The sequence below is a fragment of the Meles meles genome, chromosome 10 (assembly GCF_922984935.1).
Source record: "Meles meles chromosome 10, mMelMel3.1 paternal haplotype, whole genome shotgun sequence".
In the NCBI taxonomy this organism is placed as follows: domain Eukaryota; kingdom Metazoa; phylum Chordata; class Mammalia; order Carnivora; family Mustelidae; genus Meles; species Meles meles.
In genome coordinates, this window is record NC_060075.1 from 98,661,751 (window position 1) to 98,785,757 (window position 124,007).

Here is a 124,007-nt window from a genome sequence, read left to right on the forward strand (position 1 = left end):
TTTGTCACCATGACCACTTAGCTCATGAGCCTACTGGCAAGAAGAGAAAAGCTGACCATTATCCATGGATGGATGGGTCATCATGCCCACGGGATTATTAAGGTTCTCTGCTGAGTTTCTCTCTATTGTGCATTCCTTCACACTTGGTGCTCATTTGGAGAGATCATACACATTTTCTAACACTCTGTCACCAGATGTCCAATCTTGTTCCTTCCAAGTCTCTGATCAGTGAGCTAAACTGCTGACTTACTGTTGCTTAAAAATCCACACAGACCTATACTTCTAGTCATCTCCCATTCCTGACAAAGTGTTAATACAGGTACACTGCTCCAAGTTCTTTCCGTGGAGAAGGGGAATTCTTTACCACTCCCTTTCAGGATCACCCCTGTGAGTGTAACTATAGCTGTTCACTTTGTGATGCCGCCAAAATTTGGTGCATGATAGGTTAGGATAAAACTTTTTCTCCCCCAGTCAATTTGTGATGGCGAATACCACATGAGGTCATGGGTGCAGGGTGAAGTAAGAAAGCAGGGCTCAGAACCATGAGAGTCTGAGCCACTGCCTCTACACCTGTGCGCGCCCAGCTTCACAGACCCACATGTTGGGAGTACAAATGAACAAGACATTTTGCCGGGAGCTCCGATCACATAGCAGCTTGGCAAACAACTCTAGAACACAGAACCAATCCAGCTGTGTCTCAAAAGGGGAGGACAGCATGGTTTTCATTCCCAACCCAAAGTTTCACACTGTGATTCACCACACCTCTAGAAACCTGCCCAGGATTGTACACACAACCTCATCTGCTGCGACATTCCCAGTGTGCCTGGACTGGCTAGATCACACTGTCCACACGGGGCACAGCTAGTGCACTGGCTACAATGGTTGCCAGGCCAGGTCTTGTTCTGAGCCTCATTCAGTACTGGTGGCCTCTCACGTTACTTCGTAAATGAGCAGAAACAGCACTCACTTGACATAAATGCTAACTTCAAACCCAAGAAAACTCCCCTCTTAGGCAATGCACTTCTTTGTGGAGGAAATCAGATAATAAAGAATTTCATCCATCATGATATCAACATACCGCAGATCACAGGACCCCTGGAATTTTTACCATGGTAGCAGGCTCCTGAATTTTTGTGGGGGCTTATATCCAACCCTCTGACATCATATGTCTCACAAAGTTGTGTGAAGACCTTGATAATTCCTATGTACCAGATGCACTCATAAGGGTGCCTTTAACTGGAGTAGATCAGTGTGGTGCACCACAAAATGGACAAAACTGTGAAAGTACCAGCAGACAAGTTCATGAGAAAGGCTACAGTACAACACAGCCCTGCAGCAGGACAGTGCTTCTGGCCAGCCCGCAGAAAACAAACTGCTCCTGGTGGGCTCTACCTTAAAGCGTAGAGAAGAAGCTATTGACCAGATCTGCAGCTGCATTCCATACTTTGGGGACTAAATTTATTCTAGTCAATAAACAATATCTGTAAAAGGAGCTCTAAGTGGAATCCCACCTGAACAATTGTTGGAAGGTCATTCTTTGAGATCCACGTCTATCTTCTGTATAGGCCAAAGAGATGGGATCTTCAGTGATGCAGTAGGAATCACTATCCCTTCCTCCTTCTGGCCTTTGAAAATGACATTAGTCTCTGTAAGCCCTCCAGAAATGCAATACTGCTTTGGTTTATCATTTTGGTAGGTAAGGATAGTTCTAGAGAAGTTCACTGAGCCTTTTTTTTTTTTATTATAATCACCATAACTGCACAATTCATGGAACCAAAAAGAGGAACAGGTCCAGCTGCTATTCCAACTATACTTTCTGGGACTCACAGTGGGCCAGGAGGTCCATCCAATTTATAGAGAGATGAGCCTGACCCTCACTGGGCACTTCCAGGATTCAAGTTTAAGTATAGGTTGAGAAGCAATGAAAAACAGTGATGATGGGTTTGAGAAGGAGGCGAGACAACTATTTTAGGAGAGACAATAGGTTCTTCAGACAATGGGAAGATTAACCTCCTCAGGGGTGGAAGGGCGGCTTCCACTGGCAAAAGCAGCTCAGTCCAATGTTGGGTTTAATATGCCCAGCATCACTGGGATCTTCCCTAGGCCCTCATCTCAATTTTGAGGGTCCTACACTCTCTTTCCCAATCACTGCTTTATCTTTAGCATGAGAAACATTACTAGGCTGTGAATTCAAGCCTCTTGGTAAATCAGCCCATCATCTGATTAGAACTTATCAGAAATCTGTGTGGCCAAAGGAGCAAAGAGCTACTTTCATTACAGTCACAGAGGATTTCCAGTTCTCCAAATCCTTCAACTCACTGTTTTCTTTCACCCAGTCCTTACTTCATAGTCTTCATTAAACTGTATTACTTCACCTCCTGCTTGACCCATTAAGACCCAAGTCCATGTCTTTTATTCCTTTCTTCTATAAATGAGAACAAAACCAGAATCTATCAGCCTTCCACTCCTTTGTACTACTGGGGCCCTTGTGACATGATTCCGTTCAGTATAATTTAGAAGTCTTATACTGGGTTTTCATTTTCATCTTCTGAATGGAAGGTAAACTCAAGGCCTAGAAGCACAACAGTCACCAGCAACCGTGAGGACAAAAGCTGCACTAAGGAGGGGGACCAAAAAAAGGACAAGTGGCATGAGGGGATGAAGGCACCATGCTGCCACTGCACCAGCTCTAAGCTGACCTTGCTGGACTTCAGAGAGAAAAGAAACCACCAAATCAGGACTCTGTAACTTGCAGCAGAACCCAGTCAAAACTGGCACACATCTTCACACTTACCAGTTGTGTAACCTGAGAAAGTTACAGAATTACTGTGACTCATTTTCTCATACATAAAACAAGAAGAATAATGGTAAGTCACAGAGTTGAGAATATTAAATATAAAAATACACACGAAGGATTTCAAACAAAACCTTTCACATAGTAAGGAGTCGGTAAATGACAATTATCAGCAACAGCAGCAGCACTATTCTACGAGGAAAGCACTCACCCATACTCAACATAATTAAAATATGGGAAACTATTCCATATATTAAAATAACAATTTAAAAAATGATGCCAGAAAGGGTGTAGTAAAGTGTACATTCGGATATATTACTGGTAGGAGTACAAATTGGTACCTTTTTTTAGGAAGGAGATTGGCAAACGGTCCAGATGATTAGAAGTACCCAAATCTGGTATTCTTCTGGCTACTTAGCATAGAGAAGACTTCAAAATACCAGAGTATTAAGAAAGAAAAAGTCAGCTGTCGTGCTATGTGTAACAGTGAAACTTTGTAAAGCAGTACGAACATCCACAAATTAGAAATACATAGCCATATTAATTTTGCTAAAGTGTACCAAATATTATACTAATTAAAATGATATTAATGAAGTGAATAAAATAGCATGGAAAACACACCCAATATTAAGGAAAATACTGGTATCTATAGCATGAATAAAACACTCACACCACCCGGAAATGTTAGCATTGCTGTTATCTGGGTTCTGATATTACAAGCCACATTCCCTGCTACTGCAGTGAATACTCTATCAGTTAGGATCCCTGTACCTGCGAGTTAAACAGAAAATCTAGCTTGCTTTGGCACAAGGCATGGTCTCATCTCACACAACTGGGCAAGCCCAGGGCAGGCCACATCTCAGACACAACCTGGGCAGTGGTTTAACGCCATCATCAAGGCCCTGGTTCTTTGGACATCTCCACTCCGTGCCCTCAGGTTGGTCCGTGGTTTCAACATAGCACTGCCAGAAAGAAACCATGGGCTGACAGTTAAGAAAGGACTCTCTCTGCAGTGAACAAACTTGGTGCTTTGCTGGGAAGAAGGGCAGAAACAAATTCATACTGGAGAGGTGGGCAATAACGTCTTCTGCCAATTTTTACTATTTTAATTTTTCCAAGTATGTTTATTGCTTCCAAGTTTTTGAAAAGTAGTTTCTTTGTAGGAAATTTGAGAAACAGAGGATACCAAAAAAACCTCCCACATGATCCTATTACATAAGACAACTGTTGTTAACATTTTGGTTCACTGAAAACTCTAAAGAATAGTACAAAACATTCTATCCTATGGAAATAGCACAATTTATTCAACCACTTCACTCCTGTAGGTCATCAATGTTAATTCCATTTGCATTATTATATAGAATGTGGATGTCAATACCATCAGGCATAATATTACACCTGATTTCTGATTTACTTTCTGACAGTTTCCCTGTAAGTGACAGTCCTGAATCAACCTTGTTAAGGCTCTTTTTACATATTACCAAATGAATACACATTTACACGTTTATAATAAGAAAAAAAATCTCATTAATAAAATATAATATGGTAATCATATTTGCCTTAGCTTCACAAGTTCATGTAAACATCACATTGTTTTAATGTTAAAAATTGGTTTGTTAAAATGAAGGCATTATATAAATGTTAAAATATTATTCTGATGCAAACAAAAACAACAAACACTTGATACTGCCTTATGACAATAATGTCTCTCAGGGATTAGTCTGTAATTTTTACCCAACACACTGTCATCACTTAAAACAATTTCCAACAGTCTACATTATATGTTAGCAGATGCAGTGGTTATCTTCATTACTGAAGTATATATTTATACTCACAGGACCTTCCATGCCTCACTCCCATGACTCCTCTATGGTTGGTTTTCTCCTATCCCAGATCACCCTCTCTTCTCGACTGGATTCTGATCTCAGTAACCTGCACCACCATTTTGACTCTGCTTTGCTTCCCCAGGCTGACTAGCTGTTGAGCTGATACTGTTCATCCCCAGGAAAATGTTTTCTAAGTCAAATTCCTTAGCATTTTTAAATACCAGGAAAAGAGTTAATCCAAACTCAGGCAATACTAAAGAACATACATTTCAGTTCATCTTATTACACAGTGTGAAATCTGAAGAGCTCTAGCAGCTACACTGCTTTTACAGATGAGGACTTAGGAGGCCTTTTACTAGTTACAAAATACACGTACTGAAGAACCATAGCCCCCAAACAGTGTAATGGCAAATACATGACTTAATAGAGCAAAGAAAGCTTTTTAAAGAAAAGACCTCTAAAAATCTTATGAAAACAATTATGTCATGATTATGAAAGTTACAAGGAATTTTTTAAAAAGATCACCAAGGCTAACAAAGAAATGTCATTTCACTTCCCTTTGTCCTTGTGAGAATTCCAGGGTAATATTTGTCCACAGCATGACCAAACGAGAGACTAACTTATTTACTGGTCAATTTAAAAAAGTCAAATAGACCCTAGATATAAGTAAACATTCTTCCCGTCAATGCAAAATTGTGCCTAGACCCCACCTGTATATATTTGCCATTTACAAATGCTTATGTCCTAAGAAAGGAAATATGAAGGGAAAAAACAGGGAATGTCCAAGAGACTAGAAAGTGTTACAAGTGAAACAAAAAATTGAGAAACTACTAATTTTCTAAGTTGCTCAGGTATTTTTCTGATACTTAAACCCTTACAGTTTGGGTAATTTTTCATATTCAAATACAGCACCCCAGTGTGAGAGAGGGGGTACGCTGGTGGCAGCAGAAACATCTGTGATGTAACACTTTAATGATAAAGGAAATGCAATAAAAGATGTGATGACTGCTTGATACTTTTCCCTAGAGGTGTCTTCAGGGCAAGAGATTGCCTATTTCTCTCTCTCCATAATGCTGAAGTTCAAAGGTTAATTTAGGCACATACAATGGTTATTCCATTCTAAATGTCAGAAAGGTAATTTAAAGGTCTCTAAACCAAAAAGGTGAAAGTCACATTGAACTGCATTAAAAACCCACTGAGTTATTGGCACCTGGCCTTACACTGTAGAGGCTAAAAGTCTGCAATAATAAGATGCACCAGCTTTTTAAGACGTGAAATTGAACTATGAAAGGTCAAACTAGAAGAAATAAAATCTCAAAAAATTAAATCAAAGGTAGAAGCAAGCTGAAATTAAAATGATTATAGAAGAACATGGTGACCTGAGATTAGTTAACACACTATAAAGAGAATGGGCTGTTTTAAAATAATCCTGAAAAGTCTTTTGGGCTAACACCAATAGAGTATATTTGAAACCCTTTTTAAAAAATCAGTGATCCAGGGAGGAGGAGTCAAGATGGCGGAGAAGTAGCAGGCTGAGACTACATCAGGTAGCAGGAGATCAGCTCGATAGCTTATCTAAACATTGCAAACACCTACAAATCCAACGGGAGATCGAAGAGAAGAATAGCAACTCTAGAAACAGAAAATCAACCACTTTCTGAAAGGTAGGACTGGCGGAGAAGTGAATCTAAAACGACGGGAAGATAGACCGCGGTGGGAGGGGCCGGCTCCCCGCAAGCGGCGGAGGAACGGAGCACAAAATCAGGACTTTTAAAAGTCTGTTCCACTGAGGGACATTGCTCCAGAGGCTAAACCAGGGTGAAGCCCACGCGGGGTCAGCGTGGCCCCAGGTCCCGCAGGGTCACAGAAGGATCAGGGGTGTCGGAGTGTCCCAGAGCTCACAGGTATTAGAACAGAGAAGCCGGCTGCAGAGACAGAGCCGAGGACTGAACTCTCAGCTCGGGGTTACCTTGAACTGGTCGCGGGCTGGGTGAGCTCGGAGCGCGGCTAGAGGCTGGGGATACGGAAGTGACTGGGTGCAGTCCTCTGGGGGCGCACTGAGGAGTGGGGCCCCAGGCTCTCCGCTCCTCCGGGCCGGAGACTAGGAGGCCGCCATTTTCATTCCCGTCCTCCGGAACTTTATTGAAAGCGTTCAGGGAACAGAAGCTCCCAAAAGCGAACCCAAGCCAATTACTTAGTCCGGCCACCGGTAAGGGCGGTGCAATCCCGCCTCGGGCAAAGACACTTGAGAGTCACTACAACAGGCCCCTCCCCCAGAAGATCAACAAAATATCCAGCCAGGACGAAGTTCATCTATCAAGGAAAGTAGGTTCAATTCATAAGACAGCAGCGCAATTCCAGAGGAGGAGAAAGCAAAGCACGGAACTCATGGCTTTCTCCCCATGATTCTTTAGTCTTGCGGCTACTTCAATTTTTCTTTTATCTTTTTTCAATTTTTTTTTTCTTCTTCTGCTAAATTTTTTAAAAACTTCTACCCTTTTCTTTTTTAACGTTTTTTGACTAGTTTATCTATATATATATATTTTTTCTCTTTTTTATATTTTTTCTTTATTTGTTTTATTTTTTAAATTTTTTTCTTTTTTTCAGAACCTGTTTTTATCCCCTTTCTCCCCCACACAATTAGGGGTCTCTTCTGATTTGGTTACAGCACGCTTTTCTGGTGTCTTTGCCACCCTTTTAGTATTTTATTTGATCCTTCATATCCTCTTATCTGGACAAAATGACAAGGCGGAAAAAATCACCCCAAACAAAAGAACAAGAGACAGTACCAAAGGTTAGGGACCTAATCAACACAGACATTGGTAATATGTCAGATCAAGAGTTCAGAATGACGATTCTGAACATTCTAGCCGGGCTCGAAAAAGGAATGGAAGATATTAGAGAAACCCTCTCTGGAGATATTAAAGCCCTTTCTGGAGAAATTAAAGAACTAAAATCTAACCAAGTAGAAATCAAAAAAGCTATTAATGAGGTGCAATCAAAAATGGAGGCTCTCACTGCTAGGATAAATGAGGCAGAAGAAAGAATTAGTGACATAGAAGACCAAATGACAGACAATAAAGAAGCCGAGCAAAAGAGGGACAAACAGCTACTGGACCATGAGGGGAGAATTCGAGAGATAAGTGACACCATAAGACGAAACAACATTAGAATAATTGGGATTCCAGAAGAAGAAGAAACAGAGAGGGGAGCAGAAGGTCTATTGGAGAGAATCATTGGAGAGAATTTCCCTAATATGACAAAGGGAACAAGCATCAAAATCCAGGAGATGCAGAGAAACCCCCTCAAAGTCAACAAGAATAGGTCCACACCCCGTCACCTAATAGTAAAATTTACAAGTCTTAGTGACAAAGAGAAAATCCTGAAAGCAGCCCGAGAAAAGAAGTCTGTAACATACAATGGTAAAAATATTAGATTGGCAGAAGACTTATCCACAGAGACCTGGCAGGCCAGAAAGAGCTGGCATGATATATTCAGAGCACTAAACGAGAAAAACATGCAGCCAAAAATACTCTATCCAGCTAGGCTATCATTGAAAATAGAAGGAGAGATCAAAAGCTTCCAGGACAAACAAAAACTGAAAGAATTTGCAAACACCAAACCAGCTCTCCAGGAAATATTGAAAGGGGTCCTCTAAGCAAAGAGAGAGCCTAAAAGTAGTAGATCAGAAAGGTACAGAGACAATATACAGTAACAGTCACCTTACAGACTAATAATGGCACTAAATTCATATCTCTCAATAGTTACCCTGAATGTTAATGGGCTAAATGCCCCAATCAAAAGAAACAGGGTATCAGAATGGATAAAAAAACAAAAGCCATCAATATGTTGCCTACAAGAAACTCATTTTAGACGCGAAGACACCTCCAGATTTAAAGTGAGGGGGTGGAAAACAATTTACCATGCTAATGGGCATCAGAAGAAAGCTGGGGTGGCAATCCTTATATCAGATCAATTAGATTTTAAGCCAAAGACTATAATAAGAGATGAGGAAGGACACTATATCCTACTCAAAGGGTCTGTCCAACAAGAAGATCTAACAATTTTAAATATCTATGCCCCTAACGTGGGAGCAGCCAATTATATAAACCAATTAATAACAAAATCAAAGAAACACATCAATAATAATACAATAATAGTAGGGGACTTTAACACTCCCCTCACTGAAATGGACAGATCATCCAAGCAAAAGATCAACAAGGAAATAAAGGCCTTAAATGACACACTGGACCAGATGGACATCACAGATATATTCAGAACATTTCATCCCAAAGCAACAGAATACACATTCTTCTCTAGTGCACATGGAACCTTCTCCAGAATAGATCACATCCTGGGTCACAAATCAGGTCTCAACCGGTATCAAAAGATTAGGATTATTCCCTGCATATTTTCAGACCGCAATGCTCTGAAGCTAGAACTCAATCACAAGAGGAAAGCTGGAAAGAACCCAAATACATGGAGACTAAACAGCATCCTTCTAAAGAATGAATGGGTTAACCAGGAAATTAAAGAAGAATTGAAAAAATTCATGGAAACAAATGATAATGAAAACACAACAGTTAAAAATCTGTGGGACACAGCAAAGGCAGTCCTGAGAGGAAAATATATAGCGGTACAAGCCTTTCTCAAGAAACAAGAAAGGTCTCAAGTACACAACCTAACCCTACACGTAAAGGAGCTGGAGAAAGAACAAGAAAGAAACCCTAAACCCAGCAGGAGAAGAGAAATCATAAAGATCAGAGCAGAAATCAATGACATAGAAACCAAAAAAACAATAGAAAAAATCAATGAAACTAGGAGCTGGTTCTTTGAAAGAATCAATAAGATTGATAAACCCCTGGCCAGACTCATCAAAAAGAAAAGAGAAAGGACCCAAATCAATAAAATCATGAATGAAAGAGGAGAGATCACAACTAACACCAAAGAAATACAGACAATTATAAGAACATACTATGAGCAACTCTACGCCAACAAATTGGACAATCTGGAAGAAATGGATGCATTCCTAGAGACATATAAACTACCACAACTGAACCAGGAAGAAATAGAAAACCTGAACAGGCCCATAACCAGTAAGGAGATTGAAACAGTCATCAAAAATCTCCAAACAAACAAAAGCCCAGGGCCAGACGGCTTCCCAGGGGAATTCTACCAAACATTTAAAGAAGAACTCATTCCTATTCTCCTGAAACTGTTCCAAAAAATAGAAATGGAAGGAAAACGTCCAAACTCATTTTATGAGGCCAGCATCACCTTGATCCCAAAACCAGACAAGGATCCCACCAAAAAAGAGAACTACAGACCAATATCCTTGATGAACACAGATGCAAAAATTCCCGCCAAAATGCTAGCCAATAGGATTCAACAGTACATTAAAAGGATTATTCACCACGATCAAGTGGGATTTATTCCAGGGCTGCAGGGTTGGTTCAACATCCGCAAATCAATCAATGTGATAGAACACATTAATAAAAGAAAGAACAAGAACCATATGATACTCTCAATAGATGCTGAAAAAGCATTTGACAAAGTACAGCATCCTTCCTGATCAAAACTCTTCAAAGTGTGGGGATAGAGGGCACATACCTCAATATTATCAAAGCCATCTATGAAAAACCCACCACAAATATCATTCTCAATGGAGAAAAACTGAAAGCTTTTCCGTTAAGGTCAGGAACACGGCAGGGATGTCCATTATCACCACTGCTATTCAACATAGTACTAGAAGTCCTAGCCTCAGCAATCAGACAACAAAAAGAAATTAAAGGCATCCAAATTGGTAAAGAAGAAGTCAAACTATCACTCTTCGCAGATGATATGATTCTATATGTGGAAAACCCAAAAGACTCCACTCCAAAACTGCTAGAACTTGTACAGGAATTCAGCAAAGTGTCAGGATATAAAATCAATGCACAGAAATCAGTTGCATTTCTGTACACCAACAACAAGACTGAAGAAAGAGAAATTAAGGAGTCAATCCCATTTACAATTGTACCCAAAACTATAAGATACCTAGGAATAAACCTAACCAAAGAGATTAAGAATTTATACACAGAAAATTATAAAGTACTCATGAAAGAAATTGAGAAAGACACAAAGAAAATGGAAAAATGTTCCATGCTCCTGGATTGGAAGAATAAATATTGTGAAAATGTCTATGCTACCTAAAGCAATCTACACATTTAATGCAATCCCTATCAAAATACCATCCATTTTTTTCAAAGAAATGGAACAAATAATCCTAAAATTTATATGGAACCAGAAAAGACCTCGAATAGCCAAAGGAATATTGAAAAAGAAAGCCAAAGTTGGTGGCATCACAATTCCGGACTTCAAGCTCTATTACAAAGCTGTCATCATCAAGACAGCATGGTACTGGCACAAAAACAGACACATAGATCAATGGAACAGAATAGAGACTCCAGAAATAGACCCTCAACTCTATGGTCAACTAATCTTCGACGAAGCAGGAAAGAATGTCCAATGGAAAAAAGACAGCCTCTTCAATAATTGGTGCTGGGAACATTGGACAGCCACATGCAGAAAAATGAAATTGGACCACTTCCTTACACCTCACACGAAAATAGACTCAAAATGGATGAAGGACCTCAATGTGAGAAAGGAATCCATCAAAATCCTTGAGGAGAATGCAGGCAGCAACCTCTTCGACCTCAGCCGTAGCAACATCTTCCTAGGAACAACGGCAAAGGCAAGGGAAGCAAGAGCAAAAATGAACTATTGGTATTTCATCAAGATCAAAAACTTTTGCACAGCAAAGGAAACAGTTCACAAAACCAAAAGACAACTGACAGAATGGGAGAAGATATTTGCAAACGACATATCAGATAAAGGGCTAGTATCCAAAATCTATAAGGAACTTAGCAAACTCAACACCCAAAGAACAAACAATCCAATCAAGAAATGGGCAGAGGACATGAACAGACATTTCTGCAAAGAAGACATCCAGATGGCCAACAGACACATGAAAAAGTGCTCCACGTCACTCGGCATCAGGGAAATACAAATCAAAACCACAATGAGATATCACCTCACACCGGTCAGAATAGCTAAAATTAACAAGTCAGGAAATGACAGATGCTGGCGAGGATGCGGAGAAAGGGGAACCCTCCTCCACTGTTGGTGGGAATGCAAGCTGGTGCAACCACTCTGGAAAACAGCATGGAGGTTCCTCAAAATGTTGAAAATAGAACTACCCTATGACCCAGCAATTGCACTACTGGGTATTTACCCTAAAGATACAAACATAGTGATCCGAAGGGGCACGTGTACCCGAATGTTTATAGCAGCAATGTCTACAATAGCCAAACTATGGAAAGAACCTAGATGTCCATCAACAGATGAATGGATAGAGATGATGTGGTATATATACACAATGGAATACTATGCAGCCATCAAAAGAAATGAAATCTTGCCATTTGCGACGACGTGGATGGAACTAGAGCGTATCATGCTTAGTGAAATAAGTCAATCGGAGAAAGACAACTATCATATGATCTCCCTGATATGAGGACATGGAGAAGCAACATGGGGGGGTAGGGGGATAGGAGAAGAATAAATGAAACAAGATGGGATTGGGAGGGAGACAAACCATAAATGACTCTTAATCTCACAAAACAAACTGGGGGTTGCTGGGGGGAGGTGGGATTGGGAGGGGGGGGGGCTATGGACATTGGGGAGGGTATGTGCTATTGTGAGTGCTGTGAAGTGTGTAAACCTGGCGATTCACAGACCTGTACCCCTGGGGATAAAAATACATTATATGTTTATTAAAAAAAAAAATTTGGGGGGCGCCTGGGTGGCTCAGTGGATTAAGCCGCTGCCTTCGGCTCAGGTCATGATCTCAGGGTCCTGGGATCGAGCCCCGCATGGGGCTCTCTGCTCTGCAGGGAGCCTGCTTCCTCCTCTCTCTCTGCCTGTCTCTCTGCCTACTTGTGATCTCTGTCAAATAAATAAATAAAATCTTTAAAAAAAAAAATTTGGAAGGGGAGGCGAACCATAAGAGACTATGGACTCTGAAAAACAACCTGAGGGTTTTGAAGGGTCAGGGGTGGGAGGTTGGGGGAACAGGTGGTGGGTAATGGGGAGGGCACGTTTTGCATGGAGCACTGGGTGTTGTGCAAAAACAATGAATACTGTTACGCTGAAAAAATAAATAAAATGGAAAAAAAATCAGTGATCCAAGAAATATTCTGAAATCACATGTAGTTTTGGCATTAATGGATACAGATTAGTGGATGCTCCATTCGTGAAGCATTTGGACATACAATGTACAATATTTCAATTAAAATGATGACACCATATTTTGTAAAATCTAATATATTTAATTTTGGCATAATAGTGATTTATTATGTATTAATATTTCAAAAATATACTTTTGTGTTTAACAAACTACTAGAGATCTCAAACTCATGACCTATAAGCATGCTTTTGCTCCAAACGCCAGGCTGCTGTTGCACTGAAGGCAGTGGGTTCCGTCGCGGGGGTTATAAGACCCAGGACTGCAGATCACTGTGAAGAAAGAATAATTAATAGGCACCAGTTTCTTCAAATGCCACATCAATTAATTTTACATGGAGAATACATTTTCAAAAAAGACTTTTTTCTTTTTATAATTTTTGTCTTTAATCATGATAAAATACACATAAAACTTAACATCTTAACCATTTTTAAGTGTGCAGTTCAACAGTGTGAAATATATTCATGTTGTTGTACAACTAACTTCCAGAACTTTCTCATCTGGGAAAAACTGCAAGTCTATATTCATTAAATACCTATTTCCCCCTTCCCTAATGCCTAGCAGCAATCCTTCTAGTGTCTATTTCTAATACCTCATATAAGTGACAAGATGTAACTTTTCATTCTGACCCTGGCTTAGACCAAGACTGCGACCCCACATGGTTTTACTGATCACACAATATCGAGTTGAGAAAGCTAGCTAGGTCACCTGGTAGGCTGCATCAGAAGCCACAGAGCAGAAGAGGGCTCACACTAACAACCACGCCTTCAATGCACAGATACCCCTAGATACGGGAAGGACTTCCAGTAAAGATTTTTATCTATTTATTTGACAGACAGAGATCGCAAGGAGGCAGAAAGGCAGGCAGAGAGAGAGAGGAGGAAGCAGGCTCCCTGCGGAGCAAGACAGCTCGATTCGGGGCTCCACCCCAGCACTCCGGGATCATGACCCGAGCCGAAGGCAGAGGCTTTAACCCACTGAGCCACCCAGGTGCCCCCCAGCTTATTTCTAATAATCTCCTGACTTCATTCTTATTTCTGTCACTTGCTGAAAGATTAACTTTGGAAAAATTACTAACTTAACTCAGTCTGATCATCCTTAACATATGGATAACTGTATATAAGGAATATGTTACCACAGTGATCTCTGCCTGTCAGAACGTAAAGAAGGGAAGAAAGAATCTAATGGCAAATACATTCTCATTGACTGACTCTGGATTCTGGGTAAGTGGTCAATTCTTAGTTCTAGCTTCCTCATTTGTAAAACAGGTACAGTAACAATGAAGACTACACTATTATGAGAGGATTGAAATGAGATGACTTATATGAAAACACAACCAGAACACTGCCACGCCTCAATAAATGCTCTGCCGTCTGTAGGACCGCTTCTCCCCATGTTGGAGGCCACGTGATGCCCACCTATTTAACTGGGCTGGGGTCTCTGATTACCCTGTTCCTCCTTTTCCTATTGCAAATGTAGTCAGCCAAGGATTCACAGGGATGTCAGCTGCACATCTAAGGCATGGCTATTATGGGCCATCAGAGAAGATTCTTTTTCTGGCACCATAATCAATGACACGTACCATTATTTAGATCTGGGTCATAGTACATTATTTCATTTCATATCACTCATTCAAAAAATAATATTTCCTCAGGTTGCCCCAACCTCCCACCCCTGACCCTTCAAAACCCTCAGGTTGTTTTTCAGAGTACATAGTCTCTTATGGTTTGCCTCCCCTCCCCAATGTCCATAGCCCGCTCCCCCTCTCCCATTCCCACCTCCCCCCAGCAACCCCCAGTTTGTTTTGTGAGATTAAGAGTCATTTATGGTTTGTCTCCCTCCCAATCCCATCTTGTTTCATTTACTCTTCTCCTATCCCCCTACCCCCCCATGTTGCTTCTCCATGTCCTCATATCAGGGAGATCATATGATAGTTGTCTTTCTCCGATTGACTTATTTCACTAAGCATGATACGCTCTAGTTCCATCCACGTCGTCGCAAATGGCAAGATTTCATTTCTTTTGATGGCTGCATAGTATTCCATTGTGTATATATACCACTTCTTCTTTATCCATTCATCTGTTGATGGACATCTAGGTTCTTTCCATAGTCTGGCTATTGTAGACATTGCTGCTATAAACATTCGGGTACACGTGCCCCTTCGGATCACTATGTTTGTATCTTTAGGGTAAATACCCAGTAGTGCAATTGCTGGGTCATAGGGTAGTTCTATTTTCAACATTTTGAGGAACCTCCATGCTGTTTTCCAGAGTGGTTGCACCAGCTTGCATTCCCACCAACAGTGGAGGAGGGTTCCCCTTTCTCCACATCCTCGCCAGCATCTGTCATTTCCTGAGGGTTTTGAAGGGTCAGGGGTGGGAGGTTGGGGGAACAGGTGGTGGGTAATGGGGAGGGCACGTTTTGCATGGAGCACTGGGTGTTGTGCAAAAAGAATGAATACTGTTACACTGAAAAAAATAAATAAAATGAAAATAAAAAAAAAAGATGCACTAAACAGAAAAAAAAATAATCTTTCAAATTGGGAACTATTTTAACCATTATTCAGAGAAAGTATTTTTCATTCTGGTTTTAATAGATATTTTGTTTGGGGAATCATGTTTCAGGAAAAAATATTGGTTAAACAGAGTTTAGTCAAGTTTTTGCTGCAGTAATAACAGTATTTAAAGTGGCAATGTACAGGGTAAGAGTGTCATGATGTGACATTTTTCAAAGGTGTGTGATCATGGTACTCTTTCTTTCAAAACACATATTAGTATTTCTTAAAGTATAAATACGGATGCTGAGAAAAGGTATGTGTTAAGTCAACACACAGGGAGAAGAGAAACGTAAATGTGCAGGCAGTCTTTACACACATACTTAATACTGAGTATAACCAGTGCAGCTGATGCTGGCAAGAAATCATCCAAACCCAACTTTAAGTAAATATGATCTAATAAGTGTTCTCAGAATTAATAAATCTCTATAACACAGTATGTACAATACTTCAGAGTCCTTATCCACAGCACTCTCTTCTAAGACATATTCTTAAATATCATGTTCTCCTTTATGTGGAATTGAGGAAAAATTCTCAAAAGTTATTTAACTTTAAAGTAGAAGATTAGCTGGGGCACCTGGGTGGCTCAGTGGGTTGAGCCTCTGCCTTCAGTTCATGATCTCAAGGTCCTGGGATGGAGTCCCACATCAGGCTCTCTGCTTGGCAGGGAGCTTGCCTCCCCCAATCCCTCTCTGTGCCTGAGTCCCTGCGTACTTGTGATCTCTGTTTGTCAAATAAATAAATAAAATCTTAAAAAAAATAAAGTAGAAGATTAGCAAAATTATCTTCTAGGTTTTAGTCTCACTGAGCAGAATATTTCCCAGCTGCAGTTTTGAGAACAACCTGATTAAATCTTGATAAGAGAGGGAAGCACTGATGACTGATTGGTACTGACATACAAAGAAATGAGAAGGCAGAGGAAAAAATCTTCATGAATTTTAGATAGGGAATACTTCCTTAAAAAGGGAAATAACCAAGCATAATATAAAACATAGGGTACATGTGGTATTATAATTAAGAACTTGATTAAAAAATGATAAAATTAACCATAGTCAAGCAACAAAACTGGGACACAGTTGCAGATAAATAATCAATGGAATACCGTCGAGAAGATACAAATAATTCATATTAGTCATGAGAAGACAGAAAACCAATTAAAAATAGAAATAAAAGAGAAAAAATAGATGTCCGACTAATATCATTTTTACTGAGCCACAAAAAACCCCAAAACCATCCAAAGAAATTAAGAATTTGGGAATGCAAATCAACAGCAAACTGTAATATACTGAGGGTGACTTCAGCAAGAGGACAGCTCCAGGTCCCCCAGGCTCCCATAGAAATATTAAATAAACAACTAGAGACTAGCTAAAATAAACTTCTAGGTATGGAAATTGGTCAAAGATCAACAGCAACCAAATGAACATGCAATCGATAAGTCATGTTCCAAATGGTCCAAAATTTGTGGCATTTTTTGCTTGCCCTTGTCCCAGCTCCTTTCCAGGCAGACCCACAGGAGTGGCAGCCCAGTGCTGGGTTCCATCCCACAGACCAGAAAGCAAAACAGATGGGATCAGCCACCTGTGCAACGGCCACCTGAGGGGTTCAGTCTCCATGTTGCTTATTTCAGAGCTCGTTCAAATCTCAGACTATGGGAAGCCTTGAGCACATTCTTGAAAACCACAGGGTGATGACAGCCCCCAGATACCCGGGGTTAGAGACTGGTGATTAAGGAATAGGATAGAACACCTAAGGATCACAGGAGAAGCAGTGTGTGGGCTCTCAGGGAAATGAAGATATTCAAAAACAGACCCCATCCCCCAAAAAAGCAGCCAAGTATACAGAGGAATCAGAAGAGAGCACATAGGACCAAACATTTGAGAAGGTGCTCAATGTCATTATTAGGGAAGTACCAATCAAAACTGGAGTATGATATCACTTCACACCCATTAGAATGGACACCATCAAAAAAAAAAAAAACAGAATAGAACAAGTGTTGGCGATGATGTGAAGAAACTGGAGCCCTTGTGCACAGTTGGTGGGAATGCACAATGATGTAACCGCTATAGGAAAAATATGGAGGTTCCTCAAAACATTAAAACTGCATGTACCAGATGATCCAGCAGTCCCACGTCTGGATACAGAGCCAAGAGAACTGAAAGCAGGATCCTAAAGGGACATCTCTGGACCTTTGTTTACTGCAGCATTGCTTACCACAGCCAAGAGGTGAAAAGAGCCCAAGGGTCCCTCAGTGGTTAAATGGACAAAGAAAATGTGGTATATATACACAACAGAATATCCTTCAGCCTTAAAACAATAAATCCTGCAACATGCTGCAATATGACAAAACTTGAGAATATTATGCAAAATGAACTAAGGCCAGTTACAAAAAGACAAATAGTACATTATTCTGCTTACAAGAACTATCCAAACAAATCAAACTCAGAGAAACAGAAAGACCTGTGGTTTCTAGTAGCTGACGGAGGAAGAAACAGAAGTTGTTGTTCAAGAGGTATGCAGTTTTGGCTTATGAAAAGTTCTAGATGTCTGCTGCACAACAATGTAAAGTTAGGGCTACTAAACTGTATACTTAAAAATGGTCAAGTCAGTTGGTTTTGTTATGTTTTTTAACCACTATTAAAAATTTTTTAAAAATAGGGGCACCTGGGTGGCTCAGTGGGTTGAGCCTCTGCCTTTGGCTCAGGTCATGATCTCAGGGTCCTGGGATCAAGCTCCACATCGGGCTCTCCGCAGGGAGCCTGCTTCCCCTTCTCTCTCTGCCTGCCTCTCTGCCTACTTGTGATCTCTCTCTGTGGCAAATAAATAAATAAAATCTTTAAAAAAATTTTTTTTAAATACAACAAAACAAAAGAGAACAAAAACCTTCCAACAAATAAGAGGCCAAGTCCACATATCTTCACAGATGAATTCTACCATACATTAGAAAGAAAGAAAAAGAAAGAAAGAAAGACAGACAGACAAAAAGACAGACAGACATTAACCCCAATCCTTCTTAAACTCTTCCAATAAATGAAGAGGAAGGAAAACTTCTGGACTCATTCTATAAGGGCAGAATTGCCCTATTACTAAAGCCAAAGACTGTACATGAAAAACAAACTATGGACTAGTAACTCTTCTGAATATTGATGGAAAAATCTTCAATAAAATAATAAACCAACTCAGCAGCATATTAAAAGGATTATATACCATGGTCACTTCAGATTTCTAAAACACAAGGAGAGTTTCATATATGAAACCTAGGAAGAGCTCCTTATATGAACTGAATGATAGAGGGAAAATAACATACAATCATCTCAACTGATGCACAAAAGCATTTGACAAAATTCAACATCATGTTATGGTAAAAACTCTAAGAAAATTTCAATTTTATGATAGGGTGTTATCAACCATAGTTATCATGTTAGATCCTGAGACTTTATCCATCTTATAGCTGAAAGTAGAACTTAAATGTTCTCACCAAAGGTAAATAGAAGATAATTATGTGAGATGATGGGGGTGTTAATGAACTAGGTGGGAGAAATTCTCCCACCATGCATATATATATCAGGTCATCACAATGTACACTTTGAGTGTCTTACAATTTTGTCTATTATATCTCAATAGGTATGAAAGATACCACAGGAACATAAGTAAAGGAGCACAAGGCAAAGTAGCCAAAAAAGGAGTTTTGTAGGGACGCTGGCTCAGTCAGTTAAGCCACTGCTTTCAGCTTGGGTCATGGTCCCAGGGTCCTGGGATAGAGTCCCGCATCAGACTCCTTGCTCGGCGGGGACCCTGCTTCTCTCTCTGCCACTGCCTGACACCTTGCCTGCTTGTGCTTCCTCTCTCTCTCTGACTAAATAGATCAATAAAATCTTAAAAAAAAAAGTTTTGTAGTGAGTCAAATTTGGTTTCAAATTCTAATTTTTCATTTACTATCTTTATAAACACATACACGTACCCTAAGACTTCTGAAATTCAAGTTCCTTGATTACAAAATTGGGACACTTCCTACATCAAAAGGATATTTGTTATTTACCAAAACATTGGACAGACTTTTAGCAAAGCTTCAGTTATGACGATAAAGAAATTAGTGAAATGTATTATTTCTATGGGTAAGCAGAGCTTAATGCACTGACCAAAACATAGTCAGCACTCACGATACTATGACAGAACTCATCTTCTCATTCTGGAGATGAGATGGAGATGAGTTTTGCTATCTCCTATAGCAAAACTGTATTGCCATGTGGCTCTAACCACATCTGGTCATTAACTGTTACTTAAATTTTCACACATTCAGATTTTTATCCCTTTAGATTACACACTCCCTAAATTCCCACAAGCTAAAATTCTGTGTGTTTTTGAGAATTTCCTCTCGTATCATTTAAAACCATGTTTGGTAATGGATAACATAATAGATACCTATTTAATTAAAAACCAAAACCTTGAACCTGAACTTCTAGGCTCCAGAATTGTGGGGAAAAAAATTGTACTGTTCAAGCCATCCAGGCTGGGATTTTGTTATGGAAGCCCAAAAGCACTGACATAATACTTATCCACAAGATTTCAAAGCAGGATCTCAAAGAGGTATCTGCACACCATGTTCACTGCAGCATTATTCACAGTAGCCTTGAGGTAGAAACAACCCCAATTTCCATTGACAGTTGAGTGGATAAAAAATAAATGTGGTACATACATGTGGACAGAGAAGGTGTAGTGTAAGTTACAGGAATAAAAGACACAGCATAAGGAATATAATCAATGATATTTTAATAGCATTGTATGGGGATAGATGGTAGTTACACTTGTGGTAAACACAGCATAACGCATAAAATTGTCAGATCACTGTGTAGTACATCTGAACTTAATATAACATTGTGTGTCAACTATACTCAAATAAAAAATTATAAAATAAAAAAAGAAGATGTGGTACATAAATGTTAGGTGAACTAACAAATATGGGAATGTGAAACTATGAAAAGTAATGTGGAATGTGTTGAAAATGTGTCATGGTAACCTACCACACATTTTCAAGAATGGGAATGTGATCCATCCATACAATGGAATATTATTCAGTCTTAAAAAGAAAGGAATTCTGACATACGATACAACACAGATGTTAAGTGAAATAAGCCAAGCACAAAAGGACAAATACTGTATAAAGGTACCTGTAGTAGTCAAATTTATAGACAAAAAGAAGAATGGTGATTGTCAGGGCGTAAAGGAAGAGGGGACTGGGGACTTAATGTTTAATAGGTACAGAATTTCATATGAGGAAGATGAAAAAAGTTCTAGAGATGGATGGTGCTGATAGTTAATACAACAATGTAAATGTACTTAATGCTAAGAAATTGTACATTTATATATGCTTAAAACATTATCTTATGTACTAATGTGATGCATTTACATAGGGTCATCAGATCGCAAATATGTAAAGTGTGATTATGCCAAGAACTGCATACAAGATTTCTCCTACACTGCTATTGTAAAAGTGTCATACACCAAATTTGGAAAACAGACTGATATATTTTAGTGAATTTCGTATCTTCCAACTCAGTATTAAGTAAAGACTTTGAAGAATCTTGGATACTAAGATGTATAACTGAAGATATTCATAACAGCATTGTTCATCACAGCAAAAAAAACAGAAGTACGAAGAAACTTCAAACAATGAAACAGATATATACACCTTAATATATTCATATAATAGGATATTATGTAGAAAAAGAAACCTTTTTTTTTAAGATTTTATTTATTTATTTGACAGACAGAGATCACAAGTAGGCAGAGAGGCAGGCAGGGGTGGGGGGGAAGCAGGCTCCCCGCCAAGCAAAGAGCCCAATGTGGGGCTCAATGCCAGGACCCTGAGATCATGACCTGAGCCGAAGGCAGAAGCTTTAACCCACTGAGCAACCCAGGTGCCCCCAGAAAAAGAAACTTTTAAAGATAGTATAACATAAAAATATGAAAAATTTCACAAATACAGTCCACATAATGTGCATCAGTTAAAATGGCCTACTATTAGATTCTCAGGCTAGATATTTGAAAATCCAACTTTATGCTGTTAAAGGAAAAGTGTAAATAGTAACAAAGTTAATTTTTACCAGCAATACATTCAAATAAAATATGAACCACAATTTTCTCTTATATAACTTGATGAACAATTTAAAACTGGTAGCATTTTTAAAAAATAAAGGAAGTGGTCTATCCTCTCTAGACATCAAGACATTTAATAAATTTAGTAATTACCACAGATCAGTAAAACAAAAGAAGGACCCCTTAAAAGACATATATATGGCATGTACCCTTATTTTAGATCTGAGGGTTAAGAAAATTTTGACATTAATCAAATTAATTGCTAGAAAAAAAATTTTTAATGATTGTGAGGCAGGTAAATATTTTCTAGAAAGGAATAAAGAAAAGGGGCAATAAGACATACTACATGATAACAACAAAAAAATGTACCAAAAACAAAGTCCACAATGGTCAAAAACAAGTGGTAAGAAAACTCCAATTCTAACTTAAAACAAATTAATCAGAAATTCAGTCTCACTGGGTATGAAAAAAAAAGGATAGATTTTAGGCCACCAGAAGTAATGGGGAAAATTCAGTGAAACAGAATCAAGAGCTTTACAATCTACACATTTAATGCAATCCCTATCAAAATACCATCCATTTTTTTCAAAGAAATGGAACAAATAATCCTAAAATTTATATGGAGCCAGAAAAGACCTCGAATAGCCAAAGGAATATTGAAAAAGAAAGCCAAAGTTGGTGGCATCACAATTCCGGACTTCAAGCTCTATTACAAAGCTGTCATCATCAAGACACCATGGTACTGGCACAAAAACAGACACATAGACCAATGGAACAGAATAGAGAGCCCAGAAATAGACCCTCAACTCTATGGTCAACTAATCTTCGACGAAGCAGGAAAGAATGTCCAATGGAAAAAAGACAGCCTCTTCAATAATTGGTGCTGGGAAAATTGGACAGCCACATGCAGAAAAATGAAATTGGACCACTTCCTTACACCACACACGAAAATAGACTCGAAATGGATGAAGGACCTCAATGTGAGAAAGGAATCTATCAAAATCCTTGAGGAGAACGCAGGCAGCAACCTCTTCGACCTCAGCCGCAGCAACATCTTCCTAGGAACATCAGCAAAGGCAAGGGAAGCAAGGGCAAAAATGAACTATTGGGATTTCATCAAGGTCAAAAGCTTTTGCACAGCAAAGGAAACAGTTCACAAAACCAAAAGACAACTGACAGAATGGGAGAAGATATTTGCAAACAACATATCAGATAAAGGGCTAGTGTCCAAAATCTATAAGGAACTTAGCAAACTCAACACCCAAAGAACAAACAATCCAATCAAGAAATGGGCAGAGGACATGAACAGACATTTCTGCAAAGAAGACATCCAGATGGCCAACAGACACATGAAAAAGTGCTCCACGTCACTCGGCATCAGGGAAATACAAATCAAAACCACAATGAGATATCACCTCACACCGGTCAGAATAGCTAAAATGAACAAGTCAGGAAATGACAGATGCTGGCGAGGATGCGGAGAAAGGGGAACCCTCCTCCACTGTTGGTGGGAATGCAAGCTGGTGCAACCACTCTGGAAAACAGCATGGAGGTTCCTCAAAATGTTGAAAATAGAACTACCCTATGACCCAGCAATTGCACTACTGGGTATTTACCCTAAAGATACAAACATAGTGATCCGAAGGGGCACGTGTACCCGAATGTTTATAGCAGCAATGTCTACAACAGTCAAACTATGGAAAAACCTAGATGTCCATCAACAGATGAATGGATAAAGATGATGTGGTAAATATACACAATGGAATAGTATGCAGCCATCTAAAGAAATGAAATCTTGCCATTTGCGACGATGTGGATGGAACTAGAGGGTATCATGCTTAGTGAAATAAGTCAATCGGAGAAAGACAACTATCATATGATCTCCCTGATATGAGGACGTGGAGATGCAACATGGGGGGTTAGGAGGATAGGAGAAGAATAAATGAAACAAGATGGGATTAGGAGGGAGACAAACCATAAATGACTCTTAATCTCACAAAACAAACTGGGGGTTGCTGGGGGGAGGTGGGGTTGGGAGAGGGGGAGGGAGTTATGGACATTGGGGAGGGTATGTGCTATGGTGAGTGCTGTGAGGTGTGTAAACCTTGTGATTCACAGACCTGTACTCCTGGGCATAAAAATACATTATATGTTTATTAAAAAAAAAAAAAAAAAAGGATGAATACCCAACTTTTGTAGCAACATGGACGGGACTGGAAGTGATTATGCTGAGTGAAATAAGTCAAGCAGAGAGAGTCAAGTATCATATGGTTTCACTTATTTGTGGAGCATAACAAATGACATGGAGGACATTGGGAGATGGAGAGGAGAAGGAAGTTGAGCGAAATTGGAAGGGGAGGCGAACCATAAGATTTGACTATGGACTCTGAAAAACAACCTGAGGGTTTTGAATGGGTGGGGGTGGGAGGTTGGGGGAACCAGGTGGTGGGTAATAGGGAGGGCACATATTGCATGGAGCACTGGGTGTTGTGCAAAAACAATGAATACTGTTACGCTGAAAAAATAAATTAATTAAAAAAAAAGAATCAAGAGCTTTAAAATCTGTATATATATAACCTTCACATGTGTCAATGATATTTTAAGAAGCTCAGCAAAAAGCAAGAATTGGAAGGCTGAATAAACCAAGATTATGATAACTATGCTGGGGGGGACAGAGTTTATTGTGAATCTGGCATATTATTAACACAGAAATCAACAATCTTCAGAAGAAAAATAAACCAGAAGACGCTACATAGTACTATCCATAAAGTTTAGTATATATCATAAACATTACTAGACTTTCAAAGACACAGAAAGCTGTGACTCATAGTCAAGAGGAAATAAGATCAATAGAAACAGATCCAAAATAACACAGATATGGTAATTAGCCATAAAGACTTTAAAGCAGTTAGCATAAATGTATTCAAGGACATACATTATCATAATAACTAAGCAGATTGGAAAACTGCATCATAGAAATGGAAGTTCTAAAGTACATAAAATTCGAGACCCCAAAACTAAAAATATTTTTAGTGGATTAAGCCACTGCCTTCGGCTCAGGTCATGATCTCAGGGTCCTGGGATCGAGCCCCACATCGGGCTCTCTGCTCTGCAGGGAGCCTGCTTCCTCCTCTCTCTCTGCCTGCCTCTCTGCCTACTTGTGATCTCTCTCTCTCTGTCAAATAAATAAATAAAATCTTTAAAAAAAAAAAAAAAAAAACCCCTAGAAGTATTTTATAGCAAAATAATGAGAAAAGTAGAATACGTCAGTAAATATGAAGATAAACCAACAGGAATTGCCCATTCTGTAGAATAAAGAGAAACAAAAGTTTAAAAACATCAATAGACAGTGATACCAGCAAAAGTAACTCCAAAAGGCTATCCCAACCAAAGGAAAAAAAAAAAAAAAACATGAAAAAAAAGCAAAAACTCTCAGAGTTAATGAGAAACACAATCAACATACTGGAAATAGTAATATGGCAGAAATGCTTTTTCTTATCTGTAATTACTTTTAACATAAATGGATTAAAGTCCATGGTCAGAGGTAGGAGACTGACAGAATGAATAAATAAAACACAACACTATATGCAACCCGGAGAAGACTCACTTCAGATAAAAAAAAACAAACAGGTTGAAAATGACAGAATAGAAAAAGATACTCCATGAAAATAGTAATGGTAAAAAAAGCTAGGTGGCTGTACTAATATAGAAACAGATAGTCAAAAACTGTTGTAAGAGGAAAAGAAGGAAACTACACACTAAAGAGTCCATTCACCAAGATATAACAATTATAAAAATATATACAACAAACACTAGGAACACAAAATATAAAGCAAACTGACAAAATTAAGGGAGAAACTGACAAAATTAAGGGAGAAATTGACAAAGCTTTATGGTAATAATTAGAGATTTCATTACCTCACTTCAAATCATGGAGTTTTTATTTTTTTAAAGATTTATTTAACAGAGAGAGAGAGAGAGAAAGTGTGCACACAAGTAGGCAGAAAGGCAGGCAGAGTGAGAGGTAGAAACAGGCTCCCTGCTCTCAAGACCTTGGGATCATAACCTGAGCCAAAGGCAAATGCTTAACCAACTGAGCTACCCAGGAGCCTGTGGATAAAGTTTTTAGACAGAAGATCAGCAGAGAACCGACAACACAATTAAGTCAATTAACCCTAACACACATACATAAAACACTCCACCCACAGTGACAGAATACCCATTTTTCTCAAATGTATATGGAATATTTCCTAGGATAAAGAATATTTTGGGCCACAATGCAGAACCTAAAAGACTGGCATACAAATCATTTTATAATCACAATAGAATGAGGCTGGAAATCCATAACATAAGAAAAAGTGGAGGGGCGCCTGGGTGGCTCAGTGGGTTAAAGCCTCTGCCTTTGGCTCAGGTCATGATCCCAGGTTCCCGGGATCCAGCCCTACATCCCGCTCTCTGCTCAGCAGGGAGCCTGCTTCCTCCTCTCTCTCTGCCTGCCTCTCTGCCTACTTGTGATCTTTGTCTGTCAAATAAATAAATAAAATCTTTGAAAAAAAAAAAGAAAAGAAAAAGTGGAAAGCTCACAAATACGTGGAAATTTATTTTCTCTGGAAAGATCAATAGGATAAAGAAGATATCAAAAGAGAAACTGGAAATGCAAAGTTGTTTCAACATTAGAAAATCAAGCAATGCAAATTTCTATCCTAACAATTAAGGACAAGAACCATATGATTATTTTAAAAGTTGCAGATAAAGTGTAGGAGAAAATTCATTAACTTTTCATGATTACAGCAAACCAAGAATGGTAGTGGCGTGGCTTCAAACTAACAACAAGCATCAAAGAAAATCCTACTATTTTTACTGAAAGTAAAAAGTTATTTATCTCTAATATTGGGAAGAGGGCAAGAATACCTCTTTCTATTTCTAATTAACACTGTATTGGAGGAGCTAGGCAATGCAATAAAACAAGTAAAAAAATAAAAGGCGTAATTATAAGACAAAGAAATAAAACTGCTTTTACTTGCACATAGTATATTTATTCATTTAAGAAAAATACAGAGTACACAAAATAATTTTGATATCTAATCAGTGAATTCAACAGAGTCACGTGATCCAGGTCAGTATTTATGAATCACCTGTACTTTCTTTCTTCCTGTGGATAAGCATCATTAAAATCTCCCCTTCCACTGCTGTCATGTCTAAATCAGAGTCTCCCAAGGAGCCCAGATAACTATGGAAGCTCTTCATCAGTGGTTTGGTCTTTGGAATAGCCAATAAGAGTCTGAGGAGCCATTGTAAGCAATGGGGAATGTTCACAGACTGTGTAGTAATGAGAGATCCAAACACCAAGCACTTGGGAGGTTTTGTTTGTCACGTATGCTACTGTAGAAGAGGTGGATGCAGCCACGAACACAATGCCATATAAGGTGGATGGAAGAGTTGTCGAATCAAAGTGGGCTGTCTCAAGAGAACATCTGCAACAATCTGGTGCCTATTTAACTGTGAAGATTTTTGTTGGTGGCATTAAAGAAGACACTGAAGAACATCACTACGAGATTTTGAAAAGTATGGGAAAACTGAAGTGATTGAAATCATGACTGAAATAATGGCCAGAAGAGAGGCTTTGCTTTTGTAATATTTGATGACCATGACTCTGCAGACAAGATTATCATTCAGAAACACCATACTGTGAATGGCCACAACTGTGAAGTAACAAAAGCCCTACCTAAGTGGAAGCTGGCTAGTGCTGCAACCAGCCAAAGAGGTCGATATGGTTCTGGAAACTCTGGTGGTATTCATGGAGAAACTTCAGGAAATGAGGTGGCTTTGGTGGCAGTCAAGGTGGCAGTCAAGGTGGTGGTGAATATGGAAGCACTGGGGATGGTTATCATGGACATGGTAATGATGGAAGCTACTCGGAAGTGAGGGAGAATGCAAAGATTCTGTCAACTACAACAATCAATCTTCTTATTTTGAACCCAAGGAATAATAGAAATTTTGGGAGGCAGAAGCTCTAACCCCTAACATGGTAAAGGTCAATGTTCTGCCAAACCACACAACGAAGGTGGCTGTGGCGGTTAGAGTAGAAAGAGGAGCTATGACAGTGGTGGAACATTTTAATTAATGTCAATAAAAAAACACTGAGCAGGGGAGGAGAGCCAGAGAATGACAGGTATAAGAGATTTATGAACTCAGCCAAACAGTGGTGGCAGGTCCTAGCTGCCACAAAGAAGACATATTTCAGACAATACTCACATGCATGGAAAAAAACTCAAGGACTGTATTTGTCATGAATAATGTAACAGATTGTTTTAGTTTCTGTTCCATTGAGAGTATAAAGCATTACAACAAAGGATTTTAATGTAGACTTTTTTTTTGCACCCATGTTACTGATTGCTAAATTTAACAGTCTGATCATGATGCTGAATGAATGTATCTTTTGAAAAATGTAGCATAAACTCAGGCTACTCTGAAGCCATTCTGGTAAACTACCCCAACAATGTGAAGTTAGAATTCCTTCAAGATGATTCCAGGTTGCATTCAAAATTGATATACAACCTGCCTGGGCACAGAAGCCATTGTCTCCAGAACCTCTGAAATAGTTGAAATGACATACTAAATAAGTTGTGACTTGGAGTTCACCATTTACCCAAGCAAAGTCAAAAGAGTTTATCTGGTTATTAAATATGATTGTTGGCATATCCTATGTAACATATCTAAATTGAATTATGGTATCAGATAAAATTATAAATGGGAATAAAGCCTGTGTATCATACAATATCCATGCAATCAATAAACAAATTAATATCATCTTCAAAAAAATCCACTGCACTCTTATATGCTAACTGAAAAAATTAAACCACAAAAAAATTTCATTTATATTCCAAACAAATTATTAAAAACAAGAACAAAAAAACCCACACCATCTTTCAGAATAAATCCAAGGAAAAAGTACGCAGACTACCAACATCCTTGAGACAAATTTAAATTTGATTTGCACGGATGGAGGATAACCATGTTCACTGTCAGAAGAGTGTATGTGTTTGGGATGACAATTATTATCAATTTTATGTCTAGAATCAATGCAATCTATTCAAACCACAGCAGACTTGTTTGCAAAAATTGGCATTCTAATTCTAAACCTTATATGGTAGTTCAAAAAGTAGAATAACCAAAGCAATTTTTTAAATGTAGTGTAACAATTACCATGAAGCTCCAGGAATCAACACTGTTGTATTCCTGAAATAAAAGATACTAATGGATGGAGCAAAATTCATGAGGATAGTCCGTTGAATTTGAACAAGAGGTACCAGGAAATTCTAATGGAGACAGAGAAGTGTTTCAAGAAATCGTGCTAGATCACCAGGACAGGATATCTGTTTGATAACCAAAAAATGATCATCAACCTTACTTTGTACCAAATAGACATGTTAACTCAAACGGACCACAGACTTAAATGTACAGCCCAAAAGTACTAAACAAAAAGCATGAAAACGAAAAGTGATCTTAGAATATGCAAAGGTTTATTAGAACATAAAAACAAAAGAACCTCAAGATAAAGAATTAGTAAATTGGGGGCACCTGGGTGGCTCAGTGGGTTAAAGCCTCTGCCTTCGGCTCAGGTCATGATCCCAGGGTCCTGGGATCGAGCCCCGCATAGGGCTTACTGCTCAGCAGGGAGCTTGCTTCCTCCTCTCTCTCTCTGCCTGCCTCTCCGCCTACTTGTAATTTCTGTCTTTCAAATAAATAAATAAAATCTTTTAAAAAAAATTAGTAAATTGGACTTCAGTGTTTTTCTCTCAAAACAAAAAAGCAGGCCAGTCTGGGAGAATACATTCACGCACATACAAGTTCCCCTCACTATCTGAAAGCAGAGCACACTCAGGAAACACTTTGGAAGTTGAAATCGTGCAAAGCAAAGAAGCAACTACCACTTCATAGAAGAGGAAATCCTCTTGGACCTTCTTTTGGTAATGAAAACCTATTCTAACGTAGGTCTTTCATAAAAGCAAAATGGCATAAAGTGAAATTTCAGATGGTGGGGAAAACCTGTATATTGGAAAGTGACTTTTGTCTATACTATATTAAGAACTCTTACAACTCAGTAAGACAAAGAACTACTTAAATAATGGGAAAGATATTTAAACAGATACTGTGTAAATGAAATACCAATATCCAATAGGAACTTGAAAATATCTTTTTAAAAGGAAATTTAAAATTAAAACCACAATGAGATACCACTACACACACACACACACACTAAAAGCGCTTAAATTAAAAAGAGTGACCATACTATGCTCTGGAAAGTATTTAGAATAAAATAATTAGAACTCCCCAACTTTGCTGGTAGACCATGAAACTGTACAGCCTTAAGAAAATAATTTGGCTTTTTTTTTTTTATAAAGTTAAACATACACTTACCGTATGACCCAGCAATCGCAGTCATAGGTATTTTCCCAGGAGAACTGAAAACATATGTCCACACAAAGACTTGTACAGGAATGTTCATAGCAGCTTTATTTGTAATGGCCTAAAACTGGAAACAACCCAAATGTCCATCATCAGGTGAATGGATAAACAGAATGTGGTATATCCACACAACGGGATACTACCCAGCAATAAACAACAAACTATTAATACATGCAATAACACTGGTGAATCTCAAAAGCATTCTGCTGAGTGAAAGTATTCAAACATTATATACTGCATGACTCCACTTACAGGAAGTTATAAAAATGCAGGCTAATATATAGTGACACAAAGTATATTAAGTATTTGGGAATGGATGTGGAAGTATTATCAATCATAAAACAGCATAAGCAAAATACAGTATTGTGGCAAAGATCCTTTTCTTGACTGTGGTGGTAGTTTCATGAATATACGCATGTCCAAGTCATTAAATTGTATAATTTTAAAATGAGAAGTTAATCCTAAGTCAATGTTGAGCCCAAACAAAGCAAATTACACAAGTTAAGGAAGACAATGTGTATTCACGCAAACCAATGCTGTCATTATTGATTACTGTAATAAAAAAGTTAGAAGATAAACATCCTGAATTGACATAAAAAATAACCAAATTCTGATAAGAGATATATCTGTGCAGAAAGGAAAGACAATGGATTGTGAAAACCTAATTTATAGGAGGTTTCAGCTGTTTCATATATAAATTGCTTTAAATCTTAGAATATGAAGTACCAATATAAAATGTTTTGAATAGATGACATACTTGTTTATTCACTGGAATGATATATGTGCATAGTTGTTTACCGTATCATTCTCTATATTTCTAGATGTTTGAAATATACCATTACAAAAAAGAGATTCATTTCCAAACAGCCATAATAAATCTCTGCCCCCCCACACCTTTCCCCCAAAAGCAAAACCAAACAAAAATAAACATGTGGGTACAGATAGCTTCAACAAAGAATTAAACACCTGAGGAGAAAATTATATAAATTTTACACAAACTATTTAGAAAAAACAAGAAGAGGGAATGATTGTGATTCATTTTTTAAAACAGCAGTGCCCTAATACTAAAATTTTATAAATATTTTCAAAACTACAGACTGAAATCCCTCAGGAATACATATAAAAATCCCTAACTGTTAGCACATAAAACCCAGTGATATATAGAAATTATAAATGATGATCACATGTAGTTTATATTCCTTTAGCTTACAGAAGATCAGTTCAACATCTGTGTATCCATCAATGCATCATAAAATATAACAAAAAATACATGATTATCTCAATAGTGTGTAAAAAATGACAAAATTCAATCTCATTCATAATCAAAGAATAAAAATAAATAGGGAATAGAAGACAATCTCCTTCATCAATCATTGGTACCTCTGAAAAGCCTCCAACTAGTGTCACACCTAATGGGAAAGCCTGTGGGTTGTGACATGGGAAAGAGGAAAAAGATGCCAACTCTCACCACTCTGTTGAGCCCTTTTCTGAACATGAGAGCCAGACTAATGGGGCAATAACAACAAAGGGGTTGGGAACTAATCAAAAAAGTGAGACTGTCATTATTCCTATGTGACATGATTAGGTATGAAAAAAATCCCAAAAATTAAAAAAAATAAAATAAACTCAGCACAGTAACTGTGTTTAGCAAGACCACATTAGACAAAATAAATATTTCTAGAAGAATATAGGAAAAATGCTTTATGAATCTGGGATAAGCAGAAATTTCCTGGATAAATACAATATCTTTGGACCATTAAGGAAAAAATTGAGAAACTTAGTTTTATCAAAATTAGAACTTCTGATATTTGAAAGATACCATTCAGAAAGCTGACAGAGAATACACACAGACTTACTTCCACAAAATATAAATAAATCTTTATAAGTCGATGTTTAGAAGAAAAATAACCTGATAAAAAGGGTAGAGGAAAATATCTGAAAAACAATTCACAAAAGAATATGTATGAGAGCTCACAGAGAATATAAGAAGATACCTGGTACCACCTATTGTATGGTAACGTAAATTGTACTACGAATGAGATAGTACTGTACTCTGATTGAGACGGATAAAATCTAAAAACATGGACAATATCAAGATTGTAAGAATGTGAAACAAGTGGAAATCTCATACATTGCTGAGATCATCCATGGATGAAAATCATCCAACCAATACTCTATAAACTATGGGAGTTTCTTAACAGGTTACACATACCTTACCATATTACCCTACACCTTAATTCTCATGTAATTTTACCTAAGAGAAAAAAATATTTAACTCCATACAAAAACTCACAAAGAAATGTTCATACATGCTTATTCACAATAGCCAAAACTAGAAACAACCCAAATGCCTATGACAAGTTGAATGGATAAATAGTTATACTTACTCAGTAGTTGTGAGTGATTATGAAGTGGTGAAAGGGAACAATTTGGGGAAAAGAAATTTCTGTATCTTTATAGTGGTACTGGTTAAATCAATGAGTAGGTATGTAAGAACTCACTGAACTGTGCAATTAAAATGTTTATGCTAAAATTAAAATGTGTACATTTATGACACCTTAATAAAGTTGATTAAAAAATATTTTCCCAAAGCACCCAGGTGGCTCAGTTGATTAAGTGTCCAACTCTTGATCTGAGCTCAGGCCATGACCTCAGGTCATGAGACTGTGTCCTCTATCAATCCCCATGCTGGACATGGAGCCTGCTTGAGATCTCTTTCTCCCTCTACCCTCGCACCCACTCATTGCATTCTCTCTCTCAAAATAAATATATATATTCCCCACAAATAAAGCTCATAGCCCAAATAGTTTATTGGTAAATTCTGTGAAATACTTGAGGAAAAATACTATTAATATGCATATTAGTATTAATATAATAGTAAATAAATAATAAAAATAAATAAGTAAAATAAATAAAATAAATAATAAATAAAAGTAAATAAAAAGCAAATAAGTAATAAAATAGTATTAATATGCATATTAATAGTATTTTTCCTTTTTATCTATCTATATATTAATTGTATTTTTCCTTTATATATATATACACACACATATATACACATGAACATATGTATCATATATACACACATATATACATTATATATATGTATCATATATATACACAATATACATTATATATATGTATCATATATATACACATATATATACATAATATATATGTATCATATATATATGATTTTTCAGAATACTGAGTAAGAAAGAACACTGTTAATTTGTTTTTAGTGGCTGGTCTATTCATGATTGCTAAAACTGAGGAAGAAATTATAATAAAATGCATAATATAATAATACAATTCCTTAAAATATTAGCACATTAAATTCAACAATATGTAATGATGAAGTGGAGTTTGTCCAAGGAATGTAAAGTTCAATAAATATTTTTAAAGATTAAATATACTTTGTTGTTTTAATAAATGTGGAAAAGCAGCTGACAAAATCCAACTATCATCCATAATAAAACAGCTCAAAAACTAATAATAAATAGGAATTTCTTAATCTGATAAAGAACATGTAAAAATCAAACAGTACAGTTAGCATTATACTTCAAGGTGAAATACTGTATGTCTTCTTCCTAAGATTAGAAACAAGATAAGCATATATATTTTCATAATTTATATGAAATATTTACTCAAGGCCCCTGCAACAAGAAAGAAGAAATAGGGGGTACAAAGATTGACAGGAATAAGTAATACTTTATTTGCTAACCCATATGATTACTTACATAGCAAATCAGAGGGGTCTACAAACTATTTGCTATAACTAAGTTTAGTAGATAACAGTAAGTAAATCCTACATATAAAATAAATTTGTATTTGTTTTTTAACAATCAGCAATTGAAAACTAAATTTAAAAAAACAATTTAAAATAGAGTAAAAATGTATAAGGCATTCTCATCGAGAATGACAAAATACTGATGAGAAATTTAAGAAGCCCTAGAGAAACAGAGATACCTCCACACTGGTTTCTATAATAGCCATAGAAATTTACATTCCCACCAAGAGTATGCAAGAGTCTCTTTTTCACATCCTCCCCAACACTTATCTCTTAACTTCTTGTCTTACTGATAACAACATGATGATATCTCATTGTGGTTTTGATTTTCATTTCCCTGGTGATTAGTGATTTTGAGTACCTTTCCATATACCTGTTGGCCATTGGCATATCTTCTGGAGAAATGTCTCTTCCGGTCATTTGCCTGTTTTTTAATTGGATTACTTATTTTTATGCTATTGAGTTGTAGGAGGTTCCTTACATATTTTGGGGATTAAGCCCTTATGAGATACATGGTTTGTAAATATTTAGTCAAAATATGAAATAACCTAAATGCCTATCCATGAATAAATGAATAAAGAAAATGTGATTTATATATACGATGGAATATTATTCAGCCTTAAGAAAGAAGGAAATTCTGCCATTTGTGTCAACATGGATGAACCTGGAAGATATTATGCTAAGTGAAATAAAGCAGACACAGCAAGACAAATACTGCATGATTTCACTTACATGCACAATCTAAAACAGTCAAACTCAAAGGAGCTGATGGTAGAAGGGTGGTTGCCAGGGGCTGATAGGAGGGAGAAATGAGGCGGTATTATAGTTTCAGTTACACAGGATGAATTAATTTCTAGAGATCAAAACAGAGCAATGTAACTATAATAAATAATACTGCATACTTGAAATTTACTTAAGGGGTAGATAGTAAGCGATCTCACTACACACATGAATGGTACCTATGCGAGATAATGGGAGGTGATGGATATGTTAATTAGCTTGTGGCAATTATTTCACAATGCATACATATATCAAAATATCAAGCTGTATACCTTATATACAGTTTTATCAATTGTAACACAATAACGATGAAAAAATAAAACAGCACGAATACAAAGCCACATTCTCCCCAAGTCATCATTCTATCAGACTTACTGAAAACAGAAATTGGCGGTGCTGATTCTAAAATGTATACAGGAAATACAAAGGACTTTTCCAAAGGTGGCAAACACCATATATCCCATCTGAAACATTCTCAAATTGCGACCTCATTGAGCAGTAGAGTCTGTGTCACCTCCCTTTGAACTTGAGTAGACCTTTGTGAGTATGGCAAAAGGGACACAAGGTGACTTCTGAGCTAGTCATAAAACACATAGCACTCCATTGTCTTCTTAGGACATAAGCTTTCAAATTCCATTGCCATACTATAATGTAATAGTCCCCAGCGCTGATGCTGGGCTGGTTTTAGTGCATATTACCATGAGCCAGTATGCAAATCCTCATGAATGAGAGGCATATGGCCAGAGTCAAGAGAAAATTATTGAAATAACAAGGAATAATTAGCCTAGACTGAACTCTGGTTCAGCCTAATAAACCTTAAAAGCAAGATCAGAAATGCTCAGACTGTTGCCAAACATCTTATCTGTGTGTGCCAGGACAAAATTCACACACACATACACACACAAAATAGAGAAATACAAAAATATTCAATAAGCAACAAGACACACATAATGTCTGGCGTTCAGTGAAAAATCAACTATATGAGAGGCAAGAAAATATGACTCATAATATAAAGAAAAATAAATTGCCATCTCCTCTGAATAATCAGTGAGAACTAGTAGAAAACAACATTAAAATAATTAATGTAACAGTATTCCAATAAGTTCAAATCTTAATATATGGAAGATACAAAAAGCGTTTTTTGGAGGTCAAAACTAAGATGTGTGAGATGAAAAAGTAGATGGGGTAAGCTTAATGGTCTATAAAACACAGCCAAAGACAAGATGAATACGTGTGAAGAGGTGATGGTATACACTGCAAACCTAAAGCAACCACTAAAATTAAAACACAGACTTGTACTTAATAAGTGAACAGCAAGATTAATGCAATCACAAACTATATTCAGTTGATTTAATCAAATGAAGAGAACTAGAAAAAAAGTGAAAAATAAGATGGGAAATAGAAAACAGTGAGATGATACACTTAAACCCTAATATCAACTGTCACATTAAACTGGGTTTAAAGATCCCCAAGATAGATACTGCCAGATTAGTTTTTTTTTTTAAAAAGCAGAATCAAATTGTATGTTGCCAAACTAAATACATCTTAAATACAAAGACAAATTTAAAGTAAGGAAACAGTAAACGATATAGCATAGCATGGGTACAGGTCAGTTTTATGTATCAACATGGCTAAGTAATACCTGCTAGTTATTCAGTCAAATGCTAATCCTGGCATTGCTGTGAAGGTATTGTGTAGATATGGTTAACATTTAAAATCAGTTGACTTTATTAAGGGTGATACCATGATGGGACTGATCTACTCAGTTAAAAGGCCTAGGAGCAGAACTGAGGCTCCCCTTTCCAGAAGGCCCACCCTATGGACTTTGAAATTGTTTAGCTAGCTATCAAAATCACATAAGCCAATTTCTTACAATAAATCTCTAAATATATAGTATATATTTTACTGATTCTATGTCTCTGGTGGAACCTTGACTGATAAAACCTATTAACTCTAACAAAAAGAAATCTTTATTACTTATTTGGCAATGTTAACATTAAGCAAACTACCAGTCAGAGGAAGACCATTATAAGGAATTATTTTATAATGATAAGGTTGTTAACATAAACAGGAGGATATAATACCCTTAACCATTTATATACCAAATGGCAGAACTTCAAGTGAAAAAAAAAACTGAAAAGACTATAAAAAGAAATACATAATTCATTCACTTTCGTAAGAAAGGTAAATACCCCTTTTGAAATAATATAATAGACACAAAATCAGTAAGGATATAGGAAATTTAAATAACTTCAACAACCAAATTGACCTATTCGATATTTACAGAAGAACAGTCTACCCAATGAGGGAGAAATACAAATATTTTTTTAAGATTTTATTTATTTGAGAGAGACAGTGAGTGAGAGAGAGAAAGAACGAGTAGGGGGAGAGGAAGCAGCAGACTCTGTGCTGAGCAGGGAGCCTGATGAAGGACTCAATCCCAGGACCCTGAGATCATGACCTGAGCTGAAGGCAGATCCTTGGTATCTAACTGAACCACCCACGTGCCCCATCTTATCATGCACATGAGATCCTACATATGACTACCAGCTGATTTCTCAGTAGAAACCTTGCAGGCCAGAAGAAAGTGGCATGATATACTTAAAGCGCTGAAGAAAAAAAATATATCACCTAAAAATGCTATACCTGGTAATAATGCCCTTCAAAAATCTGGGAGAAATTAAGCTGTTCCCAGATAAAGAAAAGCTAAGGGAGTTCAAGATCACTATACCTGCCCTAAAATAAATGTAAAAGGGAGTCCTCCCAGTAGAAATGAAAGAATGCTAGGCAGTAACTCAAAGCCAGGTGACTATTAAAGATAGATCTTCGGTAAGGTAAATATATGAGGAGTATAAATGTGAGTATTAGTATTATTATTTAGATTTGTAACCACTTTTTTATTTTCCAAAGGATTTAGGAGACAAATGCATAAAAATAATTATAATTTCTGTTTTGGGGCACACAATATTAAAGATATAATTTGGGACACAAATAATTTAAAGGGAGTGTAGAGATTTTATATTTGAATAAATTTAAGTTTGTATCAGTTAACATTAGACTGTTAGAAAGTTAGGTTGTCATATGTCATCCCCATTATAACCACAGAGAAAACAGTTTTGCTATACATACAAAGGAAATAAGAAGGTAATCAAAAAGTGTCACTATAATAAATCAACTAAATAGAAAAGAAGGCATGAATGGAAGAAATAAGGAACAAAAAAGTTTTAAGAAATACAGAAAACAAATAATAAAAAAAAAAGGAAGTCCTGGGGCGCCTGGGTGGCTCAGTGGGTTAAAGCCTCTGCCTTCAGCTCAGGTCATGATCTCAGGGTCCTGGGATGGAGCCCCGCATTGGGCGCTCTGCTCAGCGGGGAGCCTGTTTCCCCTTCTCTCTCTGCCTGCCTCTCTGCGTACTTGTGATCTCTGTCAAATAAACAAATAAAATATTTAAAAAAAAAAGGAAGTCCTTCCCTAAAAGTAATAACTTTAAATATAAATGGATTAACCCCTTTAATCAAAAGATAGAGACCACAGAGCAGATTATTAAAAAATGATATGACTACAGTTAACCATGAGAGACCCAAATGGACCTAAGATGCAGATAGGCTAAAAGTAAAGAAAAAACAGAGAAAATTACAACATGCAAATAAGAACCAAAAGAAAGTTGGGGTGGATACCCTAATATCAGACAAAATGGACCTTCAGACAAAAACTGTTACAAAATAAAAGGATGAGACATTACATATTGATGAAGGACAATTCAGTTCATCATGAAGACAGAGCAATTATAAACATATATGCACTGCACCTAACAACAGAGTCCCAAAATATATAAAGCAAAATAATAGAATTGAAGGGAAAAAGAGGTATTCAAAATAGTGACTTGAAAACCCCACTTTTAATAGTAACAACCAAACAAAATACAATACAGGGCTTGAACAAAACTATAAACCAACAGGACTTAAGAGACATACACAGAAGCCTGCACTAGAATAGCTAAATACACATTTTTATCAAAGGCACATGGGACATTCTCCAGGACAGACCGTATGTTGGCTGACAAAAAAAGAGTCTTAATACATTTTAAAAGATTGAAATCAATGAAGTTTCTTTTCTAATCCCAACAGAGTAAAGCTAGAAATGAATAAATAAAGAACACTGGAAAATTCACAAATATTTAGAAATCAAACAATATATTCTCAATCAATGTATTGTTTAATAAACACAAAGGAAATAAATACTATGAGAGAAATAAAATTGAAAACACAATATACCAAAACTTATGGGATGCAAGAAAATATGTACTAAGAGTTTCATTTAAACCCCCCAATACATAAAACAAAAAAGAAGCAAGATCTCAAATTAATAAACTAGCTTAAGGAATTAGGAAAAGTGGAACAAACTGAGCACAAAGCCAGCAGAATGAAGGAAATAATAAAGCTTAAAGGTGAGGTTAATACATATATTATATGTACACTACATATATTATACGTATACTACATATAATATATACAATATGGAAAAATAAACAAAACCCAATGTTGGTTCTTTTGAAAAGATCCACAAAAATGACGACTTCAGGTAGACTAAGATTAAATGAGAAAAGACTCAAGACACTAAAATCACAACACTAGTGAATGTAGGAACATTACTACTGATTTTACATATTACATAAATTATATTACGAATAACTGTACACCAACAAACTGAATAACCTAGATGAAATGGGAAAATTTCTAGAAACTTGATCCACTAAAAATGACACAAAAAGAAATAAAAAAATCTGAATAGATCTGTAACTGGTAAGATATTGGATCAGTAATCAAAAACCTGCCCATAAGAAAGAGCCCAGGATCACATATCTTCCCTGGTGAAATCTACTAAACTTTACAAGAAGTAACACCTATTCTTTTTTCAAACTCATCCAGAAGTTTGCAGATGAAGGAAACCCCCCTAGAGACTAGCATTACCCTGGTATCAAAGTCAGACAGCACAAGAAAAATACGGTCCAATATCCCTTTTGAGTATAGATGTAAAAATACTCAACAAAATACAAGGAACTAAATTCAGCAACATATTAAAGCACTATACACTATGACCAGGTGCATTTTATTCCCAGAATGCAAGAATGATTCAACGAATGAAAATTTGATCAATGTAATACACCAAATTAACAGAATAAAGGGGGAAAAAAACCCAACATATGCTCATCTCAGCAGATACAGAAAAAACATCTTCCCAATGTCAACACTCATTCATGACAAAAATAATCAATTATGAATGAAAGAAAAGTTCCTAAACATGCTGAAAGCTATACATGAAAGACGCACAGCTAAAATCATATTCAACAATGAAAGATTGAAGCTTCATCCTCAAGATCAAAATCAACACAGATGTCTACATTTGCTATTCATACTCAACATACTGGAAGTTCTAAACACAGTAACCTTGTAGGAAAAAAAAAAGGGAATCTAACTGAAAGTGAAAAATGAAATTTTATTTCTGTACACAGATATGATCTTATGACTCCAAAAATAATCCCTATGAGTCTAATAAATTCAGCAAAGTTGCACCATATTAAGTTGATACACTCATTTCTAAAATCAACAATGAAGAATTCAAGAGGAAATTTTAAAAATCATTTACAATAGCATCAAAAAGAATATAATGTTCAGAAACAAATTTAAGCAAGGTGGTAAAAGACCTGTACACTGACAACTACACAACACTGCTGAAAGAAATTAAAGAAAACAAAAACTATTGGAAAGACATCTGTATTATTGGATTAGATGACTTAATATCATTAAGGTTAATATTCTAATACTACTCAAAGTAATCTATAGATTCAATGCAATCCCTATCAGATAAAACCCAATTGTGTGGGTTTGTTTTTGTTTTGTTTTGTTTTCAGAACAAAACAAAACACCATCCTAAAATCCATACAGAAACTCAAGTATCTACAAGTAACTAGAAAATCTTGATAAAAAAAGGGGGGGGAATTGGAGGAATCACATTTCCTCATTTCAAAACTTATTACAAAGCTGCAGTGTCTGGGTGGCTCATTTGGTTAAGTGTCTGACTCCTGATTTATGTTTGGGTCATGATCTCAAGAGTCCTAGGATGGAGCCCCGTGTTGGGTTCCACACCATACTAGACTGTCTATACTGGGTGTGCAGCCCGCTTGGTATTCTCTCCTTTAGCCCCTCTCCCTGCTTTATCTCTCTTTAAAAAAACAAAAACAAACAGAAACAAGTAAAAAAATACCTTATCACCAAGCTATAATTACCAAAAGAGTGTGGCATAAATATGGGCACAGAGACCAATGGAACAGAAGAGCAATCCCAGAAACAAACCCCCCCATACATGGTCAACTGATGTTTAACAAGAAAGCCAAGTTCATTCCATGGGTAAAGTACAGTCTTTTTAACAAACGATTCTGGGAAACTGAATACCCATATGCAAGTGAGTAACACTGGGCCCTCACCTTACATAATCTACGAAAGTCAATTTCCAGAAGTCCTACCACCATACACCACTACCCTGCAGATTAGGTTTCAGCCTATGAATTTTGGGGGGATACAAATATTGTCTACCTCAATAATAAATTTGGTGAAAGGTATCCCAAAAAGCTTTGTGTATTTTTCTAACTTTCCTGAAGCCTACTATTATAGCAAAATAAAAAGTTCTAAAACTATCAAGCACCTAGATATAAAAAGAAGCAAAAATATTTGTAAGGCCTCTGAGAACAATTACAATGGGGCACATTTAAATAAAGATGTAAAGGAAGATTTTTAAATGAAGATTCACAAACATACCCATAAGCACACATGTATGCACACACACACATTAATTAATTGGAAGCTACAGTATCAGTAGGGTGGCCATTCTCCACAAATAGATTTATAGATTCAGTGAAGTCACGATCAAAATCCAATAGCCATTTTTGTAGAACTTGACAAACTGACTGAAAAATTTAAATGGAGAGGCAATGGCCTCATAATGCACAAGGACCTGTCTTATCAGAGAGCAAAACTCATGAAGTTATACTAACTGGTGAAGAGATCGATAAGTATAGTAACAAAACAAGAAGTGCTCAGAAACATATCTACAAGTGAGCACAGAGCAAAGCATGAACTTCTCAATGAATCGGCCTGTGAAATTGGGTGTTCTGTGAAATAAAATCAGACTGCTTTACATAATACAATACTACTTTACATAACACAAAACAATCCAACTGAGAGATGTTATACCACCTACTTATGCTTAAACATAAGAGTCACACTTCATTCCTCCCATCTTCCTCAAGCTTTTACAATCTACGCATGATGTTTTTTTCTTGTGCCTCTTAAACACACTAAACCTATCACATTCTCTATGGTCATGGTCTACAGTGCCTTATTAAGCATGCCATGCTAAGTCTGGCCTTTGTATGTGTCTTCTCTCTGCCAGGAAAACCCAGTTCACAGATCTCTGCATGGTCTGCTTCTTATCACACAGCGCTGAACTCAAGAGTCACTTTTTGAGTGAAGCCTTGCCTGAAATCCAATTAATGTAGACTTTCAGTCCTCTGTCCAAACCCTACCTACTCTCCCTGATGGTCAGTCTCATTTGAACCCACAGCCTGGTGCATTTCCCACCCTTCTCTTAGAACTGACATCAACAGACTCCATCACACAGGTCCCTTCCCTTTGTGTCTGGCCAGAGAGGCTCCATTAGAAGACTGCAGTGCAGGGCATGTGTTCCCCTCTTGCTAGCTGTGGGTTCTCTGGAGTGACTGCCTCATTATATGCCCACAGCTTGCACCAGGCATCCCATCTCTTTAAGTTTCTCTTTAAGTTTCTGCATCTTCCTTCCTCCTCTTTATCCTTCAAAGCTAGGGATGGAAAATGCTTCAAGGTGTTGTAGTCCTAGGTGCCTCAACATACCTTACTGCCCCCCTTCACTCTGCCCAAACCTCTAACAATGGCACTTTCATTAAATGCTATGCAAAATACTACTGAGGAGGTGTCTGTTTTCTGTTTTGACCCAACTGATACACTACAGTATATCACATCACCTTGTTGAATGTTTTTTACTGGGCCTATCACCATATGTGATATTTTATTCACTTCTCTGTTTATGAGTTGTTTGACCTGATGAATTTAAACATCAAGGAAGTAACTTTTTAGGTCATTCATCAATGTATCCCTATGGACTAACACTTAGTAATAATAAGTACCATATACATATTACTGGATTCTAACACATTTCTGGTTGGATAAAGCATAAAATGATGCTATTATTGTAATAAAGGTATTTATGAGTTGCTGAAAGCTAAGTAGGAATTGGCTCATCGAAGGTGCAGCAAGTTATGCTCTGAAGCCAGGGTTTTATTACCGCAGGTTTGGAAGTGAAGAAATGAAGGGATTGCATGTGGAATTTAGAAGTACAAGTGAGAGCAATGTGAGGTGTGGGCTGAAGAGAAGAGGGATGGCAGTTAGGAGGAGGAGAATGATTGTCTCAGGCACATACACAGAAAATGGAATTCAAAGTACATGATTATAATAGGAATAGAGACAAGAAATAAATCTGGGAGAAAGACACAAAAGAGAATTTAACTGTGGCGGGGGGCAGTGAGGGAGAAAGAAAGTAAGGAAAAAGCAGGAAAACCACGTGGAATGTTGTCTGGTTCAGGAGCTTCGAGTGGGAGGGTGTGAGCCCCCAGAGCACGCAGTGACATGAGTAACACAGCCCTTGCTTTACTTGGCCCTTAAAGTCTGCTTTTTACTGTTTGGGAAGTGATGCTCCAAGTCCAATAAAAGAAGTTCCAACAAGTCTGTAATTACACCTCTATTGTTGGAGAGGTTAAGATAGGGTAAAAACTTTAATCTGAAATAAAATAACACACCAAAAAATATCCAAGTCAAAATGCTCACTTTTAAAAAGTAGTGCTCACATTTCTGTAAATTTATATAAAGAATAACTGAAAAAATAAAAGTTGATTAAGTGTAATTGTAAATCACCTTTAATATAGTAGTGAAAACAGGAAATAATCTAAAGATCAACATAAACAAAATGCTGAAACAATTTTATTGTTAGCTGTTTTAAATAAATAAAACTAGTACGAAGACAGCAGAGTAATACAGAACTATAACTTAATGGTTAATAGAAAATAATTCATAATAATTTCATTATTCCATTGAACCATCATTAATAGCTCTATTAAAATTATAAATTTATGAAGACAAAGATCAAGTGACACTACACAGAAATCATAAGTTTGAATCATTTGAGAAAGACTCCTTGTAAATTTATTTTTTTCTTCACAGCGCCTTTAACAATGGTGTTCAAGCTGATGGAAAAATTTAATATTGTCACATTTTAAAATGAAATATAACCCATGGAGACAAAAAACAAGATATAAATGTACAATATGACAAATATTTGCATAGAAATCTATCTAGAAACAGTGTAGGCTGTAAGAGAGAAAACTGGCATCTCCCTAAAATTCCTCCTGTGCCCCCACGAATCACATTCCCTTCCATCCCTCCAGAAGTCAACACTCTTCTGCTGTGTGGCACTCACTCCCTTGGATTCCATGATAGTTTGAGCACTCATGAATGAATCTCTGTAACAGTGGTTAGCTATGCCTCAATTGCATAGATTCTGTGGTGGTTAGCTTCCTTCCCAAGAGCTGTGTTTATAAAATGTATCCAGATGCTTGTGATCCCCACTCATTGACTGTCACTCTCCTAAAGCATTCCATTGTATGAACAGATCACGGTTTCTTCATATGTTTTACCATTAATGGACATTTGGGTTGCCTCTGGTTTGGGGCTATTAGGAAATATACAAAGATGAACTTTCCCCTAAGAGCTGAATGCTAGTCACGCAGTGCGTGCACTGCACATTTACTGCACTGCCAAGCTGTGTTCCAAAGTGGCAGGATCTCCATTCAGGCAGGCAGGGTGTGGCGACTCCCCAGGGGGTGCTATGCACCCTTTTCAACACCTCCTTGGTCACAACTGTTTACTTTCTGCCAATTTCACAGCTGTGGCAGTAGGATCTCATTCTGTTTTTAATTCACATTTCTCTAATTACATAAAGTTTGAACCTATTTTCACATATCCATTGATCATCTGGAATTATTCTTTTGTGAAGTAAACCTGTTCAAATCTTTTCTCATTTTTAAAAATTGTTTTGGTTTTTATAAAAAATGTTTTCTTACAGGTTCTTTATTCATATGCTCTGGGTACTAGTCTTTTGTTGGTTATGTCCACTACAAATAAATTTTCTCATTCTGTGGATTATCTTTTCTCTCTCTGCACTGTCTCAATAAACAGAAATACTTAATTTTGTAGAAAAATTATTCTTTATTAAAATTAGTGATGTTTTGTGCTTTTTTCGGAAATTAATTTTCTGATCCTAAATACAGATATTTTCCTACATTATATTCTAAAATATTTACAGTTTTTCTTTATGTATTTATGTCTATAACACATCTGGAGGTGATTTTGAACTGGGCCCAATTTCATTGTTTTTCTATATGGCTTGGCATTCCAGTTTTACCTCTGACAATTTTTGCTTTTTGTATTTGAAACATGTTATTTATTAAGCATTCACAAATTTAGCATTATATTATTTTATCATCCTTGGTGGATTTATCCTTTTATCGTCCTGTAACGCCCTCTGTGTATACAGTGAAACTTCTTGCCTTCAACTGTGTTTTCCCAACATCAGTTTTTTCTTTTTAATCATTATTTTTCTTGGTTTTTGGATTTAAAATTAAAGGTCAGGGGTGGGAGGTTGGGGGAACAGGTGGTGGGTAATGGGGAGGGCACGTTTTGCATGGAGCACTGGGTGTTGTGCAAAAAGAATGAATACTGTTACGCTGAAAAAATAAATAAAATGGAAAAAAAAATAATAATAAAAAAAAAACAAAACAAAACAAAAAAAAAACAAAGGTTGAGGGTTTGCATGTCCAAGCAGAATAAATTTCAGAGTCTAAGAGCTCTTTTAGAAGCAACTATATCTGTCAAACAATTCACTTTCACTGCATAATTAAAGTACACAAGGACTTTATAACTAAAATCACTTTATTAATAAAATTATCTCAAGATGTTTAAATACTCTAACCTGTAACCTCGTTATTTCTGACCACTCACTATACCACTATCAAAGAGCTCCTTGCTTGAGTCTTCCTGGGATTCCCAAAATTTGAATGTACAACAGCAAATCTTATATATAAAGAAAGCAACAGAAATTAACAACACTGCAAAAACTATTACTAAACTACACATTCAATCCTCAAAAGTCCGTGAAAAATAATGTTTCACTAGTAGAAGGGAAGTTGTATTATGTAGGTACTGCCTTACCAATGCTACTATTCAAGCACTTCCCTAAGGTATTAGCAGACCAACAGCAACAGGAAAGGACTTTACCAGCTGTTGCCATGCCCACACTAACACTCAGGAATCTCTAACTTCCACATGTATTAGAATCACCTAGAAAACTTGTTACAGATGTAGATGTCTGCTTCCCATACATTGATTTATTTTGACAAAAATCTTTGGGTATTTTTGGCACATATTAGAGTTTCAAAACTACTGCAATAATTTAAAGAGGAAGAAAAAGAAGGTGAAGTGTGATGATTATTATTATGTCAAAAAATGTTATTTAACATACTTTTTTTGAGGTGATAAGAATAAAATAAAGATAAAAAATAAGATATACAGAGTTAAATAGAAATAACAGAAACTACAGAAATTACCAGGAAATCATATTTCAGAATCTTATGTTTTAAAAAAAATTCTATCAGAAAACAGTATAATACTCTAGCTGGTCTTTGGTTTTGTATTATGTTTAGGATACAATTGATGAAATTAAGAGACATCTATGAGTCACAATTTAATTAGAATCTTCTCTTTCAGTGCCAAAATGATTGACAAAATCATCCATATAATAAGCAATGCTAAATGTAAAATTAAAGAAGTATTTTACAGTGAAAATTAATTTAAAATGTTAGACAAATTAGAAATGAAGAAGAACACAGGTAGAAATGTTAACGTTCCACTAGTTTATAAGCAAGTAATCTTTATCTGTCATGGACAAGTAAAATTACATGAGTGAAATAAGACATACAAAAGAAAAGACAACACCACTACTCACTTCGCCTACTGCTGAGAAAGTAAATAACCTTCTCTCACATAATGAACATTCCTGTCCTGACCAATCTCCTTTGTTGAACATAAACTCATGGTGTTTTCATTTTGGAAATAAGTGGTTTTACAAAGTACCTCCTAGGTTTCATTTGCTTCTTTCTAGTGGTCCATTTATACTCAAATGAAGTTCATTTAGTATGTTAATTCTGTCCTGTAACCAGTGGCAAATATTTTATACTGCCTTCCAATTCAAAGAATGATTTAAATGTCTTTTTGGGTAGTATGAGTTCTCTAAAAATTGAGATGGCCTCCTGTAATATAGACAAAAACCACTGTATATGATGGTCACATTAGACTTAACTGATTTCTGTTCAAAAAGCGAGCTCAGTCTTGTGTCATTCGTCTAACAGACAATAACAGCCCAAAGATAATTCTAAATTAAAATATTTACCATGTGATGGCATGAGATGAAATTTAGCAAATCTCTAGTTAATAAGTATACTGAGCAACGATAATGATCCCATAAAATTAAAAAAATAAATTTATTTCTGTCCTCTACTCAAAAGATGTGACTCCTGCTGCTACATTCAAGTTGAGCTATTCCACTTTGCTCTCTAAGCCCCACTATGCCCACAGCTCTTCTATACTCCTCCTCTAGCCCAGGTTATGCAAAAGTCTCCCAGAAACCTGACACTCCCTCAGGCCCTACCCTGGAAAGTAAATGCTACCTCTGCTACTTCAAAGACAACCTCAAGTCTAACATCATCTCAAAGCAGTATCTCAACCACACCCCCTGTGACCCAGGCCATCTGTATCTCAGTTTCCTTAATACTAACTCCTTTTCACTCTCTTCCCTGCAGATTAGCAGACCTCTTGTTCCTTAACTGTTCCAAGGATACATCTCTCCTGTCTCTAAACAGACAGAGGTAGGCAGAGACCATGTTTCTGGGAGAACAAAATATTAGGCAGAAAACACTTTTGAGACTTGTAAATTTCATTACATACTCCCCATGGGCTGTCTTCAGGAGTAAAATAACTGATGAATAACTTTATCAAACAGTACAGTGCATAACAAACTGAATGTTACAATTACATGGTAAAACAAGAAAATCTGGTAACTGTATTATTCTCCAAAATTTTATAAATGCAAAAAAATTTTAGTAGCGAAATTTTTGTGCTTCTCAGAGAATCCTGCTATTTTATTTGAAAGAGCTATGCTTAACTATTTCAAAATTCTTGGAATTAATGAGATACAAATATTTAAACTTTTTAGTTTATCTTAGGTCTTTATTAAGTGAAAATATGAATTCATTTAATAGACAGCTAAACTACCAGGTTCTGGTTCACTGTTTGGTTTTCCAGGCTTTCTTCATCATTATCTGTGCTCTAAAGTGATATACATAATCACAGATCATGAAAATAGTTAAAACTGGCATATGTGTTTTGTTTGTTACATCTGTGTCGTATTTCCTAAGATAAGTTTTCAAGTAAGTTTTGTCAAATTTCATATCCTTTAACAAAAACTAAATCAGAGAAAAAACCTAAAATACTGACAGAACTGAAGGAAAAAATAACATCAAAGTAAAATCTAGCCAATTAAATAAAGCCAAGCAAAAAGAATATTTAGTGCTCTATTATATGAAAAGGATTTTGATCTAACTTAAGATTGCAGAAAGAGAGGGGAAAGGAACAATCAGAGAAGACTGAATGACAATGGTACTAATTTACTGATGTTGATATTAGAAAGCCTTTTAAAACTGAATATTTGGGGGGGCAGGTGGGGGATGGGGCAGCCAGGTGTTGGGTATTAAGGAGGGCACATGTGGTGATGAGCACTGGCTGTTATATGCAACTAATGAATCACTGAACACTACAAACTGAACATAATAAAAAAATAAAATAAAACTGAAGATTATTTGCCTCATTCAACTTTTGAAAATAGAAATTCAAAGACATGAATCCATGAATTAACTCATCCTCAACAGCCTCTGTAGAACTCTGTAACAGAAAAGACAGATGAAAGCCAGAGAGTGATTCCACTCCTTAGAGCTAGGATCAAAAGTCAGAAAAAACTACCAGCAATAAAACAATTTCTGTGCTTAATTTACAAAAAGGTAAAAATATACCTCCTCTAGACTATACAAATGTAAACTCGTCAATAACTGATTCTAAACAATAACATCACTAGGTTCCTGCTAGGGTAAGTAGCTCTAAGTGACACACCTGTTCTTTGAACTTCCTCCCAGACAACTGCCTAATGCTACCATCCCTTTACCATAATATTAGTACAAAGGCCGAAATCAAGCCAGCTTTTTTCCTTTTAGATCTTCAAATTCACACAGTCTTTTCAAATACTGCTTCAAATAAGCTAGAGATATATCTAAATGACAGTAAAAATAAATAATAGGCATTCACTTAGGCATCATGAAAAGTGAGTTTTCATAAATAGAAACCATGAAATTACAGTTCATTACATACCACAGCATTCAGGACATTTTGGATGTTTCAGGGTATTCATTCCATACCCTGGAAAGCAGCGATTAATCCAAACCATTTGGAGAGTACCTTCAATATAGTATATTTCAGGCAATGGCTCTGCACGTCTGCCTAGAACTTCTACTTGTTGATTAAAAAATCTCTCTATAAGATTTTTAGCCTAAAATTGAAATACAATATGAGAAAATTATTATCAGAAATAAATTTAATTTTAGAACAAATAAGGGTGCTTATGTACACAGAAGCAGTGAAAACAAATTTTTGAGGTTCTTACTTAGTCTTATAGTCAATGGATATATATAACACATATAAAAATTAAAAAGATTCCACCTATAAACATCAAATTTCCAAATGTACTTCAAATACAACCCAAAGAAACCATTCAGATATATAACCAACATTTTGGTCCCTTTGGATTTTGAATAATATATGGCACATGAGCAAAATCAAAATAGCTCTTTGAAATTAAACATACTCTAAGAAATGTACTCCAACAATTAATGTGCTTAAAAACATGTACTTTAAAAGCATATCCCTTAAAAAGGAATACCCTCCACTCCTTCCACAAAGAAAAATGAGGTTTAAAAACAAGAGGAAATACAGTAAATACTAAAATTTCCAGCTCTGTTCTTCCAAAATTAAATTTATAAACTAATTAAAGCATCACCCTGATCTATAACTAATTGCCCTTCTACTTTTAATAACTATTCTGACTTGACTCCTAAAATTAAGAGGCTTATGATTTTCAGTGTCAGGTAGGGCCATGAATTCAAACCCTCTATAAGCCAGTTAGTTCTCCTCAATTTTATTGTTCTAACTTCTAATACAGTCAGGAGCATGAATGAATGGACTCATGCCAGTCTGTAGCCACAAAAGGTGTACTTCAACTTACTGATTTCTTTGAATGTCTGGCAAATTACACTCCTTGCATGAAAATTTTAAGTACAAATGTTCTTCAATACTATGCATTTAAAGTATATATACAACTCTTATTCTATTAGTCAATTACTCACCAACTTTTTATAGTTTAAATGGTTTGCTTTTGCTTTTGATAAATCTTGGTAAATTTGTTGCTATTCATTTGGTCAAACACATAAATTTGGTTAAGAAAGTACTTAAGAATTAATTTGATATAAATCTGTTATCTAATTAACCATATTTAAATGCCAGATCATAATTAAAAGTTTCAGAAGACACATCATAATCACTCAGCTTCCTAATACCACTTCCAAAGGGGGGTGGGTGGGAATCAACAATACTAGATATGGGAAAACCTGATAGGAACAAAAATGATCATATAAATCAGATTACTGTTTCTTATTTTATCTCTAAAAAGAATAAGGGATAGATCTCTTCTTTGACAAAAATAAAAACAAGGCAAAACACTTTTTATTTCTAGTATGTTTATGGTTAGCATGCATGGGGCTAATTATTTATACCAAAGGGTGAAACTGACAAATTCTCTCAGCTGGGTAAGGATTATAGATTTTAATGTAAAACATTTTCAACCAATTTGGATGATATAAGAACAAATCATAATTATAGAAACTTCCCATAAATTAATTATCTGGCCTAAGATATAAAGAATTAATCTGACTGAATAAACATCAGAGTTCCTAGCCCATGTTACTCCTCTCTTTACTAGCCCCCAGAGTACTTCAAAGAATGATTAAGCATCTATGGAAGGAACACATTCTACAGTGACTGGTCACGAACCAGAGGACTAGAACGAGAAGCCATTACTATTTCAACAATGATTAGTCTGTAAAATACATGAATTCTGTAAGAGAAAAGTTGAGTAGCTTATTTTAAATACCACAATCTGTTCCACTGATCATGCCAAGTTAGGTAGTGAATAGAGGTGATTGGAAAAGCTTCAATATTTGTTGCACATTGGTCCAACAAGCTTGGAAAGCAGTAACTACTTAACATCATGGGAATTCTACAACAAGCAAAACATATCATACATTACACAAGACCACAGTCCAACCAGAGCTCCATTATCCACTAGGGGAGAGCTAATATCTACCAGGTGTTACAGATATTATACCTGTAAGTTAGAGTCCTCTAGAAATCTTTAGTTAGCACCTATATTTGGAAATCTCTGTGGAAAATAACTATGGTCATCAAATGGGGATGGAATTAAGAAATAAAGGAGATAGAAACTTAAAGGTATCTTGGATAAAATGGAAAGAACTATGAGTTTGCATAAAAAAGACCAGTGATACTGCTGCTCTGGGAGCAAATAAAAGAATGGACATCATATCTTATAGAGAAGGTCCTAAAGGAGAACTATAAAAAATTATTGTGAACAGAAACATAAAGCTGTCATTCTCATGGCGGGATCACTGTAATGTGAATACTAGGCACACATGACAGTGAACTGGGCACAGACTATGAGATAAAGTTCAGTTTCTTTCCTTCTTTCCTTTTTTTCCTTTCTTCTTCTTTTTTTCCCCACCCTTTGGATAAAGCTCAGTTTCAAATCAGAACCAAAGCCAACAGGAAGAAAATAAAAGCTTATGTAACAATTTAAATTCTATGAAAGTTGTAATCCATTCCAGAGATACATACTGAATCCCAGCACTTCAGAAGAGAAAATTTTAACTTTGTTCTGTGGGGATTACTTCAATCCTGAAGCAAAAGACGAGAGTCCACTCTTCACTCAGCAATGTCACTGCAGTGGTGGTTGTTCCACAAGAATTGCAACTTGCACTAGAAAAACTAGGCTTTTAAGAAGAACACTAAAGGCAAACTATAATTTATATTTTGAAATGAGAGATTTAAACAGTTATATTTAAAAACTTTAAAGTAGCATATTTCTAATTGAAAAAGGCAAGCCACAGGCAGTAGGAGTACAAAAATGACATTTAAAACTACAGGAAAAGATTTCCACTTCCAACCATATGGTACAGTAGATATCCTGAAAAAACCTCCTTCTACTAATCACCTCACTGAACATAAGAGGACAAAGACCTTGTGTCACTATATTTCGACAATGACAGGGAATGAGAACAGAAAGGAAAGACAGGAAGCAAAAAAGAGAGAGAGAGGCGCTAAAGATGAGGAGAGAACTACAAATGTAATTGTAGCTAAATTCCTTATTCATTTGATACTAATCCTAGTATTCCAGGATGTTCCAATTTACCAGCCTACAGAGTATTCTAATTTACTAGCCTACAGAGATAAGGGGGAGAAGCCTTAAATATGTTTAAAAAAAAAAAAAGACTCTAAATAAAACAATGAACCAAGAAAAAACTTCAGTCACAAAGGGGAAATAAGAAAGCTTCTCTATCAAAGCTGGGGAAGGAAAAGGAAAAGGGCTGGAGTCGAACGATGGGGAAAGCAAAGACTTCTCTGTAAATTACTACACAATGATTTGCTTTCAAGAGGGAGGAAAATGGTGCTTGTACCCACTGGTCCAAAATCTAAGTGCATTGCTTTAGGGAAAAGAGAAGAGAAAGATGACCCTTAGGGTAGCTGGCATGACTCTACAGGCTACCGAGAAGGAGCAAAATCATAAAATACCTCCTTTAGAAGGGAGCTGGCACACAAAGCCCTAGCATTTCAGGACATTGCCCTGGGGAAAAGGACTGAGTTGCTCTTAACACTTGCTATGTTTCTCAGTACCCAGCATGGCTCTATGGGGTGGAGGGGAGGAATACAACTCTAAGACATTCCCCTAGGAAAGAGCTAGAGGAACTAAGAAGGTGCATCCAAAGAAAAGGTTTGGGAGACTCCCTATCCCACCCCACAAAATCTCTACTCTGGCCATTCCCTCCTAAAGCGAGAACATGAAGATAGGAAGAAGTGACAATTTCTTTACATGTACAGACACCAAACAAGGATCACAAAGAAATCAGGGAAGTATGAGACCAGAAACAAACAAAAAAGCCCCAACAGCAGATTACAAGGATATAAAGATCTATGAACTGCCTAACAAAGAATTCAAAATAATCTTAAAGAAGCTCAGTAAGACACAAGAAAACACAGAGAGATAATAAATGAAATCGGGAAAACAACACATGAACAAAATGAAAAGTCCAACAAAGAGATAAAAACCATAAAAAAAAGGACCAAAGAAATTGTGGTGTGAGGAATATAATGACTGAACTGAAAAATTCAACAAAGAGTTTCAGTCAAGCAGAAAAGAAATCCATGAACTCAAAAGCAGATCATTTGAAATTATCCAGTCAGAGAAGGGAAAAGAAATAAAACTGAAGAAAGCCTACAGGACATATTTGACACCAACCAAATCAACACACACATTATGGAGATCCCATAAGTAAGAAAAACACAAAGAAATAGAAAGCTAATTTGAAGAAATAATACCAAAGAATTTCCTAAACCTGGGAAAATAAACAGACATCCAGGTTCATGAAGCTTAAAGAATCACGTTGCACAAAGGACACCAAGAAACATGAGTTACGAAAGCAGTTGGAGAAAAGCAACCAACCAAATAAAGGGTACACCCCTGTCCTATGATACTATCAGCAGATTTCTCAGTAGAAACCTTGCAGGCCAGAAAAGTGTGTAATAATACACTTAAAGTGCAGAATGAAAAAGAAATTACCTACCAAGAATATATAGCCATCAAAACGGCCCTTTAAAAATGAAGGAGAGGGGCACCTGGGTGGCTCAGTGGGTAAAGCCGAAGCCTTCGGCTCAGGTCATGATCTCGGGGTCCTGGGATCGAGCCCCGCGCCGGGCTCTCTGCTCAGCAGGGAGCCTGCTTCCTCCTCTCTCTCTGCCTGCCTCTCTATATACTTGTGATCTCTCTCTGTCAAATAAATAAATAAAATCTTAAAAAAAAATAAAAATGAAGGACATGGGGAAGAAAGAAGAAAAAGAAGAAGACGATGACAAAGACAAAGAAGACGACGACGAAGAAGACGAGGAATATGACGACGAAGACGAAGATAAAGACGAAGATGAAGAAGAGAAGCTAAGAACTTCAGCCAGCAAACAAAAACTGAAGGAGTTCGATATAACCAGAAGCCCCAACATCTCAGTGAGAACAGTGCCTTACAAGAAGTTCAAGAGAGTTCAATAAGATGAAATAAAAGGATGCTAAATAGCAACATTAAAAATTAAAGTATAGGGATGCCTGGGTGGCACATGTGGTTAAGTACCCGACTCTTGGTTTTGGCTCAGGATGTAATCTCAGGGTCATGGGATCAAGCCCCACATAGGGCTCTGTACTCAGCACTGTGTGCTTAAAAATTCTCTCTCCCTCTCCCTCACCCCTTCTGCCCCTTATTCTCACGTGCTCACTATCTAAGATAAATAAATCTTTTAAAAATGGAAGTATAAATCTCACTGGTAAATGTAAATATATATGTAAATAAATGTAAAAATATATACAAAATAACATAACACTATAAGGGTGACACAGAAATCATTAATTAAAGCCAGTAAAAAAGTTAAAGACATAAGTATTAATATTAAAGGTAACTACAAAAACCTGTTAATGGATCCACAATATAAAAGATGTGAACTGTGACATCAATAACGGAGTGTGTGGGGGGGATAGAAAAATGTAGATTTTTTCATGTGCAGTTAAGTTATCCAGTTAAAACAGACTGTTATAAATGTAAGATTTATATATAAGCTTTATGATAACCACAAAAGAAATAGCTGAAGAAAGGAATCAAAGCATATCAATACAAAAAAAAAAAAAAAATCATCAAATAACAAAGGAAGTCAGCACCAGAGGAAGACAGTAATGACCTATACAGCAGACAAAAAACAATTAACAAACTGGAAAGAGGAGGCCCTTACGTGACAATAATTACTTTAAATATAAACAGATTAAAACCCCCAGTCAAAAAACACAGAGTGGCTTAATGGATAAAATAAGACCCAACTCTAAGCTGTGTACAAGAAAGTGACTTTAGATTTAAGGAAACTCATAGGCTAAAAGTGTAGAATGAAAAAAAAAAAAAAAAGCCATAGATGAAATGAAAACCAGAGCAAAGATGCTATACTTATATCTGGAAAAAATCACCTCGACACAGCAAAAAAAAAAAAAACAAAAAAAAAATACTGTCATAAAAAACGAAGTCATTATATAATGATTAAAGAGTCAATTCAAAAGAATGATATAATTATAAATATACCTGCATCAAATATAGATATATAAACATATAAAACAAATACTGACAGAAACATATAAAACAAATACTGACAGAACTGAAGGAAAAAATAGCATCAATATAATAATACTAGGACACTTCAGTACTCCAACTGCAATAATGGACAGAACATTTAAACATAAAATCAATAAGGAACCACCAGACTTGAACAACACTATAAACCAAATGCACTTAACAGATATACAGAACTTTCCATAAAGTCATGTTTATAAATACATCATTCTTAAGAGCTACAAGGTGAAAGTTACTCATTCTTTTTTTTTTTTTTTTTTGGTGGGTAATGGGGAGGGCACGTTTTGCATGGAGCACTGGGTGTTGTGCAAAAAGAATGAATACTGTTACGCTGAAAAAATAAATAAAATGGAAAAAAAAAGTTACTCATTCTATCAATGAATGAATGGATAACAAAATGTGGCATTCATGTACAACGGAATGTTATGCAACCTTTTAAAAGGAAGAAACTTCTAAGACACAGTATAATATGGATGAACCTTGAGTACATTAAGCTAAGTGAAATAAGCCAATTACGAAATGGCAATTACTATATGATTCCCTTTATATGAGGCATGTAGAAGAGTCAAAATCAAAGAAACAAAAAGTTGAATGCTGGCTGCCAGCCCCTAGAGGAGGAGGAAATTAGGAGTTAACATGCCCTATCCACAACTGGTGGAACTATTACATAGGAAAATGAGAAAGACTGTAAAGATGTAAAAAAAAGAGAAAGACTGAGAAAGATGTAAAAAATGTTATCATAACCTAAATACCAAAAAAGACACTCAACAAAAGCAATTTTTTTTTCAAGTACTCAAACAATGCTTACCAAGACAGATCACATTCTGGACCTTCCAACAAAGCTCACCAAATTTAAAAGAACTGAAATCAATGACATCCTTCGGGTAAACACCCAGCAGTGAGATTACTGGATCATAGGGTTGTTCTATTTTTAACTTTTTGAGGAAACTACCTAGTGTTTTCCAGAGCAGGTGTACCAGTTTACACTCCTAACAACAGTGTAAGAGGGGTCCCCTTTCTTCCCATCCTCGCCAACACCTGTTGGTTCCTGTGCTGTTAATTTTGGCCGTTCTGACAGGTGTGAAGTGATATTCCATTGTAGTTTTGATTTATATTTCCCTGGTTTGCACCTTATTTGCATTTCCCCATAATCTGTGATTACAAAGATGTTGAGCATCTTTTCATGTGTCTGTTCACCATCTGTAGGTCTTCTTTGGAAAAATGTCTACTCATTTCTTCTGCCCATTTTTTTTTTATCCCATTTAATTTTATTTATTTTTTCAGCGTAACAGTATTCATTCTTTTTGCACAACACCCAGTGCTCCATGCAAAACGTGCCCTCCCCATTACCCACCACCTGTTCCCCCAACCTCCCACCCCTGACCCTTCAAAACCCTCAGGTTGCCCCAACCTCCCACCCCTGACCCTTCAAAACCCTCAGGTTGTTTTTCAGAGTCCATAGTCTCTTATGGTTCACCTCCCCTCCCCAATGTCCATAGCCCGCTCCCCCTCTCCCAATCCCACCTCCCCCCAGCAACCCCCAGTTTGTTTTGTGAGATTAAGAGTCATTTATGGTTTGTCTCCCTCCCAATCCCATCTTGTTTCATTTATTCTTCTCCTATCCCCCTACCCCCCCATGTTGCTTCTCCATGTCCTCATATCAGGGAGATCATATGATAGTTGTCTTTCTCCGATTGACTTATTTCACTAAGCATGATACGCTCTAGTTCCATCCACGTCGTCGCAAATGGCAAGATTTCATTTCTTTTGATGGCTGCATAGTATTCCATTGTGTATATATACCACATCTTCTTTATCCATTCATCTGTTGATGGACATCTAGGTTCTTTCCATAGTCTGGCTATTGTAGACATTGCTGCTATAAACATTCGGGTACACGTGCCCCTTCGGATCACTATGTTTGTATCTTCAGGGTAAATACCCAGTAGTGCAATTGCTGGGTCATAGGGTAGCTGGGAAAATTGGACAGCCACATGCAGAAAAATGAAATTGGACCACTTCCTTACACCACACACGAAAATAGACTCCAAATGGATGAAGGACCTCAATGTGAGAAAGGAATCCATCTTCTGCCCATTTTTTAACTAGATTATTTGTTTTCTGGATCCTGAGTTTTATAAGTTTTTTTATATATTTTGGATCCTAAACCTTCATCAAATATATGATTTGTAAATATCTTCTCCCATTCCATCCATTGCCTTTAGTTTTGTTGGTGTTTTCTTCACTGTTTATTTTGATGAAGTCCTGGTAAATCATTTTTGCTTTAGTTTCCCTTGCCTCAGAAGACATATTTAGTAAGAAGCTGCTGTGGCCAATGTCAAAGAGGTTACTGCTTATGTTCTCCTCTAGGATTTTAATGGTTTCCTGTGTCACTTTTAGGTCTTTCATCGATTCTGAGTTTATTTTTGTGAATTATGTGAAAAACTGGTCCAGTTTCATTCTTTTGCAGGTTGCTGTCCAGTTTTCCCAACCCCATTTACTGAAGGGACTATCTCTTCCATTGGATAGTCTTTCGTGCTTTGTCGAGTATTAACTGACCATATAGTTGTAGGTCCATTTCTGGTTTTTCTATTTTGTTCAATTGATCTATATGTCTGTTTTGTGCCAGTATCACAGGTCATAATAACTACAGCTTTATAATAAAACTTGAATGGTGATGCCTCCAGTTTTGCTTTGCTTTATTTTGGCTATTTGGTGTCTTCTTCAGTTCCATACAAATAATGCTCATGGTATTTTGATAGGTATTGCCTTAAATGTGTAGATTACATGGGGTAATACAGTATCTTAATACTTGTTCTTCCAATCTATGAGCATGGAATAGTTTTCCATTTATGTCATTTTTAGTTCATTTATCTGTGTTTTTTATCTTACTTTATTTAAATTCAGTTAATTAACATATAGTTAATTTTATTGTTCAGATGTAGAGTTCAGTTATTCATCAATTGCATGTAATACCCAGTGTTCATCACATTACGTGTCCTCAATGTCCATCACCCAGTTATCCCATTCCCACCACCGAGCTTCCCTCCAACAACCCTCAGTATAAGAGTCTCTTATGGTTTGTCTCCCTCTCTGATTTCATCTTATTTTTCCTTTCTTTCCCCTGTTTTGTTTCTTAAATTTCACGTATAATTGTCTTTCTCTGACTGACTTATTTCACTTAGCATAATACCCTCTAGTTCCATGCACATCATTGCAAATAGCAAGATTTCATTAGTTCTGATGGATGAGTAACATTCCAGTGTGTGTGTGTGCCTGTGTGTGTGTGTGTGTGTGTGTGTGTGTGTGTGTGGGCACGCGTATCAAAAATGACCCTTTCCGTTCACTACATTCGTATCTTTGGGGTAAATACCTAATAGTACAGTTGCTGGGTTGTATGGTAGCTCTACCTTCAACTTTTTGAGGAAGCTCCATAGTGTTTTCCGGAGAGGTTATACCACCTTGCATTCTCACCAACAATGTTTTATAGTTTTCAGAGCACAGATCTTTTACCTCTTTGGTTAGGTTTATTCCTAAGTATTTTATGGTTTTGGGTACAATCAGAAATGTGACTGATTCCTTGATTTTGCTTTCTGCAGCTTCCTTATTGCTATATAGAAATATAGCAGCTTTCTGCGTGTTGATTTTGTACCCTGTGACTTTACTGGATTTATTTATCAGTTTTAGCAATTTTTTGGTGTAGTCTTTGGGTTTTCTGTATAGTTTATCATGTCATCTGCAAATAGTGAAAGGATACAAAAACACTGATTTAAAAGGATACATGCACCCCAATGTTTACAGCAGCATTATCAACAACAGTCAAATTATGGAAATAGTCCAAATGCCCATTGACCAGATGAATGGATAAAGAAGATGTGGTATATATACACAATAGAATATTATTCAACCATAAAAATGAATGAAATCTTGCCCTATGCAACAACATGGACAGAGCTATAGAATATTATACTAAACAAAATAAGTCAGTTAGAGAATACAAATACCATATGATTTCACTCATATGTGGCATTTAAGAAATAAAATGGAAGAGGGAGGCAAATCATAAGAGACTTTAACTATAGGAAACAAACTGATGGTTGCTGGAGGGGAAGTGGGCAGTAGGGGAGGATAGGTTAAGTAAGTGATGGGGATTAAGGAGGGCATGTATTACAATGAGCACTAGGTGTTATATATTAAGTGATGAATGACTAAATTCTACTCCAGAAACCAATAAAACACTACAAATTAACTAACTACAATTTAAATAAAATCCTGGAAAAAAAAGAAAATAAAACAAAGGAGTGAAGGAAAAAAGAGAGAGAGGCAAGCCAAGAAACAGACTCTCCACTAGAGTACACACTAATGGTTACCAGAGGGGCGGGGGGGGGGGGGCATGTAAGAGGTGGGGGAAACAGGTGATGGGAATCAGGAGTGCACTTGTCATGATGAGCACCAGGTGATATATATGGAAGTGCTGAATCACTAAGTTCTACACCTGAAATTAATATTATACTGTATGTAAACTAATTAGAATTTAAATAAAAATTTAGAAAAATGAAATAGAATTGATGACATATGAAAATATGTGAGATGCAGCTAAAGCACCGCTGGGTGGAAATTTACAGCACAAACCTTAATATGAGGCAAGAAAAAAAAATCAAATACTAAACAAAGTCCCTATCTCAAGAAACTATAAAAAGAACCAGAAGACAAAAAAGCATATAGAAAAAAGGAAATAAGATGGAAGTCAAATTTAATTGAACTGAAAGTAGGCAAACTAAAGTCAATGTCACACAAAGCTAGTTTTGTCATAAGAGCAATAAAATTAATAAATTCTAGCAAGAGTGACAAAAATAACAGAGAAGACCAAACAATTAGCAATGAAATGGAGAGTATTACTAACAGGTGCTGAAGGTCAATAACAGAAAACTCCACAGAACTTTATGTTAAAGCATATGACAAATTAGAAATGGACCAATTCTTCAAACACCACCAAGTTAAAAATTCAACTACAATAAAAACAAATATCTGGGGGTGCCTGGGTGGCTTGGTTGGCTGAGTGTCTGCCTTCAGCTCAGGTCATGATCGTGGAGTCCTGGGACTGAGCCCCGTGTCAGGCTCCCAGCTAAGCGGGGAGCCTGCTTCTCCGTCTTCCTCCTGTGATGTCTCTAACTCTCATTCTCTCTCAAATAAATAAATAAATAATATTTAAAGAAGTAAAAACAAATATCTGAACAGTTCTGTAACTATGAAAGGAATTAAATATGTAAGAAAAAGCTCCGTTAATAAAAATCTCCCGGTTTCCCAAGAAAATTCTACCAAACATTTCAAAAACTAATGCTGAATTTAAATAATCTCTTCCAGAAAACAGAAGAGATGGTAAAACTTCCCACTTTATTTTGTGAATCTAGTATTATCTAAATACAAAGCCAGACAGAGTCTGTATCAAAGAACAACTATGGACCAGTATCGTTCATGAACTCAATACAGTATGAACAAACTAAATCCAACCATGTCTAAGACATTATACAGCATGACCATGTGGGATTTATTCCAGGTATGCAGGGTTGTTTCATTATTTTAAAACCATTCAATGTCATCCACATATCCGCATATAAAAGAAGAAAAATCCTATGATCTCAAAAATTAACTCAGAAAAGCCTTGGACAATAGCCAATACTTACTATTAACAAAATCTCACCAAAATAAGATTACAGGGAAATTGTCTCAGAATTATTTACAAAAAGCATCTACCAAAAACCTACAGCACAAGCTCAAAAAAAGGGAAAGGGTATCTACTCTCACTACCTATATTAAACACAGCATGGATGTTTTAGCCACTTCGGTGATTCAAAAAATCAGTAAAGAGCCAAAAGTACAGATTGGAAAGGAAAAAATAAAACTGCCTCAATTAAGAAATGACATGACTGTCAGCAAAGAAAATCCCAAGGAATGTGAAACACTCCTCAATACAAAAAACCTTCTAGAGCTCTAAGTTCAGCAAGTACCTTAGAAACAAGGTAAACACGTGCTGATAAAGATGCATTACCATGCCCTGACATTGAGCTTACAGAAACCCAAATTAAAACACAGTATTACTTAAGGTTGTTCCACAGAAAAGGAAACACTTAGCATAAACTTATTAAAATGTATAGGTTATGTATGCTAAAACATACAAAAAAGGTGATAAAAAATCGGAAAAGACCTAAAAAGATGAAGAGACAGATCACGTCCATGGATTGGAAGAAAGAACACAGTGAAAGTGTAAGTTATTCCCAATTTTATACAGAGGCACACCTCAGAGATACTGTGGGTTTCGCTCCAACGGCCACTCCAAAGCCAGTATCACAATAAAGTGACTCAAATTTTTTGGTTTCCCCAGGCATACAAAAATTATATTTATGCAGTCTTCTAGTCTATTAAGTGTCCAATGGCAGCAGTATGTCTAAACAAAACATTGTATAGATCTTAACTAAAAAATACTTTTTTGCTAAACAATGCTAGCCGTCATCTGAGCTATCAGGAAGTCGTATCTTTTTGCTGGTGGAGGGTCTGCCTTGATGCTGATGGCTGCTGACTGACCAGGGTGGTGGTGGCTAAAGAACGGCATGGCTGTGGCCATTTCTTAAGCTAAGACAACAGTGAACTTTGCCACATCGATTGCTCTTGCTTTCGCGAATGCCTTCTCTGTAGCATGGGACGCTGTTTGGCATCTACCCACAGAACTTCTTCCGAAGTTGGAGTCCGTCCTCTCAACCTCCACCACCGCTGCTTTATCAGCTAAGTTCCTGCAATATCCTAAATCCCTTGTTGTCCCTTCAACGGTTTCCACAGGATCCCCACCAGGAGCGGATTCCATCTCAGGAAGCCTTTGCGCGTCCCTAAGCAGCAACTCCTCCTCTATTCACGTTTGATCCTGAGACTGTAGCAATTCAGTACCATCTTCAGGCTCCACTTCCAGTTCTCTGGCTGCTTCCACCACATCTGCAGTGACTTCCTGCACTGAAGTCTGGAACCTTCAATTTGTAAAGAAGCGCAGTAGCTGTGAAGCGCAGTAAAGCAAGGCGTAATAAAATGAGGTATGCCTGTGCAGGACTGACTAACATAATTCCTACCAACATCCCAAAGGGTTTTGTAGACATACACAGACTTTTGCTAAAATTTATTTAATGATGCAAAGATCCTAAAATAGATAACACAATCTAGCTAAGACAGGGATACAATGGGATGAATAGTGGCCCATCATTAAGGCCACAGTAGATAAAACAAGGAAGTATTGAGAGAGGCATAAACACAAAGAAGGGAAAAGGATAAAGAACCCAGAAATAGAGCCACGCAAATATTCTCAACTATAGTTGAACAAAAGAACCAAAGCTATTCAATGGAGAAAGGACAGCATTTTTAACAAAGGATGTTGGGAGAAATGTGACATCCACAGGCAAAACAATAACAACAAAAATAGGCTGGCCCTAAATCTCATACATAAAGCAAAACTAACTCAAAATGATTACAGATATCATTTGTATTGCAAAAACAAAAAAAAATACGTAAAATATTAAAAAAATAAAAAATAAAGAGTGGAAAATCTTCAGAATATAGGACTATAAAGAGTTTTTAGATTTGACCCAAAAAAGCACAACCTATTAAAAAAATGGATACATTTGACTTCATAAATATTAAAAACTTCTTTCCTTAAAAACCCATGTGAAAAGGAAGAAAAGACAAGCTAAAATCTAGGAGAAAATATTTACAAACAACATATGAGAAAAACACTAGATCTAGAATATATAAAGAACCCTTTTCAATGAACATGAAATAAGCAAAAATTCCAATAGAAAATGAGCAGCAGAGAGTTCATTAAAAGGATGTGCAGATGGCAAATAAGCATAACAAAAAATGACCAACATCATTAGCAATTAGGGAAATGTAAATTAAAATCATAATGGGATATTACTAAATAACTTTTCCATGGGGAATAAAATAAACAATAGTTACAATACCACATGCCAATAAGAACTTGGAGAAACAACCACTCATACACTGCTGATGGAAATGTAAAATTAACTATAATATGATCCAGAATTATTACGCCAAAATGGTGAATTATTTTCACATGAAAACTTTTACACCAAAGTTCACAAAAGCTATAATTTTGCCACTCAAAAATTGGGATCAGTCCAGATGTCCTACAACAGATAAAAAGCTAAATGAGCTGTGGTATATGCACCATAGAACACTACTCTGTAATATAAAGGAACCAACATTGGTACATGCACCACCTTGGATATCCTGAGCGAAAAAAGCCAATCCCATAAGGTCAAATTCTTTATGATTACTGAAACTTTAAAAACAGAGGGCAGAATAGTGAATGTCAAGTATTAAGGAAAGGGGGAGGGGGAGCAGAGTCAGGAAAGAGGTGGGCATGGTTTAAAAAAGCAATCAATAAGGGATCCTTATGGGACTGCAACTGTCTGTATCTGGACTATAGTGATGGATACATGACTCTGCACAAGAACTTAACACATAGAAACAAATTTGAGTAGACCAGCCAAAGCTAAATGAGAGCAGTGGAATTTAGCAATGTCAATATCCTTGTTTCTGATACTGTTCTTTATCAGTACCTTTGCAAGACGTTAGCATTGGGGTAAACTGGGCAAAATGTACAAGGGATTCCCCTATAATATTTTTACAACTGTAGGTCTACTTAAAATTCTCCTTAGTATTTTCACATAAAATAAAAAGATCTTAAAACAACTGATGTATGAGTGTCCCTATATAATTGTTACAGTAATTTTAAAACAAAACCACAAATTCTAAGGCATGCATCTCATATGGTAATGGTGTTTGAACTTCTTTCTTTAAAGGAGGCAGACCTGTGAATGCTTTGACCAAAATACTACAACACAGAAGATGCCAAGTAACTCCCAGACTGAGTTAGAAAAGGTTTATGCTTTTCACTTCCTATGGCTTTCTTACAGAAGGTGACCCCCTGTTTCAGAAACAAACCATCTGCTATGAGGAGTTTAAACCACATGGATGTTTGAAAATATGGAGATGGTAGAGAATGGAGAGTGTGGGAGAGAAAAAAGAAAAATAGAAGAAACCATAGCTGTAATTTTCCCAAAAATTTATGAAAAACATGAAATCATAGATTCAATAACCACAAACCAATCTCACATAGACCACATACAAATAAGACCAAACCAAAGCATACCATAATCAAATTGCTAAGAACTAAAGACACAGGGAAAAAAATTACTGAAAGCAAAGAAAAAAACCAACACATTAAAACAACAACCTGTAGGGCCACCTGGGAGGCTCAGCTCAGTCAATTAAGTGTCTGACTCTTGGGTTTCTGCTCAGGTCATGATCCAAGCTCCAGGCTGGGCTCCACACTGGGTGTAGTGCCTGCTTAAGATTCATATTCTTTCTCTCTCCCCCCACCCCCCTGCTATTTCGCCTCCAACCCTGCTCTCTCTAAAATAAATGTCAGTCTTAAAAAAAAAAGTAAATAATGGACTTCTTATCAGAAGCAATGGAAGCAAGTAGAAAGTGACAAAGAAACTAAAATGTTGAAAAAGTAGCCTCTCAGACCAAAATTCCCTAACTAATGAAATATTCTTCATAAATTAAAAAATAAATAAAAACAAATAGAATTTATAGGTAAAAGAAAACGGAAAGAATCCTTTGTCAGCAGATCACAACCACAACAAATGCAACAGAAGATTCTTCAGGCTAAAGGGAAATAATATCAGATAAAAACTTTGATCCTCAGAAGAAAGGAAGAACATAGAAAATGGTACTATACATGTGAAAGACTCTTTGTTCTTTAAATATCTTTATGATATGCATGACTGTTTACAGCAAATGCCTTCAAAGTATTTTTATAATATAGGTGGATAGAATGACAGCGCAAAAAGATGAGGGTGGTTTAAATGAAGCTATAAAATGGCAACATTTCTATATTTAGCAGGAAGGGGCAAAATACACATTTTATGTGAACTATGAAATGATAAAAAAGATGTATATCACAATGTTTAGAGCAACCACTCAAACAAATAAGTCAAAGAGTACACAGCAATAAGGACAACAGCCAATTAAAACTTCTGAGAGGCCCATTTGCTTAACTTAATAGCTGCAATCTAACAGGAAGGCTTCCAACATAACATAGATCAAGGGGCCAACTGCATACTTCCTGGAGACCAGAGAGGCTGGGGGTACAACCTGTGTATCTCCCTCTCTCCCAGTCTGGGACAGCTATCTCCTGACAAGGAGCTCCTGTAAATGTTAGTCCCTGGTTTTTGCAGCTGCCACTAAACGGGTGCCCCTTAATTACTGGGCTCTGGTGGCCAGCAGGGCTCATGTTCAGGGATTCAACGGGACAGCAGAAAAGAAATCCACAGGCTTGCTGCAGAGGGAACAGTCAGAAAATCTCACCATTCCCTCTTCCCCTGAAACAGGTAGGTGTGCATAATTTAAATGCTCCATCCTAAGGACCTGACTTCCAATAACCCTACATCTAGGTACTGAGGAGATCTTCCTTTTGGGACCCTGACAGATGTTGGCACACCCTCAACTAGTGGGAACCACTAAAATCAAAGAAGGTTGCTTGGAAAAATCATAAAAGTATGAAGACAACCAAGAGTCAAAGACATTATGGGGATCCCTAAAAGAAAAAAGAGAAAAGGGGCAGAAAGCTATCTGAAGAAATAATGGCTAAAAACCTCCTTAACCTTAAGAAGGAAACAAAATATCCAGATTGTGGAAACACAGATGGCCCTGAAGAAGAAGAACCCAAAGAAACCTACACCAAGACACATTTATTAAATTATCAAAAACTAAACAAAGAAAAAGAATCTTACAAGCAGCAAAAGAAAAACAACTTACTATAGACAAGGGAACCCCCACAGGACTACTACTGTTTTCAACAGTAACTCTAGCCAAAAGGGAATGGCACAATATTTTCAAGGAGCTAGAAGATAAAAACTGCCAAACATGGATGCTCTTCCATAGAAAGTTGTATGACCGAAATGAAAGGAGAGAGAGCTCTGCATACATTCAGAAGCTGAAGGAGTTCCTCACCTTACGAGAAACTGGCCTTACGAGAAATGTTAAAGAGAGTTCCTTAAGCTAAAAGGAAAACATGCCAACTAGTAAAAGGAAAATACATGAAAGTATAAATTTCAAGGGAAAAGGTAAATCTACAGTGGAATTCTGAATAATCTACTGTTAATAGTTTAATCAATTACTATATATAGTATGAAGGTCAAAAGACAGTAGAAAGACTATAATAAATATAATAATTTACTAATGGGTACACAAGGCAAGATTTAAATAGGGACATAAAAACATGAAACATTAAGGGGAGTAAAAGTAAAGAGCTTCAGAATTCATGTGAATTTAAGTCCATTACAGCTTAAAATAAAATCTTGTAACTGTAAAATATTTTACATAATTCTCATGGTAACCACAAAGCAAAAACCTATAGTAAGAACACACAAAGAGAAAAGAATCTAAACATAACTATTTCAGGAAGTAAGCAAGGAAAGTGAGCAAAAGAGAAATAAAGGAAAAAGGGAATTAAAAAAAAAAAAGCCACAAAAAAAAAAGTGCTGATATATCCATAACTACTTACTTGAAATGTGAAGGGACTACAATTTCTAATCAAAAGGCATGGAGTGGTTTACTGGGTATAAAACAAGACCGAACTGTATGCTGTCTACATGAAATCGACTTCAGGTTTAAGGAAACATAAAAAATGAAACTGAAGGAATAGGAAAAGATACTCCATGTAAATGGAAACTAAAAGAAGGCTGGAGAAGCCATGCTTAATATAAGACAAAATAGATTTTAAGGCAAAAAATGTAGTAAGCAACAAAAAAAGTCATTACATGCCCATCAACTCATGAACAGATTAAAAAAAGTATCTATACACCATGGAATATTATTCAGTCATCAAAAAGAATGAAATCTTGCCATGTGCAATAATGTGGATGGAACTGGAGGGTATTATGCTGAGTGAAATAAGCCAGTCAGAGAAAGACAAGTATCGTTATGATTTCACTCATATGTGTAATTTATGAAACAAAACAAATGAATATAAGGAAAGAGAAGGAAAATAAAATAAGATAAAATCAAAGAAGGGGAAAACCACAAGATACTCCTCTTAACTCTAGGAAACAATCTGAGGGTTGCTGCAGGGGAATGGGGAGGGGAGATGGGGTAACTGGGTGATGAGCTTTCGGAAGGGCACATGTGATGTAATGAGCCCTGGGTGTTATATGCAACTAGAATCACTAAACTCTACCTCTAAAACTAATAATACACTATAAGCTAATTAATTTATTTTAAATAAAAAAAAATTCAAAATGCATGTCAGCAATGAAAAATAAAGAAGTAATTAAAGGTACAAACTTCCAGTTACAGTTGACCCCCAACCACCCATGGAGGACATGTCCCAAAACGCCCAGTGGATGCCTGAGACTGTGAATATTACTCAACCCGATAATACCATGTTTTGTTCTATCCACACACACCTATGGTACAGTCTAAATTATCAAGTATATAACAGTAAGGGATTAATAATAATAATAAGATAGAACAATTATAATAATGTACGATAATAAAATTCACATGAATGTAATCTCTTTATCTCTTACTCTTAAAATATCTTATCATACTGTACTTGTCACCTTGTTTTACTTGTGATGATGTGACATGACAAAAGTCCCTACATGATGAGAAGAAGTGTGGTCAATAATGCAGGCATTGTGACACAGCATTAGGGCTACTAATGACCTACTGACAAAAGAAGGAAGATCATCTGCTTTTGAACTGTAGTTGACCATGGGTAACTGAAAACATGGGAAGTGTGTGCAGATAGAATTTTAAGATCTACTTCTCTTAGCAACTTCCAAATATACAATACAATGTTGTTGACCAGAGTGAAAGTGGTATACCTGACATCCCAGACTTACTTACCTTGTACAGCTGTATACATAAAATGTGCAACTCTGTGTATTTATAGGTCAACTTAATGTGGTAATAACATTGCAATATATACATATATTAAATCATTATTTGTATACCTAAAACTAATAACATTATATGTCTAAAACCAATATCATGTTATATGCCAATTTTATCTCAATATAAATAAATGGGTAGATAGATAAAATGAAACTCTAAAAATACACTCAAAGGATAAAAAAGGGGAACAAAATTAGGCAACAATAGTAAAACAGTAGGCATAAATCCAACTGTATCATAATTACATTAAATCTTAGTGGAATAAATGCTCCAATTAAAGTTTTTTTATTGAGACAAGGGGTTAATTATATGTTGTCTACAAGAAACATGCATTTTAAATATAAAGACACAGATAACTGAAATTAAGTGGTTAGAAACATATATCCCTTGCAAACAGTAAGCATTAGACACTGAATTAATAACATTAATTTCAGATAAAATTTGAAAGCAAGAATTAAAGGGGACATTTCATAAGAATAAAGAACAAACTACAGTTTTTAGTTTAAAGGTCTCACATATTTTGTTAAATTTGTAATGAAGACATATGTGGGTTTTTTCAATAAATGCAGAATTAGTATTTGACACAAATGAACAAATATCCATAACATAATCTCTCAGTAGATGAGGAATAGAGGGGAACTTCCTTGATCTGCTAAAAGGCATCTATGAAAATTTGGAGCTAACAGCATATTTAATAGTGAAAGCCTAAACTGTAGCTTCCCTAAGATTAGGAATAAGAAAAGGATATCTACTCTCACCACATCTATTCAACATCATACTGTAGATTCAAACAGGATCAGGAAAGAAATAAAAGGCATAAAAATCAGAAAAAAAGGAAACACTGTCTCTTATTTGCATCTGATGACATGATGGTTTACACAGAAAATCCTAAGTAATCTTTAAAGCAACTACTGTAAGAAACGAATTTAACAAGTGGCTATAAACACAATATGCAAATATGCACCACGCAAACATCTACTGACAACTGAAACTGACCAATGAATTTTTTAAATAGTCCATTTAAGACAGCACTAAAAAAATTAAAACCCACAAAATACTTAGGAACAAACTGAGCAGAAAATGTGCAATGCAAGCCCTTTAAACTAAAAACTGCCAAAGAAAAAATAATAAAAAGGTGAATTTTTTTAAACCTAAATAAATGGGGAGAATGAACATATTTAGGTGTTGGAAAACTTAACATTATGAAAATATTACTTACCAATTGACCTATAGATACATGGTAACTCTTATCAGAACCCGGGGCATTTTTTTGTTTGTTTTTAGAAATCTGACATGGAGACTTAAAAAATTTCTGTAATTAAAAAGGACCGAGAACATCTAGAACAATCTTGAGAAGGAACCAAAATAAAATACCTAAACTACTTGACATCAGATTTGCTGTAAAGGTACAGGCATGAACAAAGGGTGGCACTGGCACAAAGACTGACAAATACATCACTGGAAGAGAAGTGGAAAAACAGTGCATCGAAGAAGAAATAGAATATATCTGGATCAAATCTTCAAAGAGATACATCTCCCCTCAGACAAATATGGCAAAGTCAGTCTGAATTTCCCATAGTTGGGGGGACATTTTAGGTTACCTAGACCTTGCTAAATTCAAAGTGTATTTAGTAATAAGAAGCTAATATCAAACGAAAAGGCCCGAAAGTTGAAAACTGAATGAAATGAACAATAAAGCCAACAATACTAAATAATTTTTCAGATTTGTAAAGCAAAGTCCCTGGAATGCTTCTGTGAAAATACTCTGGTCTGGAGATTTTGAATTCATTTTATTATTGTGCTAACTATTATACTGCCATTACACTACAATCAACCAGAAAAACACCCATCGATCTTAATATAATAGGCAAAAAAGAGACCATCTTACTCCCAGAAAGGAAAAAAGAGAAACAGGAAGGAAAGCAGAACAGAAAAAGGCAGATAGACATATAGAGAAAAAAAAAAAAAAAGAAGAAGAAGAAGAAAGAAAGAAAGAAAAGAAAAAGTATCCAAATGACAGGAAAATCATAGGGCAGAATGTTCGTTGACAGCAATGTAACACAGCTACATAATATTCTAAGGAATTAATAAAACTGCATACCTTTGTTACTGTTAAGTTTCATGGAATGCAGAATTTGATTTTTTTGTTTCTATATAAGAAGTACAAATAAAATTAATTCTCAGCATTAAATGATATAAGAAAACTACAAATGGACACCAGCATGAAATCACCTCAAAGGAAAATAATAAAATGTGTTTCCTTCCCTACTCCTAGTTTCTCTGCTTGAACACACATTCCCACATCACCAAAGAAATTACACCAGCTGAAGAACTATGACTATTCAAGAGTATGAAGATTGGTAGGAATCTAAAAGATGTGTTATTAATTAAAGAAAGAATGATTAGCACATTACCCAGGATTAAGAAATAAGAATAAAAAAATAAGACTGACTGCTCTCTGGTGCCCCAGAACATAAACCCTATTTCCAAAGTAAAAATAAATAAATAAAAAAATATCAAATCTATCCCAGAGATGAAAGGTAACCCCTAAGGAAAACTTTTAAATGGAAATACCAGATAACACACAGACTGATGATGTAGCTATATTTCAGGAGGCACAAATTAAGAAATCATACCCCTGTCAGTTTCACTGGGGAAAAGTGATAGTTGTGGACCTGAACATGCAATATACCTATACCTTTATAAGGACATTTTGACAACTATCAAAATGTAAGTAATCTTAAATTCCAAATATTCAAAAATGACATTTTTTAAAGATTTTATTTATTTATTTGACAGACAGAAACAGAGTGGGAACACAAGCAGGGGGAGGGGGAGAAGCAGGCTTCCTGCTAAGCAGAGAGCCCAATACGAGGCTCAATCCCAAGACCCTAGGATCATGACCTGAGCCAAAGGCAGACACCTAATGACTGAGTCACCCAGGCTCCACTAAAAATAACATTTTTTTACAAAGTGCTTCTGATCACAGGGGAGTAACCACAGACAGGACACAACACTGCTATAAGTTACAGTGTAAATAGTATGTGAAGTATAACATGAAAGAGAAAACTAAAGTAAACTGCTGGGAGGCTCAGCCTAATTTCTGCCTTGAGCACAGACACAGGATGCTGCTTTCAGAAGAACATGAAAATGGTTAAGAAACATGGTAGATCAAATTTTTCATTTTAGGTAGGGTAACAGTAATCCTGAGAGAATTCTACTTGATTATGATTCTAAATTAACATGGAACAGAAAATAAGGCCAAAGAAACAGAAAAATCACCTTTCTTAACAGTTACAAGATACTAAATTTTAAAGCGTTTCATAAAAATATTAACTGTATTAAGTTCTTATCATTTATTATTTGATGAAGTTTTACTTTTACTGTTGAATTTCCTAAATTGAAGGGTAGATTTGATGTGTTCAATAACTAGCTAAGATGCTTACTTACACACTGAGCATTTTCATATTTTTTTAAAATTTCTCCAGCCTCACATAACATACCTTAGACAGTCTTTTGGAAGATTCACAATTATGGTCTGCACATGGCTTAGGTCCTTTTTCAGTGTCTAGAGATGAAACTGAGAAAATACATTATATTTTATCAAGGGCCCAAAGTCTGTATCACAATATTAAAATTGGTTTTTGAAATATACAATAGGTCATTTATCTAATATTCCTCATCCAGTAAGTAATTAAGGAATTAAGTAATTACTTAAGTAGTAATTAAGTAGTAATTAATTAAGTAATCAATTAATTAAGTAATTAAGTAGTAATTTAATTACTACATTAGGTAGTAATTGAAGTAAGTAATTAAGTAGTAATTAAGCTTAAAAATTAAGCAACTTCCCTAATATTAAACTATACTATTCAGCTATAAATCTAAGCTAAAGATTTATTTTATGTAAATCAAGAAAACTTCACTAAGTGAACCTAAGGATTAATAATAATGATAGTAACAATAACAATTCCTGATGATGACAATGATGAGAGGAAAGATTGAGCAGAAATACATAAAACAGGGAACATAAAAATCATAGAAAAGCTTCACCATATAAAGGGTTGCTTCTTTGCAAAGTAAACAAAATTTACAACCCCTAGTGAAACTAAATAAGGAAAAAAGAAAGGGCCCAAACCAACAAAATTATAAATAAAAAAATTATACAACTGATAAGATGGAAATTCAAAAGATCATTAAAAGGCTACTCGGAATAACTATATACCCCTTAACTGTACAAGGTGGAAGACATAAAAATTCGTGAGACATAAAAATCAAAGAGGAAATAAAAAGATGACTTAAGGATTTCCATTAAATAATCTTTCTAAATTATTTCATCAACTTAATTACCGCAGTTCTAAAACCTTGTCACTTCCCATTATTTATGAAAATATCTAAAAAGAAATCTGAAAAACAATTTTTTTAATTAAAAAATTTTTAAAAATCTGATTTCTATCCCTAGGTCTAGCATTAATAAACACAGGCATTTTATTTAATATCTCCTTGAGATCCAGTCTCTGCTCTGTAAAGTATGAAGCTATTATGATTTTGTCTCCTTCCTAGCTGTGAAAATAGGATTTAAAATGTCAATCTTAATAATCTAAGTTCTATATAATATAACCACAAACAGTCGTGACCAGTTTACTTTCCCCAAATTCTCTATATGAGAAGACAGATCCTGGCTCATATTATCAACATTTGCCCAGCACATTATGTAAAATATGTTGGATGGATAAGCACTGATATGAAGATAATAAAATTGACCATAAAAGTATTAATAACACAGAATATACTGTGGAATAATGGGAAATCTTCATTACTTCAATATTCTTTTTTATATCTCTTCAAAACATACACATCATGAAATTTCCCTGCTGCCCTCTCAACTGATATAAAGTATTACAAAGTATCACAAAAAGATAATATAGTACATCAGAGTGATTTTATAAAACCAAACAAAACAGGTGTTAACCTGAAGCAGACCTCCACGAAGGGCTGTAAATTAGGTAAAAAAAAAGTTTTTGTTTTTTTGTTTTTTTATGGACTATCTTTTAAATCCTTTTAAAATGAGACCATCATAAAACTAAACCCAAGAAATAAAAATTGCTAGACTTATATATCAAAAATATACAATTAAGTTAAAAAAAGTACTTTTAAAAATGTAGCCAAATATTTAAAATATTACTTACCTAAGGTCTTTTGAAACTACTGTTCATTACAAAGTACTGTCTTCATTTCTGAAGACAGTAGACCAGAGTCTACCTATTTATCATAATATGATTAGGAGATCAGATCATCATGAAGAGACACAATTTTATTTTTAATTTGGTCTGTATAAAAGTTTAAGGTAAATTTAAAAATCCATCAAAATCTACTATTTATTGGGGTATGCGGGCAGCTCAGTTGGTTAAGCATCTATCTGCCTTCAGCTCAGGTAATGATTGGGCTCTCTGCTCGGAGGCAAGTCTGCTTCTCCCTCTTCTCCTCACCCCTCATATTCACTTGCTCTCCCTCAAAAGAATAAAATCTTTTTTAAAAAATCTACTATTTAGGGGCACCTGAGTGGCTCAGTCATTTTTTAAGAGTCTGCCTTCAGCTCAAGTCATGGTCCCAGGGTCCTAGGATCAAGTCCCGCACTGAGTGCCCTGCTTGGTGGGAAGCCTGTCTCCCTGCCTGTGTTCCCTCTCTCTGTGTCTCTTTTTCTCTGTCAAACAGATGAGTCTTAAAAAAAAAAAAAAATCTATTCATTAAACTAAAGCAAAATTGCTGGAAACAATAACAGAATCCACAGAAATTATCCAGTCTTTAGAATCAGTGTAGAGTGGTTAATCAAGTCATTAACATCTAGAATGCTTAAGTTATACTCCAGTACTAATGGTGGTAAGAGCCAAAAGGCAATAATCACCCCCACCACCTTTTTAGGTAAACCAAACAACACTTATGCTGTCTAGATCAGTTCAATTAGCTCTCTGGAGCTAAGAAAGCATCTTTTCTTTCTGAACCCCTGCCTCCTTTGCTATACCTGCTGTACTTAGGCTAGATGGCCAAGCTCATCCTGTATAAAACTATGCATGTTTTTTTGTCTTTTTATATGAAACTTTCTACAAAATTTGAAAATGAAAGAGAAATGATATCTGTAAAATGGTGAAGTAGGATATTTCAAGTGACATCCTACCATAGAAATGCTGACAAAAATGACACAAAATAGTCAGAATCAAATTTGTTGACACTCTATAAAACATCTAATTTTTATATCAACGAAGAAAATGCTGAATCCACAGAAGTTGACTTATGTACAGCACCTGAAGAAACTTCTATCAGAACACTAGCTAACATCAAGCTGAAGGACATGAGAGATCATGTACAACAAAGAATAGAGTCTTACAAAGGTAGTTTAGATAAGTCCCTAAAACAAATGATTACAACTCACATGAGCAACAAAAACAAACACAAAAAAGAGGTGGAAGAATCTGACTTCATGATTATGACCTCCTAGACTATTAAAAATGTACAGTTTTCAAAAAATTATAAGGAATTGAAGAAAGAAGACAGTATGAACCAACTGCCAAGAAACAAACAAACTATCCCTGAGGAAGCATAGAAATTGGAATTACCAATTATATTAAATATATTAAAAAAACTAAAGGAAATAATGAACAAAAACAAAGAGGAAAATAATTTCTCAACAACTAGAACATATTAAATAAAGTGAAAGAAAAGAAACTCAAAAGAAATTCTGAAAGTGGCAATTACGACAATGAAAATGAACTCACTGTAGGCTTTCAAGTATAAATTTCATCTTCTGAAAAAATAAGTGAACTTGAGGATAGGAAAACTGAAATTATCAAGTTACAGGAGCAGAAAGAAAAAGCAGGAAGAGAAATGAAAGCCTAAGAGATCTGTAACACATCAAGGGTACAAACATATGCATAATGGCAGTCATAGGTGAGAAAATGAAGAAAAGAACTAAAAGAACATTTGAAAAATGCCAGTAATGTCCCAATTTGAGAAAAGATATCTACATATCCAAAAAAATCAGTGGAATTCAAGTAGGTTAAAGGAATTCAACAGTGAAACACATTATAATAAATCTGGCAAAAATCAAAGTCAAAGAAATTATCTTGAAAGCAGAAAAAGAGAGAGAAGAAAAAAAGGAAGTTATGACTTCCTACAAAGTCCATCAAAAAGAATAAGAGCAGATTTATTGTAAAAAAAAAAAATGCAGTCAGAAGGCAGTGAGATAACATATTTTAAGTATTAAAAGAAAAAACGTTCAACCAAGAATCCTGTATCTGGAAAAGTATCCTTCAGGAATGAAGACGAAAGTAAAATATTCCAAACAACATTAGGCTTGCAACATTAGCCAGTAACAGGACAACAGACAGTAATCCAATGCTATGGAAAGAAATAAAGAACAGTGGTAAAGTCAACTCCACAGACACAGGGCAATATTGTTGTATTTTTATTATTTTAACTCTACTTTTTTCATGTAGATGATTAAAAATAAATATGTAAGATAATAATCATAAATCCATGTTAGTGGGTAAACAATAGATAATAATGCTATTACCAGGAACATCACAGAAAGGAAGGAACAAACTATACTGGGGCAGAGTTTTGGTACCCTGTTCAAACTAGGCTGGTATTCAAACTATACAATTACATACCAAGTTATTAACTGTAAAACTCAGGACAGCTGCCAAGAAAATAACTGGAATATATTCAGAAAGAGAAATGAAAAGAAAATCAAAATGCTATTTTATAGTCAATTAAACACAAGAAAAATCAGTAACAGAACATTAAGAAATAAAAAAGGTAAAAGAGAATTCCAGTTTATACTCCAACATGAAAGGCACTTGAATGCTGTCACTCCTGTCCTCACAAGCAAAGAGGTAAATAAACTGAGACTTACAATCTCCCCTTTGATTCATCAGATAACTGAGATCTCAAAGAAAACTGCTGCCCATACCACTGTAGGGGAAAAAAAGGTAGTTATGGAGAATTATTGCTTACCAGGGGGAGAAGCCCCAGAGCAAGCACCTGCCAGGGGAGCTAGTAGTATGAGAAGAAAAAAACTGCAACTTGGAATCTGTTGAAGGCTTGCAGTGAGAAAGCTCAAGTATTAAAAAAATTCCAGATCACAGGTACCTCCACACTTTCATGAGTTTTTGCCCCCATTAGTCCCAAGAGGTTCTCAGGGAGGGGACTAAAATCCCCTTGTGCTTCTAGCATGAGGAAGAACAAAATAAACATTTTGAAATGCACCGATAATACTCAGTTGTCTTCAATAAAAGTCTGCCTTAAAGAGAAATATTTTACTGTAGCTCAAGCACCTTGAGGTTTACCAGAGTCTAAATGACCTTGCAGACTGGAAATATCCAACACCAACTACCTGCCGGTTTCCAGTGAAAACCAAAAAAGAAGAGGAAAAACACTGCTGGAGGTTTCACACTAAAGGTGTAAGCTGTCTAAATCCTGAGATCTGGTTGTGGGGCGATAGGATGTTTTTGCTACCTCTACAAATTACCACATTAAGAGGGTATCTTATAAATCAAGAGATTACAACAGAAGGATTTTAAATCTCATACTTATTTAAGAAGACTCTAGGAAAATTCAAAGACAACAAAGGAGACAAAAACAAGAGTACCACAGAAAATTTTAGCCTCTGAAACCAATAGTTCTCATAAAGAGTAAATAGAGGCCAAATCCTAAGTAGATAAGCAAACAATATTATAATAAAACACACCTAATTCAGTTCTTACTATGAGGCTTATCATTTCCAGTTTTCAATAAAAACTTGCAAGAAATACTAAAAGCCAAAAACGTTTCAAAAAACACAGCAAGCTGGGTGTCTGGGTGGCACAATTAACTGGGTGTCCAACTCTTGATTTCAGCTCAGGTCATGGTCTCAGGGTCATGAGATCGAGCCCTATATCAGGTTCTAAGGCCAGTGTGGAATATGCTTAAAATACTCCCTTTCCGCGCCTGGGTGGCTCAGCGGGTTAAAGCCTCTGCCTTTGGCTCAGGTCATGATCCCAGGGTCCTGGGATCGAGCCCCGCATCGGGCTCTCTGCTTGGCTGGGAGCCTGCTTCCTCCTCTCTCTCTCTCTGCCTGCCTCTCTGCCTACTTGTGATCTCTATCTGTCAAATAAATAAATCTTTAAAAAAAAAAATACTCCCTTTCCCTCTTGACCTCTGGTCCTCCCCCTCTCTAAAACAAAATAAGAAAAATCTTAAAAAAAAAAAAAAGGGAACTGAACAAGCATTATAGTCATACTCAGAAATGGCAGAGACATTGACATTATCATACTGGAAATTTAAAGTAACTATGACAATAGGCAAAGGGCTCAAATGGAAAAGGTAGACAATGCAAGAATAGATGGGTAATGTTAAGGACAGAAATTAAAACTCTAAGAATGCCTCAAAAGGAAATGCCAGAATCAAAAACGCCAAAAAAGAAATGAATGGCTTCCATGAGTTCATCAGGAGACTAAATGTGGCTGAGGAAAGAATTAGACTGGATTGGAGATTGAAGTATGTCAGTGGTAACTCGTGAACCTGAAAAGCAAAGTGAAAAAAATCATGGGAAAAAAAGAAACAGAAAAGAACTTCCAAGAACTGTTGAAAACTAACAAAAGTTACAATGTACATACAACAGGAATTCCAGAGGGAAAAGAATTAATGAAATAAATAGGACCTTTTTAGCAACAGTGGATAAGAATTTTCCAGTTAATGACAGATAAAAGCAGAGCTCCAGGAAACTGACAGACAATACACAGAATAAATACTGAAAAATCTTCACAGGGGTATACCATATTCAAACTATAGAAAATCAAACAAAAAGAAAATCCTTAAAGAAGAAAGGGGATAAAATACTTCTTACTAATAACAGTGAAGCAAGGATAAGATTTACATCGAGGAAGATTCTGAGAAGATGGCAGAGTAGAAGTCTCCCCTCATACACAATTTCAGTGGAAGAATCTGTGCCATGTAACTGTTTTGGAATTTGGAAGTCTATGGGAATTATGACAATTTCCAACAGAAGGCTTGAACGGCAAGTTACTGTTAATTTCAGTCAATTTTGGCTCTTAGCACAGTCGTGGCTCCCCATCCAACACCCAAAGAACCATGGCCGGCAGCTGTGCATGTATTCTTGAATTAGCCTGTACATAGCTTATAGGAGCCAAAATGGGGGAAGTTAAAACAAAAAAACAACCCTGACCTCCAAATATCAGATGTGTGCTTGATTTTCTCACTGCTTCTTCTTTCACAGAGATATAGGTAAGAGGCAGGCAGCCCTTACTGTTGCACATCCTTCCACGTCACAAGTCCCTCTCACACAAATGGAGATGACTACTAGAGACCAAAAAGGGTCAGTGCCCCTTTTTTGCCTCATTTTTCTCTCTTTCTTTTTTGGTAGCCAGGCATTAAACAGTATGGTATCTAAAAACAACATTTACAGGAAAAATAGGAAGTGACCATATATGAACACAAAGGTAAAAGAAAGGTAAGACCTGAGAGACTTAAGTTTATACCTCACATGGACCTTTGGCACAAAGAGAGCCTACATTGATTTAAAAAATAAACAAAACAACAAAATAAACAAACCCTGGAAAAGGAAAAGAATCTTATTTCTATTTTATACTTATACTATTAGACTCGAGTGCCAGTATTCAAGAAATCATAAGACATATGAAGAAACAGTATGGTCTGTTCAAAGGAAAAAAGTAAATCAACAGAAACTATCCCTAAAAAACACCTGATGGCAAGTTTATTGGACTAAGACTTTAAAACAATCCCCTGGAGTACGGGGAAAGAATTAGAGAATATGTAGATAAAGTCAAAATTATGTATGAACAAATATATATTAATAAAGAGACAGGAAATGAAAAATTCACTAGAATGATCTGAATGCAGATGCGATCAGGCAAAAGAAACAATGAGTCCACTTGAAAACAGAACATTAGAAATTATCAAATCACAGAAGAAGAAAAAGCCTGAGGAAAAGTGAGTAGAACCTAAGAAAACTTTTGAACATCAAATGAACCCAAATGAACCAAAATATACATTATGGGAGTCCCAGAAGGAAAGAGAGCAAGTATTGGAGCAATCATTTTAAGAAAACAGTGGCTGAAAACTTCTTGAATTTGATGAAATCATGAAAAGAAACATCTACGAAGCTCAACAAATACCAAGTAAGGTGAACTCAGAGAGACTCCCAGGAAGGAACATTATAACGAAGCTTCTAAAAGACAAAGAATCCTGAAAGCAGGAGAAGAGAACTAACATGTCACATACAAAAAGTCTTCAGTAAGATTATGAGCGGACTCCACCACAAAAATTTTAATGACCAGATGTCAAAGGCTGATATATTCAATGTGCTAAAAGCTGTTCTTTTTTTTGGTTTTGGTTTTGTTTGTTTGTTTTTAAGTATCAAGTAAGAATCCTGTAACATGCAAAACTGTCTTTCAAGAGTAAGGGGGAATTAAGACATTCCTAAATAAACAAAAGCTGAGGGACTTGTTATCATTAGACCTGCCCTCCAAGAAATGCAGTAGGAGTCCTGCAGGGTAAAAGGGAGGGACACAAGATAGTAACTTGAAGCCCTATGAATAAAAGGTCTCCATAAAGATAAATATGTGAGTAATGCTAAAAGCTAGTGTTATTGTAAGACTAGAATCTAACAGCAATTTTTTACATGATTTAAGAAGCTATTAAAAATCAGTCTAAAAGCTAGTATTACTGTAACTTTGGTTTGTAACTTCACATTTTACTTTCTGCATAATTTGAGAGACTAAATTCATTTAAAATAATTGTTACTTTATATTTGGGGGCAATGTATAAAGTCATAATTTTATGACACCAACAATGGAAAAGGGTGGGAAGAGAACTGTTAAAGCATGCAAAAGACAGACAAAGATACTATAAGAAAGTTTAAGATCCATATCACTAATAAACACTGATGCAAAAGTCAACAAAATACTAGCAAACCAAATTAAGTAACATATTAACAGGATAATATACCATGATTAAGTTGGATTAACTACCAGAATGCAAGGATAGATCAAGATACAAAAATCAATCATTGTAAGACACCACATTAACAGAATGAAGGGACCAAAAAACTTATATAACCATCTCATTTGGTGCAGAAAAGTCATTTTACAAAATTCAACACCCTTTAATGGAAAAAAAAAATACTCAACAATGCAGAAACAGGAAGAAAATCCCACCATATAATGAAAGACACACACATATATATAATCAATAGTCAATATCACATTCAGTGGTGAAAGACTAAAAGTTTTTCCTTCAAGACCAGGAACAAAGCAAGGATGTACTTTTGCCATTTCTATTCAAAAAGTACTGGAAGTTCTAGCCAGTGCAGTAAGGCAAAAAAAAAAAAAAAAAGAAATATAAAGTAACCATCTGGAAAAGCAGTGAAATTATTTCTCTTCAGAGATGGTGAAACATCATGTTTGGAGTAAAGATTCCACAAATAAAACTGTACAAGTAAATTCTACAAACTTACCAGATACAAAGTCAGCTGCATTTCTATATACTGCAATCAATAGCATGAAAACAAAAATATGAAAATAATTTCACTTATGATTAACCAAAGAGGTTAATTACTTATATCATGAAAATTACAAAGCACTGCTGAGAAAATAAAGACAAAAATGAATGAAAATGTGCTCCATGTTCATAGATTGGAAGACTTAATATTATTAAGATGCTAATACTATCTGAAGCTATCTATGGATTCAATGCATTTCCTACCAAAATCCCAATGGCCTTATATGGCAGAAATGGAAAACCAGATGCTAAAAACCATGGAATTGCAACTGACTTAGGCAAAGCAATGTTGAAAGATAAACAAAAGTCTCCCATTTCCAAGCTTCAAATCTCACTTTTCAAAGTTACTATCAAAAGACTTATGATCAAAACAGTGTGGTACTGGTATAAGGGCAGGAAAACAGAAAATTAAACAGGACAGTCCAGAAATAAACCCATATATCTGTGGTTACCCAACTTTCAACAAGGGAACACTCACAATTCAATGAGGGAGACCACAGTCTCCAAAAAATGCTGCTGGGCCAACTGAACATCCACATGTCAGTGAAGAGAGGACCTGTATTTCACAGTATATAAAAAAATTACCTCAAAATCAATCTTTGACCTAAATACAGAGGTAAAACTTCAAAATTCTTGGAAGAAAACAAAGTAATATATTAAAAAGATCAATAAACAACTTAAGATTACACTTCAAGGAAAAAGGAAGAGGGGGGAAAAAAAAACAACTTGTCCCTATGTTAGAAGAAAGGAAATAATAAAAATTAAAGCAGATGTCTTCTTTGGAAAAACGTCTGCCCAGTTTTTCAATTGGATTTTTTGGTTAGGGTGCTCAGTTTTACAAGTTCTTTACATATTACAGATACTAAACCTTTATCAGATTTATCATTTGCAAGTATCTTCTCCCATTCCATGGGCTGCCTCTTAGTTTTGTTGATTGTTTCCTTTGCTGTGCACATCTTTTTATCTTGATTAAGTCCAAAAGTTTATTTTTCCTTCTGTTTCCCTTGCCTCAGGAGACATCTCTTAAAAGAAGCTGCTACAGTCAATGTTGAAGAAGTTACTGCCTGGGTTCTCTTCTAGGACTTTATACTTTCAGGTCTCACATTAAGGTCTTTAATCCATTTTTATTTTATTTTTGTATATGGTATAAGAAGGTGGTCCAGTTTCATTCTTTTGCATGTAGCTGTCCAGTTTTCCTAACACCATTTGTTGAAGAGACTCTTTTTCCCATTGGATATTCTCTCTTGCTTTGTCGAAGATTAAATGATTATGTAGTTATGAGTTCATTTCCAGGTTTTCTAATCTGTTCCATTGGTGTCTGTGTCTATTTCTACACTAATACCATACTGTTTTGATCACCACAGCTTTGTAATATAACTTGAATTCCAGAACTATGATGCTTCCAAGCTTTCTTTGCCTTTCCTTTTCAAGATTGTTTTGGCTCTTCAGGGTCTTTTGTGGTTGTATATGAGTATTAGGATTGTCTGTTCTACTTCTGTGAGAAATGTATTTTGGTATTTTGATTGGGATTGCATTAAAAGTATAGATTGCTTTGGTTAGTATAGACATTTTAACAATATTTGTTCTTCCAATCCAGGGGGGAGGTTGGTAGGGAATGGGTTAAATGGGTGATTTGGATTAAGGAGTGCGCTTGTCATGATGAGCACAGGGTGATGTATGAAGTGTTGAATTACTAGAATGTACACCTGTAACTAATACAACACTGTATGTTAACTAACTGTAACTAAAATATTGTAAAAATTAGGGGCGCCTGGGTGGCTCAGTGGGTTAAGCCGCTGCCTTCGGCTCAGGTCATGATCTCAGGGTCCTGGGATCGAGTCCCGCATCGGGCTCTCTGCTCAGCAGCGAGCCTGCTTCCCTCTCTCTCTCTCTCTCTGCCTGCCTGTCTACTTGTGATCTCTCTCTGTCAAATAAATAAATAAAATCTTTAAAAAAAAAAAATAAAATAAAATAAAATATTGTAAAAATTAAAGCAGGAATAAACAGAATATGGAATAGGAAAAAATAGAATTAACAAAAATGATAGCTGGTTCTTTGAAAAAAATAAATGGATAACTTTTAGCTAGGTAAGAAAAAAGGAGAGGCTCAAATAAGTAAAATTATAAAAGAATAGGGAAACATTATAATCTGATACCACAGAAATACAAACGATCATTAGAGACTGGTATGAATAACAATATACCAAAAACTTGACAACCTGGAAGAAATGCATACATTCTCTTTTTTTTTTAAGATTTCATTTACTTATTTATCTGATAAAGAAAGGGAGTGGGTGGGAGGAGGGGCATAGGAAGAGAGAAAGAGAGAGGGGAGAATCTCAAGCACACTTCACACTGAATGCAGAGCTCAATATGGGGCTCCATCTCACAATGCTGAGATTATGACTTGAGCGGAAATTGAGTCAGATGCTTAAAACGGCTGGACCACCCATGCATCCCAGAAATAGGATTCATCCCTGGAATGCAAGGATGGTTCAACATATGCAAATCAACAACTGTGATGCATCCCATTATTAGGATGAAAAATAAAATCCCATGGTCATCTCAACTGATACAAAAGTATTTGACAAAATTCAACAGCCATTCACAATAAAAATTCCTAATAAATTGCGTATAAAAGGAAAGTACTTCAACATAATAAAAGCTATATATTACAAGCCCCCAGCTGACATCATACTCAATGGTAAAAGGTTAAAGATTTTCCTCTGAGATCAAGAATAAGACAAGGGTGCCTAGTCTAACCATTCCAATATAATAGTATTAGAAGACCTAGCCCAAGCAATCAGGCAAGAGAAAGAAAAAGCATTTGAATCAAAAACAAATAAGTAATACCATCTCTGTCTGCAGATGATGTGCTCCTAAATATAGAAAACCCAACAGACTCCATCAAAAAAACTGTCAGACCTAATAAATGAATCTAGTAACCTTGAGAAACATAAATCAACATACAAATATCAACTGTATTTCAATACAATAATGATACATCACCTTAAAACAAATAAAGAAAACAATCCCATTTATAACAACATCAAAAATAATAATATACTTAGGAATAAATTTAAACAATAAGGTAAATGATCTGTACACCGCAAATAGTAAGATATTGATAAGGAAACTGAAGATTCACAAATAAATAGAAAGATATCCCATGTTCATGAATTTAAAGCATCAACATTGTTTAAAAGTCCATACAAGGGGCGCCTGGGTGGCTCAGTGGGTTGGGCCTCTGCCTTCGGCTCGGGTCATGATCTCAAGGTCCTGGGATCGAGTCCCGCATCGGGCTCTCTGCTCGGCGGGGGGCCTGCTTCCTCCTCTCTCTCTCTGCCTGCCTCTCTGCCTACTTGTGGTTTCTCTCTGTCAAATAAATAAATAAAACCTAAAAAAAAAAAAAAAAAAGTCCGTACAACTCAAAGCAATGTATGGATCCAATATAATCTCTCTCAAGATTCCACCAGCATTTTTTACAGAAATACAAAATAATAATAATAATAAAAATCTTATGGAACCACAGAAGATACTGAATAGCCAATGTACTTCTGAAAAAGAGGAAAACTGGAGGCAATACACTTCTAGTTTCAATGTATATTACAAAGTATAGTAATCAAAACCAATATGGTACTGGCATGAAAACAGACACAGATTTATGGACCAGAACTGAAAGCCCAGGAAATAAACTCATGCATATAAAGCCAAAGGAGCCAAGAATACTCAGTGGAGAACATGTAGTCTCTACAACAAACTGTATTGGGAAAAGCAAATAGTCTATATGCAAAGAATGAAACTGGACTCCTATCTCACACCACTCACAACAATTATTTTGAATTGGATTAAAGATTTTAATGTAAGACATAAACCATAAAATTCCTAGAAGAAAACATGCAAGAAAGGTCCTTGACAGTAAACATGCCAATGAGTTTATGAATAGGACACCCAAAGCACAAACAATGAAAACAAAACAAAAAAAAAAAAAAAAATATGTGAACTACATCAAACTAAGAAAGTTTTTCACTGTAAAGGAAATAATTGTGTGTGTGTGTGTATGTGTCCAGACACAATGAAAAGCATTTAGTCATGAAAATGAAGGAAATTCTGCCATTTGCAACAAAGTGGATGAACCTTGAGGGCACTGTGCTAAGTGCAACAAGTCAGAGAAATAAATACTTATGAACTCACTAACATACAGAATAGACTAAAACCACTCACAGGAACAGAAAACTGATTAGTGATTGCTGGGGTAGCAGCTGGGGCCTGAGGCAAATGGATAAAAGTAGACAAAGAGTATAAACACAGATATAACGCAGAGTGTGAATTACGTGAGCTATAATGTGAGTATAGTTAATAATTAATGTAGTGTATATTTGAAAACTTCTTAAAGAATAGATTTTAAGGGGCGCCTGGGTGGCTCAGTGGGTTAAAGCCTCCACCTTCGGCTCAGGTCATGATCCCAGGATCCTGGGATCAAGCCCCACCTCGGGCTCTGTGCTCTGCGGCGATCCTGCTTTCCCCCTCTCTCTCCCACTACCCCTGCTTGTGCTCTCTCTATGTCTCTCTCTCTGTCAAATAAATAAAATCTTAAAATTGAAAAAAAAAATTAAAAAAAAAAAAGAATAGATTTTAAAAGTTCTCACCGCAGAAGAATAAGATAAAATAAACTGTAACTATATGAGATGATGTGTTAACTTTTTTGTGGTAATCATTTATATATACTTGTACATATATATACACACACACACACAAAATCCTTATGTAGTACTTCTTTGTAAGGGTCTGGTTAGCCAGAGGGAGCCATTTCATTGTAAACTTGGATTGACCCTGCCCCTCCCAGAGGAACTTACTTGCGGCGCATGCCAGGTGTGCATATATTTACTATGGTAAACTGAAATTCAGTTGTCCACCCATATTGCCGACCTAGCATGACTGTGCAGTTTTTCCTGTGTATTGTAATCTCCTTGGCCACCTGTGTATAAGCCAAGCTCAACCACCTCTATAAAAGTTAGTCTCTGAGGCTAGGAAGGGTTGTCATCATTGGGGTCGTCATCGTCCTCGGCGTCATCATTGGGAGCGTCGTTGTCGTTGGCGGTGGCGGGGGGGGGGGGGGTCACTGCCGCCTCTTGGAAAAGAGACAGCCCTGACCAGGTCAGTTTGATTCTTGATGCTTGGTGCGAAATAAAGCTTTGCTTGACCTTCACTTTGCATCAGTCTCGCTTCTTTATCATGGACCCATTATTGGGGGACTTTAACACTGTTATATGCCCATTTATTTCAATAAAGCTGGAAAGAAAGCAAAAATTGGGCAAAGGACTTGAATATACTTTTCTCTAAAAAAATATATACAAATGGCCAATAAGCACATGAGATGTTCAACATTACTAGTCGTTAGAAAAATGCATATTGAGCCCACTATGCCTCATTTCTGTTGTATATCATCTCTCTTCTCTTATGGGTTAAACTTTACTTTCAAGGTCTTGTAAGGATTATTAAATGCCTATTAATAGCCCCTATTAAACACACTGGGTACAAAGGCCTCATAACTCTTATGAATGCTAATAGTAAGTCCTTGAAGGGCTAAAGAAAGATTCTAACTGTGATACTTTGTCTCAGCGGCTACAGACTAACTTCCAAAATTCTTCTGAAGAGGGAGGAAAGTAAAGAAGGTAAAAGACAGTGCAAATGGGGTTGAACACCTTTTCTCCTGTAAAGCTTCACACATCTCAACTGTGTCTAAAAATTCAATTCTAGATGGCCAAAACAACAACAACAAACCAGAAAATAGGAGAAATGGGTGAGTACAATCAAACATCAGCGGTAGAGGAATGAAGGACAGAGTAAAGAGGAAAGGAAAACAGCAAGCAGTATCATCTGAGATGGAAAGAGGATGAGGTCCTATTGCCAGGGGTATGGGGACCCAATACAAACATATGGATAATTATTCCACAGTGTTTATTCATAAACAGGCCCTTTATAGAAAAACATGTAGGTACAAAATCAATTCTTTGTTTTCTAGAAAACACTGGGTCTCCACTCTGTGTTATTCGGAAAAGCACGGTAAGCTGTTACGATGGTCCCTCTGGTCTATAATATTAACTCATGTGATGAGAATCAGATGCTTTTCCAGCTAAGTATCAAGATAGGCATTTCTTTATACCAAATTCTATTCTCTAATAAATTACCATAGCAAGGTTCAGTTATTGGAAAGTGCTAACTTTTCATTAAGTATATGAATCAGTAGAATTTTATTTTGGGGGCTATCAGAACTAAACCAAAGCAGAGAACATGAAACATATTCAGATCTGTAACATTTACTTTTGAAAAATTCTGCAGGCAATTCATTTTTGTTTTCAATTCATTTTCTTTAAAGAATTGTATATACTTACCTGAAAATGTAAAGAACAATTCATTTTGCAAACCAGCTCTTTGCATTTTAACACGATGGCATTCCGACTTCAGTAAAGAAACTTCACATGAAAGGTCAAGAACCAATTTGCTCAAAATCTGAAGAAGTTTCTTCTCAAAAGAAATATTATAGATACTATTGCAGGGAGCTGCATGATATCGAGCTGTGAACTGGTAATAATAATGAGGTTCGCGATAAGCTGTTAAAAATTAAAGAACAACAAAAAAGTGGTTATTTAAACAATTAAAATATACTCCAACTACTAAAAAGAAATTGTTACTTGAAATAAGTTCATAGTATTTTTATATCCATCCTGAGGAAACTGAGGGATACAGGGATTATGTCACACGTCCCATGCCTATGGTATCAAAACTAAGATTCTGGGTGCCTGAGTGGCTGAAGGGTGAAGCGTCCAACACTTGATTTTGGCTCAGGTCATGATCTCAAGGTTGAGGATGAGCTCCATATCAGGGTCTGCACTCAGCAGGGAATCTGCTTGAGATTCTCTCCCTCTTCTTCTGCCCTTCCCCCCTACTTGCTTATATTCGTTCTCTCTCTTTCTCTCTCAAAATAAATAAATAAATAAGTCTTTTAAAAAAAATCAAAACTAAGATTCTAAACAAGAAGCCTGCCTCATACGTAATCTGTGTCCTTAACCAATATATTATTCTTCCTCAAACAGGAATGAAATTCCTCGAAGTTTAACTATTCATCTTAAAACAAACAACAGTAATTACCAACTATAGGCAAAAACTGGTATGTTTCTTATAAATCTACCAGTTTTACTGAGTTCCATTACAATATCTGAAACTGAGAACATTTCTTCCCTAACCATTTTAAAATCCCACTGAAATGAGAGGAAAAATATAAAAATGATAGGAAATTCATAATAATTATATACATATTATATAACCACATTCTTGACACAATGACATCAAACTAAAAATCAACAATGAAAAATCTATCAAACATTTTAAAATACTACTAAATAACAAATGGTCTATCCAATAAGGTAATGATGATTAAAAATATTATTAAAACAATTATAGTAGCATGACATGACAGTTGGAGAAATGGTACAAGCTCATTTCCCAATGAAAGCAACGTCAGTTATTTTTAGAAAACAACCATTTATAATGTCTGAAAATGGTCCTAATATAAGCAGAAAGAGATAGGGGTTCCCGGAAAAAGAAAGTCATAGCTTTCTGGGCATAAGAAAATTAATTTCAGGCCCTGGCCATCTTAGGCAAGTATACAGGAATGAACAGCCTGTGCGAGACCAGGAGACAGCCAAATCATACCAGAAACAATAAATTAGTGATAAAATTCCCAGTGCTAGTTAGTTATGACAACTATCTCAATTAATCATGAGCAGAGAGCAGTTTACTGGATTGTACTCTATCACCAACTTTTAAGAATCTGTGCTAAAATTTCAAAGCTACAAAAAAGCTGAGAGATCTGGTCCAAGCCACTCTCTTTGTCGACTTGCACACTGTGGCTCAGGGAATGCAGTGTTATTTAAACACATTCTCCTGGGTGACAGTATGGGAGATGAGGCACCACCCAGGAGGTGAAATGACATCTGGCAGCAACACAACCCTCAACCATTCAACGGGCTGAAGTGTGTATAGAAACTAGGGAAGGCTAAATATTTTCTTGTAGTAACCAGAGCCAGCAAATGTTCAATTATTATCTATTACTTTTCTGATAACAGAAATAATCTTTGTGGAAAGATAAACAAAAAATTTGTAAGCAAACGACCAACCACACAAACTCCCAGTACTGATTCCAAAGTGAGGTCTGACTGGAAGCACACTCTTGAGTTAACTTCACCGGATCTAAACCCCTTTGAGCACTAAGAGGCTGGACCCACCCAAGCCAGAGAACTGATTATGCCTGCCCCTGCCTGTCCTCAGGATACTGACCTAGACTCTGCCACCTTAAGATGACTTTTTGCCCAACTCCAACCTGTATTCCCTCTTGAGCAAGCCCCTTCATAAGTATGGAGGCATCCTTAGCTTAAAGCTTCCCCAATTTTCTTGTTCCAGGAGACACCAGTGTGGGTAAGATCCCTGAGGTTCTCTTTACTCATTGTAAGTAAAACCTCTCCTTTTCTTGTCTGAGAACAACGCTGGAAAAGTCAGTGGGGAGGACCTACCATGGGGTCAGAAAAAATCTCAAACACCGACCTGGGGAATACCCCTTCAAAGGAATCCAAATTTAACTGGATCAGTGTTCAGATGAATTTATGTCCAGGGAATTGTCAAAAACAAAAGATTCATCAAACAGCTATGGGTACACCCAAGATACACCTTCTTAAAACAAACCAGGGGCAGGCAGTGTGTGGGGGGGCTGTCTTCATGTTATGGTGGGTGAGGAATGAACTTCACAGAAATGATGTAGGTACTTGCTAAGTAAATAAACATGAAATAATTATCACATGACGGGGGAGAGCTACTACCCAGGGTTCATACACTATCTAAAAAGTCCAGTTTCTAGAAAAGGAACAGGAAAGTATGACTCACATACCGGAAAAATCTAGGGAACAGTAACTACTTGTGAGAATGATCCGATGTGGGATTTAAAAGAGAAAGATTTCAAACCATTCTTCATAAATATGCTAAAACCGGCACTGGGTGGCTCAGGCAGTTGAGCATCTGACTCAGTTTGGCTCAGGTTCTGATCTCAGGGTCATGAGATCGAGCCTCACGTCTGGTTCCACACTGAGCATGGAGCCATTTGGGAATCTTTCTCTCTCTCCCTCTGCCCCTTCCCCTGGCTTGTGCACATAAAAAAGAAAGAAAATGTTAAAATAATTAAAGATGATTATTATTAAAGATGGAAGACATAATGACAATCTCACATTAAATAAATAATATCTATAAAGTTAGAATTATAAAAAATGAACCAAGTGGACACACTGCAGTTGAAAAATGAAAACACCCAAAGGAGAAATGGACCAAGGGGCTCAGCTAATATGATCTGGCTAAAAAATGAATCGGCCACAAGAAGTTCTTCAGACTGAAGACCATGACCTCAGTCAATAATATGAATCCACACCCAAAAACAAAGTGTTCTAGTAAAGGTAATTATATAATTACAAAGACAGTATAAGTGCATATTTCTTCTACTTTTTTCCTCTTTATGGATTTAAAAAGCAGTTGTATAAAAGAATCTGTACCAAAGGTCCCCTGTATGGGCTACAGAAATGACTACAGATGGTTAACTTGATACGGGGGAGCAAATGAAGAAAATAAAAAATGATCAACAAGAAGACTGATAAAACAAAACCTATAAACACACACCTTCTCTCCTTTCTAGTTCTGGCTTCTCAGAAACACAAAAAACTATACAAAATAACTATGTACGGTTACTTGTGCAACATTTATAAATGTAACATGTATAATATTAATACCACAAAAGCAGGAAAAGGGAATACACACACACACACACACACACGTGTGTGTGTGTGTGTGTGTGTGTATGTATATATGAATATATTTCTTTATCACTGGAATTAAGTTAGTATAAATGTCAAGGTGACTGTGGTAGGCTAAGATATATGTCATAGTCTCAGAACAATCAATAAGGCAATAACTCAAAAATATACAGTGAAAAATCATTAAAGAAATTAAAATACGGGGTGCCTGGGTGGCTCAGTGGGTTAAAGCCTCTACCTTCAACTCAGGTCATTATCCCAGGGTCCTGGGATTGAGCCTGCATCCACATGGCTCTCTGCTCAGCAGGGAGCCTGCTTCCTCCTCTCTCTCTCTGCCTGCCTCTCTGCCTACTTGTGATCTCTGTCTGTCAAATAAATAAAATCATTATTAAAAAAAAAAAGAAATTAAAATGCTGCATTAAAAATATACATTTACTTCAAAAGAATTAATGAGAAACAGAGGAACATTCATGAAGCAAGAAACAAAATAGTGTATATCTAATTATATAAAAATAATGTTAATGTGAAAGAATGGTACTATCTAATTAAAAGGCAGACACTGTGAAACTGGGTTAAAAAAGCAATATCAGTTACTAGGTGTCTACATGAGTCACACATTACTTTAAAAGATACAAATAAACTGAAAGTACCAAGACAAAAAATGATACACTAGGCATATACAAACACAAGAAAGCAGAAGTGGCCACACAATTATCAGGCAAGATGGACTTTAAAAGAAAAAAAAAGTTCCTAGGAAAAAGAGGAACATTTTATTAAGATAAAAGGGACAATCTCTCAGTAAGATAGAATTACAAACATAGACACACCTTAGAACAAAGCACCAAAACAAAACAAAACCTGACAGAAATAAACAGACAACACTATTAGTTAGAGACGTCAATACCATGCTGACAATAACAGAACAAATAGGTAGAAGAACAACAAAGAAATAGAAGACTTGAGTAATGTCAGGGACCAAACAGAACAGATACCTACAGAACTCTCCACCCAACAGCAGCGAAATGTACTTTCTTTTCAAGTACTCACAGCACATTTTCAAAGATGTTGCATATTCTAAGCTACAAATCTCAATAAGCTTAAAAGGACTGAAATACAAAGTATTTTCTCTGACTACAATGGAATAAAATTAGAATAAAAAAAAAAAAAGAAATTCATGGCCAAAACTGAGAGTCGGATTCTTAACCAACTGTGCCACCCAGCACATCAAATTCTAGAAAACATTCAAAGAAATATTAACAATTCGTAATTAACTCTTACAAAATCAGAAATGAAGAAAAACTTCCAAATTCATATTATGATTACACTGACAGCAAAATCACATTAAAAATTTATCACAAGAACACTGTGGACCAATCTCTTATGAATACAGATGCAAAAACTTTCAATAAAACACTAGTGAACTGAATCTTGCAGGGTACTGAAAGAATTATACATCATGACCAAATGGGATTTATCCCAAAATGCAAGGTTGGTTAAACATTTGAAAAACCAATGAATGTAATACACTACAAAATAAGAACCACATAATTATCTCAATGTAGGAAAAAAAAAAACAAACACAAAAACACTTGACAAAATCCAACAATCTTCGATACATACAAACATAATCAACAAACTTGGTACAGGAAACTTCTTCACCCTAATTAAGAGAACCTACATAAAAATCACAGCTAATATCACATTTACAAGGAAGGAAAGAATGTCTGCTTTAACCATTCTTATTCAGCAAAATATAAGAAGTCCTAGTCACCACAGTAAGAAAAACAAGGCATACAAATTGAAAAAGAAAAAAAAAGAATAAAACTGTCCCTGTGTGTTTATGACATGACTGTCTCACAAAGAATTTACAAAATAAAAAGATTCTAGAACTGTTAAGTAACTTTAACAAGAAAACAGGTTATAAGATTAAGAAACAAATAATAAACCCTTGGTTATATATTAACAATAAACATGTGAAATCCAAAATTTAAAACCTAATGCCATCCAAAATTATTCAAAAAAAAAAATAATATACTTAGGTATGTACTTAACATGTACGTGAAAGAAGAAAGAATAGGTAAAAAAAAAAGTAACATATAAAAGAAATTAAGAAAGATCTAATTAAATGGAGATATACCATGTTCATGAATTGAAACACTCACTGTAGTAGAGGTGACAATTCCCCCCCAAATTTATCTATAGAGTAAATGTAATTCCCATAGAAATTCCACCAGAACATTTTGTAGATACATTCAAGATTATTCTAAAATTCATACGGAAAGAGGAAGCCCCGAAAAACACAAAAACAATCTTCACAAAAAAAGGATAGTGGGAAGAATCACTCTACTTGGTACTGAATGTTTCTATATAGTTATATTAATTGACAGTGTGGCACTGGCAGAGGAACAGACCTATTGATCAATGGAAGAAATCAGAGAACCCAGATATAGACCCCAACAAATATTCTCAACTGGTTTTTGACAAAGGTACAAAAACAATTCATCAAAGGAAAAACAGACTTTGCAAGAAGTGAAGCTGGCATAACTGTATATCCATATATAAAAAGTTAAACCTCAGACCTTATACAAAAATTAATTGAAAATGTGTGCCACTAAAAGTAAACTGTAAGACTTTAGAAGAAATAGGAGAGATCTTTGCCTATGGCTAGACAAAGAACTTTTAGACTTGATACCAAAAGTATGATTAATAACCAAATTTGATAAAACAGACCTCATGAAATTAAAAAACTTTGACTCTGCAAAACTACTACAAATTCCAAGACTTTAAGAAGAGAAACTGTAGAAGACAAATAAATGGAAAGATAGTCCATGTGCATGGATTGTAAGAATATTGCTAAAATGTTCAGACTACCATAATCAACTGATGCAATAAATTTCCTATCAGAATTCAATAGCATTTTTTACAAAAATAGAACAAACAATCCTAAAATTTGTATGGAACCACAAAAGACTCCAAATAGCCAAAGCAATCTTAAGAAAAAACAAAGCTGGAGGCATCACCCTCCCTGAATTCAAACTCTACTATGAAGCTACAGTAATGAAAAAAATTAAAAAAATTAAAAAAAAAAGATAAGTGGAAAAGACTTCACATACACAGTCAATTAATTTACCAAAAAAAGAGCAAAAAACATGCAATGATGGAATGATGGGAAGGATAGTCTCTTCAATAAATGGTGCTGGGAAAACTGGACCACCCATAGAAAAGGATGAAACTGGGCCACTATCTTACACCAAACACAAGAGTTAACTCAAAGTAGATTAAAGAACTGAATGTAAGACCTAAAACTATAAAACTCCTAGAAGAAAATATAGCTGACAAGCTCCTTGGCAATTTTTCTAATCTGATACCAAGAATAAAAGCAATAAAAGCAAAAATAAACAAGTGGGACTACATAAAACTAAAAAGCTTCTGCACAGCAAAGGAAATAATCAACAAAATAAAAAAGATAACTTACTAATGGAAGAAAACTGTTGCAAACCATATGTATAATAAGCAGTTAATATCCAAAATATATGAAGACCTGATACACCTCAACCTGATACAACTCAACAGCAAAAAACACAAACAATTCAATTAAAGATGGGCAGAAGATTTACATAAGCATTTTTCCAAAGACACACAGATGGCCCACAGGTACATGAAAAAAATATTCAACATCATCATCAGGGAAATGCATATCAAAACCACAACGAGATACCACCTCACACCTGTCAGAAGGGCTGAAATCAACAACACAGGAAACAAACTGGAGCAGCCACTGTGGAAAACAGTACAGAGGTTCCTCACGAAATTACAACTGAACTACATTTTCATCCAGCAATTCCACTTCTGGATTTAGCCCTCACAAAAAAGCACTAACACAAAAAGATATCTGCAGCCCCATGTTCACTGCAGAACTAATTACCACAGCCAGGATAAGGAAACTGCATCCAGTGACAGTTGAATGGCTAAAGAAATCTTGGGATTTGACCACACACATGCGTGCATACATGTAGCAACATGGGTGGACTTTGAAGGCATTACACCAAATGCAATAAATCAGACAAAGAAAGAAAAATACTGTATGATTTCTCCTATATGTATAATCTTAAAAAAAAGGAAAGAAGAGAAAAGCTCATAGATAACAGAGAACAGACTGGTGGCTGGCACAGGCAGGTAGTGAAGTTTAGAAAAAACAGATGAGAGGATCAAGAGGTTAAAAAAATTAAAAGTTAAAAAATATATATTCTAGATACCATCCCTTTGGGGGAAAAAATCTCATTAAGACACTGAAAAGATATAGACCAGAAGAGAAAATCTGCAAATAACATAACCTACAAAAGAATACATATAGAAATATGTATTTTTAAAAGAAACTCAAAACACTCAACAGTACCACATCAAATTAGAAAATGGGCAAAAATATCATCAGATATTTCACCAAAGAGGGTATACAGTTGGCAAATATTCTCATAAATTATGTTCAACATCCACAGATATTACATAAATGCTAATGAAAACCACAATGAAATATCACTTCACACCCATCAGAATGGTTAAAATAAAAGATAATGACAACACCAAATACCAGAGAGGACATAGAGAAGCTGTTGGCAGAATGTAAACTGGCCCAGCCACTGTGGCAAAGAATTTGGCAATTTCTTGTAAAACTAATATGTAACTATCACATGATCCATAGCCAATATGCACTTTGGGCATTTATCCCACAGATGTAAAAACATGTACCTACACAAAAAAATATACACAAGGTTCGTAGCAACTTTATATGTTATAGCCCCAAGCCTGAAACAACCCCGACGTGCTTCAGCGGGTGAGGGGTTAAACAGGATTGTGGCACATGTGGACTGCAGAATACAGCTCAGAATAAAGGGAATGAATGATAAATGCACACCACCATGCAGACGAATTTCCAGAGAATTAAGCCAAATGAAGAAAAGCCAATCCCATAAAATTATGTATGCTATTCCTCTACTTATATAATAATTTAGAAATGATGAAGTTATAGAATTGGAGAAGACGGTGGTTGTCAGTCACAATGAGGTGGTAAGAGGGAAATAGGGTGAGGATAAAAGGACAACCCACAGGTGCCCTGGGTGCCTCAGTCCACTGAATGTCTGCCTTTGGCTCAGATCATGATCTCAGGACAGAAAGTCTGCTTCTCCCTCTCCCTCTGTCCCTCCAGCCAGGCTTGTGTTCTCTCTCTCCAAATAAATGAATGAAATCTTAAAAAAAAAAAAAAAAGGGGGGGGAGACCCAAAGTATACTCCTGTTGCTCGTATTGCTATGTATCTTAACTGTAGCAGTGGATACAGGAGAATACACCTGTGATAAAACTTAAAGAATTAAATATACACACAAACACACAAAGGAGGACTATAAAACTGGGGGAATCTGCCTAAGATTGCTATACTACATGAGCTTAGTATCTCGGCCTGATTATGTACGATATGTTCACAAGATGTCACTATGGGGGAAACTGAGTAAAAGCACACCTGGGATCTCTGGATTATATTTTTCAACTACACATGAATCTACAATTATCTTGAAATAAAATGTTTAATTAAAAAAGCACAGGCGATGGGTGACTCAGTCAAGTGTCCAATTCTTGATTTTCGCTCAGGCGATCAAGCCCCATGTCAGGCTCCGTGCTCACCTCAGAATCTGCTTGAGACACACTCTCTCTCCCTCTCTCTGTGCCTTCCTCTACTTGCCATAAATAAATAAATAAATACATACATACATAAAATACTTTAATAAAAAAATAAACACAGGCCAACCAAATAAATGTAGGAAACTTTTATTTTCTAGGTATAAGGAATGATCTCAGAAAACAAATCAAATGCAAAAAAAATCACAACTCAAAAATGGTAAATCGGGGCACCAGGTGGCTTAGTTGGTTAAGCGATTGCCTTCAGTTCAGATCATGATCCTGTAGACCCAGGATGGAGTGCTGCATCAGACTCCCTGCTCAGCAGGGAGTCTACTTCTCCCTCTGACCCTCCCCCTTCTCATGCACTCTCTCTCTCTCTCAAATAAATAAAATCTTAAAAAAAAAAAAAAAAAGTTCGGCAGGCACCTGGGTGACTCAGTGGGTTAAGCCTCTGCCTTCGGCTCAGTTCATGATCTCAGGGTCCCAGGATCGAGCCCCGCATCGGGCTCTTTGCTCGGCAGAGAGCCTGCTATCCCCTCTCTCTCTGCCCGCCTCTCTGCCTACTTGGGTCTCTATCTCTGCCAAATAAATAAATAAAATCTTAAAAAAAAAAAAAAAAGCTGGTAGATCTAACTACAACAACATTTGCCTTCTGGAGTATAAACAGCATCATACTGAGAGATACGCAGAAGCTACTGCAATATGTAAAGAAAGGACTGATATGCAGACTGGTAAGACCCTATAAATTACTAAGAAAAAGGCAAATCATCCAAAATGAAAATCGCATCAAAACTGAAAAGGCAATGTAATCCACTAGGTAACAAAAATACTTTTAAATGCTCAAATTTACTAATTAAGGATGGGCATATTAAAGGAATGAGTCACCAGACATCTATGGTCTTGCCATATTTAAATCTGATAGTAATTCTGGGTGTTATGTTATTTTTGTTACTTTCTAAAATTTTAAACATTCCATATATAAAAAGGTAATTATAAGTGAATTCAGTTCTTCTAATTCAGGGAAGCTTACTCAGCATAAGCCAAACACAAGCCAACAGAAAAAATCCTATCTTATAAAAGACGAAGTTTTCATATGGCAGGGATATAAATTGATCCACACTTTGTAGGGAAACTGACAGATTCTATCAAAAATAACATTGGATATTCTGTAGAAGATTCTACCTTATAGAATTCTTCTTACAGAAATACTAACAATTTAGTTTCCATAATACGAAAATACATGTGTATCTCCTGTTGAGCACAGGATAAAGTTTAAAGTTGTGGAATTACTATGTTGTACAGCTGAAACTAATGTAACACTGTATGTCAGCTATACTAACAAAAATAAAATAAAACACCATTTATATGCCAAATGTGTATACTAAAGAACTTATACTAAAAAGTTAAAAGGGGATCTAATTGGTTTTTGTGCCTATGTAAAAAATTAACTTTAAGGTAAGAACACACACTCCCGAATCAGAATTCCTAGATTCACATCGGAGTCTCCCCACATTCACTCAACCCCTCTATGCCTCAGTGTTTGTACACAGGCAGAACACAGTAGTATGTAATGCACAGTCTGTTGTGGGGATTAAATTAGCTGAATACAAATAAAGCACTTCTGACAATGCCTTGCAGAAGTGCTATGAGTGTTTTATGGGTATGAGAGCTACCGTAAAAACGCAGCGCTGCCTGGCACAGATTAGCTGTGCTCATCATTACCATCAACTAGCATTCATTTAAGGCACTGCTACAATTGTCAGCTTATATGAATACACCCTTATCAGAGATTATATTCGGTACAGACAAAACCTATGAAATAACAAGATGGAGAAAACTATGTAACAAAAGTGAAGCGAGACTGATTCAGGAATTTTTGCTCAAGAAAATTAATATGATTTCTCATAAAAAAATGATGTCTTTCTGGGGTGCCTGGGTGGCTTAGTCAGCTAAGTGGCTGCCTTCAGCTCGGGTCATGATCCCAGGGTCCTGTGATCAAGCCCCGCCTTGGGCTTCCCTCTCCCTCTGCCTGCTTCTCTGCCTACTTGTGATCTCTCTGTCAAATAAATAAATAAAATCTTTAAAAAAAAAAAAGAAAAAGAAAAAGAAAAAATGATGTCTTTCTTTGGAAATATGGGATAGTGTTTATTCAGTGACCAAAAGTTATCAGGAAACCACTAATAATTCTGCCGTTTGTTCTGTAACTCAGCTGAAACAAAGATGGTACATTACTCTCCTATTGCTACTGTAACAAATCATCACAAATGTAGTGGCTGGAAATGGCACGAATTTATCATCTTGAAATTCTGAAAATCAAGTCCAAAGTGAATCTTACAAGGCTAGAATCAGGGTGCATTCCTTCTGGAAGCTCTAGAGGAAACTGTCTGTCTGCCATCCTCAACTTCTAGAGGCCTCCTGCACTCCCTGGTGTGTGGCCCCTACTCCATTCTCAAAGAAAACCACTGAGACCTCTCCTTCCACCATGACATGTCCTCTATCCGCCGTATCTCTCATGCCTCCTCTTATAAGGACCCTGTGATTATACTTGGCCTACTCAGTTTTCTCAGGATCATCTCTCCTTTTCCAAATCCTTAGCTTACTACTATGTGCAGAGTCCCACATCTTGAAGTAGCACGTTTACAGGTGCTGGAGATCAGACACCTGCATGGGGGAGGACTACTATCTTCTCCACCATGGGTGGGCCTCCCCCATGAGAGGGAAGCTATAAGCCACCTTTGCTCAGGCTGTTCTCCTGGCTACTCCATTATCCACCCAGCCCTCCCAATCTCAAACTTCCAGAGATCAAATCACTTTTAGAAAAGGATTATACAGTGGCATTTCATGCTCCTGTCTGGGGGGATAGCAGTGTGCCATCAAGCATGAAATGTCAGGATTTAAAAGCAGTACAGGCTATAATATTATAATAATTTGAAAACATAATTTTTATAACTCCCGTTTTTATTCATCAGCTTAAATTTATGTGTTCCTGTCAACTTTCCCCTGAAAAAACAAGTGCCCTCGCCACTAAAACTTTACAGAGTACTTTGTAAAACACAGGAAAGCAGGAATTGTTCTTTAATTAAAAGACTAAAAATGACAAAATGCTTTTAAGACAAACCTAAAGATACATAAATACTTGAAAACATTAAGAAATGTTAAAAATACAATGAAATGCACTCCTTACCATATATAACATATTTAAGTTGAAGATTTTTAACAATTTCTTCCACAGTAGGTTTATACTCCAGGAAACATGTATACACTCCACTCATGCTCTCCTCAAAGTTCTGGAATATAAGGCTTCCTGTGGATGTCACTTGTGCAGTGCTGTTCTCTAATAAAGGAATAAGATACAGTATTTAGTTGTTTAAATGATGACACTGAGATAAAATGACAAAATGTTTTCTAAACAGAGTTAAAAACATCAGATTTTGGGGCGCCTGGGTGGCTCAGTGGTTTAGGCCACTGCCTTCGGCTCAGGTCATGATCTGAGGGTCCTGGGATCGAGTCCCGCATCGGGCTCTCTGCTCGGCAGGGAGCCTGCTTACCTCTCACTCTCTCTGCTTGCCTCTCTGCCTACTTGTGATCTCTCTCTGTCAAATAAATAAATAAAATCTTTAAAAAAAAAAAAAATCAGATTTTACCTACAGAATCACTGAAAGGAGCTGAGGGCCTAACTAGTCATTGCGTCTGGTGTTTGTTGACAGCATGTGCCAGGAGGACCTTCTCAGTGTCTGATTTTTTTTTTATTTAATTTAATTTTTTTCAGTGTTCCAAGATTCATTGTTTATGCACCACACCCAGTGCTCCATGCAAACGTGCCCTCCTCAATACCCACCACCAGGATCACCTCACCTCAGTGTCTGATTTTTACTAATCAGAGTTCACCAACTGTGTGGCTGCCTAAGTAGTAAGAAACTAACAATTCCATGTACTTAATGCACTCCTGATCTCCCTGCTCTGCTGTGAGCACTATCAGATATTCATATACATATGAAAACAGTAGATATCTGTATACACTATAATTATGTATATGTGTATTTTATAGCTAAGTTATGCCTTCCGTAAGCTTACAAAGTACATGTGAAAGGGAGGAATGCACCCAGAACAAAGGCTAACCCAAGATACTAACAACTAGGTACTTCTAGTCATTACACATGATGGCAGGCAAAGGCTGGGTTACAACCCTAAGGGCTGCTCAAGAAAGAAAACAGAAGATCAGATCACCCTATTTGTCCAAAGTCACACAAGCACAGAGCTGCAGTGTTTACAGTTAGGACTGGATGTAAGAGCCTTTTGACTTCCATTGCTTTATTACCTCAGTATGACACTGGGAGAAAACTATGCTGTGTAACAGGAAAGACTGTGATGTAGAGGCTTCGGACATGGGATTTAGATCTGCCTTTCTTTCTCATGAACTATTTAACCCTCTGGTAATCCCTTAATCTTTCTGAAGTCTAGGTCCTTCATTTGTGAAACAACGAATCATAATACATGATAGCATACCTCACAGGATTGTTTTCCTGTGATGAATACAACTGTTAAAAGTACTTGAAAAATCTACAAATCCTTAAGCAATTCAAGTTGTCATTCTGAAAGTTCATAACCAGTTTTGCATGTGAAAACCATTACATTGAAATTCACCCAACAATTTAATATGCCATTCATTAGAATGAAAAGTATTAACCTAGCAAATGCTTATCCTTTCTTCTTTAAGTAAACAACTTATTATAATTTTCAATTTGAGGTTTATTTTGAATAAATTTATTTCCTAAAAATAAGACAAAAAAATGAATGTTCTTAGTGAGGAAATTTTCACTATTAATTTGCTCAAGAAAAATGTGTTGGGTTTCTAGTACATGCGAAGCTCTACTTCAGGTACTGAAGTAGAAACGGATAGATGGATATATTCTCCCTCAAGGAATTTACATAGAGAATTATGCCTTAAGAATTCCTATTTCCATATCCTGGATGAAGCTGGAAAACGGGTTATAAATTGGGACTATGTTTGTGTTACAATGCCTACTTCTTCACGAATATTTTTTGATGAAAGATTACATATTTATCATAGCATATCTCTTTTCTAAAACAGATTAACAAGTTTTCAACTGTTTGCTATATATTTCAGCAGAGACAAATACTTGATAGTAAATATGATAAAAGGTGCCCAATATACGTCAGTCAAGGAAGAGAAATGCTATATGATTTCACTCGTATGTGGAATTCAAGAAACAAAACAAGCATAGGGAGAGAGAGAGAGAGAGAGAGAGAGAGGCGCAAACCAAGAAACAGATTCTTAACTCTACAGAACAAACTGATGGTGACCAGAGGGGAAGTAGGTGGGGTAATGGAGGAAATGGGTGAGGGATTAAGGAGTGCACTTTTGATGAGCACTGGGTGTTATATGGAAGTGTTTAATCACTAAATTGTACACTTGAAACTTATACTACAGTCTGTTAACTACCTGGAATTTAAATAAATTTTTAAAAATAAAGAATTAATATCTATTCTTCTCAGACTATAAGGAAAAAAAAAGTGCCCATAGATATTAAATATCATGTTGTCAATGAAGATACGCATTCTTGGCAATAATCTGTAATGAAATTTTATCAATCCACAAGTATAAATTAGTAAGTGCATTCATACACATCTGAATGCCTACTATAATGTTAAATATTAGGACAGCCAGAAAAATAAGTAGCATATGATCCATAATAAAACACCCTCTCATCTTATTTTTAAAAAAATTAAAAGTGGCACACTTGAAAAGATACCCAGAGGATTCCATAGCCAATAAAAAATGTCATTCTATAACACCACTTAAAAAATGATTTTTGAGTAACTAAGTTTGAATGGGAATTTCATGATGCTGAGGGACACTACTGTAACAACTCACACAGCATACAGTCAATGAATAACTGAATTAGTACCTCTCTTTCTCTACAACTTAGTTTGATCATCTAAAAATTCAGAGTTGGACTAGATTGCAAGAAGTCCATGTCATAGAGCTCTAAAATTACACGCAGATTTGAGCACAATTTCATTACAACTTATTATTTTTATTTATTTTTGATATAGATTTTTATTTATTTGTTTGACAGAGAAAGATAGATCACAAGTAGGCAGAGAGATGGATGGTGGGGGAAGCAGGCTCCCTGCTGAGCAGAGTGCCAGATGCGGGGCTCAATCCCAGGACCCTGAGATCATGACCTAAGCCAAAGGCAGAGGCTTAACCCACCGAGCCACCCAGGTGCCCCACACTTATTATTTTTAAAAATAGGTTTACATTTTTGGTTTCTGCTCAGATATAAAAATTGACTATGAGAACACTGATTCCACTATTACAATCAGGAAAAAGAGAAATTTCCAATTAACAACTCTTCTTGAACCTATCAAAAGATTACAGTGGGAAGGCAACCAACAAATCTGAAATTTGGGGATAGACAGTAACCTATAAAAAGAACAAGGACCCATGTATTTAAGAAGACTCAGCTGAAAATTTTCAGTGAATTGCTAAAAGCCAGTGTCAACCAGTGTGAACATGTGAAGCTTCTGAGGACCAGATACTGGGGTGGGGAAAGGCGGGAGTATTATACCCTCTTACAGGCTCTACCTTCAGCAACAACTGAGTGGCCAAATGGAAGGCAAGGGTAATCCTGAGCAAGACTCCCATTGGGTTCTGGCTAAAGGATGGGTCTAGCAAACTGACAAAGTCTACCCACGCCCATTTCCCACTTCCTGGTAAGAACAATGCTTTAATCTACAGGGAAAAAAAGGAACAAAAATAGTCACGTGGGGCACTATGGAAACTTGGTACCACTAGGGAAGGAAACAGGAAGGGAAAAAAAAAAAAAAAAAGAGCCTCATCCTTGTGGAAGAGTCAGCAAGAAGTATTAGGCCAACCCTAAAGGTGGAGAAGCATTTGTGATGGCTAGCCCCACCCCGCCCTGCCAAGACCCAAGGATACTATACCTGCCAAAAGCTAAGCTTAACTGAACATCAGAGACTATCCCTCTCCTCCTGCTACCCATCAGCAATAAGAATCTAGTAAAAATGCAATGCAATCAAATTAGAAGAACTGCAAGAAAGAGATTCTTTCCAGAGAATTTTTTTTTTTTTTAAGGAGAATTCAAAGCCAAAGAAAGATCAGACATTGGGGAAAAATAACTTCTCAAGAACCAGACTACACCTAAAATATCTTTAAAGCTATCTGAAACTTTCAATAACCACCACAACAACCAATATTAAACCCAGACAAATTCTTGACTAGATGAACACAAACTCATAATACTGAAGACATAACACTATTTAAAAAAAATTATTTTATTTATTTGAGATAGTGAGCAAGGGAGAGAGAATACATGAGCAGAGGCAGAGGGAGAGGGAGAAGCAGACTTCACTGCTGAGCAAGAATTTGTAATGAAATTATGCAGGGCTCTATCCCAGTACCCTGGATCATGACCTGAGTGAAGGCAGACACTTAACAGACTGAGCCACCCAGGCACCATGACATAACACTATTTTTAAAAAGGTGTTGATCTCAAAACATAAAAATACTTATTATCTACTATCTTTTTCAAGATATCCAACTTTAACAAAAACCTAGAAGGCATGTACGAAAGTAAGAAATGACACATTTCCAAAATACCAAGCAATATACAGAGGCAGACTTTTAAATGACATAGATATCAAAAATATTAGACAATTAATTTAAAATAACAATGACAAATGTACCAAAAAATTTAATGGAAAACATAGATAATATACAAGACCAGATAGGAGAGATTTCAGCAGAAACTCAAACTGTAAGAAATAAATGAAAATGGTAGAAGAGCAAAACAAAATGAACAACAACAACAACAACAACAACAACACACACACACACACACACACAAATCCTACAATAACACAGATGAAGTATTTCTTCCACGGGCTTGTAAAAAGCCTCACAGCTAAGGAAAGAATCGATGAACTTGAAGACAGGTAAAAAGAAACAACCCAATCTGAAACACAAAGAGAAAAAAATAAAATACTGCCATGACCACCACCAAGAAGAAAGAATCTAAGAGCTGTGGAACAGTATCATACAGTGTTACATCTACATGAAAGTAATCTCAGGAGAGGAGGGATAGCATGGGACAGAATAAATATCTGAAGACATAATAGCTAAGAATTTTCAAAAAATTAATGGCAAATACCAAACTAAATGTCCAAGAAGTTTAGAGAGCACTACACAGAAAAAATACAAAAAACAAACAAACAAAAAGAGGTATATAATATTCAAATCCCTGAAAATGAAAGGCAAAGAAAAAATCTTGAAGTCCATTAGAAAAAAATGCACAATGTCTACAGAGAGACTGGGATAAGATTACAGCAGACTTGTCATTAGAAACCATGCAAGCAAAAAGAATCCAGAAGGGCATCTTTAGAATGTTGAAAGAAAAAAAAAACAAAAACAAAAGCAAAAACTGTCAATCCAGAATTCACAACCAGCACAAGATAAGCAAACTTAACCCAAATCACACAGAGGAAAGAAAATAATAAAAACAAAAACAGAGACCAATGAAATAAAAAACAAAAAATAACAGAGAAAAATAAATCAAACCAAGAGCTGGTCCTTTGAAAAGACTGATAAAATTGTTTAATCTGTATCCAGGGAGACCAAAATGAAAAGGAACAGATTACAGCCAATATCAAGCAGAATGGGGTACATCATACAGATCCTGAATATATTAAAGAAAAGTATCACAAACTACTTCATATACACAAATTCCACAGTTGAAACTTGAAGATTCTAAATTGGACAAATTCTTTAAGATACAAAATATAAAAAGTCACAAAATGGTGACTAGGGAAAATTCTATTCCTACTTCATTTATATAATATCTGTGAACTCTGAAGCCAAACTTCAAAGGCACATGACTTTAGGTAAGTACCTTCTTCTCTCAATTCCTGTTTTTTCACATATAAAATAGAGGAGGGGCACCTGGGTAGCTCAGTGGGTTAAGCCTCTGCCTTCGGCTCAGGTCATGATCCCAGGGTCCTGGGATCAAGCCCCACATCGGGCTCTCTGCTCAGCAGGAAGCCTGCTTCCTCCCTCTCTCTCTGCCTGCTTCTTTGCCTGCTTGTGATCTCTGTCTGTCAAAAAAATAAATAAAAAATCTTTAGAGGAAATGATTGTACTTACTGAAGAGGACTGTCCAAAAAACTAAACAACTAGTATGTGTATGTGTAGCTGTATGCCAGTACATGACAAATACACCAAAGAAAGGTTAGGGAGTGATACTGTAAAAGGTCAGGGCACTGTTTACCTATCAGGGGTTTGGGGACAGAAGAATAGGATTTGTAAGCAATGTACTAGAAGGTGCAATAGTCTTGGTAAGGGTATATATTGACTTCTAGGTTCTGGGATGTTTGTTTTATTGTGTGTCATAACTTGCATGTATCTTATATACATTTGTATATATGAACTGCTTCATTTCATAGAAATATATCAAGGTAAGGTAAGATAAAAATCTATGATCTCATTAGAAACAAGAGTGTAGTTACAGGGTAAAATTCAACAGATGTGCATATGTGTGTTTATATATGTTCAGGAAAGTGGGAAAGTGCACACACCAGAATGAGTTAATTCATCAGAATGGAAGGAAGGCTGGAGTAAGAAGTACAGGTCTTTGTGCAAAAAATGTATTACATTTGTAAATAAAAAAATATTGAAGGAGGGGCGCCTGGGTGGCTCAGCCAGTTGTGTCTACATGTTGGTTTTGGCTCAGGTCATGATTTCAGGGTCATGGGATTGAGCCCTGTATTTGGCTACGTGCTGAGCATGGAGCCTGCTTGGGATTCTCTCTCTCCTTCTTCCCCCGCCCCTCCCCTGTTCATGTGCTCTCTCTAAAAAAAAAAATAAAGAGAAAGAGAGAAATGGGGGGGGCAGTAGGGACAGAGAAAGAGAGAAAGAAAAGGTGGGGAAAGAGAAAGAGACCAAATCTAAGATTGGTCCCCTATATTTTACAATCCATCTAAACAATCTGAATATTTCTCTCCAGGAGACTATGCAAGTAATTACATAATGACATGATTCCTTTTGTTCAATTTTAGGGAAACTAATTTTGGAATACTCATAAAAAGATAACTAAGTACAGTGCACTTTAATCTAGATTCCAAAGAGATTCTCCACTTTTTAAGCTTTAGGAAAATTAGACATTTCCAGTTCTTTCTGAAATCATAATGATAGTACAACAAATGATCTTTAAAACTGGTAGACAGTGAATTGTGATGCTACCATGTACTGCAAACTAAAATATGATCATGATGTCAGAATACCAGACTTTTCTGACAATAGTTTTTATAAATAAAAAAACACTATTAATATGATTTTATTATAACTACATTTTTCAAAATCTATTTACACTATGAAAAGAAGTAAAATAAATTATTGCTCCTAGTTGAAGAAGTCAAATTCTATCATATCCTGTATTTTGCAAGATAAACTACAAGACTGACATGGCATCTTAGAGAAGAAAATGTTTCCAATTTCAATCTCCAAATCAAAGGAGTAACATTTGTTACAACAGAAAAATACTTAAATGCTTCTGGTTTCGAACTTACAGAGTTTTAACACCAGACATAAACTATATTTAACATACATGGTAACATACATATATTTAAGATACATTATGTGCTACTATTATAGAGCAGTAAAAATAAAATCCGATTACATTTTCAGTATTGGATGTATTTATACCTGGCCCATTTCATGGATTTATAAGTGCACAGTCTCGGGATTTCTGTTACTTATCTCTGCTAATCCCCTCCTCCTGCATTACTACAGTCAGGGAGAGATGCTAGATTTGATCTTCGAATTTCCCACAAAGCCTAGAGCAATGGTACCCACCAAGTGGCCACTCCCTAATTAAGACCTGAGTAGTTCACTTTGAAGGACCACCTCACCCAAAGAGAGGAGTACCTCTTTAATTCTAAGCTACTTTAGAATCCGCATAAATATTGTAGAAATATGATAGTTGTCTTTCTCCGATTGACTTATACAGCTGAGATCATTCAAGTATATAAAAATGTGAATTAACATATTACAAAACAAATACTTCCAATGACTGTTTCCTGAGCAAGTACTGATATGAATAAGCTGCTTTCCCCCAACCAACATAACAAAATAAACCTGAAAGCTTTTGTACAGAGGCACTCTCTCAAAATACCAAAAAGAAAGAGAGAAAGAAAGAAAGAAAGAAAATAAATAAATAAATGCGGTGAATAGAGCAATAAAGAAAACTTCCTCAGAAAGGATGCAAAAATAATTAGGTGTTTCATTGAACAGAACTTTAGGATGAAAATTCATTAAGCTGGATATTCATTAAGACTGAAAACAAGAACAGCTAAGCTAATTAATATTTTTTAAATTATGCTATAAATCAGCTTTTAGCAAATGAAAAATTAGAATAAAAGTAAGATATGCATTTCAAAGCAACAAAATAAGTTGAATAGAGAAAATGTTGATCACATCAGTCATATCAATAGTAGTTTCTATGGGGAAAGAAGTATCTTCATGACAGGAAGAGCCTGTTTTCTCAAAACTGTGTTAAAAACTTAAGGAACCATCCAGGGTTTCAAGTCTCCCTTCTCCTCCAGATGAACATCTGAGTACTATGGTCCCTCTTTTGTAAGCACAGCACCAAGAACATATCAATACACAATCACGGTCAAACCATGCAGCTTATCTAAACACATGTGTTTAATACTAAAATACTCAATGTTGAAATGTAGTCTTTTTTTCTTTAATGGATAATAATATTTAATCCAAGTGTAATCCACATTAGCATGGATTTTAGTCAGAAAGAAATAGAAAACCAGAAAATATAAGACTCTAACTATGAATAAAGTCTCAAGCTGTCCCAAAGTGGGGCTGCAGAAAAACAAACAAAACCCTATTTGTACATCTGCAGCTCAAAGGGTTCATTTGTACTTTTAATAAAAGACCAGAATTATATCTGCTTCTTCATATAAAGAAAAAAATATCCTGTATTTTGCAAGATAAACTACAAGACTGACATAAGAAAAGTCTGACTGGGGTAACGAAAATGACATTAGTAACTTTTAAAAAAGTCACATTTTTGTGGAATACAGCTGCCAAAAGAACTCCACACACACTGAGACTCTCACTCCAAAGGGAATCACAGGGAAAAAAACAAAAACAAAAAAACTTGGGCACCTGGGTGGCTCAGTGGGTTAAAGCCTCTGTCTTTGGCTCAGGTCATGATCCCAGGGTCCTGGGATCGAGGCCCACATCGGGCTCTCTGCTCAGTGGAGAGCCTGCTTCCCCTCCTCTCTCTCTGCCTGCCTCTCTGCCTACTTGTGATCTCTGTCTGTCAAATAAGTAAATAAAAAATCTTTAAAAAAAAACAAAACAAAACAAAACAAAAAAACTTGAGGAAACATATGCATATGTAAGAGATAGGAATACTCTCTTTGTTCTGCATATATTTCAGATACATTAATGTAATTATGGTAAGTGAAACAAAAGCCTACCTGAAATAATTTTTCCTCTTGGCCCATGCCATTGGAACGATGGATCTATCATTTCCGAATTTCGCAGTCGTGGCGTTACACATAACACGTGTGGACTCTTTTGATGAAGCATAACATATACTTTCACTGAAAATACAACATTAAAATGTTCCAATAATATTTTATATTCTTTCATGCTCTAAAACGCCTCACATTTTTGTAGTTCGGGCTGCATGCTTTCGTAACTTTTCTTTGGGTTATTGTAATTACTTGATAAAAACTAAATTTCTTCACATCCCATGTATTAACTAACACTCAAAATACACACATGCATTTTATTTGGGGGTGTGTGTGTGTATGTCTCAATCTGAAAATAATGCACTGGTCTTTTATGAAGAGTTCATTATACTAACTTGTTTTATTCTCAGAATATTATTTTAATTACAAAGAATTAAGATGATTACAAATTATTAAGACTTTATCTTAGTTTTGCAAAGCTACCAGAACTGAAAAGAATCAATAAAACCATTTAGATTAGAGGAATAATAGATTACTCACAGTGATGTGACACAAAGTACTGAACTTAAAAATTAAATGATTAAAAAGTCAATAAATACATGCTATGATTTTAATTATTAAGCATTTTTCTCATTTTTTTTGGAGACCTGTTTATTTATTTGAGAGAGCGAGCACAAGTGGGGGCAGGGACAGAGAGAAAGGCAGAAGTAGACACCTTGCTGAGCAGGGAGCCCCTGATTGGGCTTGATCCCAGAGACCTGAGATTATGACCAGAGCCAAAGACAGACACCAACTGAGCTACCCAGGTGCCCCTCCCACTGTGCTTCAAAATTTAAAGAATACTGATCATTAAACAGGCAAAAATAGTATTCTTTAGGAGATACAAAAGGAATACAGTAAAGATTCAATTATTTTGAATCTACACATAAGTAAGCTTTCAGAAAAGGTTCTGTAACTCCTCAGTAATCGCATGCTGTCCCCTCACTGATTCACTAAATAGAGTTTTCTGTGATCCAGTAAAACAAAAACTGTACTTGAGAACTGAAATTTTTCTTAACTTTAAAAAGACTGTCTCTCAAGTTTCACCATACAGCATGCCGTTTACTGAATGTAGCTTTTAGACAGATACTGTCATAATAAGGTTATAATAGGGTAAGAAAGTTCCCCTGTATTCTTGGTTATTTGTTTTTATCATTAACTGGTATTGATTTTAACAAATTTTTTTTCTATACTGAATGAGGTGATCATTTTTTTTCTTGAATATTTTAATTAAATGTTTGATAATAGTATTGCTTTCCTGGAATAATTCTAACTGATCATGCTCTTTTATTTAAATATTGCTAAATTCAGGGGGCACCGGGGTGGCTCAGTCCTTTAAGTGGTTTCAGCTCAAGTCATGATCTCATGAGTCATGAGATCAAGCCCCTCAATGAGGCTTCCACTCAGAGGGGAGTCTGCTTGAGATTCTCTTCCTCTGCTACTCCCCTCCCCAGGTGAATGCACTCTCTTTCCCTCTGTCTCTCAAATAAATAAATATATCTTTAAAAAAACAAACAAATAAATATGGTTGGATTCAATTTGCAAATATTATTCCTGGGACAGTTGTACCTATATTCAGAAATACAATTGCATGTCATTGTTATACTATCCTTTGTCCTTTTCCAATTTCAGTATCCTTTGTCCTTTTCCAATTTCAGTATCCAATTTCAAAGTTATTTAGAATTTAATATTACTAAGAAAGGCCTCTAAAGTTGTAATAGCCACATAAAGTGAACTGGGCAGATTTTCTCCTATAAATTTTCTCTGAAAGAACATAGAAAGTGTTTTTTGTCCTTGGAAAACTGTTTAGCCTGGTACTTTTTTTTTTTTTTTGGCAATGGGGAAAAGTTGGAAAAGAAACTTTTGATTATCAATCAGGAAAACATAATTGATTATTAGTCTAACATGTAACTTAAGTCTGTTTTAGAAATTTATATTTTACTAGACTTGTTCATTTAAAGTTTATGTAGCATAAAATTATTCAAAGTATTAAGTTTTAATTTATAAGTTCAGCATACCTTTATCTATTCATAATACTCTTTGTACTTCGGATACTCATGAAACATTTGTCAAAAGCCCATCCAAAGACAGTTTTTGGTTCCATTAAACCTACTGTTCTTCTCTGGTCTCTTTCATTAATTCCTCCTTTTATTTTTTTCCTACTTGCCTCAATTAATTTCCACTTTTTTCTTCTAATTTCCTGGATACCTGCATAATGTATACAGTTGTTCCTCCTCAGCATGACTTACCGGCTCTTCTGGGCATGATCTTTTACATAACTCTTATTACATCTCTTCTCACACCATTTGCTCCGAGCATACCTGCTCAGCCCGCCCTAAAGCAGCACACTGAACTCCTGTGTGGCTTTACTCAGGGAGTTATCTAAATGCCTCCTCATCTGTGGAAACTCAGCACAGGTATATCCTTCCTGCTCTGCCTTTCCTCTAGCCTCCACTAATCTATGTACATGTTTAAATCAAAGAAAATATAACTGAACCCAGAAGTTTCCTAATACAAGATCAACATACAGAAGTAAATAATGCCCCTGTACATCAATAATAATGCATTAAGCCATGTAATAAAAAAGAAGGTAACATTTAGAGAACAATAAATAGAAGTTAATCAATAAACAAGGCTGCTGTGGGGAATATGCTCAGATTCCAGCAGAAGATATACAGTTAGACATAATGCCATAATAAGATAATTTTAAATATGCCAATTTATCCTCATATTGATATATATTACTAATATGTTAAAAGTAAACTCCCAGAACAGTCTTTTTTTTTCTGTAGTTCATGTTTATTATTTTAAATGAAGTGTACCCATAAGGTCACATCAGTTTCAGGTGCACAACACGGTGAATCAACCAGTCTCTATGCTATGCTGTGCTCAGCACAGGTGTAGCTCCCATCCATCACTATACAATGCTTGTACAATACCACTGACTACATTCCCTGTGCTGTGCCTTTCATCCCCATGACACATTCACTCCAGAACTGGAAGCCCGTATCTACTACTCCCCTTCACCCATTTTGCTCATTCCCCCCGTCCGCCTCTCCTCTTGCACCCATCAGCTTGTTCTCCATATTTAGCATGGGTCTATTTTACAATTTAGGCTTAAAGGTTGTAGTTCTAAAACAAAAGCTGTGATATCAGTGAAAATGGCAGAGGAAGGAACTCTAAAAAATTATCTCCCTCATAAAGGTAATACAAAAACTGGCGGAAATTATCAAGATCAACATTTTCAGAATTCTGGAAATTAATCAAAGACTTGTAACAACCAGTGAAAAACTTATTCAAGAAAAATAACTGAATCTTAGCACAGATGGGCTGAATTATGCCTCTCTCCAAATGCATACGTTTGAGCCCTAATCCCTGTACCTCAGAATGTGAACGTATTTGGACACAGTCTTCACAAAAGTAATCAACTTCAGATGAGTCATTAGGGTGAGTCCAAATCCAGTGATGTTGTCCTATGAAAGGGGAAAATCTGGAGACATACAAATACAGAGGGTACATGATGTGGAGAGACACAGGGTGAAGATGGCCACCCACAAGCCAAGGAAGGAGAAATGCAACAGACCCTTCCCTCACAGCCCTCAGGCACAATCAACCCCGTCTCCATGACTGAGCTTCTGGCCTCCAGAACTGGGAGACAATAATTTTGTTGTTTAACCCACCCAGTCTCTGGTAATTTGTTACAAAGGCCTGGGGGGCTCCTAGCATTCTAAGTTCCCCCATTTCCATCTCCCTCTCCTCCTCCTCCTCCCCAGTCGGCCTTAGCTCTGATAACCACCATGCCAATCACTGTAAGAACCAGCAGCTTGGCAGCCACTAGAGGGGCAGACGGGGCTGCAGGGACTTCAAAGCCTCCTTCCAGAGAACTGTCATTATTTGACCTCTCTGGCAGTTTCCAAGAAGATACCACTCAAAGGCTGTCTTCACTTGATTTAACTCGGAGCACAACCACTGTACAAAACCTTTTCCCAAAGAGTATTTTTCAAAAATAACTAGAGGCTTTCTTTTAACTCTGCAAATGCCAGATGCAGAAGGTAACACTTGGGGTAAAACAGGCTAAACAAAATGCTTAAGAGGAAAGGCTGGGAATGACAAGTCCATAGGAGCTCTGAAAAGTTCTAACATACCCCTGGGTAAACAGAAGGCCACATACACATGCCCAAGACCGGCATGCTTAGTCAGGACAGAATGTAAGTTCTCACCTCTGGCTGAAATGATGCTCTGCAGAGCAGACTAGTGAAGGACAAAGTAATCAATGCCTAGCTAAATGCTAAGAGTCTACCACACAAGCATACAAAGACCCTCAGCAAAGACTAGGAGACTAGTTCCAGGTGTCAATAAAATCTCCATCCAGCTAACAGCCTAGGCTAACTGAGCAGTGCCTTCAGTGGCTACATATCACAAATGACATAGAAACTAAAGAATTCATTCAGAAAAATCATTAAACATACCAACAATAACAAGACATAAATAACATTCACACCTGATTTCTAGAGTTGCCACATTAAATTACTTTGAAAGTCTAGTTTTCAACTAAAAATATGAAACATGCAAAAAATCAAGAAAGTATTGTCATAGGTAGCGAAAAGAAAAGCAACAGAAATCGTCCCTGAGGAAACCCAAATTTTGGACTTACTGAACAAATACTTTAAATCATTTCATTTTTTAAAATTATTTCATTTTTTAAAATCTGAATCAATTAACCAACATACTGTATATCGTTAGTCTCAGATGTATGTTCAATAATTTATCAGTTGCATACAATACCTAATGCTCATCGCATTATATGCCCTCCTTAATGCCCATCACCCAATTATCCCATTCCTCCAACCTTCTACCCTCCAGCAACTGTTTGTTTTTTAGAGTTAAGAGTCTCTTATGGTTTTTCTCTCTGATTACTTCCCCTTTTGTTTTCCCTCCCTTCCCTATGATCCTCTGCACTCTTTCTTATGTATCACATATGAGTGAAACCATATAATTGTCTTTCTCTGACTAACTTATTTCACTTAGCCTAATCCCCTCCAGTTCCATCTATGTTGATGCAAATTGTAAGTATTCATCCTTTCTGATGACTGAGTAATATGCCATTGAAGACCCACATCTTCTTTATCTATTCATCTGGTGAAGGACATCTCGGCTCCTTCCACAGTTTGGCTATTGTGGACATTGCTGCTATGAACATTGGGATGCATGTGCTTTTCACTACATCTATATCTTGGGGAGTAAATACCCAGCACTGTAACTGCTGGGTCATAGGGTAGCGCTATTTTTAACATCTTGAGGAACCTCCATATTGTTTTCCAGAGTGACTATACCAGTTTTCAAACACACCAACAGTGTAAGAGGAGGATTCTCCTTTCTCTGCATTCTCGTCAACATTTATTGTTTCTTTTCTTGCTAATTTTAGCTATTCTGACTGGAGTAAGGTGGTATCTCTTTGTGGTTCTGATTTGTATTTCCTGATACCAAGTGATGTGGAGCATTTTTTCATGTTTATGTCTTTGGAGAAATGCCTGTTCATGTCTTCTGCCCATTTCTTGACTGGATTATTTGTTTTCTGGGTGTTGAGTTTGGTAAGTTCTTTAAAGATACCACCAACATTTTTCACAGAGCTGGAGCAAATAATCCTTAAATTTGTTTGAAAACAGAAAAGACCCCAAATAGCCAAAGAAATGTTGAAAAAGAAAAGTTACATCAGTTATTTTAAATATGATCAAAGAACATTATGTCTAAGGTACTTAAAAAGTATGAAAATGATTTCTCTCCAAAAAGTATCAATAAAGAAACAGAAGTTATTGAAAAAAAAAAAAAAAAGAATCCAAAAGAAATTCTGCATTAAAAAGTACAATAACTTGGGCGCCTGGGTGGCTCAGTGGGTTAAACCTCTGCCTTCGGCTCAGGTCATGATCCCAGAGTCCTGGGATCCAGTACCACATCAGGCTCACTGCTCAGCAGGGGGCCTGCTTCCTCCTCTCTCTCTGCCTGCCTCTCTGCCTATTTGTGACCTCTCTCTGTCAAATAAATAAATAAAATCTTTTAAAAAATTTTTAAAATAATAAAAAGTACAATAACTGAATTGAAAAACTCACTGTAAGAATTAAAAGCAGACCTAAGCTGGAAGAAAAAGAATCAGAAAACCTCAAGATAAATCAATTTGGAATTATCCAGTCTAAGAAAGAAGGAAAAAAGAAAACTAAAGGTAAACGAAAAGTACACCAGAGACCTGTGGGAAACCACCCAGCACACCATTGTATGCATAATACAAGTTCCACGGAAGGGTGGAGAGTAAAAGGGTACAAAGAATAGCTGAAGAAATAATGATAAAATTTCCCCAAACTGATGAAAAGCATGAATTTACATATCAAAGAAGCCCAATGAACTCAAATTAGGATAGATTCAAAGAAATGCATACCTAGACACATCATAATCATCTGTTAAAGTTCGAAAAGATAGACTCTTGAAAGAAGCAAGAGAAGCAACTTGTTACATACATGTGATCCTTAAATTAGTAGCTTATTTCTCATCAAAAACCATAGTGAAAACAATGTCTGAGTAAGGTGACTGAATTAATAATTAAAAATCTTTCTACAAAGAAAAGTCCAGCACCAGGTAAATTCACTAGTGAATTTCACCAAACAAGTTGAATTAACAATACTTCATAAACTCTTTAAAAACAAAAACAACACAGAAGAGGGAACATGTCCCAACTTATTCTATGAAGCCACTATTACCCTAAAACCAAAATCAGACAAAGACAACATAAAACTACAGAACAATTTCCCTTATGAATACAGACATAAAAATCCTCAGAATGGTAGCAGCCAATCCTGCACCATGAAAAAGAATTATGCATAATAATCAAGATTTATCCCAGGATTGCATTTCTTGTTCAAGATACAAAAATCAATTAATGTAATACCAAATTACATCTATAGAACAAAGGATAGAAAACACACAATCATCTCAACGTATGCAAAAAAAGGATTTGACAAAATCCAACATCTTTTCACAATAAAAACATTCAAAAAACTATGAACAGAAGGGAATTTCTCAATCTGATAAAATCCACCTACAAAAAACTCACAGATAAGTCATATTTGATACTGAAAGACTGAAACCTTCCCTCATCTAAGATCAGGAGTAAGAGACAAGGATTATCTGTTGTCATCAGTACTGAACCAAAGGTTCTAGCTGCAGCAACTGGCAAGAAAAAGAAAACAAAAAACAAACAAAAACAAAAACAAAAACAAAAAAAAACACTGCATCCAGATTGGTAAGGGAAAAATAAAACTATCTCTATCTGCAGATGACATGATCTTATACTTAGAAAATCCTAAGAAATAACTCCCCCACCAACTTAAAAGAAAAAAAATAGAGCTAATAAATGATTCAGGAAGGTGACAAAATACAACAATTTGAAAAATTCAATTGTATTTCTAAATAATAGCAATGACTAATCCAAACCCTAAATAAAACCTTTCCATTTACAACAGCATCAAAAAGAATAAAATATTTAGGAATAAATTTAACAAAAGTGGTGCAAGACCTGTACACCAGTAGCTATAAAACAACACCGAGGAGAATTAAAGAATATCTTAGTAGATGGAAAGACACTCCCAAGCTCATGAATTGGAAAAGTTAATGTGATTAATTTGCCAGTACTCCCAAAACTGAACTACACTTCAATGCAATCCCGACTCAAATCCCAATGGGCTTTTCTGCAGAAATGAACAACCTGATTCTAGCATTAATATGGAATTGCAGGTGACCCAGCATAGCCAAAACAATCTTGAGAAAGAGTGAATTTGAAGAACTCACACTTCATGATTTCTAAAGATACTTTAAAGTAACAGAAATCCAGACAGTATGGTACTGGCATAAGGACAGATCAATGAAATAGAATTCAGAGTCCAGAAAAAAGCCCAAACATCTATGGCAAACTGCTTCTCAGCAGAGCATCAAGAAAATTCAACAGGGAAAGAAAAGTATCTTGAACAAATGGTGCTGGAACAACTGGATATTCACAAGCAAAAGAATGAGGTCTGACCTCAAGCTTGTGAATTAATCTAAAGCGGATCAAAGTCCTAAATGTAACAGCTGAAACTATGAATTTCTTATAAAAAATAAAGGAGTAAAACTTCAACTGTTGAGTAGGCTTCTGTTTCTGAGATACAATACCTAACACTCTAGTACCAAAGGACAAAATAGAAATCACACTTTCATCAGTTTAAAATGTGTGCTTTAAAGGATATTATGTAAAAAGTGAAAACACATTTATTCATTTGTTTCTCAAATTCCACCTGAGTGAAATCATATGTTTGTCTTTCTCTGACTTATTTCCCATAGAATAATACACTCTAGCTCCATCCCTGTCATTGCAAATGGCAAAACCTTATTCTTTTTTATGGCTGAGTAATTTTCCATTGTGTAATATATACATACACGCACACCACATCTTCTTTATCTTTTCAACAACTGATGGACATTTGAGCGTTTACAAATGGACAAAGGAAAAAAAGTAATGGAGACAAACCAAGAAACAGACTCTTGACTACAGAGAATGAACAAACAGATGGTTACCATAAGGGAGATGGGTGGAGGGATGGGGAAATAGGTGAAGGAGATTAGGAGCACACTTACTGTGTGTGACGAGCACTAAGTAATGCACAGAATTGTTGAATCACTATATTGTACACCTGAGACCAATATAACACTTCATGTTAACTATGCTAGAATTAAAAGTTTAAAACACAATCCATAGAATTGGATAAGATATCTGTAAATAAAATAGGATTTAGAATCCAGAATGTATTAAAAATAACTTCCAACTCAATAATGAAACAATTAAAAAATGGGTAAAGGACTTGAACAGATATTTCTGCACAGTAGATAACCAAACATTCATTAAACACATAAAAAGGTCTTAAACATTATTAGACATTATGGAAATGCAAAATAAAACCACTTGAAAATCCACTTCACACACACTGGGATGGCTATAATAAAAAAAGATAAACTAACAAATGTGGGCAAGGCTGCTGTAAAATCTGAATCCTCACACATTGCTGGTCTGAAAGTAAAATAGTAAAGGCTCTTTGAAAAATAGTTTGGTAAGGGCGCCTGGGTGGCTCAGCGGGTTAAAACCTCTGCCTTCGGCTCAGGTCATGGTCCCAGGGTCCTGGGATCGAGCCCTGCACTGGGCTCTCTGCTCAGCGGGGAGCCTGCTTCCTCCTCTCTCACTCTCTCTGCCTGCCCCTCTGCCTACTTGTGATCTCTATCTGTCAAATAAATAAATCTTTAAAAAAAAAAAAAAAGAAAAATAGTTTGGTAGTTCCTCAGAAGGTTAAACATAGAGTTACTCTATGTTCTAGGTATATATTCAGGAGAATTTAAAATGTAGGTTCACACACAAACTTCTTCAGGAATGGTGGTAACAGCAATGTTCATAACAGCCAGAAGTGGAAACTACCAAAAATCCATCAACTGACGGATTCACAAACAGTGGTATATCCATACAATGGAATATTACTCAGCCATAAAATGGAATATGACATGAATAAACTCAAAAACACTACACTTGGTGAAAGCAGCCAAATGCAAAACACCACACCATGTATGATTCCACTTACATAAAATGTCCACAACAGGGAAGTTCATAGAGACAGAAAGTATACTAGTGGTTTCCAGGGACTGGAGAGTGATTGCTTACTGGCTATGGCATTTCTTTTTGGAGCTATCAAAATGCTGCGGTATTACACAGTGATGGTTCCAAAACCTTGCAATGTACTAAATCATTGAAATATACTAAAGACTACTGGAATGTTCACTTCAAAGGAGGAATTTTGGGGCACCGGGCTGACTCAGAGTCAGTTCAGCATCTGCCTTCAGCTCAGGTCATGATCCCAGCATCCTGGGGTTGAACCTGGCATGAGGCTCCTTGCTCAGCAGGGAGCCTGCTTCTCCAACTCTCCCTCCGCCCACCTGCTTGCCACTTCCCCTGCTTGTGCACTCTCACACTAGCCCTCTCTCTGTGTCAAATAAGTAAGTCAAAATATGTTTAATAAGTAAATAAAATCTTAAAAAAAAGGACGAATTTTAAGCATGCAAATTTACCTCAAAAAACAAAACGAAACAAACCACCACCAAGAAAGTTTTAATTACTATGCCTCTCATATGACTACTGGAAAAGCTTATGAATCCAAAACCTTTATAATATAGATCCCATCTGAAAAATATTTTAGCATTATTTCAACCACATGTTTATTAATAATCACATATAATCATATAATAATTATAATGTATATTATATTATATACATTATTATCATAATCATATAATAACAAGTAGGAACACTAGACAACTTTAGGTAACTTCTAGAGAATTATTTTCACACACTTAAGCAGCTGGAGCAAACAGAATCAGAGCTGGATTGACCAAAGCAGATGGGAACAACTGTAATCCATTTCCATAGAAGGAAAAGGTCTTAGGAAAGTGGGATGTCTGAGGAACATTAGCCTTTTGGACAAGATCGATAAAATTTAAACAAATGCTAAATACTTTCTTAAAAGTACTGAACATCTATTTATTAATACCTGGAAAATTTGATGATCCCACTATTTTCACCGCATCTTGGGTCAAGTGAAAACCTCTCGGTAATCGAATCAAATATCCAACTATGGAAAACAAAAAGAAATTATCAGCAACCAGCCTCATTAGAAATTCCAAGATACCCAATGATAGAGTATCATAGTATACTTGATCTCGGTTGGAGAGGGACCTTAAGTCGATGTCTTCCAACATCCGGCATCTCCCCAGCGACCATTCTCCCTTGTACTCCGGTGAAATTAACCTACTCACTGATTTCCCGACTGCATCTCATCTCGGGACTTTTTCTACAACCACTTAGAATACTCTTTCAAAATCCCAATCCCCCAACCTTCGAGACCCTCTTCTGTTTGTTCTCACCACTTCTCAAATCCCCTTCCTTCCATCACCAGCGCCTCTTTCAGGACAGTCTACACTGCATTATGTTATAATTCTTACACACGTATATAATGTATGTGATTCTTTGTTAGATTATAAGCTCCATTGATAGGCGGATCCCTCGATAGTAAGATCAATGTTTATGTCAACGTATCAAGAATCAGCACCAAGCATCTTGCAGTAAGACGAACTAAATAATGATAGTTAAATATGCTCTATTCAGAATCTTCCATCATTGCTGAATGAGCAAATGGACCGGAGACTGTGCACGGACCCAGCGGTGCAAGCAGTGTAAAAAACGGAATGAAGCATCCACCCTAAGGGCATTTAACAGGGAGGGAGATGGGTGTCCTGAAAGTCAGAAGCCCCCTTACAGGCCTCTGGAAAGTCACCTTAAACTCTAGAACCTCCGCTTTCACCCGCAGGATGAGACCCCATTTCGGATTCACAGCGCTGTTGCAGGGACTGAATGGAAGGCGGTACAGACTGGGAAACGCTACGTGAACATCAGTCCGTCCTACTCAGCGCTTCGGAATTAAGGTATCGCCCACTTACTCTAGGTCCGCCGTCCTCAGGTCGGCCCTGTGCTTGGACCTGAAGCCAGCAGACGCCCCCCACCCCCCACCCCATCTAGTGTAAGACCGTGGACCACGATCGGGAAGGACCCTCTTCTGCAGGCTAATTAGAGGCCATCCGCTATCCCCTGCTTCGAACCGAACCTCCGGAGTCCGACGCCCAGACCACGGCTTCACTCCATCTCCCTCCTCCCTGCTCCCCCTCCCACGCCCTCGTCCGCGATCCTGCTACGTTTCCTGTTCCCGGAGAAGCTCCTCCGTCTCTCCCGCTTTGCGCCATTGATGGCATTCCGACCACATTTCTCTGGAGTTTTCTCACGCCACGCTGGGAGCCCCTGTATTTTCACAAAGCCTACCATCTGAGGACAAAACAGTGCGGCCGACACCTTCCCGGTTACCCGGAGGCGGCTGAACCCGCCGTCCCGCGTGTGCGCGCGTATCTGAAGCACGTCTGCAAACAGGGTGGAACTTCGTGGGACACCGGGAGGACAAGAAGGGCGGCGGAAAACGTCTCCACGGACCTCCCCAGTCGTCCCCGCATTTTATAACTACGACCGACAGAGGGAGCTGCGGGGCCGGGCGGGAGGGGCTCCCCGCGGAGCTGAGGCGGCGCCGCCGACGCCTCACCTGACGGGGACGCCCGCGCCACGAAGGCTGAGAGCAGGAGGACGACCGCGGCCCGGAAGAGCGGGGAGCCCGCGACCGGAGCCCGCCGCCAGCCCCGCCGCCGCCGCCGGCCGGGGGCCGAGGCCTCCATTCACTCGCCGCCGCCTGCCGACCGTCGGCGCAGAAGGTCGTTAGGCGGCGCGTGCCCACCTGCCCGCCGGAAGTCGGCGGGCTGTGGACCGGAAGGAAGGCCGGATGGACGGGCCGCCACTTCCGCCGGGGCGGGGGCGGGGGCGGGGGCGAGGGCGGGAGGGAATGCGGCGGCCTGTGGCCTGGACCGCGTCCCTCGACGCCAACAGAGGGCTGCCGTTCCGCTCTCGGTGCCAATCCGTGACTGGGCCTTCGGGACCCGGGCGCCGCTCAGGGGGCCCTGCCGAAGGTTCTGGTGCGGGAGAAGCGCCGCGGACCCCGCCGCGCGCGCCCTTCCCTTGGAGTGCGCGTTTGTGGGCGCCGGGAGGCCTTTCCGGAGCGGGCTGACCCGACTTCATGAGCGGGGTCCACCCCGAACAGCGGCCAGTGGGACCCGAGTGCGGGGGCTTGCCTGGCCCCGACGCCCCAGGCTAACCCGCCGCACTCCGGGGATGGGTGGCACCTGAGTGGGGGGTAAGTGCGCGCAGGCAGTGCAGCTGAAAGGAGGACTGTGGCCCCGGAGAGAGGCCTCGTGGGCCGAGCGGAGGAGGTTGACCAGGATGCCACGCTGGGCCTGGGAGATCGCCTCTTCCTCCCGAGTTCGAGGAGGACATGAAGACCCCTGCCCGCGTTCCCAGCCAGGACGTGGTGGGAGGATCGCGCGTCGGCGGCCTTGCGGCGGGAAGGACGGGCTCGGCGGGGACGAGCTGGGACCCAGGGACGAGCGCCAGTGGGAGCCGCTGCAGTGGGGAATGGGTTGTGCCCGCTGGATACAGAATGCCCCGCGGTGACGTGCGCTGCTTCCTTCGCTCGGGGAGACCCGCGGGACCCTTCGCCGGAGGCGCTGTGGTTTAAAGTGGACAGCCTGACCGCCTCCCCAGCCGCCTCGCTTGTTCGGTTGTGTGTCGGAAGGTCGAAGGCCTTTGAGTGCGTGCGGATTGTAACCCGCGCGGCCCCTGCAGTCTGTCGGCCGGCCCGCTGTCCCCGTTCTGTGTCTGGCATTTGGAGGCCAGGATCTCGTTTATTTTGACACCATCTTAATCTCACACAGTATGCATCCAGGTCGCGATGAATTTTAAAAAGAGGGAAGGAGCACAAAAAGGAGAAAGGAAAGAATGAGCAGAAAGGAATAAGGCCTCTTTCTGGACCAGGACTAGGACCGACCGGAATAGCCCTTGAGTTCTCTGGCTCTTTTTATGCGTGTGTTAACTGTTTGATAAGCTCTGTGCAGCACGGTTTATTCCATTGACCAGATCTACATCTTTGGAAATTCTTTCTAGTCTGTGTAAGGTTCTGAATTAAATTGACTGTGCTCCAAGGGCGCCTGGGTGGTGCCGCTGATTAAGCCTCGGACTCTTGGTAAAGCCCAGGTCATGAGGTCAGCGTCCTGGATCAGTCCCCGCGGGAGTCGGGGAGAGGGTGCGTTGATGGGGTCTGCTTGAGAGTCTCCCTCTCCCTCTGCCTCTCTTCTGTCTCTCCTTTATCCAAAATAAATAAAATCTTTAAAAAATAAATTTACTGTGTTTGAGCATGTTTTAGTTTGGTTTGGATCTAGCCAGCATTTTGGTCAAGACCTTGCAGTTCCTTTGAGCACATCGAATAAGTACTACGTATTTTACTGAATAGTGCCCAATTGCTATGTCTAGGTATATACCTGCTAAAGCTCCTCTTAATTTGTATGGACAGGTAAACCTGCTTAATACCAAATGGACTTTTGACTGTCACTGATTTTTTTTATTTCTGCTATGGAGAAGTTTATCAGTCCCTCCACCTTCATGCACTGTGTAAATTCTAACATTCTGCTACTGCCCCTCAGAACAATTTGTTGCTTAAACTATAGCCCCTGGAGGATTTTACTAGTTGCCAAGCACGTTTAGATATGGCCTTAATAAAAACATATACTGGCAACAGGTCTTTGGGGAGAAGGATGATGTATGACCGTGAAGCTGGGCAGCTGGGGATGCCCCGCTCGCTCAGGGCCAGGGCAGAACGCCGCCCCTTCACAGAAGCCGAGCAGCCGGGAATACCCGGTCCCCCCAGGGCGGAACGCTGCCTGCTTCAGGGAAGCCACGCACGGGGGAATGCCGGGTCAGCTCAGGGTGGAAAGAAATACCGCCTGCTTCCCTTTTCTGTTATCACTCCTTTGTCTTCCCAGAAGCACCCGTTGTCTTTTAGATGGGTTCTTTGAGTGTGTTTGGTTAACTATAAACTTTATCCTCCTCCTTGCTTGTTGTCCACAAGACCTGTGACCAGCGTTTGACCATCGATTCTTCTGTTGGCTATTGTTTCTATCTAATAAAAGTGACACTGTGGAGTTGCGCATGGCCGCAGTCTTTTCGACTGTTGCCCCCTGCTCCCAATCTCTTGAAGCTGACTTGTTTGTGCCTAATTCTTCTCTGGTCATCGCTGACTAGAAGCGGCACATTCAACCGGAGAGTAGGCTGTTAAAATGGAGATTGTACTTCATGTGTGCTGTGGATCTAAAGAGGGAAAGCCAAATGCTGGAAATAACGCAACTAGCTTTCTCATTCATGTTTACATAGG

At 36.8% G+C, this 124,007-nt stretch overlaps 1 protein-coding gene across 2 annotated transcripts; it reads right to left on the bottom strand.

Annotated features, from left to right (window-relative positions):
- Positions 1 to 13,078: 13,078 nt before the first annotated feature.
- LOC123951333 (zona pellucida binding protein) lies at positions 13,079 to 121,425 on the bottom strand. 2 transcript variants are annotated; one of them, XM_046019971.1, is made up of 9 exons: positions 121,296 to 121,425; positions 119,703 to 119,783; positions 109,057 to 109,182; positions 100,405 to 100,407; positions 99,701 to 99,850; positions 87,387 to 87,605; positions 71,923 to 71,999; positions 49,206 to 49,383; positions 13,079 to 13,173 (listed from the first exon to the last, which is right to left on the bottom strand). In XM_046019971.1, exons 1-9 carry the CDS (start codon positions 121,423 to 121,425, stop codon positions 13,079 to 13,081), a joined length of 1,059 nt encoding a protein of 352 aa, XP_045875927.1. The 2 variants fall into 2 exon arrangements, with proteins under 2 accessions (XP_045875927.1, XP_045875926.1); XM_046019970.1 differs by lacking the exon at positions 100,405 to 100,407.
- Between the last annotated feature and the right edge of the window lie 2,582 nt (positions 121,426 to 124,007).

Excerpts from the sequence above, each read along its gene's own strand:
- LOC123951333 (XM_046019971.1), bottom strand. The coding sequence starts at position 121,425 with ATGGAGGCCTCGGCCCCCGGCCGGCGGCGGCGGCGGGGCTGGCGGCGG. Across the intron at positions 109,183-119,702 it reads GGGATCATCAAATTTTCCAG|TGAAAGTATATGTTATGCTT; the intron begins GTATTAATAAAT and ends TTGTATTTTCAG. Across the intron at positions 72,000-87,386 it reads ATTGTTCTTTACATTTTCAG|TTTCATCTCTAGACACTGAA; the intron begins GTAAGTATATAC and ends GTATTTTCTCAG.